General features: G+C 36.2%; 9 protein-coding genes across 14 annotated transcripts in view; 4 read left to right on the top strand and 5 right to left on the bottom strand.

Moving 5' to 3' along the window:
* The window catches only part of LOC142354569 (uncharacterized), a 63244-nt gene extending 38338 nt beyond the window's left edge, over positions 1 to 24906 (top strand). For all 5 annotated transcript variants that reach the window (XM_075406892.1, XM_075406893.1, XM_075406894.1 and 2 more), the window contains 7 exons: positions 6018 to 6778; positions 13098 to 13163; positions 17680 to 17774; positions 18193 to 18247; positions 22692 to 23051; positions 23379 to 23754; positions 24570 to 24906. In XM_075406892.1, the coding sequence (XP_075263007.1) occupies positions 6018 to 6778; positions 13098 to 13163; positions 17680 to 17774; positions 18193 to 18247; positions 22692 to 23051; positions 23379 to 23754; positions 24570 to 24781 (1925 nt within the window). In that variant the 3' untranslated portion in view covers positions 24782 to 24906. The remainder of the gene's footprint in view (positions 1 to 6017; positions 6779 to 13097; positions 13164 to 17679; positions 17775 to 18192; positions 18248 to 22691; positions 23052 to 23378; positions 23755 to 24569) is intronic.
* The window catches only part of LOC142354486 (uncharacterized), a 161701-nt gene extending 100184 nt beyond the window's left edge, over positions 1 to 61517 (bottom strand). Inside the window, exon 1 of the mRNA XM_075406802.1 lies at positions 61504 to 61517. The gene's annotated coding sequence lies outside the window, so the exon portion shown is untranslated. The remainder of the gene's footprint in view (positions 1 to 61503) is intronic.
* LOC142354245 (neo-calmodulin-like) lies at positions 34103 to 55757 on the top strand. Its single transcript, XM_075406500.1, has 4 exons — positions 34103 to 34344; positions 37613 to 37714; positions 44045 to 44171; positions 55479 to 55757. The coding sequence occupies exons 1-4, from the start codon at positions 34269 to 34271 to the stop codon at positions 55627 to 55629; spliced, it is 456 nt and encodes a 151-aa protein (XP_075262615.1). The 5' UTR covers positions 34103 to 34268; the 3' UTR covers positions 55630 to 55757.
* On the top strand, positions 58517 to 67578 carry LOC142354487 (neo-calmodulin-like). Of its 2 annotated transcripts, none has more exons than XM_075406804.1 (5): positions 58517 to 58734; positions 59086 to 59163; positions 59674 to 59775; positions 60016 to 60135; positions 67239 to 67578. In XM_075406804.1, exons 2-5 carry the CDS (start codon positions 59088 to 59090, stop codon positions 67394 to 67396), a joined length of 456 nt encoding a protein of 151 aa, XP_075262919.1. In that variant the 5' UTR covers positions 58517 to 58734; positions 59086 to 59087; the 3' UTR covers positions 67397 to 67578. The 2 variants fall into 2 exon arrangements, with proteins under 2 accessions (XP_075262919.1, XP_075262918.1); XM_075406803.1 differs by having other exon boundaries at positions 59043 to 59163.
* Positions 67579 to 73428: 5850 nt separating this feature from the next.
* On the bottom strand, positions 73429 to 87766 carry LOC142354731 (ubiquitin-conjugating enzyme E2 G1-like). The gene is given in 4 exon segments (XM_075407112.1): positions 73429 to 75155; positions 83515 to 83673; positions 87231 to 87468; positions 87470 to 87766. Coding segments are annotated over 4 exon segments (522 nt in total). The 5' UTR covers positions 87539 to 87766; the 3' UTR covers positions 73429 to 75099.
* A 754-nt stretch (positions 87767 to 88520) lies between these two features.
* On the bottom strand, positions 88521 to 92511 carry LOC142353952 (DNA-directed RNA polymerase II subunit RPB4-like). Its single transcript, XM_075406185.1, has 3 exons — positions 92330 to 92511; positions 91827 to 91961; positions 88521 to 88858 (listed from the first exon to the last, which is right to left on the bottom strand). The coding sequence occupies exons 1-3, from the start codon at positions 92483 to 92485 to the stop codon at positions 88655 to 88657; spliced, it is 495 nt and encodes a 164-aa protein (XP_075262300.1). The 5' UTR covers positions 92486 to 92511; the 3' UTR covers positions 88521 to 88654.
* Positions 92512 to 95644: 3133 nt separating this feature from the next.
* Positions 95645 to 97225, top strand: LOC142354365 (lipase member J-like). The gene has a single exon (XM_075406639.1). It carries the CDS (start codon positions 95851 to 95853, stop codon positions 97165 to 97167), a length of 1317 nt encoding a protein of 438 aa, XP_075262754.1. The 5' UTR covers positions 95645 to 95850; the 3' UTR covers positions 97168 to 97225.
* On the bottom strand, positions 97164 to 106627 carry LOC142354366 (uncharacterized). The gene is made up of 2 exons (XM_075406640.1): positions 106360 to 106627; positions 97164 to 97464 (listed from the first exon to the last, which is right to left on the bottom strand). The coding sequence occupies exons 1-2, from the start codon at positions 106572 to 106574 to the stop codon at positions 97269 to 97271; spliced, it is 411 nt and encodes a 136-aa protein (XP_075262755.1). The 5' UTR covers positions 106575 to 106627; the 3' UTR covers positions 97164 to 97268.
* Positions 106628 to 106688: 61 nt separating this feature from the next.
* On the bottom strand, positions 106689 to 136011 carry LOC142354364 (uncharacterized). Its single transcript, XM_075406638.1, has 10 exons — positions 135737 to 136011; positions 129067 to 129228; positions 126193 to 128405; positions 122225 to 122474; positions 121664 to 121794; positions 117262 to 117459; positions 116903 to 117049; positions 111170 to 111400; positions 108076 to 108212; positions 106689 to 107703 (listed from the first exon to the last, which is right to left on the bottom strand). Exons 1-10 carry the CDS (start codon positions 135894 to 135896, stop codon positions 107517 to 107519), a joined length of 3816 nt encoding a protein of 1271 aa, XP_075262753.1. The 5' UTR covers positions 135897 to 136011; the 3' UTR covers positions 106689 to 107516.
* Between the last annotated feature and the right edge of the window lie 8168 nt (positions 136012 to 144179).

Below are 144179 nucleotides of genomic sequence, written 5' to 3'. Positions count from 1 at the left end.
AACCCAAAAATTAACTGACCCGGGGCTTGAATATTCCCACCTTAATGGAAACAAACTTCTGTTTCACAATTTTTCCATATTCAATATTTCCCAACCTTCCCCAGTGTGACAAAATAGCACATATTTTATGACATTGCGGTGAGTGGTGGCGACGTTAAGCGGGAGTAGTTGTAGTGGGGGGGGGGGGGGGGGGGGTGCGTTTGTGTGTGTGTGTGTGTGTGTGCGTGTTCGGGTGAGTTGGGGTGAGGGGGGGGGGGGTTGGGGAGTTGAGGGAGTATCTTGTTTTCTGATTAGCTAAGCGGGCACTTTTTCTATTTGCGTGTATTATATATAACTGTTGTGGTTATAAGTTGATCATAACTCATAACCAGTTGGTTTATGACTGGCCTATTTACCTGCTTAACGCCCCAAGAATTATTTTCTCCTAATCACCTCACGCATGACTGACGCTTCCTTTCTTCGGGCAAAAAATCTGTTTCCATTTTACAGTTCCTGCAAAATCTGCTCAATTTTTATGACATTTTTACACATTTTCCATCACACTTCGATCTGAATCTTATTTGCACCTTCAAATTTCACTCATTCCAATTTTCCAATTTAATCTCTATATTTTGTGGCAAAAAAATTCTTGTTTATAAGTTTACTTTTATCCATCAAACCATTTTACTTCAATATTCATTACAATGGCTTCAAGTTTTTTCTAAATATTGTTTTCCCCAGCCCACACTTTTGCAAGCAGTAAAGAATTTCCACAAGCTATTTTTTTCGAATTGTAAGTAAAATTTATTTTTTTTCTTTGTAATCCATTCGGACTGCCGTTACTCCACTTTTATATAGGTATGTTGTATAAATTTTTTATTTTGCTAAGCAACGGTTCATAATTTGTTAAATACTACTCTAAGTCAAAATTTCTTCAGTTTTTGATTGCGTTCTAAATTACTCGTTATATTGTAACATTATCAATTGCTCTCGAACGAAATTTGAAGCAATTATTGTAAACGTTTGTAAGTTATTGCCTAGGACTCTTGAGGTTCGAATCGCTCCCTATTCGGCTTTTTTGTGGCCATAGGGATAATTTTTTCTTTACTGAAGCCCATTCCGAATTAAATTGCCCTGCAGGTCGTTCGAGAGTCCGACGATAGTCGGTTTATGTTTGAGTTTTAAAATTTGTTTTTTTTTTGTTCTTTTTTTGAACTCCACTGCAATTTTGTGGTCACAAATTGGCTAAAGCCCTGAATAAAACGTGCTATCAATTAAAGAATTGCAGTTTTTTCCGTTTATGGTTGCCAATTGATTGCAACTTCCGAGCGCAGGAGCTGTTTTAACAATCATTTGTTATGCCTAATTTGTCGTTGGGGAACATAAAGTACGGGGGGATTGGCTTAAAATTGGAAAAGATCCGGAATTAAATCTTTATATTCACTTGTTGTAATGTTGATGCTAACCTTGTACTCTTTCTTTTTTGTTCATTAATTTTTGGATTATTGATATCTTAAGTGCAGATGTACAAAAGTGTTTTCTAACATTTTCAATTTTTTCTTGATGAAAAATTGAATTTCAAATTATAAAACGCGTTTACACATATCACTCTTTCAACGTTTTTGGTTTCCAAGTAGTACATTTCTGATATTAAAAAATAACAGATTTGTAAGAAGTTTACTTTTTTCAATAGTTTTTTTATGAATACATTTTAGAAGAATAGTTTTCAAAATTTCGGCAAACAAAATAGTGCAGAGGTAAAGGAAAATGTTTTGAAAAACATGACAATTTTTTTTAATTTGATTAAATCCGTCTTTAGAAAAGCTATGATAATATACTCTCACATTTTTTACTACTGCTTTCTTTCTCTTTCTTAACTTTCATAGAACTCTGTATTCATTTCATTATATTTCAGAGTTATTCATTTTTAGACCTTGACTCCAGATCTGTCTAAAATTGGAAAACGCAAAAGTTTTGTAAAACGTTTCTCATTGGTAGTTTGAAGAAATCATTTCATATTCCCAAATTTTATGGGAACCGAAGGAACGTTTTTTCTCAGTTTTTTGCACGTTTTTGGAAATGCAAATCATCAAAGAACAAGACAAATGGATGTAGCTCTTCGGAAAGAGTTTCCCTCCTCTCCAATGTCAAATTTTCTATAATAATAAGAACAGTCTAAAGGAAACAAGGCGGCTCAGCAATGTGCGATGGCACATAAAGTTCCGACCCCGCACATCCACAATTTTGGCATAATTGTCTACCAAATGAGGAACAGATAGAAAACCCAAAAATTATTTTTTGGGAATACCAAAAAACCCAAAAAGCACAATTAATTTTCAAAAAAATTGTGTATGAACAATAAGATAGCCTCCAAAGCAAATAACTCAGTGGAGTAAAAATTGAAGCATTAAACTGTTAAACTGCTATGATATGCCAATTTTAAGAAAGCGAGTCAAGACGAACAGCAAAATAAAACAACAAAAAACAATAACTACATCAAAAACTTTTTGTCCGTTTTAAAAAACAAAATTAAATAACAAAGTCAACATACCATCAGATGAACCTAAAACTAAACAAAATAACTTATAAATCAGCAGAAAAGATATGGACCAGTCCATAAAAAGCTTTGGTAACAATTAGACAACATAGAACAAAAACAGTAAAGTTAAAAAAAATCACTTTTTTTTAAAACAATTATTTTAAAAGTAATTTAAACCATTAGAAATCAAGCATAATATCCCAAAACTTTACAATTACCAATGCTTCTATAGAAGGGCATTGGGACCTGTTCTTATTCATTTATTTAGGCGGCTAAAAAGAACAACAAAAACAACAAACAAAAATTCAATTGAAACTTGCCAGAAAACGCTGTCAAAACCGTCAAGCCAAATTTCGGCCCTCAAAATATAATCGTTTGCGCCTTCTTCAAACACCGATAATGCAGTATTTGGCCATTTAATAAATGAGACAAGGTAACAGTAGACGAAAAAGAGAAAATGGCAAAAGTTTGTAATAATTTTTTTTTCCGAAAAAAAATTATGTCCAAAGTCATGAAAAACATTAATTAAAAAATGAAACATTTCAACACGGTCATTTATTCATCTAAAAGAATTCTTTGAGACCTGCAATTATCCAGAATAATTCGTGCATCTACAAAAAGAACGTCAAACATGACAAAAATCAAATTACTTTTTTTTGTTAAAAACCGGTGTCGAAGTCAGTAAGGTCATAACGCATTCTTTAAAAAAACAGATTTTGGGACATCAACCATTTTTGACACCATTTCTTGACACCCATAAAGTTATATTTGACCTGTAATTAACGAGATTAGGTAACAAAAGAAAAAAAGAACAAACTTGCGAAGATAAAACAATTTTTATTTTTAGTTTTGGAAAACGATTGTTTTCAAAGTCATGAAAGGCATCAGCTATCTACAAATATCAGAATAATGGCTCGTCTACCCTTCCATAAAAAGCCTTTGGAACCTATCACTATACAGGAAATTTCATACAACTGAAATGACAAAGTAAAAAAGACAGTTAAAGACAAAATTAAAAAATTGAATTAATTTTTTGAAGAAAGAAGTGTCGAGGCCGTTAAAAAGATAATTTATATCTTTGAGGATTTTAATATGTTCAATTGTATTTTATTTTCAACGCTAGTAATGTGATCTACGAACTGTCAGTAATGTGATAGTGTGACTAGAAAACGTGAAAAACTGGCAAATTTCTAAAAACAAAAAAAAATGAAATCTAGTAGTATCAAAGCCAGAAAACAATAGCTTCACGCTTAAAAACGCAATCGAGACCAGTTTTCAAATCATTAGAATGAAGTAGCATTCTGTCTTTGCTGACACTAAGCGGTAAGTTGACAAAATCAAGAAAAAAATGGAGGAAAAGTTCATTAAGCCATTATTTATTTAAAAATCAATTATTTTTAAAAGTTGAAACAATCCTAAACTTTCAAGTAAAAAACAAAATGATTTAGTTTGGAGCTGCTTAGGAAGCCAATTGGATCTATCACTCTTGAGCTTTCATTTGATATGTTCTTTTCTTTATAATTAAAAGAGGTCTTTTCAAAAAAGAAGACCGACTGATTGCAATCCGAATTCTCTTTGGATTGTAACAGTCAAAGATTGGCACAAAACTAGCCCTGCTAATGCCTATTGTCCGTTAGGAACTATTGATTTTTCAAAATTGTAGATATAGATATTTTGTCAGTTGAAAAATCGAAAAAAATTCTGCATTTTTTATAATATACGAGTAAAGTTAGCAAAAAACGGCAAAGTTTTAACTACAGAGTACTCTCAGCGGAAGTTGAAGTAGGATTAGCCCCCTTCTGAGTCTACAAAGATTGTATTAGTGTTTGGGGGTGTAGTGCCGGCAAATTTTATCAAAGTGGACTAAAGTAGTTTATTTTGTGCTGTTTTTGATGGAGAAGGCTGAATTTTGAAATGTCTATCCAGAGTTTTTGACCAAAAATATTCAATCAGAATAATCAACAAGGCTTTTTTGTCCTTAAAAATAAAATCAACGACACTATTTTTAAAAATTTTATCAAATTTTAGCAAAATTGACAAAAAATTAGGCAAAAATTTCGGAAAATGTGAATAAAACAACGTGAATTCACTCTACTTTTTCAAAAGTTTAAACCTCGATAACTCAGTGTAGAAAACGAAAATTAAAAAAATCTTTTTAACTCTATATTCTACGCTGGACGAGCTGTCTAATGATACCAGTCTCAAGTCTCTACGATGAATATATCGATCGGCGAAAATTGACTGAACAAAACAAAAAAAAACCCATTTGAGTATATAGTTCCTTCCCCCTCAAGAGGGGTCGGAACAATAAATTAAAAAAATATTTTTTTGATGAAAAGTTTGAACAGAAAAATATTGTTAATTTCTCAACGATGTTTCTTCACACTTGAAGCTCACAAAGAATTAAATTTAACACTCAACCTAAGGGGTTGTCCTATTGATTAAAATTTAAAGATTTGCAGCTAATTTTTTGTTTTACTGGATTTTGTCAAATAATAGAAAATAAAAATTGTATTCAGCTCTCCATGTGCAAAAACAATCAAAACACTTCAAAGGGTAGCTTTTTTGCCTATTCAAGATGAATGATTTAATGATGCTTTATCATAATTTTCTTTTTGTCTCCTGTCCTGCGTTTCAAAAGAAACAGAATCTCATGTGAGCTTACGCAACCAGTTTGTAGAACGGTTAGATATTCATAATCAAAAATTAGGAAATTTTTTAACTACGTAATATTTAGTTGAGTATTTTTGTTTTTCAAGCCTTCCTCAAATCTGAATATGAAAACTTAAGTGGTTCACAAATAAACCTCATTTATTTTCATTTTTGAAAAAAAAAATTATGCGATAAACGTTGGCACAAAAATTGGAGGTTGAAATGATGTTAGAATGCTTGGTCAGCCCGCTCTAGCAGTTCAAGTATAACATATAATCTTTAAAATAGCTGTCGACATGCACACACCTTAAACAGGTTTTTTTTTGTGTTCAAGTTTTGAAAAATTGTTTGCATACGACGAGTTGGGGCATTTTATGCAAGAGCCTTATTTTCATATCTGTTGACCAGGAAACTGGGAACAAATTTCCATCATTTCAGCTGCTTATAAAAGTTTTACGACTGTTCGTTTATTGTATCTGGGTAATTTCCGCATTTACTATTTGTCAAGCACGCAAGCCACAAAAATTTCACTTATCTATTTTTTAATCAAGTTTTGAACTGATTTGGGTTTTTTAACAACTTTTGAACTGGTATTTAATTGCAAAAGTCTGTTAATTTCAGACTATAATTCTGCAATTTGAGTTCACATGAATTTCTGTATCATATTCCTTTGCAAAAACTCATATAAAATATTTACATTTTCGGGGTCAATTGTTCATTCAATTATCTAATACGCTTTGAAGTTACATTTCGGGCATACGAATTTTTTTAAAAATTTTTAAAAGCTGCAAATATGTATTAATTTTGCAAATCGCATAACTCGAAATAATCACTTTTTATTTCACAGACGAATTTTGGCCGTTTGGAGTTCGAGTAATCACCAACAAAGCCCCCCAGTCGGCTATTCATCCTTCTGGGTCACCCCCAGCCGACCAAACATCAATCAGCGGGCAATTACAACTTCAAAATGGGTTCCAAATAACACCCAATTATCTGCCTGAAATCTACAACAATAGCCGCTATGGTTATAACCTATTACAACCAAATAACAACGGTGCTCTGCATATTTCACCAGAATCATCCGAATTCACATCACCCACGCATGAAAATCACTGTTTCACCTGTGTTACCTGTGCTAGACGCAATCAGCAATTCCATTTTGAGGCCCCCCATCGACAGTTAATCAATGCTACTAATCACCTTTACCACTCGCTAATTCACCCTCAATTGTGCCCCCAGGAAAGCGTGAAAAATAGCCCGTCCGGGTTTATAACTTCGACACAACCTCTCATCCCAAAAGCAAGCCCGCTCAACAACTCTTTAGACCAATTAAGGTCGCCAAGAGGTCGCTCTCAATCGGTACCCTTGACCCCGACCAGGTCAAGATCGGAACCCACGATTTGCACCTCCTCATTCGAAATGCCCCCAAAGCGGAAGGAACCCTTAGTTAGGATTTCACCCAATGCCCGATGGGACCAGGTGTTCAACTCAGCAGTTACCATTCTGTTTTTCTCCACTGTCAATGTCGTTTTATCGGTGGTTGATTATCAGTTGGAAAACGACACTACAATTTGGTTACCCCTCGTCTTCATATTAGCTTCTCTTTACGTAAGTTCACCGATAAAGAGGTTGTTATCTAACATAGGTGTTCTTGTGCACGCCACAAGTTAATTTGAGGCTATGATCAATTGTTATGTGGAAATATTTAATGTTCATACATATAATTATATAATTGAAGCCAATCTGAAAAGTTTTCAGAAGGTTTGAAATGCTCTAAGTTTTCTGAAATCAGAACCGAAAAATAATTATTCACAATATTAGTGCCAAAGAACTTTTTTCTCAATCAGGTTTGAAACTTTTCACAAGTTAACTCTTTTGGCCAATTGAATATATATTGCAACAAGGAGGCTCGGTAATGTGCGTTCACTAATGATGTTCCGACCCCGCCCATCCACGTTTTGCTTTATTAGTATACCAAATGAGGAAGAGAATGAAAAGGTTCCAAAAACACATATAATTCAACAAACAATTAAGTGAAAAAATAATGCTGGATTAGAGAGCCGATGAGACCTGCCGCCGTCAATGAGAGTAATGAACAAGGCACACACAAAAACAAATATTAGCAAACATTGGTTACGACCAAAACTCAATTGCTATATTTAAAAAAACAGAAAAAAAACAAAATAAAATTGAATCCGATAGAACCTGATCTAAACAAATCAACATGTACCGCATTAGATTTTCATTGGATAAGATATAAGACCTCTCAATAATGCGACTCCGTGAGAGGCCGGCAAAGAAGAGCAGACAAGACGAGGTTCAAAAAGCTCTCGTTTTGAAAGCAACTTCAACAACTTCCAGTTGATTGAATCCAGTTTGTATCAATGCGCCTCGTTAAGAAAGCTAGTTTATACGTCAAAGAAGCAATTGAGAATTGGCGTTATCCGTAACATGTCGGACGAACGAAGAAAAACAGCAAAAACGAAACAAAGAACAAATGAAATTAGCAAAAACGCAGTGCAGCAACCGTTGAAACCACAGGCTATTCATGGAGAATATTGAACACCGTTAATTTTGAACTTTTGCAACACCAATTGGGCCACCCCATTAGTGTTTTAATGTGGAAAAGAACGAAACTCAAATCAACCACACAACCAAAAATCGCACTTTTCTTATGAAAATGTGTTGTTCCAAAGCCAAGAAAACATTAGTTTAAAATAAAATTAGTATTAAGATTGGATCTTGGTTTACGGGAAAGAGGATGCGACCTGTTGTTACAGAGACCAAGCTGAAAAATTGAAAAAATAAAATAAAATTGAAAAAACACAAAAAGCCACTGATTCTTCCAAATCAAACATTTTCAAACACTAACAAACCATAAGCTTTACACTTAAAACAAAAACAGATCATTTTGCAATAGCTCAGGAAACATTTGCGCCTGTTATTATTGAGACCAAAACCTCAGACGACAAAAACAGCAAATATGGACAGCAATTAAAATTTCGCAAATTATCTATCAAAGCCACAATGTTGAAGCCATTACATCTATAATACATCAAAAACCTTTAAAAATTTTAAACTGACGAAAGCGATTAAATGATTTGCTTTGGCCTCTTTTGATTTTAACTGGATCTTCTCGATAAAATAGTTTTGTGGAAAAAACAAGAGAAGGAACCAAAAATACTGACCAGTCATGAATATTGAAAACTCACGAACCTCTTATGAAAAACATTTCTAACTTCTATAGACATCTGTCAAGTTATAACCAACAGCAAAAATATTATTTAGAGCAACAGATTTTGGCGAGTTCTGTCAATAAAAAACTTAGTGTTTGGGAATAGTGAAGAATGAGAATGATAAAAATTTTTTATACAAAAACTAATAGAAAGTATTTGAAACCGTTAGCTATAAACTGAAATCAGGAAAAAGATTTAGTTAAACAATCGTGGAATCAATCAAGGCTTTCAGTTGTCATAAATATGCCGAGCCAGCCGTTATAATGAGATGAGCAATCGCTGAAAATATAGGCTATTCACTTAAGTTTTTAAACAGGTCCTTTAATGTCAATCGGAGCTTTTTTAATGTGATAAGTTGAAAAGAAATTAAATAACGCGAAAATATGCCGATATTATTCTCTTAATAAAATCATTGAGTCATTAGAATTTTTTTGCTCTAACCGAAATCAGTAAATAGATTCCTTTAATCATCTATGGAAGCAGTTAGAGTTTTCGATTGACAGGGGTACGCCCTACGAAAAAAGAACTACATTTACAGGCAAAGACACAAACCAAATAAGTTTTGCGAGAGAACGGCTTCGCAGTAATTAAAATAACAGATCTTCACAGAAGTACAAAAGTTCATTAGGTGCATTCCTGCAATGCCTATTGGAGCTACACTTGATATGAATATTTGAAAAGAATATAAAAAACTACCTCAAATACAAGAACATATGCAAAAATTCACAAAATTTTTATCAGATTTCGTAGTAAGAAAGCCAAAGAATTTTACTTGAATACAAAATCACTATGAGGAGTATTTTTCCTTTGTGGTTGAATTCCCTTGTGGCTACATGTGGTTGAATTTATTTCAAAAAATGACAATTTTCAAAATTTCGGTATCAATCTCTGAAAACAAATATATTCATAAGACGCCTTAGAAAACAACTGAAGGCATTGTATAGAGTCACTTGCAGCTCTCTTAGAACCCAATTGAACATTTTTATTTTAAAAGGTAGTTAGGAGGCCGCAAAATAATGACAACTGAATCCAAACCAAAAAGAAATCTTTAAAAGTTTACGAAAATACATTGTCAAAGCCAGAAAAATTATGAGCTTTTCTCTAGAGATAAACACTATTTTCATATGGCCTTATTTTGTTGTAAATAGGATCTGTCATTGATTGATCCGTGATTGGAAATAATTCTTGTCAGTAATCAACATAAAAAAATAAAAACTGCGAAAAACTTTGAAAAATCCGCGCCCCAATCTAGTCAGAGTAATTATTGATTGTAAGAATGCATGATGTGTCCAAACCTAGCCCTGATTTTTTTTGTTATCAAAAAATCAAAAAATTATTCCATATATTTGAAAAATAGATCAAATAGCAAATTAAATATTTTAATAAACCACAAAAAAACATGCATTTGTAAATTTATTAGAATTGTTTTTCAAAAAACCGGCAACTTTTTCATTCCAGAAAAATCCTATTGGAAGCGAATGTACAGCTGTCTTTGTTGAAGTGTCCAAAGATCGTGGCAGCAGATATTAGGTCTCTACTTCCTGCAAATTTAAACGAAGTAGGAAACAAAAGCTTATTTGGGACCCTTTTGATTTAAAAAAGTTTCAGATTCGCAAAGCTTGGCAAAAATATTAACCAAAAAAACTAGAATGAAACAAAATGGCTAATCACTTTAATTTTAATGTCTTAGAGTTTCTAGGTGTTCCAAAATAATTTACAGATAAGAGCTGCCGCTAAAAACTGCGATTTAATTCTGCAATTGAAAACATGTATATTGATGTGGTGTTTCAATTATTTGCCTGTTGTTGACCAATACACATTAATAATTTTAGACAAATTATTATTTGACACTATTATTTGACACCATTACAAATTTTACACCATTATTTGACAACACAAAATAAACAAATTGTTGCTTTTTATTTAAAGCAGTTGTTTTTTTTAAAGCTACTGGTTTGATTAATGTCAAAGACTCTCAGCGATGGACAATCGTAATTAATACTGGATAATCTGTCATTGCAATTAATGGTGGATAACCTGTTTTTCACATTGCACCTAGACTTAGTTCCTTTTTTTCATTTGGTTACAAAGTTAAAAATCATAAATTGTTAATCTGTTTTGAAAAAAAGTGTGACTTATTATGAGGCTTCATGCATATTTTATGAGGCTTCAGACAAATTGGGTTAAAAGGTAAGTAAACTGCTACGAAAAACTTCAATATGCAGTTTTCGTGATTTTTGAAGTCATTTTTTGTTTAAAGAAGTACTTTTTTAGATAGAAATAATGATTACTACTACTCAAAAGTTTTTCAGGGCTATTTGATCAAAGTTTTTATAATCTGGTCGTAAAACTATTAAAGTTATTTATCGTGCGATGCGTAGCGGAGTCTTTTGGAACAGGGCCAGAGTTTTTTCTTAGCGGTGCACCATTATTTGACAACACAAAATAAACAAATTGTTGCTTTTTATTTAAAGCAGTTGTTTTTTTAAAGCTACTGGTTTGATTAATGTCAAAGACTCTCAGCGATGGACAATCGTAATTAATACTGGATAATCTGTCATTGCAATTAATGGTGGATAACCTGTTTTTCACATTGCACCTAGACTTAGTTCCTTTTTTTCATTTGGTTACAAAGTTAAAAATAATAAATTGTTAATCTGTTTTGAAAAAAAGTGTGACTTATTATGAGGCTTCATGCATATTTTATCAGGGCAACATGTAATATTTTGGAAAAAATATAGATATAAAAAAACAGTCTAATTGGATAAAAAAATAGGGGAAAAATTTTAGGGCCATTTTTAAGTATTCTTGACAAAACATTGGAAAAAACAGCTGAGAAAAATCATCAAAATTTGTTTTTTTACTTCCACTGAAATATAAAACATCTGCCCAGAAACTCTACCTCAAAAAACTTTTGCTTTGCAGCTTTGATTTGGAAGGCAACTAAGAGTCAGTTCTAGAGTTTGAAAGATTCAAGCCAAAGTAGAAGCACAATAAAAATTTTTAGTTTCGAATATTGACAAAATTGCAATGGTCAGATCTCGTGATCTTTTCAAAAATGTTTGAGTTTTTTAAATTGCTCTAATAGGTGCAGAAAACAGCTAGTTTAGTTTTGTTTTGTTGGGTTGAGAGACGATTGAAAACTTACGACAAGTCAATAAACGCTTTAAGTTTCTTTCAGTTTATTGAACTTTGCCACTATTGAACTTTGCCACTATTTTTCCACTATTTATTGAACTTTGCCACTATTTTTCTCTTATTTTGATCAACTTGTAGCTTAATGCCAGCTAAGAAGGAATGCTCTTATTTTGTCTTTGTAGTCGTATGAAAATTCTTGGATAATAAAAAGTCTCGTTGTCGTCTTACGGAGGAGAAAATGAGCCTATGTACTGTTGGTTTGAGTAGATAGCTTAAGGCTTTCATGACATTGAAACAATTGTTTTCAAAAATTGCAAAAAAAACATTTTTCAACATCGCATTTTTGATCTTTTTGTCTCCTGTTACCTATTCTTGTTAATTATAGCTCACATATGTCATTACTGTTGTCGGGGGGATGTGCAAATGTATAAAACCTAATGTTTTTAAAGGTTTCGTGATGAATTTACTGGCATCGACACAGGTTTTTTTTAAAAAAAAAGTAAAATAATTTTTGATTTTCGTCTATATTTGACGTTCTTTATGTAGACGTAAAACATATTCTGAATAAGAACAGGTCTCAAGCCCTTCTTTTGGAAGTATAAACAAGCCTATTTAATTATTTCATTCTCTAGCTAATGGCTTTCATGACTTTGAAAATGATTGTGTTCAAAAATATAAAAGTATTTTTTAGTATTGCCCTTTTTTTCTTCTTCTTTGTCTTCTTGTAACCTATTCTCAATAACGAGAGGTCGCATACTAAATTATTGGTGTTCGAGGAAGGCTCAATGGAACATATTTTTTTGAGGTAAAAAATATGGCTTTAGGGCTCTGACAGCTTTTTCTCGCATAGTTTAATTGAATTTTTGTTTGTTGTCTCTATTTGTTGTTTTTTTTTGCAGCTGCATGAAGAAATGAATAATGGCAGGTCTTAATGCCCTCCTATTGAAACGTATTGGATCATAAACTTGTTTGATGTTTTCAGTTGCTATGTAATGCTTTCCATTACGTTGAAACTAATTGTTTTGAAAAACATAAGCCGTTTTTTTTATTTTTGCTGTTTTTCTTACTCTTTTTTGTCTAATTGTCACCAAGCCTTTTTGTGGAATGGTCCCATATCTTTTTGAACTACAACTTATTTTGTTTAGTTTCAAATTTATTTGTTGCTATTTTGACCTTGTTAATCAATGTTTTTCTTTTTTTAAAATGAACATAGAGTTTTTGATGTAATTATGTTTGGTTTAAATCTTGTTTGATTTTGCTGTTCGTCTTGACTCGCTTTCTTAATAATTGATCTCATCAATTTAGAGCGGCTTTTTTTACTCCACTGAGTTATTTGCTTTGGAGGCGATCTTTTTGTTCAAACACATTTTTTTTTTTTGAAAAATACTTGAATTTTGGGGGGTTTTCTATTTGTTCCTCATTTGGTAAACATTTATGGCAAAAATGCGGATGAGCGGGGCTGGAACTTTATGCGCGAACGCACATTATCGAGCATCCTGTTTGATTTTAATCTATCAACCTAAACATGATTATTAATTGATGTTATGTTTCAGAACAAATTAGTGGCCATATTTGCAATGTGGGTATTCAGAAGGCGACATGAAGCTACAACTTACTCGGTGGGTCATTATATTTTTATAATATAACAACAGCTATATTTATTAAAAAAAACATAGAACAACCGCAAAATTTTGAACATAAAATTAGAAATATTTTGAAAAATTAAATTTAAATGTTAGTACCAGAAAATCATCCCAAGGGAGCTTACGTCTCGTTAGTAGAGAGTCTGAACTCTTTAGAGGGGGGATACATTAGCACCTTGTACCTATAACTTCGGTCCCGTAATGAAATGACCTCTGATCAGACTAAAATTAAGCAAAGTCTGAAGAGAAGAAAGAATTGACGAAACTCTGAACAGATATGAACACAGTATGATCATAGGTCCTTCATAGAAGTATAATAAATAGTTTCCCTTTTTTTGCATACACAACCAATCAACATACGTTTCCACAAAAAGAAAATTTAAGAACGATAATGGGAAAACATTTTTCATTCAACATATGGTCCATTTTCGAGATGGGCAGAAGGATTGAAATGATTGATCTGGGAATATCAGTCTGGGAATATGAACAGGGGATATTTAAAGGTGACACATACACGTTGGTAATATATTATCGAGCAAAACTTGATTACGCACCCGACACCCGTTCGAAAAATGCCAATTCAATTCAAATCAGTTCATTGTGACCGATTTCACCAGAAAATTGATTAAAAACACTCGACTCTCAATTAAACTTTCAAACCAGAAAATTAGTTTGTTCTGATTTAGTCCTTCAGAACTAGTTCGATTCTGATCTGACACCAAATTGTCGGACAAAAACGTCAATCCAGGTTAATTGATTGCCATATGCATCAGCGCTACTTCATTACCACAATGACAACTGTGTAATATTTGCTATTGTAGGAAGCGCGAAGTGGGGGCGGGGACGGGGGATTAGTTTGATTCAATTCAAAAATTAAGTTTGAAATTTGCTGACGCTCGCTTAATTTTCGAAAATGCTAGCTTGCAACCCTTACCTAATTTTCCATTGAGTTGTGCTGAAAAGTAATATCAGCACTTTGACATCGTCGTTGACATAATCCACCGTCCTAAAAAAGGTTTGAACCTCAATCTCTGGTTCAATAGCCTTCTTTTCATCCACTATGATTAAAGAGGAAGCTGTGTAATGAAGCTTGTAAACTTGCATACAAAAAGCAAAGTACTCTTGTTAAGAACTTGGTAAGAAAAAAAAGACGGACTTTCTATCAAGAAAAATTACACGTGGAAAGGAGGCAAAATGCGAGAGAATTTTTCAACACCTGCAACGAATTAATGGGAAAAACACAAAAGCCAGAACAAGATATTTTCAACTAAAACCATGTTGAAAACTTCAATAACTTTTTCGCGAGTATTGGAAAAAAAATTTCGTCTGAAATTGAACCCTTAAATAAAACCAAATTATCTCCGAAAAACAGCAACTCTTTCCTTTTGAGCAAACATACCAAAGAAAAACAGAACAAGTGTTGCATAAAAATCGACCTAAGTACTGCTTAGAGTCCTATGGCCTAAACTACATTTTTCTAAAGAAAATGTCTGATCCTCTTGCAACGAGTTTGGAACAATTGTTTCATAGATGCATTATCAAAAGCTTTTTTCCTGATGCTTTAAAGATTGCCAAAGTTGTACCCTTACCCAAGGAAGAGGGCAAACATGAGCCAACAAACTACAGGCCAATCTCCTGCTACCGACAATCGGGAAAATTTTTGAGAAACTAATCTATAACAGGTTGGTACAGTTCCTCGATCGCTGTCACATTCTGAGTGAAAAACAGTTCGATTTTCGGAACAAATGGAGCACAGTTGATGCCATTGCTACGTTGCTAAATGTGTCAATTATGGACAAACAGAACTAATGTGTCTTGCTGCTCATTTCATGGCCTAAATCAGGCGTTCGACACTGTTGATCACAAACTATTATTACAAAATTTAAAACTTATTGTTACGGTTTTTGTAAGGAAACATATAAGCTTATTGAATTGTTCCTGATGAACCGAAAACAATATATTCAAATTGGAACCAAGAAATCTTCTTTGGATTTTGTAGAAACAGGTGTTCCCCAAGGGTCTATACTGGGACCAATTCTGTTGCTGATTTAAATTAATAACATCAAATCAATGCAGAAAAAAACAGATCTAATACTGTATGCGGATGACACAGCAGTTATAACAGGAAGTAAAATTATAGAATTGCTGAACAATCATCAGTTAGCACTAAAAAACACAAATGGTTGGATAAAAGAAAACAAGATAGTCTTCAACGTCTTCATGTTTTTTTCTCTTTTCTTTTCAATTTTTTTAAAAAAATAAACAATTTGTTTTACCCTTAGTGAATAGGTATTGATATTGAAATTTTTTCCGCTAGAGGCACTTAAAAACAGGTCAGTTAGACCTAATAGTGTGCTCTTGGTTGGTGCGATTGCTATTGATTTACCCAATAGTGTTCTATTTTTGGAATCATTGTAAAACTAATGATAATGATTCTGTATCATCATAGACAATTTATTATTATTAAATACTCTGATGGGTTGTGATTGGAAGAAAGTGAGCGAAATTTGACTAAGTACATTTTAAAAAAATATTTTACTCACTGTGCACAACAAAAAGCCCAAAAATAGACGCATATTAATATCAGCTCTATAATGCGTCAGCTGAACACGTATAGAAAGCCAGAAAGTATCACAGCTGGCATTTCTTGATGCATAGCTGCAACTACATTTGATTTTAAAAATCTGCTGATCAAAGAACGCTGTTAGCGGTGTTATCGATCGATGATACGCCCGAAAAGTAAAGTACCCGCGATCAAATTGATGTCATGAGCCTCCCTATCTTCAGTATGATCTCATTTGTCTGAAAACGACTGGCTTTATTAATAAAAAAAGACCTTAAATTACGAGGAATCTAGCTGTCTTAGATAGCCTTTTTTGTCCTTGATCTCAATGCTAATCAAGATTAATACTTTCTCATGAGACACTCCGGAGTAACTCAGCAATCAGAGCCAAATTTTTGCCCGTGAAGTGTCGGTGTCTCCCGTTACTGCCCTAGTTGATATTCGTGTTAGAGACACTGAGACTAGTTTTGCGACAGAAACCCCCACGAAGCAGTATAGATTTGCAAAAATTAAAGACGAATGAAATTATAGCCGATTGCAAGTAGAGAAACGTTTGCAGCTGAATCCAAGTAGAGAATTGTTTGCATTTTTTTTTCGTTCGGGTTGATATAATTAGATTTGAATGCCTTTTTTTCTTCAAAAGTTTATGAAATGCGGTGTCATTAATAAAAAGACAAAAATTAATTGGGCTAGAGTGAGATTGTGCGTTGTAATCCTAAAACCAACCAAACTTTGCATCAGAGGCTTTAGATGGAATCTCTTTTGTATTTGTAAAAACCAAATCTCAGTCGCCCGAGGAGGAAAATAACACTTTGTTCTACGTATTTAGAGAACCAAAAGGTACAAAAGTGATGAATGCCATTTTAAATTGAAGTTAAGAGGACAATTTTGCAGACCAGTGAAGGAAAAAAAGTTTTCTTCTTAAAAACATACAGTAGTTGAAATAAATCAAACGTCTCCGTCTCCGATAGCGAAGCAGTCGATTATTTATAGCGGTTTAATTCAAGTGTATAAGTTAGATTTCAAACGAAGTGTAATTTTTCGCCCTCAAGTTTTTTGTCCTAATTTAGGACACTAAATTTGGGGCAAAAAATTAGATTTTTACTTCTTCAAGTCCAAATCGGATCTTTCAAACTAAGCTCTCTGCCTCGAAGTTTTAGTGACCTATTAAATCGTACCCTGGGATCTCTAAGATACCTGAAAAGTAATATTACTGAGTGCACGGAGCTTTTGGTGTTAATAGTTGACATGATTACAGTCTCTACTATTTGTGAACCCGTGAGACGGTATAGTCGTTCACAAACATGTGCGGTTTAACTCACCCAACGAGAGCTGGAAGCACTGCTTCTGACAGAATTGAGGAAAAAATAAACGACCTCATATATATCTTTACGTAAGCTATAGCAATGTGAGCCCAGTGAAATGAAACTTGAAACATCTTGATAAGAAGCATATTAAAACTTGACAAATCTTGATAAGATCTTGGTAAGATTCTTGGTAAAACGTCAAGATATGTACGGACATGCAAGATCTTTGCAAGAAACTCAAGAAATAAGATCTTGATAAGATAAACAAGAAAGAATCTTCAAGATCTTAGCAATGTAAGTAATGTGCTCAAAAGGGTTGCAGTTTGAGTAGGAAACGATCGTGAAAGCAGTGAGGTGATAAGAGATCAGCGCATTTTTGAACAAAATTTCAACATATCCACCTCTTTTCTTTCATAATTATTCGCTGAAAATACACTGATACTTCACCCGGGTGATGGCAATGTGTTTGCGTATCAAAATTGGTGTTTTTTAAATTCATTGATTCAGTACTGAATCAGAGCTGATATTCTCTGGAACTATGCTCAGTTCTGTGCAGTAACAATTCATGATGTTTCTTTTCAAAGTTACAAATCTTTCCTGATGAGACTGTATGTTTATGTAGATCCTGGCTACATTGTGTCTATCTGTGATGTGTACTCTGTCCAGTATTGGACTGGTCATTGTCAGCACATATGCACTCGCTAATCGCAAGGGCACGTAAGTGTTAACCCCCCCCCCCTCCCTCCCTCCCACCCCCCACCCAACCGGAGATTGTCCCCAAAAATACAAGATTATAAAACTTGACCGTTTCATTCTTGAATTTCCCAGAGTGATGTCGGCGACTGAAAACAAATATCTGTCTTGGCAACTTGTGCTTGCCCGTAAATAGTTGACACGTTCGTGTTCATTCGAAAAATCCTCCATAGTTTAAAATTGGAAGATTTGTACAAAGTGGGCGCTTAAAAGGATACTTCCCATTACAGCCCCACCAAGCCCATCCCACCACCCTCCCCCGCATTAGTGTGCATATAAAGTGTAGCCCGTACTACTGTAAATCGATCATGATGGGGGCTATTTTGGTGGAGGGGAGGCTATGATGGGAAAGACCTTTAATAGAGTGGGAAATTTTGTTTAGGTTTGATTACGTCAGAACTGGTGTCACACAGAGGCGTTACTATCAAAGCACAGCTGTAAGTTATTCAATTGTTTCAACCTGAAATGCTTTCTTTCACACTTCTCTCCTTTACAAAAATCAGAATGTACGATAGATTAATATAATAATCTAGATAACACAAGTTACAGTTTGTGATAGCATAAAAGTTACGCTCGCTGCAATAAAGGTTTTCTTCTCTGCCTTATAGACCTGCATCAATAAGAAAAAAGGACACGGCACAAATTACTTCGAAAACTTTCAATTCATTTTTGAAAATACCACCACGTCAAATTGTTGGTATTTTTGGTTGTTAACGAATAAATGCATCATGATTAAAAAAATATCTACCCTGGTGGAGGTCCCAGACATAATCAATTATGTCCAGACCATCCCAGAGGAAAATGCATATGTCCAGACTTCCGCGCGTTCATGTTCACCAGAATCTCGTGCGTTCTAGTTCATGCTTTTGTGTGTTCACCACACTTTCGTGCTTCCATGTTCAGACTTTCTGCGTTCGCCAGAATTTCGCGCATTCACCAGACTTTCGTAAGTTCAACGGAATTACATGCGTTCATGTTTAGACTTTCGCCCCCTTTTTTAGTTGATTCCAGACTTGATATTTCTCAATGCAATTTTGAGGTAGTTTTTCTTGTTCTTTTTCGATGTAGTTTTTAAGCCTGAGATCCATCCCCCTCTTGGGTTCTTGCAGAGTTTTTAATAATAATTTTATTACCATTATAGGGAAGTCTATGAGAAAAATGAGAAAAATTATATAGCTTGGAAACTGCAAACAATTTTCCATAGTTTTTAGAAAACGCTTTTGTGTTTATTTGCATTTGTTTGAAAGAGATTGTTAGATTACCAGAATGCGCATTTTTGATCTAATCAAATAGTTTTTCTATCAAATGGTTGTGAGAATTGCACCACCTATAATTGCTGAAAGTGATATTCATAATCATAGTTAGCATATAAAATATTTATTAGGTCCTCTAAATGTGGATTAGCTATAAAGAGAAAATAGCTGTACTTATTAAATTTACAAAAACAAAATACATACAAAAAAATTATGCAATATATACAACAGAAAACCTTTTGGTTGTCGGCAGCGAAATACCTAAGCTTATGATGTCACAAAAACGCTATTTTTTTGCACACACTTTTGAAGTGTTTGATTTTTCTGGCAATTTTTTCCTGAAAGACGACACAAAAGAATCATCATCCAAAAATGTCGGAAGCAAATTTTTGCATGTGGTTTATAGGAAAATCTATTGATTTTGTAATTACGCTTTGCCTAGTTTCATCAACATAGGCTGCTTCTTGCAAAAAAAGTTGTTAATTAGCATTTCGAGGTCTTTTACATTAGTTCAAACGAAAAACTTCAATGGTGAAACTCCAAAAAATTTAATTTTAAGTGCAGTATTTACGAGTCTAATTAGCAATCGGTTTCCTTGCACAGCAATTGGTTTTCTTTTTTATTTGCTATTGCTTCCTGGGTTAGTAACTCTGCGCCTTGAAAGTACTTTTTTTGTTACCAACCCAGGCGCATCAAGATATTTACCGATAATTTTTTTTTTGTGAAAACTTTTCGCTCAAATTTTGCTCGGTTTTTTAGAAAGTTTTTAGAGTAAATAAAAATACCTGGTCATTTGAAAGATTGAGAATCAGCTAAAATTCTTTTTTGGAGTTATTATTTTTCCATGCGTTGCCACTTTTCCAGTTGCTGCAGTAACATGCTTTCAAAAACAGGGCTTGTCACTTCTGCGAAGAGTTTTGTCATAAATAATTTAATATTGAATGCAACGACAAAGAGACAAAATTTACATTTTTGGATTTTTTTCTCAATACTGGTAAATCAGTCAATCAACCTGTCAATCAGGTAGATGATTTCGTTTCATTAAAGAAGATAGTTCTGTTTGTTATCAACTTAGGTTATAATCAATCAACTCTACTCTGAAATAAATGCCATTTTGGGGATTTATGATTTGAGATAGTCTATGCTATGAGGCTAAAAAATATATTTAATTTTTCAATGAAAGTTTTAAATATTTGGTTTTACAAAGAATTTGCCTCGTATTTTGAATTTTCATAGCTTGAATATGGCAATTTTGTGGGAAAATATGGCGAAGTGGCGACTGCAGGTTAGCTATTTTTCGCAATTTTACGTCATGTGTTTTTGGATTTTCTTACTTATCGTGACAACTAGGACTTATATTTTCATTTTAGCATAATGACTGACCCATGAAAAAATGAACAATAGGAAGTCCAAATAAGTTTTCTTTCTCTAGACTCCCCTTTTAAACCGATCAGCCAAGAGTACTGGTTTCCTTTTTCAAAATTTCTGAGTTATTTGGGAGTAATAAACCAAAGTTAATTGGTACTAGTAAGTTGGTACCAGTAATTGATCCGCGATGTATCCAATTGATTTTTTTAGAGTTCTGGCCAATATTTCTGTATATTAATTTCTTCATTATGTTCCAAGGAATTGCATTTTAAGTCAATATTAATAAAGGGAAAACATGGCAGGTTACTCACTTTTTTTGGTTTGCAAACAAGTCAAGATTTTTTTTTGCATTTTCGCGTAAATTTTGAAAGAAAAAAATTAAACTGTATACGGCAAAAAAATTGAAAAAAAATGAAAAGTAAACGGCACCCCATTATAGTTCGCCCCACAAATAAGGGGTTATTTTTCAGGATTCCAAGACCACAAATTATTAAAACAAACCTCTAGAAATGTATAATCTGACAAACCTCTAGAAATGGCTGGAATCAAGAAAAGTTTTAAAATTGGGTCAAAATCTGATCATGCTTTTTAATTGATGCTCGTCATCAATATTGAGCATCTCGAATCGAAACATCTTAAAATTTAGTTTAAAATCAAGCGAATATTCTTATCTCAACTAATTTCGAGAACTGACTGTCAAAGCAGACCGAATCAATCATCATATGATGCAAAAAAGAACTTACAAAAGATTTAAGAACAAAACTTTGAAAATTGATAAAATGAGCTAATTTGCAATTAGTGCTAATTTTATTGATGATATTTTTACGACTCGAAGAGGAGTATTGGAGAAGTCCTTTTTTATAATCAATTTTATTGGAGTGATTTTTGAAGCGGGAAATGAAACGCGTGAAAAAAATTGGGGTGATTTTGGGGCTGAACAAAAGTTAAGAGCGGAGTGAAAAGAGAGAGTGGTTTTTTGTTCATACCGCTGTTTTTGAGAGAGCGAGAAATTGATGTGTGAAAAAATTTTCTGAGCGAGCGAAAATTTTTTGTTCACGTGCGGCTTTTAAAAGCAGTTTTTTGCAATTTTTCTTGTTTATGAGGTTTGATTATGATATTGTGTTGGATTTGGGCTCGTTCTGATAGTAATTGAAGGTTTCAAGTAGTTAATTTGAGTTTTATGCTAATTTGGAGGGTTTTGATCATTTTTGCTGATTTTTAGACGAAATTTAATGATTGTTTGCCTGTTTTTTTGTATTAATGCTTTAAATGGTATTTTAATAGAAGCTTGTTACTTACGGAATATTCAGCTACCAATTGATTAAAGTTTTATTGGTGTAAATCGTTCTTTTCTTTGGAAAATTGACAGAAAAATAGAGAAATTTTAAACCATTTTTCTTATTTTTTTGCAGTTTTTTTCTTTTTTCTTAGTCTTAGACAAGTTTCTAAGCCTATTATGACTTGCTCATTGTTTTGCGAGCTTTCCATTGCTCTAATTGGAAAGGAATTTTACTCGGCTTTACGTTTCCTTGTACTATTAAAAAAACTCAAGTTAAAAAATTTAAGTTTTTGTAGCTTTTGTTCAATTTGTTTTTGAATGCCGTTTCTATTCTTCCTTAATTTTTTATGTCATTTTTGGAGGTTCAGGGTTCAGAATAGTTGTCCTAGTTGTGTAGCCAAAAGTATAGTAAATTTCAGTTTAATGCTAATTTGTAGATTTTTGATCAGTTTTGCTGATTTTTAGACAAAATTTAATGATTTTTTGCCTGTTTTTTTGTTTTAATGCTGTAAGTGGGATTTGGATAAAAGCTTGTTAAAAATATTCAGATACCATTTGACTAAAGTTTTCTTGGTATAACTCATTTTTTTGAGGAAAATTGACAGAAAAATTGAGAAATTTTAAAACCATCTTTCTTATTTTTTGAAGGTTTTCTTTTTTTTAATCTTAGACAAGTTTCTTAGCCTTTTATGATTTGCCCATTGTTTTGCGAGCTTTTCATTGCTCTAATTGCAAAGGAACTTTATTTGGCTTTATGTTTCCTTGTACTATAAAAAAACTCAAGTTGAAAAGTTTTTATAGTTTTTTTGTTCAATTTGTTTTTGAATGCCGTTTCTATTCTTCTTTAATTTTTTATGGCATTTATGGAGGTTCAGGGTTCACAATATTTGTTCAGTTGTTTAGTCATAAGGATGGGCAATTTTCTCCTTCGAGTCGTTTCCGGAATTCTTCCGGCTATGTTTTTTTATTTTTTTTGTTTAGGAGCGTTGTACCGATAATTGTACCAGCAATTGGCTAGTCTTAATGCTAGTAAGCTGCGGGTTCTTTGTCAACGGAGCTATCAGCATATATCTAAACGCAATACTCAAATCTCAGTTCGGATTAGCACGTCGTGAGGCATTGAAACGAAGAGCGGCGAATAACGCATCACGTGAACACATTCTGTCGTCAGCCAATCAGAATCACACTAAAGCCAATGGTCAAATTCCCAACGGCCACATTCCAAACGGGGATCCAAAAAACAACAACAGTGACAAAAATAAACAATATACTTCAATAGTGCCAAAATTGATCAAGCAAGCATCAACGCCAACAAAGCAGAAATCATCGTCATCTAAAGCGGTACGTATGTTGTTTATTAGCAGTTTTATTATATTTTGTCCATTATATTTTGTGAGTTGAATGTCTGAAAATGATTAAGCACTATAGAAGTGTTTTCTAAATGGGAATTGGTTATCAAAAATTTATATCAAAAGCAGAAAAAGTGACTAAATTTACAAGAAATGTGCTTCAACTCTTAATGGTTAACCCAGGTTTCATATTTTCCCTCGAGTTTTGGCGCATCTGTTTTTCTCCCTTTTTTTTTTTTTTTGGGGGGGGGGGGGGGGGAGAGGGGGGCTATAAAATTAAAAATTTTTTTGCAAAACTTTGTAATTTTTTAAATTTCAGAAGCGCAAGGCTGTGTCTGTAACAACAAACCCGTACATCGGATTTCAACTAGGAAAACTTATAACCGAAGAATATATCGAAGTACCGCTTGACTTGTTCAACACACTCAACCATCACCAATTGAGTAATCAACAGTCAATTTCGGCCAATTGCATAAGAGATGACGTTTCACCTCAGCCGAGATTAGGAGCTAGTTTACCAACTATTACGCAACAGGCGTCAGTGGAATTTTCCCCAAGCAGACTCGCTCTCGATCACGTGTACTCGCCTAGCCATATTGTGCAATCGCATTTTCAAAATGATGTAACACTTCCACGACTTGGATCAAATTCTTCAGAATCTTTAACAGCGTTCTTCGTAGCCAATCAGAGTTCAGGTAACAAAAGCTACTAAGAGCTCCATAAAAGAATCTTAGTAATCATACTAAGTCGTAAATGATTCTTAGTAGTCATACTAAGTCATATATGATTTTTATGGAATCTTGACAATCATACTAAGATCATAACAAAAACTTTTTATGCTCAAATTAAACCAAACAAACAAGTGTGAACAACGGTTAAGCTAGAAAATTCAAAAATGATATTAAAAAAACAATTTCATATACCAAGCCACCTTTGTGATCATACTAAGTCATATATATTGTTTTTATGGAAACTTGGTAATCATATTAAGAAAATACAAAAAAAACTTTTCTATGCCTAAATTAAACCATCAAACAAGTGTGACCAAAGGTTAAGCTAGCAACCAAAAACTGATCAAGTTAATAGCGAGACATCAATTAAACTCTTTCAATGGGTCTCATGTTTTTGCGAATAGGCTCGAATAGCTTTTTCGATCCATACAAAAGCCATATATACTTCTTTGTTATCATACAAAGATATTTTTCTTTGGTTCTCTCTAACCATACAAAGGGTGTGAATGGTTCTGATTAATCAGACAATTACCATATTTGATTCTTAGTAATCATAGCACATATGAATTTCAATAAAAGAAAGATCATATATGAATCTTAGTAATCATTGTAAGATCATACTAAGAAATTGTTTGTCTTATATGGAATTTTAAATGATTTTTGAGTGATTACAGAATGTTCATGCCGAGAATGTTCACAGATAAAGAAAACGGATCCCTATTTAGTATTTTTGATAGGGATTGAAAATTTAGGTAAGAAAGGATTGTCTGTTGTTTCAGATGTTGACAACAACGATGCGCGGAAAGACTTAGAGCTAACAACAAAATCTGACATTATCAGAACTCGAAAAACAGCCGATCGACTTTTCTCACCTGAGGAGAAAGAGACCCTTATTGATTTCGAATCTCCTCCGAGCGTAATTGGCTCTCCATTCTCAGCTTTCTCTCCTTTGGAAGTAAATCACATTCGCAGATTCAGCCACGATGTATAAATTAAAAATTGATATTTTTGTAAAATTCGGCAAATTTGTGCTGGCCCTACACTACTTAATGTTCTCTTAATCTATGATCAGTTCTATATGTCACAAAACTAAATTTTAGAGAAAAGATTCAGCTATGTATTTTCATGACGCTCGAAGCTCTTTCGAAGCTCTTTTTCGAAGCTCTTTACCATTTTGGCATTAAATGTGAGTGGAAAGCCTGCGCGGAGTGAGGTGATAAAAATATCAACCGCCTGGTCCAGACAAAAATTGGCTATTATCAGAGATCATATCGACAAAAATTGTCAGTGGTTCGAATTTGAGCAATTTTTTGTGAAGTAATTTGAATTATCAAAACCAATTGTCAAAACAAAAGATGTTTTGACATGTCCATTATCAGAAACAAAATACACCATGTTACCAAAAAGCTCCGTACAGATAAAAAATATTAAAAAAAGCAATACAAACATCAAATAATCTAACATTTTCAATTCAAATTATGTTTCCTAATAACGCGTCATTACACCTTTAGCTTTTTTGACATCGAGCAGACGGTTAGCATAGTTTTCCTACAGGTTTCTCACGACGTCTGGGTCAATTTCATTCCAAATTTCATACACTTTTTTCTCTAAATTTTCCCAAAAAGCTGTCTGTTTTCGTTATTGTTGCTTCAAAATTGCCCATAAATTTTCAATAGGATTCAGATCTGGACTGTATGCTAGGCATTCCAGTACCTTCCACTGGTTTTCTTGGAAAAAATTCCCGGTAATCTTCGATTTAAGTACAGGAGCATTATCTTGTTGAAAAATAATGTCCAGGAAATGCATTTTTTCTTCGTATATTTTCAAAATTTCCAAATAACCGACAACGTTTAGCTTGTTTGGAGACTTAACAAGCGATTTTCGTCTAGTTGACCGTATTGCACCCCAAAACATAAGTTATTGTTTGTCCGAACTCAAATTTTTTGTGTTTTTTTTTTCAAGAAATCTTGTTCCATTTCTTCAAAAAACTATAACAATTCCGTCAATGGAGATGCAAACCCTTGTTTCATCAGTCAAAATAACATTTTCCCAGGACGAGAACGACTTCTTTGGCATACTGATAGTCCATTTTGAAGGAAAATACTTGCTTTTCGTATTCAAACTGACCTTTTTGCATCATTTCTTGAAAAAACGCCATATTTTTGAGAATTCGCGTAACGTACCTCTGGAAATTGAATCCTAGCAAGAGAAAGCGTTACGAGTTACTGTAATGCGCTCCAGTGAAGTTTTGGGATCTTTCAAAACATCGTTAATTAACTTTAATTTGTATTTTTTTGGGGGTCCGCCGTTTGATTTTTGAGCCTCCAAACTGTTATTTTTCAAGTAACGTTTGTATGCATATTGTTCACTGGATCTCGATTTCAAGTTGAGTTGCTTTCGTTTTTTCGTCCATGAAAATTCGACGCGCAACAACTTGGCAAACAGTGAAAGAACAAAGCGGTTTAACCATCTTTTCTGTTTAAGCGGAGAAAACGAGAATTATATTTCTCTTAAAACTTCTAAGTTTCACGCTTTTTTTCACGCCTTAGCGCAAATTATACATAAGGAGCATAAATCATGCTTTAAAAGAAGAAATCATGCTGTACGTATCTTTTTGGTACCGAAGTGTAATTCGCACAGTGCTCAAAGTATTTACATTTGCGCTTCAAAATTTTGCTTTCTCTGAGAACCCACGTTTTCTTTCAGAGTTTATTAGTTCATGCTTTACAGGATTCTGTATCACAAAAGGATGAACCAGACCGTGTTCTTAACTTCTAGATAAAAGACCCAGACAATATTTGTCAGATAATATTTCGAACAGCTCAACCCGGTTGGTTCAGGTCCTCGATCGAAATGTCTTAAAATAGCCATCCCAGACTGAACTGACTTCTGGTCAGACCATGCCAGACTAAATTGTTATGTGATCAGTACATCACAGTTTGAACTGAACTGGCCTTTGATTAAATCATCCGGGACCGAATTGATATTTAATCAACTTTTGCATGCACTCGACGAGCTCTCAAAACCATCTTCGATGAAGCCACCTGAGATTAGCTATTAAGTGCCACTCTGATTTCGAATCTCTGCGACCGTAGAGGTTCCAGATCTGAATGCATCCAAACTCATATTTGGTTGGTATCTGTGCAAGAAAGATCTAGTACTAAACAATTATTTAACAATAAATCCTTATCGGTACAACTTTTTCAAACCTTGCAGTAGTCAAACTCGAATCAAATTTTAAGTCTCTTGAATCACTATCAAAAGATTGTGGTGCGTCATCTTGAAAGAGTCTTGGTTATTCTTAGCAGATAAGTGTTGTTTTTATAAGGGTCGTAGTTCTACTGTTTTTGTTGTTGGCACTGTCCACTACAAATGTATGCAATTTTTTATGGAAGCAGTGTTTTTTTCAATGAAAATTCGCTAAAAATTGAGAATTCCAGTTCTTTCGGCGAAGTTCACTTCGGGTTTAGGTTTTTTCCGGAATCTTTCCGGCTATGTTCAATTTAACAGGTGACTTCACGTATCACAAGATGTAAAAGTTGGCGGCGCTCGTGCAAATACTGTGATTTTATTTTGTTGTTGAGTTTTTTTACATACCAGTTTTCCTAAGAGAATGGAAAAATTTGGTGTGTCAAATTATGCGCTAAGCGAGTTAAGCTTTTAGATCACATAAGTCCTTTCACAATCATTTTTTTAAAGTTTTAATACTAAACTTTTGTGTAAATTGTCTTTCTAATCAAAATTAGCAATTATTTGAAGATATCACTATGATAGATTCATGTTTGAGCTATCTTCGACATTTTGTCTATCTAGACGAGGCTTTTGTACATACTACAATGATTACTGCGGGTTCAATTAGTACTTGTGATACTATTTTGCTGACCTTTTGACGTGCTTGTATCTGTTTTTCAGCTGTGCGCTTTTAAAAATTTTTGATCAGGTTATAATAAATTTTGACGTAATAGTCCCTATTCCCAGTTATGCGTTTTACAGGTTTTTTTGTTTTATCTTCACGTGTGTGATACCTTACACCGTAAGGTATGCAGTTGAGTAACAAATGCTTGTCTAATTTAAGAATACTGGATTCGAGGTGCGAATCCACAATAATTTATGTAGCTTGAAATTACAGCTTTCAATTTACTGAGCAAGAGTATTACAATTGTAACTCTATTCTCACGGTAAGGAATACTGACTCGATTCCACTAAAAACTACTCCGAGGTCAAAACAAGAGAGATAGACAAGCAACTGAGTTGAAGATTGAACTGATAAAAGAATGAAGAATGAAATTAGTATAAGCAACAAAGTGAAAATTATAAACATATCTGAACAATTCACTTTTTAGTCGGAGGTAAGACTTACCTCAGTGATTAACTTTGAAGTTTACAATTAAGCTGAATGATATTATGACAGTAATAATTTAGTACATTTTCTGATCCTTTGATATATCTATATCACATATCCGCAACTTCGACAAAAATTTGAATAAGTTTTCAGTTTTTAAATATAAACAACATATTTACTGGCTATTATAAATAATAATTAACAGTTAAGATTGTTGAAAATAATTCTATGTTTGAAACAACAACATGAAAGATTGGAAACGTCATGGCTTTCCAAATTAATTAAATTGAAAGTGTTTACGAACAGTATACACAGACTAACTAAACGGAACTGCAAAATTTGAATAGCAAATGTAACACGAAAGTAGCATTGTTATAAAATTAGCAATTGGCTAACATTAACATAACATTTTCCTAAATAATACTAACATAACATCAAAAGTATTACGAGTGAATGACAATTTAAGACATTGACAAAAAAGTTAAAACTGCATGAATCTTAATTAAAGAAACAAAATTAATTGAATTGTTTTGAGAATGTTTCAAATTTGGTTTTCAGTGTCAAATCGCTCATGCTGACTTCCGTTTTGTAATCAGCATATTCGTACTCATAATATGGTGGAATATTTGTGAGTGGTCGGATTCGTGTATCCGGTGGGCTGACTACAGGAAAATCGAAGGAAGTTTGTACTAATGGCGGTTAGGACGCTTCTTCTTAGATTACTGTCTCGCTGACAGGGTTGGTAGGCCGCGCTCGTTTGGACATTGGTACTGATTCCTGATTGCTCACGGAACAGACTGAGCTTTTGAACCCATAGGAGTTCGGAGCTCGACGGTTTCGCTCGCCTTTGGAAGTTGTGGGGCTGGAAGTGGACGATGCGGCTGAAGTGTTTGGAGCTGCTGACAATTTTCGGCTGCAGTTTGTGGAGGGATGAGGCTTAGATGGTTTCCTCGTAGTCGTGGCGTTGGATATGTTGCTATTCACTGAAGATACTCCCGAAGTTTTGTCTGCCTGTCGGTGACGAAAACTAATATCACCCCTGTACTTCTTTTTGAGCTCCTTTGAGTGAGAAGCAATTTTTCCTCCTTAGTCTTATCATACTGAAGAGGGCGTCTTTGCGCATATTGCCAAAGATCTGTATTGCGTTCGGCCTTCGTACCGATTGTTGCAATATCACTGTTCCGTACTTTCACCTCGGGAACGCCTGGTTCTTTAATTACTGTTGTCGTGGGTGAAATACGAACCACCGTACTCCCAGGAGCCCACGTGTCCCATAGACCACGAAGGTCTTGTTTAGATCTGTTAGACACGTTCCTAGCCAATTTCACTTCCGGTGAGGTTTCGGATCGTGGTATTGGTTTGAGAGTTCTGCGTGAAGTATGAAGAGGGACACCGCTTTGTTCTTTTCACCATTGTATCTCCGGCCCGCAACCGCTTCGTCTTGGGTTACGGCTTCTTCAATGAGGATGTTGCCGATTTCGCCAGTCACTTATCCATTATCGTCAAGATAATCTTCAATCGGAACCGTATCAGCGTCTAATTAGTTATTTGGAATTTTGTCATAGGAAAGATTTGATGATTTTGGGACTATTTTTATATTACTGAGTGGTATAATTTGTTTTCTTCCAAAGTGTTCTTGAAAAAGTGTTACAATTTTTGTCTTTTGTTTGCATATACGTAATTGATATGCTTTATTGCATCTTTAGTTGTAAATTAATTAATTGTATTGGCTCATTTCAATCAGCTTAATTGTCTTTTGATTGTTATTATCAAACCTTCCACTTATCCAATCGCTCTATGATCGTTTGCGCTCAATCGCTCTATGATCGTAATCATTCCACAACTTCCGGGATGAGTCGGTTGTAGGGACTCGAGCGCTGCGTCCTGAATGGAGTTTGGAATAGCAACCCGTTTGTCGACACATACGCAGCCTGATAGGACATGTAGGTTGCGCCAGGTTGAGTGGAGGTAGAGTTTACATCCTGATATGTTCAACTGGTTTTGAATACCCATCTCAATGTTTATTGCCAGTTCCAACGCTTTCTTGGCCGTCCTCGTTTCCTTCAGCATTTCTCTTTGTATTTCTCCTTTTTGCATATTGGCGATAAATACATCTCAAATTATGGATTCCTTGTGACTGCCAAGGTCACAGTTCAGGGAAAGTTCTCGAAGGCATCCGTAAAACTTCTCTACTGGCTCCCTTTGAGTTATGAGGATTGTATGACGGTCAGTTATGTTCCTTTGTTTAGTGAAGAAATTGTCCAAGCTATACCGGGGGTCCTTCGTCGAGATCTGATCAATCTGCACCATTGGTTCTTAAAAGCCGAAAAATTGTCGGCCTTCCTTGCCAAGACTGAGGTATGTAAAGGAGAGAGTTTTGTAATCACAAATTTTCTACGGTCTACCGCCACACAATATACCCGCTGCTCCGATTTTCTGACATTTGTTGAGCCATGCAGGTTTGAGTTGCTCGTTACGAATTATGTGCTCTCTCCGAATTTGGGCCGTGCTGTTGTCCACATTTTCTTAAACTGGTTCAGGGGGAAAATTAACTTTGTTCGGGGTTGGTTCTCGTAATATGTCAAAAAGATGCCTTCTTTTGCGAGTGTTGCCAACTTCAGGATTATTCTCCATCGTTTGCATCTCAATGGAGGTTCTAGTGTTGATCGTTCCCAAAACGGTTCTCGCCCCAGAAAAGCTTGGTTTTTGGTGCTGACAGTGCAATGTGATACCTTATACCGTAGGGTATGCAGTTGAGTAGTAAATGCTTGTCTAATTTAATGATATTGGATTCGAGGTACAAATCCACTATATTTTACGTAGGTTGAAATTACAGCTTTCAATTTACTGAGCAAGGGTAATACAACTGTAAGACTATTCTCACGGTAGGGAAAATTGACTCGATTTCACTACAAACTATTCTCAGAAAAAACCAGGAGAGATTGAAAAGCAACTGAACTCGCGATTAGTTTGATAAGAGAATGAAATTAGTTTAAGCAACAAAGTGGGAAGGAAGTAAGAACATATCTGAACACTTGACTTTTTAGTTGGAGGCAAAACTTACCTCAGTGAATAACTCAGAAGTTCACAATTGAACTGAACGATTTTATGACAGTTTTAGTTCAATTTTGTGATCCTTTGATATATCTATATCCCAACGTGTTTTAAAGGAATCCCTTTTAGTAAGAAACGCTTGAATATTTGATAGGCCAGACTTTAATGATATAAATAAAACTTTTTTTAAACAAAAGTTATACGGTTTTTTTCGGTTTTGGTTTTCTGTTTTAGTTAATCTTTAAAGTGTCATAAGCTAACTGGGTATATAATGATCTATCTGTGAGAGAACTAGTGATGAGACGTGGCAATTTGTCCAGAATTTTCTGAGAACTTTTGTTTCTTTGTTTTGACAGGTATTGTTTTTGTTGTTATGACCGCAGAGTAGCAAGTCTTTCTTTGAACCAAAATAGCTGCCTTACCTGGTCAGTTGAGCATGAAAAAATTTGTCGCAACCAGTGAAAATTTTTCAAGATCAAGATAAAAGATTTTTTTGATCTTTTAAAAAAGTCTCTGGGGTCTCGTTTAAAAACTCGAATGGTTTGAACGTTTTAAACAGTTTGATATAAATTTATCTCGATTCTGAGGATCGTTTTACTTCGAGTCCATTTCAAAATTGAGTCCATTTCAAATATAAATTTTGTGTACGAGGAATTCAAATGATTGCAGCAGTTGAAAAGAAGTTTTTCAGTCAATCGACTGAACACACGTCAAAATCAGGGAGGGAATTCAAAGCGGCTTCCTGTTCATGCATCTTTCTGTGAGACATATACAGAAAAAACTGGGTACAAAAACTTTTGAGTTAAGCGACCGATATATTTTTTGATCACATGCGGTTTTTCACTGCCAGTTTCAGCATTAACTTTAAATTCAGTTAGAACCAAAGGTGTGTGTGCTCTTATTTTCTAAGTTAACGATAGAGTGAGTTCGATTAAAATCACTCCAGTTGCTCTACAGACCTTAAAAATACACTCAAATAGAAAAACCGCTTAAACGACAGAAACCACAACATTCATCTAAACCCAAAAAAAGCTTTTAAAAATCGAAGGAGATTACAATAACATTTAAAATGCGTTTTTGCTCGATCAACACAAGAAAGTACCCAGTAATAGACAAATAGGAGCCTTCAAATCCTATTTTTACCTATGATAACGAACAGCCACAATTTGAAGATTATTATATTAATAACAATGCTGATTAATTTATTTAACATTTTAGAGCATGTAGATATCTAACCTTAAGGTTATAGTCTGAGTAATTTACATGTTTCAAAAAAATTCAATTATAATCAAAGGTGTGGGCGGTCTGATGTTTTCAAGCTAATAGTAGAACGTTTAAAAATGTTTTCATTAATTGAAGCAAATATTATGCTCTAATTGAGTTCTTTTGGACTACGTTGTCCTATTGGACGCATTTTAAATGTTATTGTAATCTCCTTCAATTTTTAAAAGTTTTTTTTTGGGCTTAGATAAATGTTGCGGTTTTTGTCCTTTAAGCGGTTTTTCTAAATGAGTGCATTTTTAATGTTTGTAGAGCAACTGGAGTGAGTTTGATTAAAATCACTCCAGTTGCTCTACAAACATTAAAAATACACTCAAATAGAAAAACCGCTTAAACGACAAAAACCACAACATTCATCTAAACCCAAAAAAAAACTTTTAAAAATCGAAGGAGATTACAATAACATTTAAAATGCGTTTTTGCTCGATCAACACAAGAAAGTACCCAGTAATAGACAAATAGGAGCCTTCAAATCCTATTTTTACCTATGATAACGAACAGCCACAATTTGAAGATTATTATATTAATAACAATGCTGATTAATTTATTTAACATTTTAGAGCATGTAGATATCTAACCTTAAGGTTATAGTCTGAGTAATTTACATGTTTCAAAAAAATTCAATTATAACCAAAGGTGTGGGCGGTCTGATGTTTTCAAGCTAATAGTAGAACGTTTAAAAATGTTTTCATTAATTGAAGCAAATATTATGCTCTAATTGAGTTCTTTTGGACTACGTTGTCCTATTGGACGCATTTTAAATGTTATTGTAATCTCCTTCAATTTTTAAAAGTTTTTTTTGGGTTTAGATAAATGTTGCGGTTTTTGTCGTTTAAGCGGTTTTTCTAAATGAGTGCATTTTTAATGTTTGTAGAGCAACTGGAGTGATTTTAATCAAACTCACTCTATCATTAACTTAAAAAATTAAGAGCACACACACCTTTGGTTGTAATTAAAATTAAAGTTGATGCTGAAAAGGCCTTGACAAGCCGCACGTGATCAAAAAATTATCGCTCGTGTAGATCAAAATTTTTTGTACCTACATTTTTCTGTATTTATCTCACAGAATGAAAGAAAATTAGAAGTCTTTTTTGACTGATTCAGTTTTTCAAAAGATTGATATCAGTATTGCTTCGCTACTGGAAAATTATTGATATGTCACAGATGTCTTAATATGAAAAATTCTCTTGTTAAATAGTCACCCGCCCCTTCTGAGAATGAGGATGAACTTAAAAACCACTGTTAGATGTAAAAGAATATAATATTTAAAAAAATTTACTCGATTGAGGTATCAAAAAGTGATGACTCAGTCATTAAGAATCAAATTCAGTCATAAATTTTAGTTGAATTCCACCGACGGTTTAATGCAAAAAATAACAAGTCTGTCTTCACATCAAAGAGACTAAAAATTAAACATTTGCGTTAATTTTGTTTATATTTGTTACACACTTTTAGTCAATAAAATTACACTTAAGTTTCATGTTCAAATACAATCAACCATCTTAGAAGTATTTTTGTCGAGAGCCGGTTTTTGACAAGTAGAACAATAAATATGTTGTTACCATTTTTGGAGCGCATTGACCTCATAGTTTTATTCATTGGTGCACAATTTGGGAGCTTAAAGTCTCACTTTCTTTCAAATAGATAACCAAATTTATTTTCTTTGAAGCAATTCAGAAAGCGGCTTATTAGATTTGATTTAAATATTTTATACATTCAGTTTCCGAGTTAAAAAGTTTCCAAACAAAAAGTTTTTAAGTTGGTTATTTTCGAGTGAAAAACAATTAGACGAACTGCAAATATGTCTTCCAAACTCACTCAGATTGAACTTGAAGAGTATCGCGAGGTTTTCAATGATTTCGACCAAGACGGTTCAGGCATGTATTTATTTTTTGTTCTTTATCTAAATTTAAAATTTGATATTAAAAAGGATAAACAGTAGCAACTGGTCCAATTAATTTATATTTGGTAAAAAAGATTGGTCTCTAAATACTATCTTAACGGGCTTCTTCAGACGGGAAACGTTTTCAAAAAATAGTATTCCATTTTATTGCCGGGAGAGTTTAGTGTTAAATTAGTTAGAATTACTCTAGTTCTTTTTGAACTTCCCACGGCTTCCTATCTCTCTCGACGTTTTGTTGTTTTTGATGTTTTTTTTCCAGAGATTAAGAATTAGTAATAATCATTTCATTTTTTAGAAATTGAGAATACAAAAAATTGAATACGAATAGTTTAAAAAAGAGGGTATTTGCCACTGTTCCCTCATGAACACTTTGATCTTTAAAAACCTATCTGATCTTTAAAGTGGAAATAGTTTGCGATGCAGGTATAAAATTTTAACTGGGCAATTGTGTTTGCATTTTGTTCAATACTATAGCACCTTGATCGATATATTGCAGATATTCTCTCAGGAGAAGAAGCACAACAAGAGAAAAATTTTGTTAAATAGTTGCAAAATATTTATTTACATTTTGTTGGAAACGAGCATTCAAATGTCCAATATGACAACAGGAGTAGCTAATTTTTTTAAAGATCCGATGTATCTAATAAAAAAATAAAAAATAACGATATCTTAACTATAAACATTGCAGTGCATCAGCACTTTTTCTCTTTTTTTTCTGTCAGATTAAAGGAAACATGTTAATCGTTGTAGACCAAATATATTTTCAAAAACCAAAATACCTGTTTATAAAAATTGGGGTTGAGGAGTACAATTTTTAGGTTTCGTTTTAAAATCAAATAAAAATTTCATTTGAAATAAATCAAAACTGTTCCTATCATTTTGAGTTATACATTTTGGTTATCTTAGGAAAAATACTTCCATTAGCAACACAAAATTCTGACTGTACTTTACCTTTTTGTTCAAACCAATCAATAGCAAGAGAGCCTTGTCGGGAAAAATTGTAGGACCTTGGCTTAATTTTTGCCTAAAAAAGCTTGTTTTCAATTAGTTTTGGTTGAACCATTCTAATAGAAATCAATTTAATTAAAAAGATTTGAACAATTTTTGTTCCAGTTAAATTTTTGTTTTTCGAAGTTTTTACTGGACTTTTGAATCTTGACTTCTTTTGTTGTTTTTCCCTTTTTTAACCAACGTACCTAATGGAACCGCTATACGATGCTTTATAGTTTCTCTTAAATGGCATGCTTTGAATCAGGAAAACATTATTTAGTCGAGGTTTTTTAAATTGAAGTCACTGATGTTTTTAACAATTAACCCCGACCGTAATTCGACCGGAAAACATATAATTACGAAAATAACGCTTTTCTGGAAACTCATTTGTTATCTGCAGCTGCTCATCTTGTCGCAAAAACGAGTCTTTTCAATAGAGTAACTTACGTTCTGACGATGATAAAATGGTTAACCTTTCAATAAAATGCTAACATTTGTTTAGTCTCTTTTTGTAACCTGATTGTTGATCACTGTGCATTATACTACTTGAGCATAAATTTAAAGTTTTTTCTTGCATTTCCGAAAACCATCTGATCTTTAAAGTGAAAATACATTTGCGATGCACTCACAATTTTTAACTTAGTCGTTGTTTTTATATCTTGTTCAAATCTAGCATCTTCATTGATGTACTGCAGATATTTTCTCATATGAACATCTCAGAAAAAAATTTTTGTGACATCGGTGCCAACTATTTATTTAACATTTTTTGGGTAACAAAAGAAATCAAAATCTGAATAGCTTTTGCTTTTAAGTGCCTACAATATGGAACGAAACGGGCCTAATTATTCTCAGATCCAATTTTACTCAGAAGAAAAGAATCGACATCTTAATTTAAAATTTTGCAGTGCTTTAGCATTTACAAAATTGCTTGAAATAAACACTGAATGACGTCTTTAGATAAAAGATCAAAAACATTCAAAACGAAAACGTGAAAAAATTTCAGAAATTAAATCTTTTTTGAAGTATTTGGTTCGAATTACAAAAATCCTTTTCTCTCTCACTTGTTAGTTAGTTGAATTATTGTTGCTGAAATTGCAACAAATTTTTTAAAGTTGTCTGTTATTGAAATAATTCTTTGGTAACATTCCTTTACCGTTAGTTCTGATTTTTTATGAACCGACTTCAGCTGATTCAGATAAAATTACCATAAACTTTTTATCAGGTATTTTATGGACAAGCTCAGTGCATATCACGTAGTGCTCAACTTACTGCTTCTTAATGACAATTGGAAAATCCATATATAGATTTACTCTGTAAGTGCTCCTGGATTCGCCCTAGTTTTTGCTAGTTTAGAGAATTAATGTTCTCTTCGTTTACATTAGATTCATATAAAAATAAAAACAAACAGAAATAGGAATAGACGAAGACTTTTTTCATATAATTTTGTAGTTTGAGTGTTCAATATTCAATCAGTTCAACTAAATGATACTTAAAACATTACAGTGAAATTTCCACCAAATTCTGAAAATTAATAACATTTTAAAACTTTGCCATCATCAATAATCATGCAATTTTTTTTAAATTTTTCTTCGTAGAGTATCGCTAGCAGTAAAACTGATAGTGATCGAAAAAAAAATTCAATCAAAATTGCAAATCGGTAGAACCTGAGAACCTAATGTTATTTTTAATGAACTTTTTTGAAAACTAGTTTGCTGCTATAGATTGAAAATGCTATTTGAAAAAAATAATACCATTTATTGAAAATGCGATAGGCAAAATTGACAGTAAACATTTTCAATAAATGATATTAATTTTGATAGTAATTGATAGCAAAATTGATAGTAATTTTTGCCGTAAACAAAATTACATAGAGCATTTCATTTTACTGAAAAAGCAACTTTTGTAATAAAAATTCAAAACGAAAACGTGGAAAAATTTCAGAATGTAAGCATTTTTTGGAATGTAAACATATTTATGTAGAAAAAGAAATATTTTTCTACAATAAATTGAAAGAAAATGAGAAAACTATTAAATTGAGAGGTAATGCCGGTTTACTACGACATTAGTATGTTACTATGATCAAGGAGTTTACCTGCAAACGAAGAGAGCATTAACCCATTTCTTGTTGGTCATTTATATATTCTCTATAATTAGAAATAGCCCCAAATACCAATTCTTTTCGGCCATTTGTCTATCAGAGTTTTTTGAAGATTGGAAGCGAAAATTGTCGACGAAACAAATTATGATTTTAGGAGCTGTGTCAACTCAGGAATTGAAGCTCATGTTCAGGTCTCTGGGACAAGAAATATCAGATCAGGAGCTGAAAGAACTTGTTGACGAAGTCGACAAAGATGGTTACCTCACATTCTAGAATGTTCTCATGTTCAATAGTTTATTTACAGATTTCAAAGGCTTTCAAATTCAAGTTTTGCTTTTCTGAAGAAAACCGAGGAAATTATTTTAAAACATTTTACCATGAAATTCACAGTTGAAATTTTATTACGAGAGTCTAATGGCACCGAAAATAGCCTGCTTTCAAACAAAGTGGTGGCGACGTATAGATAAATTAAAAGGAAGAGATATGAATCAATACAGTCAACTTTAAAAGTTTGCAAAAAAGTTGAAATCCTCTATGAAAAAGAGTGGAAGTAATCAAACATTCAATCAAAGTTTTTGTTCAATTCAATGATTGAGTGATTTATGTTATCCTTTTCGGCAAGTTTGTCTGACAATCGGTAATTTTTAATTGCACTGCTTAACATAGACAATCGGATGTTTCCCACTTTACTTTCACAATATTATAATTTGGCCAAAGACGTGCCAACTAGCAAAGGGCCTAGACAACAGATTGAGCTAAAACCAGGTCGAATCTACATTACGCGTGGTCAATAAGTTTCAATTCAAGAGTAGGTTTTAAGCTCTTTTAATTGGTTAGCTCGATTCATAAAATGGCGCTTTGCAATCAACACACAAACGCAAAGCCTTTGGATGCCATAATTTATACGAGGACGGTAAGGAACCGGATACTAACACAGTGGAATATTCGGAAACCGTTACAAATACAAGGTTCTGGCTTGCAAAAATGAATCTGAAAGGAATTTCAAAGGATCTGAACAGCAAACCAGACAGCGAAAAGGAAAGCATGGTAGAATTACAACCTTCTGACAGTCAAAAGTGCTTTCCTCAGAAGCGTGAGAAAATTCACAATTGAAATACTAAAAGTCTCCTTTCCCGGACAAAAAATTCCGAGACAAATTGGCCAAACAGATCACCGAGAAATGGAGAAAAACATGGCCAGTTGAGATTGTCAAAATCGGATTCCTTCTACAAGCACTAAATCAGAAACTACCAATGTGACTTTGAATCTAAGTAAGAATGCAACGATGAAGTAGCCCAAAATAAATACAACCAAGGAACACAGCAGGTAACTTGGAAAAATTCTACTCCAGAAATGTTCCTTCCGAGGCAAGATAAAATCCTACTTTAAACGAGAGTTCAACAAAAACTTTGAGGAAATCCCAGATCAGATTACAGCAAACAATATGAAAAGGAGAATTAAAAGAACTTTTGCACTTAAGACACGAGCCCATTGCTTTATTTGGCAAAAAAAAACATTTCGGAAATAAATATTTACTTCAACTGCACAGACAAATAGGAATGATGTCACAAAGGTCAACACGACAAGATACAAAAATGTTCCAAACATAAAAAAATGCATTTACGTGTACAGAAGCAGGACAGAAATTACAAGGAACAAAAAAAACAAATAGATTATCCCGGAGAAGAGTCCAGATCAAGGAACCCAAACAGTTTCCGGGTGCAAAGAAATGTGAGATTCAAATAAAAATAAGTTTTAGAAAAGAACAGAAAGAAAACAAAGCAACCCGAAACCAAAGCCGTTAACCGTACACTAATAGATGGGTAACTCGGTCTTTACCCAGTTTTAGGTGCGCGACCCTAGACCGCTCTGATCAGACCATTTTCCAGACTTTGCCCTCTGATCGGACCATCATGCGACCCAAAGCCCTCTGATCAGACCATGGTGCGACCCAAAAAATCGTGCGACCATAGTGCGATACAAAAAATCTCTGATCAGACCAGCGTGCGACCCAAAGTCTTCTGACCAGACCGTAGTGCGATCATCAGACCATAGTGCGACCCAAGAATCGGTGCGACCAGAGTGCGGCCCAGAAAATTTGGGCTACTTTTGTGCGACCCGAAAATTCGTGCGATTTTCTAGCGACCAAATTTAGTGCGACCTCCGTGCGACAAAAAATTGGCATTACATAACAAAGACGTTGGGATGCAGATTCTTCTTCATAGAAACAATCCATTGCATCTATTCTATTTCGGCTTCCCTCTTAGTCTGCATGTTTTTTACGCCACCAGGCTCATTTGCTTTCTTTTTTACCTGACGTAACTGACAATAATTGAGATGACACTACCTTTCGAAAACAAAATTTGTTGAAAATTTTGACTAAACAATCATTGCAGACAAAATTTGAATAAATCAAAACTAAATTCCTGAAAAACTTGACACAAAAATTTAGGACGTGTATGTGGAATGTGGGACAAAAATAATTTTTGCTATAGCTTGCCTAGGAAAAATATAGTCTTTCATATGGAAATTTGCGATTAATTCTAATATTTAATTTTTAAGTATAGTTTTTTTTCATTGGGTCAAGAAGTTGTCCGAATCCAACTAAACGGGGTATGGAGTATCCCCTGTGTATGCAGAGTCTAAAATGCCAAGAATTTTTGCTATAGCTTGCGTAGAAAGAAAGTTATTATTTCATAGGGAAATTTGCGATTAATTCATATGTTAATGTTAAAATGTATATTTGATTGGGTGCTTTATTTGGTTTAATTTTGTTTTATTTTGGCGAAAAGTTTTTTTACCTAGTGCTATGCTCAATTCTCGTATAATTGTTTTATTTAACTCCGCCACTGCCGGTCCCAAGCCCGGAATGAAAAAGGAGGAGGGTAAAAAACAGATCATACTGGAAAATCTCAAAAAGTCGGTTCTTAACTGGACTAGGAGACTTTTCCGACACTACAGCTATATTTTGTTCAAAAAACGCTTTTGATCAGACCGTAGTGCGACCATTGTCCAGACTTCCGTGCGACCTATGATCAGACCATAGCGCAACTTTTCCCTCTGTTCAGATTGTACTGCGACCATTGTCCAGACTTTCGTGCGACCTATGATAAGACCATAGTGCGGCTTTGCCCTCTGATCAGACCGTAGTGCGACCATTTTCCAGACCATTTTCCAGACTTTGACCTCTGATTAGACCGTAGTGCGACCATTGTCCAGACCATTGTGCGACTCAAGCGTTTCCCAGACCATGTATTTTGGGTCGCACCACGCCACCGGTGTGCGACACAAATAATCTGATCAGAGCGGTCAGGGTCGCGCACCTAAATCTGGGTATGCCACAACTATGGATGACAATGCCAGTATTACTAACTTCAACAATACCATCAGAGTAAACGCGGCTATTAACTCAGTAGAAAACTTTAATCCGCATCGAATTCAATTTCAGTAAAATTGCTAAGTCCGAAGTTATTAACATGAGCAAAGTATAAAGGCAAAACGTATAAGCACAAACGTGCAATGTCACAACAAAACTTAGACGGTAAGGTTCTCTCGATGCTCTTTTTACCGGTTTTTGTCATTGACGTCAAAATAGGCTTGTATTCAGTCAGCTAATGTTTAGAAAGCCTAAAAATGTTAAGCCAAAAGCTATCTTAATTGTTAGATAATGTAGGCATATTTACCTAAAAATTGTTTAAACGTACTATTCTCAACGTTTTACTTATAATAGAACGCATTATGCACATTAGCAACAATTTCTGTTCGTATTTAATATGACATAATTTAACCGTAGCTAATAGCGCAGGACAAAATCCGATGGAAACAATTTTGAGGGATACCAACGCGGACTTCGAATAACCCGTGGCCATACGGGAGTATTATAATGTGGCTGTGACCTCTAGAAGACTGATCATTTTTTTAAATAATATAGACTTGAAAATATGTAGGGTACCAACTATCAACCCGTCTAGACGATAGTCCTACTTTGAATCAATTCAATAGCATGTCATAACCTCTTTTAATCCACTAGATCCATTCATTACGCATATACTAAATGAGGCACGGCCGTATATTAACGGAGCGACAATTGGTTTTAACAGAACATTTTTTCCGTTGTATAGCATATCAAAGCACGGATCTATTCTGTTTCACCACCCCAGCTTAGTGAACATAATTCTTTTATGACCCCCAGGCGCATGTGCTATTTTCTTACATAGTAACTTGCTATATAACAACACATAATTTGTAACTGGGGGTCATAAGAAATACTGGGGGGAACAGAATAGATCCCAAAGCACTTAAACATTTGAAGTGTCTGAAAACAGTTGTAGGTCTTGTCAATTGAGAGAAACTGCACCAATAATGCGAAAGAGCCATGTATGGTCATCTGGGTTCGGTCTCTTGACCTTCTCCAACCTTACCTATTAGTTAACCAATTGCGCTAGATGTCCTTATCTTAAGCGTTCCTCGAGCGTAATTCGAGGACATTTTTTATTGTCTAGCCAAATTCTAGGACACGTTTCTTTGTCCAGCCAAATTTCAGGACACTTTGCAATGTCCAGACAAATACCAGGACACCTTTTATTGTCTAGCAATTTCGAAAACGCTTGTTTTAGTTCCAGTCAAAGTCGAGGACATCAGTTAAAGTCCAGACAAATTTTTTTCAAAATTATTTTGTAAAAAATATTTTGTAACAAACATTTATCTAAGACTGTTTTTATGCCTTATGTCAACGGGGACCGTCTTTTAATAATTTCTGGCCTAGACTAGGGGAGCAATTCAGTAACTTTCCCAGAATAGCTGACATGATCTGGAATTCATCAAAAATGACACGGAATCTTGTCAAATTTTATCTTAACTTCAGCTCCATGTTATAACTGCGCTCAATGTTGCCTCAATTTCACTTTTATCTAATCTAGGCGGGCAGAATATATCCCAAATTTGTATTCAAAATAACTTAAGTCTTGTAATTGACTTTTTAAAATGATTAATTAGCTTCTGAATCAGACAAAATCCGAGCAAAATGTGACACGAATCAGCTTCTGAATCAGTACTGATATCGTTCTGATTTTTTCTGGTTCTTTTTTTGTTTAAACAAGTAAATTGAAAATATAACCCGGGGGTTAAATATTACAAGTTTAAAATTATATATACAAAATTAGTACAATGTTAAAAATCAAAATTAGTGGTTCCGTTTTTTAAAGGTAAAAATAACTTTTGAAGCCACCAACGTTCCTTTCCAACGGTACAAGTTTGAATTGTTGGAGCACATGCTGTTTTATCATGCGTTTAAATTTTGAGCGTGATCCGGACTTCACGCGGAAGTTTATTCCATTTTTGGATGTTTCTTTTTTGTAATGATCGACTGCTCGACTTTAGGAGAATTAGCTGTTCAGTTCTGTTGTTTTTTCTTACTAAGACATTACCACTCAGAGAAAAACTCTCAGTGCCATCTGATTTCAATAATGAAACATCATTCTTAAGTTTTGAAACGCTCATCTGGCTTATTAAAAGTTCTGCAGGCAAATTGTTAGATTTTACTAAGAGATCTGTAGATCTCTCAAACTTTTTTCTCATATAGCAAACTTTAATTCCCCAATTGATTTGTCGATTAATTCACTGCATTTCAGAGAATTTCAAGTTTTGACAAAATAGAGCACTGAACGTTAATTGAGAAAGAACTGGGGATTTGAATAGCATCAATCGTGCTTTCAGAGGTAACCGATAACGTATAAGATATATGGATCTAATCGCTGTGGCCATATTTGACAGGACTTTGTTGAGTTGTACAAGAAAATTTAATTTAGAATCAATCATTATACCCAATCATTTAGAATCAATCAAGTATCTGCAGTGATTTTGTGGCTTAATTTCTTGTCCCTGATATACTATTGAATTAAAATTTTCATTTTCTTTCGAGACGCAAAGAATTTCAGTTTTACCGGTATTCATGGTTAATTTGTTTTCCTTTAGATAATTATCTGTTTTCTCCAGTATTTCAGAAACAGATTTTTCCAGTTCGCTGACATTATTTCTGCTAAAATGGAAACATGTGTCATCAGCAAATTGATTTATGTCGAAGTTTCCTTGTACCTTTTCTCGAAAATCATTAATGTAGAGAAGAAAAACTAGTGGCCCTAAAACGGTTCCCTGTGGAACACCATGATTTGTTTCCAACTATTCTGAGTAAACATCATTTATCTTAACACACTGCTGTCTGTTTTTAAGAAATGAAGCAAATAAATCAACTGCACTTTCTGAAAAACCGTAAGCTTCAATCTTTTTGAGAAAAATTTCGTGCGATATTGAATTAAATGCTTTAGCTAGATCGATAAAAACGGCAACTGAAATTTTTAAGTTATCATAGTTTTCTTGTAATGCTTCGATTAAGTGTAAAACAGCATCTGTAGAAGACTTATGTTTTTGAAATCCAAACTGTGTACCGTTCAAGATTTTTTCTTTTTGCATAAATTCGTTAACCTGATTGAGAAGTATACGCTCAAAGAGTTTTGCAAACATTGGAGTAATTGAGATAGCGCTGAAATTGCCTTCGAAATAGGTACCGATAGAGTTATGTTTAATGCAGGTAATGGGGAAGTTGACTTTGAGGAGTTCTGTGAGATGATGGCCAAGAAGATAGCAGAACAAGGAGATGTTGACATTGAGAGAGATCTCCAGGATGTGTTCAAACTATTCGACAAAAACAACAGAGGGTAAATAATGTCAACAATCTTGAAAATGTTGACAGGGACAGCCCCAGTCTAGGCCAGGACTTTGAAAAAACCATTGTAGTCTAAAATAGGTATAAAAGAGACCACTCCCGGCCTGATTGGCTCAAGTACAGTTTAGCACTACTGAATGCCTGAACCTCAGCTCAACACAAATATTCCTTGCGGAACTTTAGGTTGAATGAAAATTGTCACAGTTTTACCTTGTCTTACGTTTTACCAAGAAACGATCTAACGACGTTACGTTCAACTATAGTCCAAATATCAGTGAAAAAAAAATTTAAATCTTTAGATATTTTACGAAAAACATTTTTTAAAATTTTTTTGAAAGCACATAGAAAATTTCGAAATAAATTTAATGTCCTAGTGAACAAAATATTGAAACCTCTGGCATTTTAAAAATGACACGTACGTGTTTCCAGGTACATTTCTGATTTATCATTGTTTCCTATGAGCGGAAATTGGTTTAAAAAATTGTTTTCTTGCTAGCTTTTTTTTATCAATTAACGCTCGAGAAGTCTTTTAAATTACAATCGGTCATGGCTCTTCTTTGGTTATTCTTTTAGTAAATTGATAGAAAGGCTCAATGAAAAACCCTATAAAAAACTCCAGAATCGACTTAAAGTTCATTATAGATTATTTGGTTTGATTTTAAATAGTATGCTGGATATTATGTATTAACAGTGAATATTGGGCTACCCGTAGGATTATTCAAGTTTTTGCATCAGTCAAGACTGTCATTTCTAGTAGGTTTTGTAATCATTTCCACTTGAGTATGAAGAGGGTTTGTTTTCATTTATTATACCTCAAAACGTCGTTCGCCTTTTCATTTTGAGAGACAACTTCAACGCAAAATAGATTAGGCAAATACAGGCAGCAGTGTGTCTCTACATTGAGGTACTGAGTTGTGATCAGAGGAATTGAAGATATCATATAAATTAAATTTGCTTTGAGTTCAAGTAACTAATTCACAAAATTGCATCCAAAAACAATTTGGAAAATTAAGCAACACATTTTTTTCAGAGATTTCTATTAAAAAGAGCCATAAAACAGTAACTTAAGTATGATAGTAAATTTGCTCTAGAAATAACAATATGAAGCCAGCGATCACAAAAAAACTGCAGCCAGTTTTTTCTGCCTACACGCAGTTTTCTAGGAATATTCAATAAGTAATTATCAAAAATTCACAATCGCTGCCTATATTCTGGAGCTGAATGCATTGTAGTGGTTTTAAATGTCAAGTGAAAACGAGCACATTTTGCAGACTCGATGGCGTTAATCTAAATTATTGAAAGTTTGTCAGGCCGTTTGACTGTGAAAGACTCGATTTTAATTACCCAAGTGAAGTAGATGATAATTCAATAACAAGTACAACAATGGCAATTACAAAATTTTTGAATCAATTTCCCCAAAAAAAGGGTTTACCATAGTCATTTTCCTTATTATTTGTCATCAACATTGATGCCCAGTGGATTATTTGCCATATGTGCACTATTTACCATCTCTGTCCGATACTGATTCGACATGGTTAAGAAAAGTCATGCAAGTTTTCAGCCATAACAACATGAGAAATCATGAAGAACAGTCAATTTGACAAAACATCGGAACTGAAAACTGATTAATTTATACTAAACCATTGTAATCCATTATTATTTCAATAATCAAATCAATCTCACAAAGTTCCTAAGGCGCCCAATGTAACATTCTGGCGCCCAACGAAAGAATGGACAGCTAAAATTTCATTCTCGAGAATTTTTTTTCTCGTGATCAGGGTGGAGAAGGAAATTTTAGACAAAGACCCATCCCATACAACCCAGCCCGAGGCAACCCATCATTGCCCAGCCCAACAGAATGTTTATATCTGGGACTCCCTTGATTACCTTATTTTTATTTCCTTTGACTCTGGTGATTCCCCAGTAATTTCCCCAGCGTTGTTTTTTTTCTCGCACCTAGAGAATTTTTTCCGGACGTGTTAGCAATTTGCAATAAATTTCAGTCCTTTTTTTATTGCTCCGATACCGCCAGACGATTTTTTCGCTATTGAAAAACCGACATTCGTGCCATGTGGTTCAGCATAAACCTCGGTTTGTGTCCGCATGTTACTGTGGTTATTTGGTAGATTTGGGTTTATCATTCCGGTATTGGTAGTTGATGGTATCCGCTAAGGTTCAGTAAGGCTTGGTAAGGTTTGGTAAATATCGGTAAGGTTCGGTTAGGCTTGGTAAGGTTTTGGTAAATATCGGTAAGGTTCGGTTAGGCTTGGTAAGGTTCGGTAAGTTTTGGTAAAGTTTGGTAAAGGTTGGTAAGGTTCGGGAACTATTGGTAAGGTTTGGTTTGGTAAGGTTTGATCAAGTTCAGTAAGTGTTGGTAAGGTTCAGTAGTTTTGGTAAGGGACTGTAACGTTTTGGTAGGTTTTGGTAAACTTTGGCAAGTTGCGTTAAATTTGGATTAAATTTGGTTCATTAGGTTTGGTAAGTATTTGTTAACCGATAGTTACATAAAAAGGTTTTGGCCTTGAGGTTTGTTCAACAATGCTACTAATAGAGGCTAAATTAATTTCAAAGCTCTAGATAACCTCAACAAAACAGAGTTAATGGTTCTTAATCGAACCGGAAAATCAACAAGAGTTGAGCATCAGGTAAATTCTACAATTTCACAAACGCCAGCAATGGGTGAAAACGAAGAATCCTCTGTTGATCCTCATTTGAAACACATTAAAAACCAAAACCAAATTGAATCGTGCATCGAATTTGTTGTTTCAGGAATCGATTCCTGGGAAGACACTGAAACTCTAGAAGAAACATTGTGCGAAATTAAAGAGTTGCAAGAGAAACTCGACAAGTCTGTTCAGGAGCTTTTGGACATCTCGCCATCAGAAGACGCAGATATGCTCTGTTTTGAACTTAGCAAACTAAAAATCAAGATTCGAAAAACAACCGTTGCCCTCCGCAAACAGAAAAATAAACTCAAAGCTCAGAACTAAGCAATGTTCCATCAGGCAACTTTAGGGTAACATTTGATAGTAGCAGCAGTAACCCAACAGTTCTTAACACTAACAGGACCTCTACATTTTTCTCAGCAACTGCTGGGAGCGGAGTGTCAGGTCAATTGTTTTGTCGGACTCGGCAGCGCCAGCTAGGTCAGTTCAATCCAATTCCATTTCGCCACCGGCTAATATGGAAAAAATATGGGTTTCTCAACGGCTACTTCATCTGGAAATCCTGTTCAGAGTGCCTTGTCTTCGGAACCGTTTCTTGCTAACTCAAACAATAGTTCAGCCGACCAGGACACATCATTTCATCTTTTGAACAGCAATCATGGACATTCCTTCCAAATCAACAAATCTCAGATCCATCGACGTCCGCTACACTTGGCTCTGTTTCATATCAGAACCCCATCTCCATGTCCACTTGTTTCCAAAAATTTGTGCCCAAGTAGCAGGCAACAAAATTTGATGGCAATCCACTTGACTAGATGAAAGGGTTCAGCATTTTTCAAGCCACAATAGATCGTTCGCCTAAGTCACTATCAGAAAAAATGATACATCTTCAATCGCTATTAACTGGAGAGGCAAAGCATTTAATAGACGGATACGACTGCAACGCTAGTCTGTATGTCCCAGCGTTGAATCGTCTTGAGGAACACTTCGGCAACCCAAACAGGATAGTAAATGCCTTTCTTGATAAATTCTCGCAGTTCAAACCACCTAATCTGACTCTGCCTGAAAGTTATACTCAATTTTTAGCCTTTCTCCTGACCCTAGTGGATACATTTCAACAACTTGGATTCAATCACGACATTCATTCTACTGCAAATCTCCATCAGGCATTAAATAAACTTCCAACACCAGTCCGCCTGAAGTGGAACAAGTATGCCCTCGAAAAGTTTTCACTCCAGCCGTCTCTTAAAGACCTTTCTGAGTGGTTATCAATCTACGCAAAGGCTTGTAGAGATTTGCCAGCGCCCATATCGGTAACACGACCCAGCCATGGAAGATCAAACTTTGCTCATAAACCATGGATTCGGAAAACTCAAAGTCCCTTGCCCTCATCTGCGTGAACGACAAGCAATGGTCAAAAAGGTGGCCTTTTTTGACGGTAACAAAGAAGGCCCCTTCAGAACTGTTGTTTGCCCCAGTAATGAGACCTGTCAGTATCTCTACAAATGTTCTCATTTCAAGAGCCTTTCTCTTTTCGATCGGAGAGAACATGTCAAAAACTTAAAACTTTGCTACAATTGATTTGGCAGTCATCATGTTCAACATTGCAATTCAAAAAATGGTTGTCGAACAGGCAGTTCTGGCCAAAAGCATACTCCATGAGAGCTTTGGAGACATAAATCAGAGAGTGAAGCCGCCATCGGCCGTTAAATCCGTTCATTTACACGGAACAGGACAAGTAGCCCTTGTTCCGGTTGAACTTTCCAATGGTGTAAAAACTCTTAATACTTATGCGTATCTAGACAACGGAAGTTGTCAAAGCTGGCTGCTTACATCTGCAGCAGCAGAATTGGAGATTGACAAGAACACAGTCGCTGAAGTGCCCATCAGTAGCTACCATACAACTAGAGAAATAGACTGTTCTCAAATTTCGGTCCAAATCAAGCCATACAGATCCCAGAATACCTCAGTAGTTTCAATTGATGTGCTAGCAGTACCAGATCTCAATATGACGCCAGTTAAAACCAGTGAGCTGAACAAACTTTGTAGTAACTTTGATCACCTTAAACACATCACGTTTCCAAATGTCAAACAAAATCAAGTGTGTATAATCATCGGAATTGATAACCTTGAACTAATCCACTACAGTGAGATATTTAAAAGCCCGAAAAACACACTTTGGGCTGTCAAGACACCATAAGGCTGGACTTGTGCCGGAAGCAGCAAAATAATTGCAGATGAGCAAAAATCCAGTTCTCAACCCAAAATTGTTCCCATGGCCCATTGGACAACGAATTTTTCACCAAAGTTCAGGATTGGATGAAGATCGAAAATTATGGCATTGCATCAAAGAAAAAAGCGCTGTCCAAGAACGATGAAAAGTCTTTGGAAATTTTATAATCCACAACCAGATTCAAGGATGGTCATTACGAAGTTGGCATACTGTGGAAAGAGAACGCAAAATTGCCGAATAACAGATGGCTTGCTGAGACAGTTGAAGCAGCTAAAAGCAACGCTTTCCACGAAGCCAGTATTAAGAGAAAAATATGAAGAGAATTTGCAAAAGGACTTGCACAACGGATATGTTATAAAGAATAATACTTGTACCGACAACACAAAATCAGTTTCTTATGTATCTCATCATCCGGTCTCAAACGAAAATAAGCCCGGAAAACTTTGACGGGTGACTAACGCATCCAGCATCTTTCAAGGCCAATCTCTCAACTCAAATCTGCTGAAAGTCCTTGACTTGCTCAGCAATCTTGTTGGGATTATTTTGCGTTTCAGAGAAATTCATATCGCAATATCCGCCGACATTGTGCAGATATTTATGCAAGTCAAAGTTGTTCCTTCAAACCATTCATATCATCGTTTCTTGTGGGATCACAACGGCAAAATAGAAGAATATGAATACACTAGCCACATATTTGGTGCAACGTCATCACCTTGCATTGCATCGTACGCTCTACGTTGTTCTGCGAAAGATAAACAGAAACAATTTCCTGAGGCTTCCCATATTGTTGAACGCAATATCTACATGGATGATTTTTATATACGTTGAAAAGGCTGTAAACATAATGAGCAGCACTAAAGCTTGCCTGTCTCTTGGGGGTTTAAACCCCATCAAGTGGAATTCTAAATCGGCTGCGTTTTTGCAACAAGTCAGTAGGGATCAACTTTTAAACACAAACAAAGCTTCACCTCATACTCAAAAGGTCCTTGGATTACCGTGGAATGCAAAAACAGACACTTATGTAATCGAGAAAAAAACCGTTCAAGAATTTTCACTTGGATAGCACTATGGTAACGCAAAGAAAACTTCTGCGGTTTGTTGCAGCCATTTTTCGCCCTCTAGGCTTTATAGCACCACTCAGCATCCGAGTTCGTAAAAGTCTACAGGCCGCCTGGAACCATTGACAAAAGTGGGACAAACCATTGAACCTCAATGAATTTGCAGGTTTAACTCAACTGCAAAATGAACTACGAGACTTTTCAAAACCTCGCTGTTTATTCATTAACAAAGCAATAAAGGAAACAGCTCTCCAAACCTTCTCAGACGCGTCGGAGTATGCACTCTCAGCAGTTTCGTATCTTTGGATTGAATACTTGGATAAAACTGTTCAAGTGAAATTCATAATGAGAAAAACCTAGCTCTAATAAAAAAAATGACAATTCCAAATCTCGAGTTGCAAGCAGCCGTCTACGCAGCTGAGCTCGCACAATTCGTGAGAGAAATGCACGACATTCACATAAAAGAAAAAGTTTTTTGGTCCGATAGTACAACATTTTTTTATTGGCTCAGAGCCCCAGAGATACGTCATCGCATATTTGTTGCTAACAGGTTGGCAAAGATAATTGATGTATCAACAGCACATGACTGGAACTACATCACCTCAGCTGACAATCCAGCCGATGATGGCTCAAGAGGCTATGAAGTTAAACAGATGGACTGCAGTTCTCGATGGCTCAATGGTCCTTCTTTTCTACAGTTACCAAAAAGTGACTGGCTATGTCAAGACATCTTGAAAGCCCGAATTTCGAACGTTCTCATCGTTCATCCGTTGCAAACCAATCTGCACTCAGCAAATGAATGTCCCATCGACATTGCATGCTTCAGCAACTGAAATCGCTTGGTTAGAATTGCAGCAAACTGCTTATTCTTCCTCGATCGTTTGAAAAAACAGAGCATTTGCTTACCGCTCGCACATCACACACTGGCCTACAAGTACCTAATCGGCGTTGCTCCAAGTCAGAACTTTGGAGATGAGAATTTGTCTTTACAGAAAGGCAAGGAGATACTTCCGTCAAGCCCTCTAAAGACACTCTGTCCTTTTGTTAACGGAAGGAATGAACTCCGCGCCAAAGGTTGGCTGTCTATGGCAATGGTCTTAGAAACTGCTCGCCATCCGTTAATTTTAGACGGGGTTAACCCAATCGTTAAGCTCCTCATCAAAAACACTCATGTAGTGATTAGTCACTCTGGTGTTGAACAAACACGCTCCTTTCTAATGGAATACTATTGGATTCTGATATGCCGAGCTGTTGTTAGACAAACAATACGTCAGTGCATTCCCTGCCGAAGAATGGCTCAAGAAATTAATCCACCTCAGATGTCAGATCTGCCAAGTGAACGTTTACCGCTCTAAAATCACTTTGCATTTGCAAAAAAAGGTCTGGACTTCATAGGTCCTTTACCTATGAAATAGTGTGATAAATTCGCTACCCGTTATATCCTTCTAGTTTCGTGCTTAGTTGTAAGAGCCGTTCATTTGGAAATTTCGGAAAGTTTTTCTACAGATTCTACAATGAGTTGCATCTGCAGATTCATTAGCCGCCACGGAAAACCAAAATTTTTTTATTTTGACAACGGAAAATCTTTTGTCGGCTCTTGTTCCGAATTGAGAAAAGGAATAGAAGCTCTCAGATCCTCGCCAGAATTTGCATCAAAGCTCCACATCTTAGACGTAGAAATCAATTGGAAATTTAACCCCCTCTGGTTCCGCTTTTTGGCGGCCGCAAGGAAATGTTAGTCCAAGTTTTCAAACTCTCCCTCTACAAAGTCATTGGCTCAAAAACGCTAACAGACGAAACGCTGTCAACATTCACTCGTGAAATTGAGTGCAACATGATTTCGCAACCATTGACGAATGTTTCTAGCGATATAAACGATCCACTCCCTTTAACGCCAAATCATCTCCTTTTGGGTACACCCTCAATCAAGCTTCCCTCAGGAGTCTTCTCTCAAATCAAAGTAGTAGTTACTAAATCTTGGAAAACATCACAAATTCTAGCCCAACTTTTTTTGGAACCGATTTATTAGAGAGTATCTCCCTAACCAGCAGAAACGCTCTAAATGGCCTAAAATAAATCAGAACTTAAAAGTTCACGACTTAGTCTGGATTTTGGAAGATTTCACTCCTCGTGGTCTCTGGCCTCTAGCAAAGGTAATAGAAGTGTATCTAGGCTCGGATAAAATTGTTCGGTCAGTCAAAATAAAGTCTGCATACGGTGAAAAGATCCGCCCCGTTCTCAAGCTAAGTAAAATTTCTGTAGAGTAAATTACATTCACATTCAACGGACAAATTCACATCATTTTAGCACTAAGCTTCCAAAGATTCCTCCTGCAGAAATCTACACTATCGTTAATGTGAAGTCACATAACTTACTTGTCGATCAAAAAACGATTTGAAAAATCCAGTACATTAAAAGGTCCGTCACTCTTGAGTGGTAATATTCAGGTACAGGTAGGTACGGTTAGGTACAGGTAAGTACGGGCCGCAACAGATAGGAATCTCGTTTTCGCGCTGTGTAGAAATTTGCTACACCGCAGCAACCTCCGCTTTAGCCTTTTTCGCTTGTGTCGCAATTTTCAGGTACTACAATTTTTGGTCATTACCCGCTCCGTCAGTTAGAAATGCCGATTTGAAAATGATTTGCTTTGTTGTCTCTTGTAACCATCTTTTTCTTCCCTCAGTTATTTTCTTGAGAATTATTTATTGGCTACAGAATTTCAACCTAACAGAGCATCGTCTTTACGGAAGCCGACTATTCTTTGCAACCCTGCAAATGGGGCCGGCAATGTCATCAACATTGATGCCCAGTGGATTTTTTCCCATATGTGCACTATTTACCATCTGTGCCCGATACTGATTTGACATGGTTAAGAAAAGTCATGCAAGTTTTCAGCCATAACAACATCAGAAATCATGAAGAACAGTCAATTTAACAAAAACTCGAAACTGAAAACTGATTAATTTATTCTAAACGATTGTAATCTTTTATTAGTTCAATAATCAAATCAATCTCACAAAGTTCCTAAGGCGGCCAATGAAACATTTTTATTTTTTTAATATTCAAACCTAAAGGTCGCTGAATGAGTTGGCTGCGCTTAACAAATAGCAAATCAACTCAAGTCTAAATCGAATAGTAAAGTTGGATTAGCATGAAAAGCAAAATTGAAGGCTACATTCTATCGAAGCCAAATTGATTTCTTCACTTTTGTCAAGATTTATACGTAGTATCTAGGAATTTTCAACGAATTGAGCTCAAATTGAATACAAGATATCCCATTTGGTATGCCATATGCCAAATTCAGTCCAGACACAAAGACAAAAGTCAAAGTGGCTGCCACCGTATAAGTATGCAGAAAGCCAAACTCAGTGTATTCAATGAATCTGATGACGAAGCAATCTCCAATTAACCAACAGTTAAGAATTGACCAGTAAAACACTTAAAATAGAGCTTGAAAAACTGCAAAAAACCTTTCCAATATCGTTAAGTTTGAAAATAATATCCAGTGTGTATTTACTCAAAATTCTTGAGTGGTGAAATACTGCTTATCTTGCTTTGCTTTTGTAGATCAAATTAGTGATTGTACAGTTTATTTAATTTGACTTGATAAAAGAAGATTATTTTTGATATTCTCAAACTCCTCTTTCTTAGGAACGAAATTCCTATGTAAAGAAAAATTTTGTGCAAATCATAAAGTCAGTTTCTCTCACTGGCTTTAACGAAGCCTACTTTTGTTTGACATTGGTGTTACTGAAAACAATAAAAAAGACTTGCTGACATTTAAAATGATTTAAGAAAAATCTATTTTTGTTGAGTTACATTTGCTGTAGTTCTGACTGTTTTCGCAATTTTTGAGATTGAAGTATAGCCAAGTTATAGTACTAAAATTTGTTGAAATAAGAATTTCGTTTTTTGTTTTTTAACTTGACTTATTAACAAAACTCGACAAAAATTGATTGCTTTGTTATAGAATTATTTTGATGTTCTGAGTGGAATAAATTTGTTAAACAGCAAAGCTGAACGATTTCTTATTGGGACTATAATTGAGTTTGAAGTATACATCGGTAATCTACAATATTGCGGATAATACAATAAAATTCGGACAGATTTTAAGTTGGGCGGTGTCAAGTTCTCCTTGTCTTTGATAGAAGAGCACAATTTACATTGGAGACAGGAGAATTAATTCGTTGTCACTATATTTACATCGGCTAATAACTGGACAATGTCAACAGATTATCTTCCCAAAAGCTGGTAGTTTCCTTCATTTTGGAACCCGTCCATCTGAATAAATAAACAAGTGCTTTCTTCAAAATTTTCCTAGATAGCAATTTTTGCACAACTGATTCTGCTATTTAAACTGGTTGTGATTGAAACTGTAGTCACATTAGCAGACAGTTTGTCATCTTTGCTATGACTTAAACTGTTATAACAACCCTTATAAAGTTTTTCCTTTTCTGAGAAAACTATGAGTCATATTTGCTATCAAGCAAAGCACTGATAGCATGGAGAAAATAAAAATATTGCTTTTGGCGTTTTTGTTCAAATCCTAAAGCTGAAAACTTCTGACAACAACCATGTTTCCCAAAACAGAGCACACATTTTTTCGCTGAGTCGTTACTTACACGGGCATAACGCCAATTCAATTTCCTTACTGGGCCAGTCTAATTTCATTACTTTTTCAGTACTATGGTCATGTCACTTGATGTCAGTTGGTATCACTTGGTATCGATTTTCAGGGGCCTCGAGAAAGTACAGAAAATCTGAAGCAACAACCGAATCTCGTTAAAAAATTTTTCGGAAATCAAAATTTTTATTCGCAGAATTTTGAAAAGTTGGTTTTGACTTGCGAATCAACCTCCAAGTGTTATCCAACTCCTAGATAAGACTTGTCAGACTTGTAGCACTTGTATTTAGACTTACCAAGTACTTTGAAACGAAATAAGACTTGAATTTAGACTCAAACAGTACTGATACAGACTTGGAGTTCGGTCCGGCTATTATCGTCTGGATGCCTCTTATCATAGTTTAGTTCAGGGCCTCGGCTTCGGGGAACTCTCTTCTTCGAGGGCATATATCTTAAATGCATAAATATCGCACCTATTCTTTTGCACCATCTAATTTGTCATCTATTATTTAATCTTCCCTTTTTTCGGGCGCTAACTGGGTGCTGATCTTTCCTAACAACCTCTTGGTGCTGATCTGGCTAACTGGGTGCTGATCTTGCCTCGGGGTATTTTTTTGGTTACTATTTACGAACACTTTTTACGCAAACAAAAATGAAGCACCTTTTCAAATTCCCTCTTGATTAGTCCAAACCAATGATTATCTTCGCATTTTTCTAGATACATCACCTTCGATGATCTGAAAAAATGCTTGAAGATGTTGTCAATAAAACTTCCAGAAGACAAAATCCAGAACATGATTACAGAGGCCTCGACTGCCGGAGATGACCGGGTCTACTTTGACGACTTCCGATACATGTACTTCTGTTAATAATTCAGGTGACATTGAACAGCTACTAAATGACAACTGTAATATGTTCAAAATTGTTCATACTGTTTTATAATTGTAAATTTTCCCCCTTTTCCCCCACCTCCCCCGGTATGTGACATCTGCTACTGATTTCTACATTCCAAGATTATGTACCTCGATACAAGATCTCGTGAAAATCTTGCAAGAATTTTTAAGTATCATCGACATTTTCACCTGGTTTATGAAAAAAAACAACGGAAAAGGGTAATGAAAGCTGCAACTTCATGTAAAATATTCTTAAATTATGATTGCTGACTAAAAATTACTTAGTTTTAAATTTGAGTTTTTGTTTCGCATTGTTTGGCGTAAAAAAGAAGCTAGACGGTTTTCTTAGTACCTTGGGGGCTAAGGTCTGAGCAAGAGCACTAATGCAAAAATATACCAGTACCGGATACAAACCATCAAAAAATGTACTTGCAAGCCTGATGTGCTTGTCCTTACTCATTATACTCCCAAGTTCTCGAAATTGGGAATCAGTTATGAACACATCTCTTGTTTTGTCTGGTTTCTCAAAGTTAAGCGTACCTATCAAAGTGTACGTGTAACAAGTACAGCTTCTTGACATGCGGCGGTGAGCTTATGAGTTGTTAATATTTGCTCATCGCATACACAATTCGATCACGATATTTCGCTTAATTTCAATTTTCGGGTTTAAGCTAATTTATTTCTAATTGATAAGGATCCCGATCTCCAACCAAAACATTTAAATACTTTATATTTAAAAATTATTCCACCAAAAATATTAAAACAGCGATGAATTTATTTTAAGTTTAAGTTGAAATTGAATGATTTATTGGTTTTTAAATGTTTTTTCAGTTTTTCTCATCAGCTCAATCGTTCATAATTTGTGAAGACAAAGTTTAGCTGTTTCCAGTTCCCTCGTCTTTTAATAAGCCATGCTATTATTTAAATATAATGCTTATTATTACGTCTGATTTTATTGGAGAATATATTTTCGGGCATAGGATCTATGTTTTATAAGAAAAAAATCGCCAATCTAAAAAACGGTTGAGTTTTTTGATTTCGCCAAATGATATTTGGGATAAATTTACCCTCATTTTGTACTTAAAGCTCACAGCAAATTTTCAGTTTTCTTTTGTTGCGTAGAAATACATCAAACAGCAATTGTGAATGTTATTATCGCTATTTGATGTATTTCTTCCCAACAAAAGAAAACTAAAAATCTGCTGTGAGCTTAAAATACAAAGTGAGGGTAAAGTTATCCCAAATATCATTTGGCAAAATTAAAAACTCAACAGTTATTTTAGATTTAGATCGCCAAATGATATTTGGGATAACTTTACCCTCACTTTGTACTTAAAGCTCACAGCAAATTTTTAGTTTTCTTTTGTTGCGAAGAAATACATCAAACAGCAATTGTGAATGGTATTATCGCTATTTGATGTATTTTTTCCCAACAAAAAAAACTAAAAATCTGCTGTGAGCTTAAAATACAAAGTGAGGGTAAAGTTATCCCAAATATCATTTGGCAAAATTAAAAACTCAACAGTTATTTTAGATTGCCGAATTTTTCTTATAAAACATAGATCCTATGTCCGAAAATCTTTTCTCCGATAAAATCAGACGCAGTAATAAGCATTTTTTGAAATACTCGCGTGGCTTGCAAAATTTTTCAAGACGAGGAAACTTGAAGCAGCTAAACTTTGTTTTCATAATTAAACGGTTATTAAGATATGTCGAGATTTTGCCAAAAGCTGTAAAAAGATTTCCATGTTTGTTGTGATTAGATCGTACCAAGATCTTGGTACAATCTATCATGAAAATACCAAAATTATATTTATGTTGGTAAATGTTGGTTTTTTATGTTCTTGTCCAATTTTTAGTCCAAGTTTTGCAAGAGATGACAAGATCAATCATACGCAAACTGCAATTAATTGAACAAAGTATCTTTATTTGGCAACAAATTTGCGTAAACGATTTTTTTACATCATCAGTTTGGTTTAAAATAAACTATCTCAAGCAAATATTTAGTAAAAATTCGATAAAATTCTGTGACGAATTTTATTAAAATTTCGAGGTAAACGAATATTTTTTCTTCTTCCTCGAAAGATTCGAGTTAATTTTGGATGAATATTCCAATTACAATCAATGTTTCTCGGTTACGTGTTTATATGCATCACACATTTTTCAACAAAGTATTTAAAAATTATCAAAAAAGTAAGCGATAAAGAAAGTGCTGTCAAAACTACTTTCTTAAGCCCCAAACAATGAATCCTGTTGAAGTTCAGGGATTTGTTTCCACATTTGTTTTTTCTTCAATGATAATTAAATTTTGACCAGTATATTTTTCGTGCCTCCAAAAGATGAATTAAGATGCGTCGCGTTTAAAACGGTGTCAGGGCAAAACATCCAATGCCAAATTACCCAATATGCCAACTTCCTCAATATATGCCCACCCTATTGCCAAAACTGCCAGAAAACGATCTAACATAAGATTTATAAATAAAACTAATTCATTTGGCCTAGCCTCAGCAGCCCGTGCAACTTCATATGAAACTACCACAACCATACATAGGATTAATTATCCACATAAAAAAGAAATACATGCTTATAATACCAACTGCTAATTTGTAACCAAATTTTTGAACGAAAACATCAAAGGGAACAAGTTCAGTTGATTGGCACTGGTTATTTGTTGGGTACATTGGGTTTTTTTGGCGTTGGTTATAAAATTATGTAACCGTTTAAAACAAAAAGCACTGGAGACATTATCAAATATTGATTCAAAAATTGAAATAACATATTCCGAGCTGTCATACACATTCTCATCTCTGTTCAAATCGAAAGCGCATTCTTTGTTTTTGTTTTTTTTTCAGCTCTCTTAACACAGCCTTGAATACAAAAACAAATTCTTAGCTAGAAAAAATTGTCACAAGCTAGTCACTTAACAAAGTACATTGCAGAGTTTTAATCAAATTTGTGCGTGTATGCATATCTTTAAAATTGTACAGCTAAGACACACAATTACTCTTAGAGTGACGTAAACAACAGTTTTAATTTAACTGAATTAATTGTGATAACTTTGCAGAATACTCTGAAGAAAAAGTTTCAGAACTGTTTCCAGTGCAATTTTAACTTGAATTCAATATAAAATGGATTTCACAAATTGTGATGAAATACAGAAAAGCATTTCTGTCTGAACTTTTTCGATTTTGGCTTGGTAACTTTCTAAGGGAACTTCGGGGTATAACGGAATTTATTACGGGTATCTATTTGATCTACACAAGTGAAATGATAGAAAAAATGGTTAAAGATTTTAATAAGCGGAGAGAAAAAAAAGAGTTAGCGAAAACTGAAGTGTTAGAAAAATGAAAAAAGATTAACATTTTTTTCCCTTGCGTGACAGAAAACAGTTCTGTTGTGTTCTATTCTATTACTGAAAACTGTTTGACAAAGCAATGGCGAAGCAGTTGACCAAAGCAGAAATTGAGGAGCTTCAGGAGGTCTTTAACGACTTCGACGCCGATGCCTCAGGTATGACAATTTAAAACATTTTCCCCTGTTATCCCCCCCCCCCACCCAACAGCTTAGTGGGCATATAATTTAGAGCCCATTCCCCCATAACGAAAAAAAAATACCAGGAAGAATGTAGTATAATTTCGACGGGGGGGGGGGGGGGGGGGGTGTATAATGGGGTACAGTATTTTTTGAAATTAAAACATACTTTTGCTCAAAATTGTGACCCAAACAAGATTCTAGTTGATGAAAACTTCAATTATAGGATTAATCAAGATGCTGTCAATGTTTTCTTAAACTGGAAATTTCGAACCACTCAAAAATTTATGAGAAAGCCTCATGTTCAACTTAGCAATTCAAGCGATCCATAATTATGTATGCAAAAACATATAACGGATCAATTTTCTAGAATTCGTATTTAATAACAGACGCAACATAAAAAATTATTGGGGAAAGTCACGGAAAAGATTTATTTTGGTGTGTCATCTTAGTAAATAATTGCAATATTGGAGTTTTGTGGATTAATAGGGAGTGTGAATGTGAGCGAGTTAAAGAGTATGTTGCAAGCACTGGGCCAGAATGTCTCTCAGAGGGAATTGAAAGAACTCATGGACGAAGTGGACGCCGACGGTGAGTTAGAATCACTTGGCTTAACATCTTAGAACCAAAGAACGCCCTTTCACTTTTCCTAATCTCAAGCTAGGTTCATATATGAAAACTTGGATTTCTTTATCATTTATGTTTTGTTTTTTCTTGATGTTCATCGGAAGATCGTACTAGGAAAACGAGTATGGGCAGTATGAAATCTTGCATAAACCTTATTTGAAATCAAAGAAATTTTAATATGGGGATCCGATGAAATATTTTCAGGCAGTGGTGAAATTTCATTCGATGAGTTTTGCGAGATGATGGCGAAGAAAATTTCAGAACAGGGAGAAGTTGACATTGAAACACAACTTCAGGAAATCTTCAGAATGTTTGACCGCAAAGGTTTTCTATTCAACCTCTTATTACTCATTATACCTACTGTATGGGTTTTCTGCTTATTATTAAAAATCATTATTTCTTCACTGTTTTCTGCATGGGTGCATTTGACCTTGAACTTTCTTTTGCGAAATTATTCATTAAATATTTAAGACATCTTTGAGATGCCATAATTTCTCACAAGTAGAGATTTGAGTGAGAGTTAATCAGTGAATAGATTTTCAACCCGCAATCAGTTTTCCTAAGGACTGTTTTTCAAGTATTTATCAATTAGGCTTCCTTTCATGTTGCCTTATTATGTAGGTTCCTTTTTGCCTTATCATCATGTTGTTAAAGTTCCCTGCGGAAAACAGTGAAAATTGTGAGTAAAAATACCTGCCTAAAAAGAAGTTTAGTAGGTAATGCTGTAGAAAAAAAATAAAATGAAAATTGACAAAAATCTGTCATAGAAAACAGAACAATTTAACCGAGGTCATTATTATTACGGCTACCACAAAAACGTATTCTGTCATAAGAGGTGAATTGCCATTTAATTGATGTAAGAATGATCAGAATTTGTAAACTCTCGAAAGGGTTGTTCAGATTATAGAGACCATAACTTTTCACTATGCAAATTCTAGCCTGCTCTGATTAGCTCGTTCAGAGTCTGGAATCGGCCTTAATCAGACCACGCATAGTTTGGATGCGGCACCGATCAGACTATCCAGACCCTAGAATTGCTGCCAGTATCTGTCGCTGATTTGCACTGTACCAACTTTGCGCTACCCGATTAAATCTGATCAGTGCTGGCTTGGGTTGATCACCTCAATGAAGTCTTCTGCCAAAATCTTGATGTAAGACTGGGCTGCAATGTGAAAAATTTAAAATTTTGAAGAACTGTCTCTCGAACAAAATTATGATGTCAGTGATTTCAATGTAATTTGTTGAGGGAGAGGGAGCGGATGAAATAATGTAATTTGTTTTGCAAATCTTATTCTAATAGATTGCAAGCATTTAGTCATGCATCGGTACGCTTGAGGCCAAAGAAAAAATTTTGTGGATTCTAGAATTTCAATCTTCGGATATGGAGGCAAAAAACGAAGTAAATTTTACCTAAGAAGTCTTCCCGTTGCGGTCCCACTCTGGTATCGCTTTGGTGAGAAAAAGCCAGTTCTTGTGAAATCTTACTGATCTTGAAAAATATTGCATGTTATGGCCTATCTTGAAAGATTTCTTCCACGATCATGCATGATGGGCTTTTTCTGTCATCTGGCAAATTTCATCGCGTTCTTTTTACGAAGTTGACAAGCAAGATTGCTCTGTAAAATGTATAAAATATGTATATTAGTGTCAAAAATGTTATGCCTTGCAGCCAAGAAAATCAAGCAAAATTACATTTAATAAGTTTTTTAAATATTGTTGTCATTTTCATACTCAGGAAATAGCTTGAAATTATTGAAGTCATTTTTCATCCTAGAAAAAAATTAGTCAAATCGCGCAGTGAACTCAATGGACTATGACAGATCTAATACAGTTATTTTTGCTGTTGATTTTGATATCAAAATCAGTGAAAAAGATATGCAGAGAGTAGTCGTGTATTGCTTATAATGCAATGGGCATTAACCAGTACAACATAGGTGTAATTGTTTGATTGAAAATGTTTTGTGAACACCAGGCTCCGGCAGTTGGATAGTTAGGAGAAAATAGTGCCCGGTTAAAAGTTCACAGCTGTTGTGTCTCCGAGAATTGATGTTGGGGTCATCCTGAGGTAAAAAAAACCACGCTTCAAGAAAATGACAAATTTGGACGAAAGATGGTGTTTTTATGGGACTCAACTTTTGCTTGAAATAAAGCGCCCTGGCCATTATAAAAATTTGTGAAGGAGCAGTTGGACCCGAAATTAACAAAGTTAAAATTCAATCGGTCGGCTTCATGAGGCTCAACCGTGAGCGAGACTCATAGAGTTCTAGAAATCAGCAGGTTGTATAAAGGAAGGTAAACGGCCAAGAATACGCAAGACAAGTTTGGGTTTTATGTAATTCGGATGAACAAATTTTGGAAGTGAATTAAGAATAATATGTTGTCAAAATACTTTTTACTATTTTAATCTTGCTTCAAGTTGTTCTTGCCATTACAGTGCGATTTTTCTGATTTCGGTTGCCTATTGGTCTGATTATGGCTGATAGTATGGATTGATCCAGATGAACAGTGTAAATAGTCAGTAACCTTTTAAACCCCAAAACCTTACCATATTCAAAATTGCTGTAAAAGTCATAAGTAAAAGCGGATGATACTTAAGACAAAAAACAAAATTTGGTGCATCCTAAGATTTAAAATCGAACCATCGCCTCAAAAAACAGAAAAAACTTAAATTTTCGCTCTTTAGTCAAACCATAAACAAAGTTACCCAAAACCTGCAAGACAGTTCAAAGCCATGTTAAGCAAAATGAAAACACTCAGCCTCTACAGTAAAAAATTGTGGCCAGTGTCAGCTCACAATTGAGTTCAACTGTTTAAAATTGTGAATGGCAGATAAACTTTTATTTGGCAAATTCAAAATGTCACGGACGACAAAGTCATTTGTTTCGAGAGCAGTTGAAAAAAACATATTTACAAAAACTAGTTCACCAATTGCAATTTTGACAAAAATTTTGGGTTTGGTCTGATAAAAGGCATATCCAAAACGGGCACGTTTAAGAAAGAGCGTGAAACTGAACAGTACAGATTGTCATCTCGATTGGTCTGATTATCGCCGATAGTCTGAAAGGGTCCGGCTGAAAAATGTAACCGGTCAGTAATTGTTTAAAGCTCAAGCCCGGTCTTTATTATTAATCGCTGAAAAAATATATCTCTAGCTTCAATTCTTTTGATATAACAATACTAAAACTTTTGCTTATTTATCATTCATAATTTCCAACATGCCAATTTTAACTTTGAAAAAAAATGTTGGTTTAAAAGCAGCACTTTCGTCAGCTATTATTTAACGACCATAGAAAATTATACACTAACGCATTGAACAATAAACTCGTGAAAATCAGTTGTTGTCATTTAGAGCGGATCATACTTGAAAAGACAATTTATGATGTATCCTTGGTTTTAAAACCAAAACATCGCCTCAAATGAACAGAGAAAACTTAAATTTTCGCACTTCGGTGAAACCATAAACTATGTTACCAATAGCCTGCAAGACAGATCAAAGCTATGTTAATAAAAATGAGAGCAGTCAACCTCCAAGATAAAACTCTTGCATTTCCTGCAGTTGAAAGCCATTGGGTGGACAGCAGCACAGCACCTTCCGAGAAACAGATGCAAAAAGCACAACAACAGAGGCATCAAGCAGTAGACCTCCAAGAGCTCCTTGACGAGCTTCGAACGCAAAAAAAGAAACGTGATCGCATTCTTTGGAAACTCGGACAAGAGAGGAGTCTGGCGCAAGGAAATTTTAACGCTGCTGTTGAAAAACATGCCGTGAGGAACTGCTAATTGCAACGGACAAAACAAAAAAAACGTTTTGCTTCATAATTCAAAACACCAAAGTTCGCCTCCTCGGCTGAACCCAGAAAGCTACGGAGATAAAGTTGTTTTCTCAGGAGCCATTTGTAAACAACCCAGCAAAATGAAACTTAAAACAGAAAAAGTAAAAGCAGGTAGAACGTAAAACTAGGAACTTGAATGAGGTGTTCAGTTCTGAAACCCGAGATCCTTCACCGTCAGAAAACCGTGACCTTAATATCAACAATGAAGGAGAAAGTGACGCTAAGTACGACACGCACCAAGAGAAGCCAGCAAAAGCCAGTCAGACACAGAGAATAATAGCATCGCAGATGACAAAAAGCAGTTTTATAATTTCCCGAGACCCGACGAGGATAGTCTAATGCAAGGCTTGGCTTCCCTCAATCCTTTGAGCGATCAACCATCCGATTGTGTGTACTGTATTTCTGGTGTGACGTTGGAGTTTCACCAAAAACATTGCCTGACAATTTCGATCAAATCTGCCGAACTCATTGCTATGCCTTGTTCACTAACTTTCAAATCATTTAATTGCTCATCAAGTGGATTATTCATTCTTAAAAGCAAAGAAACACAAAACAGATGTCTCCAAAAATCTTCCAATCAAATTTAATCCCTTTCTAATTCTCAAATCAACAGTTCCCTTAAAAAAACCCACAAATCCGTGTGAAAGCATCATCAAACCATGATGATAGCTTTCAGTCTTCTAAAGATTATTCTGGACCAATGCTCAGGCAACCATTTGAGATAGCATTTATAGTAAATTTGTTTCAAATCAATTATTAACGACAATCCAATTTTATCAAGTGCTCACAAGTTGACGCACTGAGGAGACTCTGTAACTAACAAAACCGAGGACTTACTCTATGGCTGATCATGTACCGAAGACGTGTATGATGAGGCACTTCAGAAATTAATCAAAAAGATCTGAAAGCCACAACAAGATGTGAATAAGAACCTCAAACAAGTTGAACAGTAGTACAAGGACAAAAAAGATGATCCCAACTGCTTGTCAGTTTTGCATCCTCCCTCGGATATTAGGTTCAGAACTTTTGACTTCACTACTTTGAATCTGACCTAAATGCTCGGGTGATAGTTAAGACATTACGAAACAACTCGACAATGCCAACAATGAGTTGCTGAAGTCAACATCCAATGAATAGGAGAATAGAATAACCCAAACTGGCTGGTTTTGCCAATTGAGTGAGCACATTTTAGAGCCTTGTTGTAATGTCTATCCTCAAATACCACAAAAAAACAACTGAACCGGCGCGAATTAGGACAATTTCCCTGAAGAAAAAGACAAGCCAACCCAACTCTCCAGGTCAACTCAGATTGTCAAATGTGCTCTGGAGATCACAATAGTCGTCGCTAAAAATTTATTTGAGCGATCAACTGTCCGAGCGAGATCAACTGTCCGACCGTGTGTACTGTATTTCTGGTGTGACGTTGGAGCTTCAACAAAAGCAATGCCTGGTAATTTCAATTAAATTTGCCGAACCCATTGCCATCCCTTGATCAGCAAATTTCAAATAATTTAATTGCTCATCAAAAGGATATTTCATTCTCAGAGACAAAGAAGACGCAAAACAGAGAGACAAAAAACTTTTCCGTTGCAATTTAATCCCTTTATAGTTCCAAAGCAACAGTTCCAACAACTAACCCACGAACTCGTGTAAATGCATCATCAAACCATGATGATAGCTTTCAGTCTTCTAAAGATTATTCTCGACCGCTTCTCAGGAAACTCTTTGAAGTAGCGCTTATGGTATTTTTTTTTCATTTCAACCATTTATGACAATCCAATTTTACAAAGTGGTCACAAATTGACCCACTGCGAATACACTGTATCCAACAAAACCGAGGACTTACTCTGTGGCTGATCAAGTACAGAAGACTTGTATGATGAGGCACTTCAGAAATCAATCAAAAAGATCTGAAAGCCAGAACACGATGTGTATAAGAACCTCAAACAAGTTGAACAATAATACAAGGACAAAAAGGATGATCCTAACTGTTGTCAGTTTTGAATTCTCCCTCGGATAATAGGTTCAGACCTTTTGACTTCACTGCTTCGATTCTGACCTAAACGCTCAGGTGATAGTTAAAAAATTATAAAACAACTCGACAACGCCAACAATGAGTTCCTGAAGTCAACATCCAGGAATTATGAAAAGAGAACAACCTAACGAGGCGGATTTTTCCAATTGAATGAGCACATATACAGAGGCCTGTTGTAGTGTCTCTCCTCAAATACCACAAGAAAACAACCGAGCCGGCGTGAATTAGGACAGTTTTCCTGAGGCAAAAGACACGCCAACACAACTCACTAGGTCCTCTCAGGTTGTCAACTGCACTCTGGAGATCACAATAGTCGTCGCTGGAAAAATTACTCGACAAGTCTTTAGCTAACCGCCAACATCTGGTTGGAGATGAGAACGTGCTTATCAAGTGCTTTAAGGGACATGAGAGAGGACTCTGCAATGAAACCATTTGATAATATTTTGATAGGTTCAACGGATTTCATCACTCAACACTACACTCCATCGAGATGATTTTAGGATTTTGCAGAGAAGTGAGTTCGAAGCTGAGAGTATCGCAAGATCTCAACACCGGAAAAAACACGGTATAGTAAATCTACAAGAAAACTTCAACCACTCAACATCTCAGTCTTTCTAAACAAACAGTAACGACCAAAGCTCCTGCGACAAAATGGAATACGATCTAAACAACTTCAACCCTATTTATCACAATTACAGTTACCAAAATGCCTATCGAATTGTCAATAAGCATTACATTAGACCTCATCAATTGAATGACAAAAGTAACGACAACTTTTAATCACTAACCAGCAACGTTCGGCAGTGAAGTTGGGTAAATTGTCTGAAATTGACAATGATGCTTCTTCTGCGATAGCTGCGGACAACGAATTAATTTTTTTTCGATATATTGACAAATGCCACTCACTCAAGCTCGTGAAACTTTTGAAGCAGTAAAATTGAATTTTTAATGCGAATTAATAATGTTTACTTTTGATAAAGTTATTTCCTAAATTTTGCTGTTCCTTGTCGGAGTGTATACGGCCCGTAATTCTTTAACCCCAACCGTTTTCTTTATTGTTTAGTTTTAATTTATGAGTTCATGTTCATCATCAGTGTAAAAGATAACTTTAACTTTGATTTTTCATGACCTTCGAAGCTTCTGCTTCACTGCCGTAAATGAGTTTTGTCGTGCCACTTAACATCGATGATCAATTCGGGTATAAACCACATCTCTGTACGCTATTATTTAACAACCATACAAATGTATACAAGAAATAACACAGCACAATAAATTATTGAAAATGTTGTCTTTCAAAACCGATGAGACTTAGGTAAAGATAACAGTCATTAACGAGCATCCCACTGACTATCCAAGGTTAATTTGTTACAGGATCAATCTGAGAAATTTTTTTGTTAAGCAACTTCATGTGTTGAAAAGTACTCGATGAAATGCTCAGTTACATGAAAAACCATTTAACCATTTATTTATACATGATTTTTGTCAGACTTATCTGAGACTGAATCTTGAAGTTTCTTCAAACTTTCTGCAACGTCATCCTCAACACTGATTGGTTTCAGAGCAGGGCTACGTGACATTCAATGACTTGAAACAGATCCTGAAGATGTTGTCAATCAAACTGCCAGATGAGAAGGTCAGAGAAATGATGGTGGAAGCCTCGTCCGCAGGGGATGATCGAGTGACCTTCGATGATTTTAGATACATGTACTTCTGCTAATATGTAACCAATCGAAACAATCTCAGAAAACTTGAAATTTAGGCCCCCTCCCTTCCAGTGACAAAAATAAAGGTTAAGTTGCCTATTCTTTAGGAGCAACCCGGGTCGAGGGGTCAGCACTAAAGAGGTATTTTTGTAAAAAATCTGCTGAATGTGCAAAAATTATGTAAGATTTGAGCTGAATCCGCTGAAAAACATATTTCATCACATTTCTTACCTAAAATTAGCATTTGAATCAGCATTGTTCTTACATATTTTCAGAACTTGTGGAAATTCCAAATTCAGCGGATTTAGCGTCTTTCTTACGTGCAATTTTATTGCTCACTATTGCTTATAACGTAGTCAGTATGTACAGTCCTCCTCCATCTTTTGCATTTCTGAAGAGATAAGTGCTGAAATTACTAAACAATTATGTAAGAAATGCGCTCATAGCGGCTGAAAAATATATTCTTCAGTGGATAAACCTTACCTAATTATCCGCTTAATGTGCTGAGAAGTGCTGAAATTATGTAAGAAAGATGCTGAAAATTCAGCAGATTAAGCGGATTTTTATGTAAAGTTTTGCTGTAATGTTTATGTAATGCTTATGCTGAAAAATATTTTTTAGCGGTTTTCAGCGCATTTCTTACATAAATTTTGACAAAATCCTCAACCCAGGAAGTAAAATCCTCAAGCCAGGACAAAATCCTCAGCACCAACGAAATTTCCATTTGTTTTCAATTTTATATTTATTGATTGACTGTAAGTTGATAGATTTGAGCTTCTCCAAATTGTAGACGTTGCCAAGTGTACCTGCAGAGGATATCCAGATAGCGTCAGTCCCACCTAAAATCTATTCAACTTGATCAGAAATCTTGCAAAACTCATAACGCAAAATTTGCTTCAAATGAGACAGGTGTTATCAAGTTGAAAAGATTTGGTGGGTTGACCTTACGACTTCCAACGGAAAACTGCCAAAACTTCGATCAGGCTGGACATAATTACGTATGCGGTTACATATAAACTTGCAAACGATGGGGTTTAGTGGCAACGAGCTATAATTCCACGCACCTTTTCCCGTTTGAAGTTCCCACAATTAGTTTTAAATATAGAATTTTACCAAAGTGTCTTTTTCCTGAAAAGGTGAGCTCGCAACCCAGGTCAAAAAAATTATTAATGCATTGTCCAAAAAAAGATTTCATTTACAACTTGATCTAAGTACTTAATTATGAAATTGTAAAAATTTTGTTTGAAACAAATTTAAATTGTAAACGAATATTCTAAAAGAGGTAAAGTTGCGGATCTATTCTCCCCAGCTTAGTAGGCAAAATTTTATTGTAACGGCTGTTCTGTCAATCGCAAAGAAAACTCTACACCTCCCCATTCATTTCAGCGGTTTCAAATCACATAGCTTTTGTGAAATGTATTATCCACTATAGAGAAGGTTACCGTTGCATTACTTGATGATCAATCACTAACTAATCGTTCGTCTTTGCTGTTCAACAATTTGTTTTGCTCATAATACCAAAATAAATCCAAAAAGAATCAAACAAATTTTAACGAGATTTGGTTAAAAACTAAAGTTAAACATCATATTTAGGATACCGGCATCTAGTGAATTGGTAAAGATAACTTCTAATAACTGTCAACCAAATTGCAAGTTTCTTACAAACCTCCCCTGAAAAGGGGATGGTTCAAAGGCAACTTCGATTTCGTAAATCTTGCGCAATTTAAAAGATAAGCTGACATTTAAAAGATAAGCTTTATTTGCTTTATTTGTTTGTTGTCTTCAGTAACACCAATACCATTCTTTGCTAGGCTTCGTTTATGCCGCTATGAGGAACTGGCTTTAACTGCAACTCCAACAAAATTTCTTTAATTAGGAAATTCGTTCATCAGAGAGAAAATTTGATAATTTCCAAAGAACTTGAACTGTACAACCATTAAAATTAATTAGCGAAACAAGGGACAGTAACCAGTAATTTATTGCTGAAGTATTTGTGCCTCAATATTCACTATTTCACTATATGTCAGCTTATAAGGCAAAATTAGCAAATTTCAATTATCGGTAGGTTTCGAGATTTTTTTCTACTGCTAACATGGTTTCACATGTCTGTTCTGAACCCTTGACTAAATAGGGATAATTATGTCGACGTTTTTTTTTAATTCCCTGAAATGGAGTCCGTAATGCCTCATATGATGCCAGTCGTTCTCTGAGTTGACATAGCCATCGAAAATTCTACAGAAACTGACATACCAAATTCGGAATCTCAAAATGGTACAGAATTTTTTAATTTGGGTTCAATTTGGAGGACAGCTGGGTTTAATTTGCAAGGACAATTTTTTGTTAATGGTTTTTACAATCGATTACCTTCCATTACAAGATCAATTTTGGTAAGCGGTCAGATTGACCAGCAGTTTCATAAACAACGCAACAGCCATTGTAATTCTATAGTTCATAGATCTCAATCCAATAGACTTTTCCCACTTTTCAAAATTGCAACCCCCATTGATAAATTTCGGCATATAAGGGGCTATACTGCATATACCCACTACGCTGTGGATAATGGGGTGAGATACAGATTTTTTATTTTCGTAGATTTGGGCAACCAAGTCATATTTACTCAGTTAAAACAACTAAAGGGATATAGATAGGACACTTAGACTGTAAATCTTTTAATAATTTACAGACGTACATGACTTTACAGCCGTTAAATTGACTGCAGGTCACAATATGCGCTTTTAATTAAATATTGAATCATTAGGCAGTTGATTTAATGAAAAAGCTGTTATTGGCAAAATTTGTCAAGATTATTTCACATTATGTTCTTTAAATTTTCTTTTTTTGATTATCTTCATTTAAGCTTCACTCAGACCTACTCCTCGTTTTAATTTAGGAGTAATGCGTTATCTCAAAAAACAGTATTCTAGTTAACACTAAAAAGTATCTAAAGATCATTCACTTTGGCGTACTGTTTATCACCTAGCTACAATTTAGTTGAACATGATTATTTGACGCATTTTTAAGATGGACTTTTCTTTGACCTGATTTGTTCAATTTTAATTAGAGAATCACCACAAAAACTCAAACCGCAAGGAAGCTCAACTGTGTCAAATGGTTTATAATTAAGTCGATGAAGTTCACGAGGAAAACGCGTTCTCCATATAAATACGCTTTCACAGCATCTATTGACGGACTTTGTCTAAGTTTCTTGCCCTACCTATTCTAAATTTTGAACCCTCCTGCTCTAATGAAATCTCCATTTTGTTTCTTTCTCAAATATTTAAAACACCTAATTTTCAAAACTAATTTCAAGTTCAGATTCATATTCTAATTTAAACTTAGACCGCAAAATCAGGCTTTAAAAAAGACAGTTCAACTTCAGAAGTTTCCAAGAAAATAGCTTAGAGAACCCAGGGTAAGAAATATCCAGTCGCTAAAAATCAAAATAATGCACAACTTAGCCAATTATTTGAGATTCGAAAAGAGAATTGCGGAAAATAACATTGTCCTAGAAAATTTTTTATCATCAGCTACAAAAAAGGCAAAAATTGAACTGATTTAACGGATGATAGAAAGAAAGCTCTTTTTCATGGTTCCGTATTAATTTACATTTTGATTTGAAAAGTTGGATTTAGATGGGTTCTGTACGCTCGGTTAGGCTCATTGATGGCTTAAACCTTTAACAAAATCAAAGTGCAAGATTCTTAGAGATAAGAAAAATTAGAACGCAGGTATCATAAAAAAGTGCGTTTTGTGAGTTTTTTTTTGCTAAACTCTCTTAAATTTTCGCATTTTCTATCCAATTTCCGAGTTTATTAAATATGCAAAATTCTAATTTTAAAAAGCACCGCGGATGTACAATGAGAACATGTGTTAAGATAATGATTGTGGTTTTTAAGCATTAGTTAAAAGTATTTTTACTGACGCATTAAAAATTTGAGCCCACATCAGACACTTGTATTGTAGCTAGTAGTATTCTTCAAACTTTTATGAACAGTATCGCACAAAATTAATTTCATTCAATCGATTTTTATTGGTTGTCATCTTTGTGGAAATTACAACTTAAAATATGCTTTAATCAATATCAATATGAATTTTAATCAAACATTGAATAAAAGGGGTTGAAATCTTAATCATCAATAAATCATCAAGCAGCAAAATTTGAAAAACCTTTTTGTCAAAACATACGACGCAAGTTTTGATACTCAGTTTGTAAAGACGTGACAGCTTGATGTGTTCAGTATTAACTTTTTGGTTTGAACAGTTTCAAATCACAATTTCACAAATGAATTTGCAATGACAGGCGTTTGGCCTTTTGATGCGTTGGCACTTCAGAAAACTAATTACAAGCTTCAGTTAAATCAATTTGATACCAGAGGATTGCAAAAATAGCAAATTTTGTCGTTAGCTCAATTTCCGTTGCTTTTATCATTTCAGGTGAATAGTATATCCTTCAAATGAATAATGGTGCATAGTTATAATACTTTGAATTAAAACTTACTTTCGATGATTTTGATCTCAACGATTTTTTTTCGAGTTGTTTTCGGATTATTCTGGTTATGCTCTGTAAACATCCTCACAGAATTTAGCGTCACCACTCAGCGCTGACATCTAATTCTGTAAAATTTCGTTAACGGAACATTACCAGGCAAATCCGAAAGAAAATCCAACCTAAACAACAGCCAGAATCTTTGAGCTGATAAGTTTTTTCATTAATTAATTGATTCAGGATGATTGATAAAAACAATGAAAAATAGGGACACTGATAAAGCACAGTTTAAATGAACGAAAAAGCAGCAAACAGTTTTGGTGAAACGGAAACTTAAAGACGAGAAGTCGGTAGTACGAAAAGTCGCAAAAAAGACCAACAGGACTAATATGTTTGCCAACTTCATTTGAGAGCAATTAATAATTCATCAAAAATTCTGATGACTGTCCTGAGTATAATCCATATATTACACTGGCATGAAAACGATTGAAAAACAAATTCGACTCAGAGAAGCACAATAACAAAGAATAGTAGGAATAAGGGCTCAAAATTACACCATTCAGAGATTTAAAAATTAAAACCAGAGGTCAAAAATATCACCAGAACAACTATTGGTTAATATGCGAGAAAATAACATTTGCTGTCAAATCCTGCAGTTGTTGTTAACAAACATCACTTTGGAAAACCAAAGTCGCTGTTCTTTTCTACCTGTGTTTAGCCGACTGACTAAACGCTTGTTTCCACGACCAGCTTTTACCGATATAAAAAACCTGCTCAACATAACTCGTCTGCGAGTGTTGTAAGAACACAGCACCACAATACAATCGAAATTCTTTGTATTGTAACAAAGAGCACCGCAACATAGCAAGGCTCAGCTTACATCACAAACAAACATTGCTCTTCGCTTTGAACAATAGCAGTGTCATAGAAAAACTAAAAAAATATCGTGGTCTGGTGATCAGTTTTTCTTTGTTTCGTAAACATACTAAATTTTAAGAAAACCTCATCAGGCCAAAAAATCAGGCTTGCTCAAGATAAATGTTGAGCGTATGAGAACGTCTTACGATATCTTTCTGATGGAATGCAATGAGTGTAACGAAATAGCAATAGCGAAGCATTCTTTGCCGCGCACAAAGCATGAGCCTACTTTTTTGTTAAAAATCACCTTATTGCAATTGAAATGCATTTTTCTGGATTTTGTAAAACTGCCGCCCATTAGCAGAGGACGCCGTAGAGCCGAACGAACGTAGACCAGAAAGCCAAGAAAAATGAGATGGAAAGCCTAATAGTTAACCTTTATAGCTAACACCGTAGAAAACACTCACTGTAATTTTTTCGGAGTATAATGAAATTATCGAAAAATTAAATGACGCAAATTTTAAAATAACGGCTAAAAATAAACGTTAAAGTAAAATCCCGCAACTATTTACCTCGTGAATTGACAGTGAATACCCAGGTGATTGATAGTACATGAGGATGCATATATCTGTTCTTACTTGAGGACAATCTGACTAATAGCTTCTGCTATCTTAACTCATCGCTTGATGAAAAAAAAACATGTGAAAACTTCTGACATGACTTGCCAAAGCACATGAAATAATTCAAATGAAAATGATATAAGAAAGTTAAGAAAATAGCACCGATAACAAAACAAGAACCAGTAATATAAATATTGTAATTACAGCTAACTTCAATCGATGCTCCGTCTGTTTTGTAGTCATAGAGTTGAAATTCAAGTTTAAGAGGACATTCTATCGTATTCATCGCAACATACACAGTTCTAATTGTCATTATGAGGATGTTAATCTTACTCTGATAGAAAGTTCTCTCTATTGAATTCATTGCATGAAGTCACTGATCAAACTCATCAAGGGAAAATAACAGTAATTACAGCAAAGATTCGGTAAAGTTCTATCATAAACATGGTTTTAGGATTATTTCTCTAATAATTTCAGTATAGTGATAGACAAAAATTCATTACAAGTGAGCCTCGCTGAAATTATACTTGCGTTGTGACAAGTCCGAATCAATGCTTTGAACGATACAAGGTAAAACTAAGCCACATTTTGAATTTAGCCTCCAAAACTTCAGCCGTGAAGCAACGATCCTTATGAGCCGGCGCCCTACCAAATAAAGTTCACCATTTGGTCTATTTTCCCTTTTATTTCCAAAAAACGTATCTTTATAAATTTAAAAAGAGCCTTACAGCGTGAGATATGGCAACAAAGGGCCAATATGCTGATTACTAATTATACAATGTTTTTTTTTTGCCGCCAAATTCCACGAGTTAGCGCAATGTTATTTAAAGTTAGAGGCGCTAGTTCGCAATGATTTCAATCTTCAAATACTCGTTATCAACTTTTGTTAACAAAGAAAGTTTTGGAGAAACAAGTTAGCACTTTTTCAATCATTACCATTGTTATAATTCATAACCATAGTTAAAAGTTGACATGAAGCAGCGGCAGCAAATATAATGACTTTATGAAAAAATAAAGAGACAAAAAGGCTTTGTTACTTTGGTCAAGTACATACCATCAGCAGAGATCATCATTTACACCACTTCAATAAAAGGCAAAACATTTTTGTCATAATTCAACTTTTGTTCAGATTTTTTAATAACTGGACGTGAAACAATTTGTTTTTGTTCAGGACAAAAAAGATTCAATCAGACTCAATTAACGGTGCATTTTTTTAAAAAAACTGTTTCCGCAAAAATTCTTCCATTATTCCAACTCTAAGCTGACAAATTTTGAGACTTGCAAAAAAATTCAAAACAATTGCTGATTTTTTGGTAAAACTATAAGTGGAAAAAATCTGGATTACAACAGAAAAAGAACCAGTTCAAGAAACAGTTTCAATCTCTAAGGCATCAACAATTGCAATGTAAAGTTGGTAACACCAAAGTCTTCTGGTAGTCATTAGTTATTACAATTTTTACAGGTTAATTAATGTAAACTGTTGTAATGAGTAAACACAGTTTAGCCTACACACAGTTTAGTTTGGTCTAAAGTTGTTGTTGAATTGTTGCGTTGTGTATTTTATTCATCTTTTAATCGAGAGAGCTACAAAAGCTAGAACAGGCACCTTAATCTGCGAGGGGATAATTGCCATTGAGGTTTGAAAGAGAGAAAGAGTAGGCGGGGTTGGGTTGAAATGGGCTGTTTGGGTTTCGGAAAGTAATAATAGGGTCCGGGTGTGGGTGGAATAGGGGAGAAGAGTGGATTTGTGACGTCAGAGTTCCTCCTGACTCCACCTAACTGTTTCTCTCACTCTCTTTTTGTATTCACCTGAAATCAATGGAGCTGAAAGCGGCAGGAAATACGTGGAAACATCGTAGCCAAAATCTCTCTCAACCGCACGATGAGAGCCAACATCGCGCGGTTCTCAATTCGAAAACCGCACGCGGTGAGAACAAAATTCATAGTGTTCAGTAAAACAGAAAGACCGATTAGCACATACCTTAAGGACAATATCATCACACCGGGGCAAGAAAAAAAACTTAGGCACAGTAAGTTTACTTACGCTTCAATCAGAAACGAAACAAATTGTAAAGAAAACGGCAAAATTTATGCAATTAGAGGCAGTAGTACCGAAAAAATGAAATAAATTCTCAACGCCCTGGTACTTCTTTTGAAAATCCAGAAAACATCAGCTGGCAGACTTTATTAAGTCTTCGGGTCAAAAACATAGCTTGTGATGTCATAAAATATTTGAACGCTTTTCAGGCATAGAATTTTAAACCAAAATACTAATACTCGTTTGTGTGGGTGGCCTTGATTGGCAGGAACCTAATACACAATCAAAACAAAACAATGAACATAGCTGGCAGATTGCCAGAAAATAGCCGCAATAGATTCGTAGATCGGCCGTCTAAACAAACAGTAAAAAAAGACAGACCAAAAAAAAATTCGTCTTTTGATTGAAGGCCGATCTGTTATATTTTGATTAAAATCTGTATAAGTTATTGCTGCCTCTATTAGCTGATCTCAAATAACCTTCATTTAGAGTGACACGCACCCATTTGACCTTATCTCTTTGAATTAAAGTAAATAAAAGTCAATTTCAAAGTGAGGAAGTCATTTTTGAGAGTGAGGTAAGTCAAGTGTGACCAAAAATTTAATCACGGGCATGAACAAAAAAAATCGCTCCACTAAGAGCGAAAAATGACGTCACACATGCAATTCAGTTGAAATTGCATGAACGAATGAACAAAAAGTGGCCGTGACGTCATATGGTCGTAACAAAAATCATGACGACGAAATAAAAAAACATAGCCGGAAGAATTCCGGAAGCGACTCGAAGCCGCAAAACCTCACAAACAAAACCCTACTTGCAGCTGAAGCAATTACCATTTGAATTCAACCATTAACTCATTACCTCCCCTGGTCTGATCTAAGAATTGGTGAAACTTAAACCACTGTCACCAAGAAAAAATGCAGCAAAATTTTATATTGTTGAAAATGTTTGATAACGTTAAAAAATCCGAAATAGATAAGCAGGTCAAAATACTGATGGCCTAAAACAGCTGAAAGGGCTATCAATTGCCCTCAAATAATTCATGATTCTGATCTCAAAAAGATCAGAAAAGCAAACGGCAGATAACAATCTTAGAAACTAAGTTAAATTTTTTTTTAAAAAAAAAAAGAATACTCAAATTTAAGAATCAGAAAACCACTATAATTACAGTTCTAATCACTGCAATTAAAACAAAAAACGGCACATACTTCTCCCTTGTTCTGCATATGCTAGACAACATGATTTAAAACTAATTCAAAAATTAAAATAATCCTAGAAAAGACAAGCAGCAGAAAAATGTTCAAAGGCAAAAAATCGTTTAAATTAACACCAAGGCCGGAAGGAAGTTGCAGTAGATAGTATTAAGTGGAGCTTTTGGAAAAAGCTGGCTAGCAAACCCTCAGTACTGCCTTGTGTTGAATGAAATCAATTGCAAACAAAGAAATGACGAAAATCTAAGAAAATGCGGAAATCATTCAATTTTTTAACAACTGAAACAACCAAAAATAAATGTGCCATAAAAAGCTGCCAGGACATGACTAAAATGATACTTACTAGAATGATAAGAACATGGACACAATATGAGGAACACCGTAATAAAAACACATTCTTGATTTTTGAAAGTCAAAAATAAAAAAAAACAAAATTCAAGAAAAACGAAAATAATTCATTGTTCAGCATTAGAGACATAGAAAAGATAACTAGTCGTCCAATATAAAGATCTATCCTCCTGAAGTGAACAAAAAAATAAGAAAAACCAGATATCAAACATACGAAACATTAAATATTTTACAGAAAAAGGTCAAAACTTTTAATACTGCTTTCATGAAAAATGGAAGCTGAAAAAATCAATATACCAAAAATAAAAATAGGTGCCAGGACAAAGCTAGAATGATACTAACTAGAATTTTAAGAATATGAGCACAATGTAAGGAACACCGTAACAAAAAGGCATTCTTGTTTTTTAAAAAGTTAAAAATCAATTTAAAAAATCCAGAAAAACAAATACAGTTCACTGCTCAACATTCGAGACCTAGAAAAGATAACTAGTCATCCGATACAAAAATCTATCCTCCTGAAGAGAACAAAAAAATAGGAAAAAGCAGAACACAAAAATATAAAACATTGAAACATTTTGCAAAAAAAAATTATCAAAAAACTTTTAAGACTGCATTTACGAAAAAGCTTCAACTGTTTTTCAAAAACTGAACTCCAAAAAATGATTGATTTTTTATTAAAACGCAATTAAGGTCCCTCATGTTGCACAAAAAGACTATTTCTAGTAATTACAATCAAAATACAAACAAAAAACTGACAAAAATCGGGAAAAAACTACCAAAATCGGATTAGCATATGTACAATTTTATAAAACAAAAATACACCGAGGTAGAGAGAGGCGTTAAGTATATGAATTATCAAAGTGAAGTTGCCAAATGAACTGATTTTTGACAAAAAGACGGTTAAAAGATTTAAGAATGAAGAAATTAATAGAAAAAAGTCAAAAATTAACTAAAAAATCAAAAAATATGTGCCAATTTTCAAATTGAAACCCATATTCAGGCTCTGCAAAACACTGTGGCATCAATCTCCGATGTTGGCATCTCAATATAGTATCGAATAAAAATTATTTCTACAAAAAACCAAATTACAAGCAAAAAAAATTGGCCACTTAGACGAAAAAACGGCTAAAAACGGTTATCTATATATGCCATTCAGTCAAAAACTACTTTTCAAAGTCAAAAAGTCATTCACTAAACGCAGCGCATGATCAAAAAACTTCTCTCGCTTAGCGAAAATTTGTTCACCAAGACAGCTTTTCTCACTTTTGCTTTTAGGTCAAAATGCCGCGTGAACAAATCTACTTCCTGTAAAAAAAAAAAACCGAGAGAAAACCAATACTCCTCTTCGAGTCGTAAAAAAACCAAGAGAAGGCCAATAATAGCCCCAGCTATCGCTGTGCGGCTATTAAAAAACAAAAACATCAAATTATTGAAATTGAAAATTTGACTATAATTGAACTATAATTGAAAATTTGAAAGTGACCATTGCATAGGATGTTGAGAATGAGTTTCTTTGAAACATGTTGCATGACTTTTGACTTCTTGATTTTTAGGTGATCTGAATTGCTCCCACTCAGTATTAAAACGGGCTAAACTGAAATGGCGGCAGTTTACAACTAAAACCGAAATAAGAAGCGTGCCAAATTTATCTCTTCAATTTATATCTTACTTGTGACCCATATAAGATCAACTAACATCATTTGAAGCCCCATATCAACTTATTGCTTAGTCCCCTCCGACTGAAGCAGGCTACAACGCGAGCGAGCCTCTATCGACATCAGTCGTTCCGGAGCAATTCGTCCGACATTAGACACTTATGTATGCATTTGGGAGAAAAATATAGCAAAACTAATAACTGAGCAAAACTATTAATAACTCGAGAAGATGGCTAAAAAGCTGCCTTTGTGTTGCAGAGAAGCAGTGCAAAACAAAGTGAAAGAATATTGAAATTGAAGTGAATAAAAAGGTTTGACGCTTGCCTTCGACTGACTTTATTGATGGCCAAGACTTCACTGGTAATAGATACATTGTTTTATGCTGACCTTAAATCAAAAATAGATGTCCTAAGTAAACCAGAAACTTTCAATTAACTTTCCGAAACTTTCAACGCAACTAACTTTTGAGTCAGAGGAGTCATAGCAAAAAATCAAAAATTGTAAACATATTCACGCAACTGATGAAAGATCTCGCTCTAGTGAGATTTCAAAAGATACACTATGGTACCAAAAAGCTACGTACACCTAAAGATTTTTAAAAAAGCAATAGAAACAACAAATAATATAACATTTTGAGTTCAAATTAGTTCTCTAATAACGCGTCATTACACCTTTAGCTTTTTTAACGTCTAGTAGACGGTTTGTATAGTTTTCATATAGGTTTCTCACGACGTCTGCGTCAATTTCTTTCCAAATTTCACACTTTTTCTTCTAAATTTTCCCAAAAAACTGTCTGTTTTCATAATTGCTGCTTCAAAATCGCCCATAAGTTTTCAATAGGATTCAGATCTGGACTGTATGCTGGCCATTCCAGTACTTCCCACTCGTTTTCTTGGAAGAAATTGCCGATAATCTTCGATTTATGCACAGGAGCATTATCTTGCTGAAAAATAAGGTCCAGGAAATGCATTTTTCTTCGTAAATTTTAAAAATTTCCAAATAACCGACAGCGTTTAGCTTGTTTGGACACTTAACAAGCAATTTCCGTCCATCTGATCGTATTGCACCCCAAAACATAAGTAATCGTTTGTCCGAACTCAAATTTTTTGTGTTCTTTTCAAGAAATCTCGTTCCATTTCTTCGAAAAACTCAAACAATTCCGTCGCTGGAGATGCGCACTCTTGTTTCATCAGTAAAAACCACATTCTGCCAGAAAGAGAACGGCTTCTTGAGCATATTGATACACCATTTTGAACAAAAACACTTGCTTTTATTCTTCAAACTGACTTTTTTTGCAGCATTTCTTGAAAAAACGCCATATTTTTTGAGAATTCGTCTAACTGTACCTCTGGAAATTGTATCGTAGCAAGAGAAAGCGTTATGAGCCACACGAAGTGAGGTTTTGGGATCTTTCAAAACATCGGCAACTAACTTTTTTTCTGATTTTTTTTGACAATTTGGGGGGTCTTCCGCTCGATTTTTGGTCCTCGAAACTGTTGTGATTCAGGTAACGGCTGTATGCATACTGTGCACTGGATCTTGATTTTAAATTGAGTTGCTTTTGTATTTTAGACCATGAAAATCCGACATCTCTTAGCGTAACAACTTGGCAAACGGTATAAGAACAAAGCGGTTTAACCATCTTTTCTGTTTAAGCGGAGGAAGTGAGAATGAAATATCTCTTAAAACTTTTAAATTTCACACCTTTTTTCACGCCTTGTCGCAAATCATGCTTATGAAGCACGAATCATGCTTTAAAAGCAGAAATCATGCTGTATGTAGCTTTTTGGTACCATAGTGTATCAAGCACGAAGTGTAGGTAAAAAATGGCCAGGTAGAATAGACAAAAGCATGCAGCTCATGTCTGAACTACCTTTTGTCGAAAAAACTGAATAAACCAAAAACCTGCCTATCAAGCTTATTAGAAGAACAGACCCTGAAACTCACAAACGAAAAAAAATATATGAACACAAAATAATCAAATGGAAAACCTCTTTCCATAGTCGCAGAGGCGTCAGAGCCACTAAAACAAATAGCTGATTACCATCGCCTTTTCTGAAAATGACTTAAGGCCATGTTAAAAAACAACAAATGGGGGAAGAACAAATGGGGGAAGAAAGGTCAAACTACGAGCCAAGAAAGCAGTAGAAATCACACCAGTCCTGCCGTTTAAGCACTGAGGATCAAAAACAGCAAATGTGAACAACTAAAAAAATCAAATTTTAAAAATTGATAGTCTCAAAGTCACTAGGAGCCGATTGATAGATTCAAGCAACTGTAACGTTACACCTTAAAACACATGCACCACCTCTTGAAAGCATTCGAAAACAGCAAAACAAACAGATCACACAAAGCGAAAAAGACAATGGAAACAGAAGTAACGTTACCGCACTTGAACAAAAACCTGAATTCTCCTGTCTCGACCAAATCTGAAGGTATAAAACTATACGAAGGAAAGAGACTCGTAGAATTCTCAATTTTTCATTTAAAGCCTGACTAAAATCTCGGCTTTGATTTCCATTTTTGACTCTTGATTGTTTTTGAAAATGTTAGATTTTCAAAAACAGCCAGAAAAACGTTCGAAACAATTAGAATAGTCTTCGACATACAATTACAATTACAATTGCCACTATCTACATGGCTAAACACTCCAACACAAATGGGCACAAATGTCCCATGTGTTAAGAAAAAGAGCTATAGGAATTAAAGTAAGTTTCTATTTAAAATTTAGCAATTTTCTCCCAGAAAAACGATTGTACAAACAAACCTGAAACCAATTGATGGCAAAAGGTGTGATCAAGTACCATGTATTCCCTCTCCATTCATTGAGCACCCACACGACAACCAAACGCACTTAGAACACAAATATGAGCCAAAAAACTGTAAGTGATTAAGTAATGGTTAAGTGACTCTGCTCGAAGTCACTGAGAACTTCTGGCGTTTATCGAGAACCGCGAAGCGGTTCGATAATCAGTCAGAATTTCGAAGTGACTTCTGCAGAGTCACTTAACCATGCTTAAAACACGAAACGCGCACGTTTTAAAATGACGAAAGTCAACTTCTGGTTAAGTAGCAACTTCTGACATTTTAACTTCTGGTACTGCAGACTTTCGGCTTTTAAAAGGTGCACGTAAGTGTTTTAAATTAAATTAATCTGTATTATCAAAAATCAGTACTATCAGAATCTGTAATATCAAATCATTACTTTTTCAACTTAGTAAATAACCCTAGGATGACTCTAAATTAACAAAAACAAAAACTATTCTGAAGGGAACAAAAGCAGTAGACTGAGGCAAATATCTTCAAAACGAAAAAGAAGCAAAAAAGAAAACTGATTTTACTCATTGTTCTTAGACTGATAACAATCATATCAGGAGGTTACCAAAACCAATTGAAAAATTAATTTCAAAATTTTACCCAAGAGATTAAAAAATCTTACGAAAAAATACAACAGCTACAAAAAGCGTCTAAAACCGCGAAATCACAATATAGATCAAGATTACGCCTTAAAGTTTAATATATAATTAACTTCAAAACTCCGCATAAAAGTAAAGTTAATTGTTATTATGATTTAGAAAAATTACCTTACACAAAAAAATTCAGTTGAACTTCCAAAAAATGCTATAAGAAGCCTCACGTGATCAAAAAATTTCGCTCGATTATCAAAAAATTTTCCACACATTTATCTCCAGTATCCTGCCCTCCCACAAATGCGCCATGATCAGAAAATCACATCAATCATCCGTTTGACCTCATAAGTAAGTTTTTCTTACGTGCGGCATTAAATTCTACTGCTACAGCAAAGCTGTGAGTACTGTAGGTCTTAGGAGAACACGGACACATCGCAAAATTCACAGAAAAACTACTTCATAATCCGTTGAAATTTGAAAATCAGACAAAAAGTAGAAAAACATGACCATTTCATTATTTAGTGTTCCAGGCTATTTATTTAGTTCATTATTTAGTGTTTAGAAACACAAAACATCATGCTTTCTATATAAAAAGTGACAACGGAGCTCAAGGATTCAAAACATTCTGAAAAAAATTGTACTAGTGAAACGAATTTACACTGAATTTCAAAAGCTTAATGCCAGAAGATAATCCAAGTTTTAATAATACGAAATTGAAATCTCAGGAGAATGTAGAGAAAGATAGACCCCGGGACCCCCAACGACAGCAAGAGCAATTTAACTCAGAGGAGGCTGTAGCCTTGATAAATTTTTATGGAAGCAAAAAAATTGCACTCATAAAGGCCACCGACCTCCCGCGTTATAGCGTGAAACACTACCCAGTTGGCTATTAGGTCCTTGTGATTGATTATCTTACAATCACTTATGTTTAAGCAATAGACTTAATTTCGTTGAGCAATCTAGGTCACGCAGACATAAAAAAATAAGCAGTGGAAAAGTCATTCGAGAAGTGAAAAGTCGTACGAGAGCAATTAATGAACATAAACCGACCAACGTAGGATGAATTGCTCTCGAACGACAGGCTGGGCGGGGGGCAAATATAATTTAAAATAGGCATTAATATCTCGGTCATTAATTTTTTATTATCTTGATGAAGTTCGTAGTTCTGGAGTTTTGTCTCAAATCCAATTGAACTTCTTTGACAAGCTTGAGAGGTATGTTGGAATATGCTGTGCTATGAACAGAACTGCCCGAGCCGTCTTGCTTTATTATTCAATGCAATGAAATGTTGATGGCTATATTCCTTACCATGGTAGAAAATGACCATCTAAAACTGCCTTTTCAACACTACGATTATCTATCAATTTAATTTCAACTCTTTTGACTAGTAGCGCCCAAGGCTATAACAAGCCAAAATCAGTGAAAAAACGCGCATTACTTTGTCACGCGGATTTCTTCACAAGTGGGCGGAGGTGGTTGGAAACAAAACTGATTGGAATGACGTACCATTGTAGTCCTTCCTCCACTGAACGGCAGCGTCGACATTGGCGGGTGACTCGTCGTTCCCTTCAGACAGCATCGATATGACACTGACTATGATAGTTGTGGCAGAGTGAACTGGCTTCCACCGCTCAGCCGCACTCTCGTAGCCCCAGTTGTCTTCCCCTACAAACAAACATCAACATCACATCGGTTGAAATAATAATAATAATAATAGCAATTCTCTGCTTATGAAATTTATTTAGCTTTTTCGTATAAATACAATAAAGCAAGGCTGATCAACGGGGACATGAAGTTCCTCTTTTCAGATCACCCTCTCATGATGGTATCACAAGACAATAATATACTTTGCAGAACACAAGACAGTAACACACATGACAGAACAAAAGACAAAATTACGGAAAATTGATTATTTGGAGAGGTTGCGATAAACATATTCAACAAGTTCAGAATTATTACAGATATAAGAATATTTCAGTTTGTGACAAATATCATATAGGTTGTTCCTAGTGACATTTTCTTCAATATCAGGTAGCACTCCAATTAATCTAAGCTTATTATATAGAACAGAACCTTTAAATTGAACTGAGTTTCTCTCAACTTTACTTTATTAAACGGAATATTAAGCAAATTCAATGTACTATTTCGTGTATTAAAACATTCTATTTGTTTTCGAAACATATCATTACAAAACTTAATACAATGATGTCCATTTAGAGATTTGAGAAAAAAATTGAGCAATTCATATAAATGCAATTCGTAAACAGAGAGTATTGTATTGTTTATAAACAGGTCATTGCAATTGTCCCACTTTTTTCGGAAGTGTATTCTCTTTTGTAATCGAAAAATTTTCTTTTGTAATCGAAAATGGGAAAGAGTGAAGAACAGGTGCAACATCCGTAGATAAGTATGCCATATTGAATTATTGAATTTACATTTGTATTGTAATAGTTAAATAACTTACTTCTGGGAACATTGTGTCTGAGTTTCGAAATAATTCCACATTGCCTGCTAAGTTTTTTTACAACATGGGAAATGTGAGTTTTAAAAAATAGTTTTGATTCCAAACGTACACCAAGATATTTACATGTATTGTCAACTTTTACATATTGGTTATTTAAATCAAAGCATGGGTTCAAATTATCCGTTTTAATGTTATATTGAATGATTTTTTCAAGAAAAGGTTTTTAAAACAAGCATGTTTTTAGTTAACCAATCATTTATGTTTTTAAGATCTGACGCTACGTCGTTAATAGAACAACCAATTGCTTCAATATTAGTATCATTTGCAAACAAAATAATTTCAACGTCTTTACAGACGTTCGGCAAGTCATTTATGTAAATTATGAATAGTAGAGGCCCTAATATTGATCTCAGGGGAACACCACATTTTACTTTTCCACGAGGAGCTTATTCCATTTATTTCTACTCTTTGCATTCTGTTCCTAAGATACGATTTAAAACAAGACAGACACGTTCCTCGTATCCGCACAATTCCAATTTACTTATTAAGATGCCATGATTTATTGTATCAAACGCCTTTTTGAGGTCTAGGAAAAAACTGATGATTTTGTTCTGATTTCGGCGTATTGTTTCTGTTAGTTGAACCAATGTATCAATAATGCTGTGTTTTGTTCTAAAACCAAACTGGTTAAAATGCAACAGATTAAAACATTCGATGAATGAATATAGTCGGTTGTACACGACTCTTTCAAAAATTTTGCTCCATACATTTAAAAAGGGAGATTGACCTAAAATTATTTTCATCAACTCTGGAGCCTACTTTAGGAAGCGGGAAAACCTTAGCATTCGATAGTGCATCGGGAAAAACGCCTGTACTGAACGAAATATTAATTAGGTATACTAAGTATACTGCTGTTACCGAACCAGAAGTTTTGAATAAAACATTGCTGAGATTGTCGTCCCCTGACGATGACTTGTTGTCTAAGCCTTGCATGATTTTCTGAATTTCAGACGAATTTGTTTTATATAAAAACATGCAATACGCATTGCTTTTTAATCTGGGTCTGGCAGTCCTTTTTAAGTGTTTTGTTAAGTTTGAACCAATATTTATAAAGAAGTCAATGAAAGAGTTTGCATTATCTACATGACTGGGTTCCTCGATATTTTTCTGACAACTGGCTAGAATAGGAAAAGTTTCGGAAGCATTTGTTTACCCATTGATTTCATTAAGAAGTTTGTCTTGAAATGCCAATACATTTGTCAAATTTATTATGATGAAATTGTTTTTTGGTTGTTATGATATCTTTTTTAAGATTAACCCTCGCTTTCGTGAAAGCAGCAAGCGTTGGTTCACATTGGTTTTCTTTCCATTTTCTGTGAGCTTTGTTTCGTTTTGTTTTTAAGTTTCTCAGTTTGTCACAAAACCAATGTGGACATTTACTTTTCGTTTTACTGTTTGTCATTGGTGCATAGGCATTTGTCAGAAAAGTAAGAAAGGTAAGAAAAGTCTATTAAAAATATCAAAGGCTTCGTTTACATTGCTTTGACTAAAAATTGATTGTTCGTTATTTTTCAGATGTTGATTCAAGTCATTGACATATTTTTTCACTCGTTCCGGGCAACTTAAAAATTTTGTATCTCTATACACTTTTCCATTAATTGTCGTTTTGTGAAATTTAAACTTGAATTGAACTGGATAGTGGTCATTGAAACTTTGGTGTTGAAGAACATAACAGTCAAAGGTCGGGCGAATTGCTCTCAAACGACCGGTAAGCGGTTGGCTTCGTCAGTAGCTAGGCAAGGTTTAAAGAGGCTAGCTTTAGCTTAATTGAAGGGTTGAGGTAAGCGGAGTGGGTGGGGGCGCACCGGAGGGGAGGGGGGCAACAGGGGGGGGGGGGGGGGGGGAGGCAACGGTGGGAGGGGAGTTTTGGCTGCTAGGGGCCCTTACAGCCTGAACCATGTGCAGGGGTACGGATTGGGGGTGAAGTGAGAGGGGGCTGATCTGGGGGGGGGGGGGGTGGACTGGGTGGTCAATTTCTAAGAACCGCCGTTCACACCATAAGTATAGGTTTCCAAAACAGTTTCTGTGAATCGCATACTTGGAGACTAGTGAGCTGAAAGAGGCTCTAAGAGCACTTAATTCCCGCTGTGTGTTACCCGTTTATCGCGTTTTTGAGGACGAAAACTCAACTGGGTCAGACGACAAATCAGTCAAGCGAAAAATCGCATAAAAAGACCGACAGCACTAATAATTATTGCTGCAAATTTCGTTTGAGAGCAATTAAAAACTTGAGTTTGATTTTTGATCTAATAATCCGGGTTTTTGCTCAATGAATGTCAGTTTAGCGTAACAAGGAAAAACAGAAATTTACTACTTTTTCTATTTACTGTTTAAGGCAACAGTGTCGGTGTTTCTAAATTTCTTAATGTTGCGTTTATTTAAAAATTACCAAATTATTCAGCTTTGTTAGTATTTTTTACAGAAATGTATTCACAGTCAAGTGACATTTGTACGCTGTCTGATTCATCTTGCTGAGCAGTTGAAAATCAGTGGCAGAGTCATTCTGAGTTTGCGCACAAATTTTATTTTAAAGTAACTGCCATAGAAACTAATCAGATCACTACAACAACCGTGTTGAACAAAGAGCTTGGTATCTAAAACGCACTTAATGATGCATGCCTTGCTACAATCCGAAGACATAAAAACCCAACATGCTTTTCAACCAATCAAGATCTGAAGAACATGATCTAATCTTCACCTGGTTCATGTAGAATTGATATACAGACATCGCCCTCTTTTGATATATTTGGATGCCACATTCTGCTAACAAACTTCATCTTTGGAGGCCTTTGAGGATATTCAGGTGGAAACGTTAGCAAGGCTTTGAACCATCCTCCCTCGTAAAACGTATCTGGTGGACCGATAATAATAACTTCCCAGTTAAGGTAATCATCATCGTTTACCAGCCCTGCCGAGAACCCGTTATCTGGGTCTTTTTGTTAATCTTTCGAACTCACGTCGTAATAGCAAGAGCCCTTGAGCTTGCCTATGAATGGGCGCTGCCATCTTTTTGTTCACGCAACAGTCAACGAAAGTTCACCAAGTTCACTGTAGTTCTACCAGTAGATTAGGTAAGTGTTTGAATATTAGTGCTTGACAATTAGTTTTTTATCAGATGAATGGTTGAGTTTAGTTGCTTATTGAGTACAACTTGACTGAAAGTATACGATTTTTACGCAATTATATTCATGAATCGACGTTCATCTAAAATCTGAAATCAAACATTGAAACAAAAGTTTCCTTGCTAAGTGCTAGTAATTGAGTCAGAAATACTTAAAATGTCCGCAAATTATACCTACTCCTATACATCAAATTCACAGCCTGACCTCGCGCAAGAATCATCGACCATTAAAAGAACAGAACAGAGCTGTTTAAGGAAAATAAACTTTAAACATAACCGACTAACGTCGGGCGAATTGCTCTCAAACGACCGGCGAGCGGTTGGCTTCGTCAGTAGCTAGCCACGGGGGGGGGGGGGGGGGGGGGTGCACTGGGGGCTGATGGGGGCAACACTGGGTGGGGGGGGGCAACAGCGCGGTGGGGATGGGGGTCAACGGGTGGGAGGGGGGGGGGGTTCTCAACCTCTCAGAACCGCCCTTCACACCATAAGTATAAGTATAAGTCTCCAAAACAGTTTGAGCTGAAAGGCTCTAAGAGCACTTAATGCCCGCTGGGCGCTACCTGTTTATCCCGTTTTTGAGGACGAAAAGTCAAAAGCGTCAGACGAAAAATCGGTCAAGCGAAAAATCGCATAAAAAAAGACCAACAGGACTAATATAATTGCTACAAACTTCGTTTGAGAGCAATTAAAAACTCAAAAACAAGTATCCGGCCTGGCAAACTGGACAAACATGTCAACTCTGGTTTCCAAATTCTTGAACACATTAGCAAATTTCCCTGAAGCCATAGAAAAGGTCGACAATACCATGTATCACAAACATTAGGGGAACTATCACCGAGGTGACTTTTGCGTCTAACAAAAATCAACTTATCCGCGTAAAAATTTTAATCAGAAAGTCAGAAACATTGCACCAAATACGATCAATGAATATTTTTCGAGCAGTAAAATAACAACACAAAAGGTCAAATTAAATTAAACGGTTTTTCTTCGTCGTTAGTGTTCTATTTATCGTATGAGATTAAACTCTGGATATGTGTTAAAATTGCCTCCAATTCTCGTTCCTCAAATCGGGTCTCCAAACTCGGAATGAGAGCACATGCTTCCTCGGCTGTATCTGGACATAGATTGGCTAAGGCTGCTATTTCGTACTTGTGCAGCTTTTTCGTCATAAGGTGATTGCGGACGGCGTTGATCGTGTCGTGTTTCTAAAATACTTAACGCAATTTTTATTTGAATTTTAGTAGTGAATTGCCGTCATTTGAGTTCAGCTGCTGAGACTTGTGAATGAGAGAAAAATTAGATCACGTAAAGAAGACAAGGGCGAAAAGTCGCAAAGGTCAAGCGAAAATTTTGCCTAAAAAGACCAACACCTTTACAATAATAGCTTCGAATTTCGTTCGAGAGCAATTAAACATCAACAGACTAACGTCGGACGAATTGCTCTCGGACGACTGGCGCGGCAAACAGTCTAGAGAAACTTATATGGTGCATAAAACTATGACTAGGTAGGGGATCGAACATCTGAGATTACGAGTCGAGGACATTCACCACTACGCTACAGGGGCTATGTACGATCATCTCTCACAGCCGGTTTCATTCTAGCAACAGACATAGTTTGTGAATGCACCCAAACTAAATCACTGAAAATATTAAATATCTCAAGTCGGAAAAAGTCATTCGAGAATAAGAAGTGAAATAAAAAAAAATGTCCCAGAAGAAAACGATCAAGCATAAAATTTGCTTGAAAGAAGACGAACACGTTTACAGTAACTGTTTACGACTTCGTTCGAGAGCAATTAAAAACTGTTCTCACGATTTACGCAAAACTCTGCCGTATATAATCAGTACAAAAGAAACGCTCTATAATAGTCTAGGCATTAATCTACTGATACACACTTTGTTTCCGAAAAACAACACTGTATATAATTTCAAATTTTTCCGTGCCCAATGTTCTATATTTTTTGTTTTCGGTACAGCTCAGACTTCATGTTTCTGCATTTGCATTTGGAGTGAAAATAATTTTTCCGTTTGATTTATTTGTCATAAGTTTTTCGATAAACATCAATATTTACAAAAAATAGACGGCATATTTTACGTCTTATAATCTTAATAAGACTTCAAGCATACACACGAGATTGCCGGGAAATAACCCCAATTCACTCCCGTAACCTCGATTAGGATTGAAACAGAAAAAAAAACGAAAAGATTGATTGCTGTACAGAAAACAATTTATAAAAGGCAAACTTTTCTGATTTCATTTTGTATTTAGACACTCGTTTCATGAGAGGATACAGGGGCTAGTATTAATACCAAAAAGCATTAGAGATGGTAACTAACTAACAACGGGCATCTAAAATTGGGCTCTATGTGTTCATCCCGTTTATTTTGAATTAAATTTTCGTTATTGGCTCTGTTCATTTTAGATTGCTCTTCTGAGCAACTGCTGCCGAAAAGCACTTTAAGAATAAGAGAAGAGTGAAACTCGCCTATAGAAGTAACACCAAACTGCCAAAAGATTTTATACAAAATGTTGAACAAGCTGTTATTTAAAGGAAAGTGAAACCAATTTTTGTTCGACGAAGCTAAAAAAACAGCACGACCAAGTCCTGGACCACAAAACTAGACATAAACTGGTCCCCTAAAACTAGACCTAAAATAAAAATTTCAATTTGACGTCAAAAACCACATGAGAATAGATATGCATAAAAAGAATTCCAAGAATTCCAGGACCACTCGCAGAATCGTCTTTGCCAAAAAAATCTCCCATTGAAAAACACTAGAAATCATACCATTGACAAATACTATAATTCATACTAAAACCACTAAAATTTAATTAAAAAATAAGCCAAATAATGAAACATAGCCGACTAATTGAGGGGGCTCAAACTTGTAAGACCAAGAACTGCCCACTCACACCCCGAAATTGTCTCAAAACAGTTTCGGTGAATCGCATTCTAAGAGACCTATTAAGGCGTAAGAATCTAAGACAGCTGCTCAGCTACTTAAAGCTCTCCGAGCGCTACCTGATTATCCCGTTTTTGAGGGCGTAATGTCAAATCGGCCAGACAAAGATCGAGACAAAAAATTGCAAAAAAAATCCACAGAACTAATAAAAATTGCTACAAACTTCGTTTGAGAGCAATTAAAAAATTAGCCCAAAAAATCGACTGAATTAAAAAAAAGAGAACTTCAACTACTTTTTTATATAATACACGAGCACCTAAAAACTAAAATCTTTCTTTAATTCAATTGAGAGCATATGAAGGCAGAGGAATTATAGTCTGTCATATTCGTATAATGTTTTTTAAAAAAGGGTAAAATTCACAAAAAAGAGTTCCAAATTTCTCGGATGTTGTCAAATTTCTCAACAAAAACAATATTTTATACCATCGAAACTGCGATGAATTTATACCTAAAACTTGTTTTGAACAATAAGCGTCTATTTGATCCCCAACAAATACAATGAAAGAAAACAACGGGCAAAAATTGCTCAAAGAGTCTAAAAAACAGCAAAATAGCTAAAAAAACAAAATTAGTATAAAACTTACCAAAAGGCAATATCAATGCAAATTGTAAATTATTAGTACAGCCTATTCAAAGCTCTTAATAGAAAAAATAGTTAAATCCAAAAAAACTGCTGGAAAAAAGCCGCTCTTGAAACCATCGATATTTCTCGCTCTCTCGAAAACAGCGGTATAACAAAAACCACTTTTTTCTCTGCAATCGCTAGTTTTGTTCGATAATCAAACCACTCCAAATTTTTTCACGTATTTCATTTCCTGCTTCAAAATCACTTTAATAAAATTGATTTGAAAAAGATATTTCTCCAATACTACTTTTCGAGTCTTTAGATAGCAGAAAATGGGTCGCTAGAATAAACGGCTGAGAAGATGAGGCCGGCTATTGATGAGATGTCAGATGAATGTAATGATTGTCTCTTGTTCTGATGTCGTTCATTCTTTGGAAAATTATAAAATTTTCATAGAGCACAATTTTCATAAGGAGTTCCAGGGACCGCGTCCCTGTGTTTTGCGTTCGCCTAAAACCCAATAAGTTTGAGATGAAAATTTTGCCAAATACCACCAGAATTTCCTCTGACCTAATCTAGATTTCACCAGATATCATACGCTCAGTCCCGTTTAACCTGAGGGCAGTATTAATTAAGCGTGTTACCTTAAATCTTGCAAATTTGTCTGTGTAGGCGAGAGTCTTGGCAAAGACCTCATTGGGGAGTTGAAATTCGTTGTCATTCTCTCTCGCAGTTTCGTTCATCTTCATTAAACTGTACACCTCGGCTATCAACAGCGCCTAAAACACAACAAACAGATCCAGTTTTTGGGCACGTTTATTTCCAGGTTTCATTTCCAAAACGAAAAAATAATCAACTGAGATTGTTGAAGAAAAATACATGTATGAGACAGACATTAATTTTTCTGAGTATGTAAGTTTATAAGCAACTTTTTAAAAAGCAAAATCATATAAACTCTCAGAACTAGGAGATTTTAAGTGTCTCATGCAAGTACCGACGTTTCTCAAGTTAACTAAGAATGTTCATTATTAAACTGTTTTTGTTTCAATGTGAACAAGCAATCAGATGCAGCCACGTCAAACATTTAACGTAAATTTTCACCAATGTTTTGAACAAAAACCAGCAAGATTCACTAAATTATCTTTACCTGTGCGTCTTTGAATTCGTCTGGAAAGAGGAGTTCCGAGGCATCCTCCACAACCTCAGTGGACTGGCTCGTTGTTGGGCCAGTGTTGGTATGCTGGACATTAGCAGAGTGACCTCCTTTGGTACTAGACGATAGAGTTATTCCTTCGTCACTCATTGCTGATGCAACTACAACTACTATAGCAATCTGAAATGGGCGAAAACGTCACGCAAATAGCTTTGAATTATTGGTTTTTTTCGGAAGTAACGACTCAGCTAAACTGAAAACCATCTCCGCAGCACTTAATGTCATCAGGCAATTTGTTGACTTTTCTTTTTTTGTGAAAAAAGCAAAACGCCAGCAACAAACTACAATTTTTCATCATGAAAACAGCCAAATTTTCATAATCCATTATATCTTTCGTTTAAAAAAGATGCTCTCAAAAGGAAAAGCACGTGAAGTCAAATTACATCACCCAATTGAAGAATCACAATTAGGCAACGTTTTTCCTCAAAAAAAGAGAAACGAGAAAAATAAACTTACCGCTCAATATGGAGACCTGAAAGCAATTCTCTCCATTAAATTGCATAAAGATTTCAACATAATTCAATTTCAGCAAGCCTGAAAAAAATTTGCGCCAAGGCTAAATGCACGCCACTGACCTTCAATTAGGGTTTGCATCTAAATGAAACTTGAGATGAAAGTGGGTGTTATTTTTTTGATGAAGCTAAGGCAAAATCATAAAAAAACCACGCAAACGGCCCAAGAAATAAAAGCGAAGAGGTTAAGAAACCGCATATTGCGCCAGTGCACAGTTGCTGAAAGGTGAAAAACTATGTTTTGATCTTTCACGCGTGGTTGAATATGAGCAATCATTGATTGGGCGGACGGACTCGAGATACGGTACCAAAAAACGACCCAACAAACTTTGATTCAAAAAACTGTCTGAGCGACAGACGGGGGGCAATTTAATTTAATCAGGAGGGGGTGTAGCTTTGAAATGTTTTACGGATGCCAAAAAAGAACCCAAAGGGGTTCAAACCGGACCTCAGCAGTCTGACATCATACCCACTCAGCTTTAATGTCCCTCATTTCCTTTCGCTCACAATCGCTTCAAGAACGAGCTTGATTTCAGAACGAGAGCAACAAAAATCACTCAAACATGAAGCACTAAAATGTGCAAAAGTCAGAACATTCTCGAACATTTTTTCACAAATTGAAAAAATGTTCTAGAACAAAAGCACAAGAACGTTGAATCAAGAATTTTGCATTAAAAAACCAACACGTTGACAATTGCTTCAAGTTTCGTTCGAGAGAAATTAATAACGAAATTAAATTTAAAAAAACATAGCTGACAGATTGCAACAAAATAGCCGCAATAGCTTTGTAGATCAGCCATTTCAAAAAAATAGTCACAAAACAGAACTTAAACCGACTAATGTCGGACGAATTGCTCTCGAACGACAGGTCAGGCAATTTAATTCAGGTGCTGCAGCCTAGATAACTTTTTCTGTATGGGTGCAAAAACCCACCGGGATTCGAACCATTGACCTCTCGTTACCTCATAGAAGCACTGCCCACTCGGCCATCAGGCCCTTCTTGTTGCTCTGCTGCAATCGATTTTATTTTAGCAACAGCCTTTATTTCAGAGTGAGAGCAATAGAGATCACTCAAAGAAGAACGAAAGAGTGAAAAGGTCACTTGAGAAGAACTCAAAGAATATTATAGAAAAGCGCAAAATGGTCAACCAACAAAACTCCATTAAAAAGACCAACACGTTTACAATAATTGCTACGAACTTCGTTCGAGAGCAATTAAACAGTGCAAGAAAAAGACCAAAAACTTTTTTATTAAATGCTGAGAAGTTATACTTTGAGTAAGAAACTATTTTATGTATTGCTGCTTCCAATAGCTCCTTTCAAATAACCTTCAATTAGAGTGACACGCACTCACTTGCCTCATCTCTTTGAAATAAGGAAAAGAAAAGTCAATTTCAGAGAGAGAGAGAGAGAGAGAGAGAGAGAAACAGAGAGAGTCATTTTTGAGAGTGAGCAGAGTCACACGTGACCAAAAACTTAATCTAGCAAATGCACACAAAAAACATTCTCCAATAAGAGTGAAAAATGTCGTCACTCAAGCACTTCAGTTGAAATTGCACGAACAAATGAACAAAAAGCAGATTTGAAATGACTGTGACGTCATATAGCTGTAACACAAATCCTGTTGACAAAATTTTAAAAAACCCAGAGGTCCGATAATAGCCTCTGTTAACTCTTTCCATCTATTAATAACAGTTCCTGGCCTTATAGTTCACTGTTTTCAATAAGAAAAACAATCATTCTCAAAATCGACTAGAGGCAAAAATAGCACTAAGATTCTTTTGCTCTTTAAGGGATAAAAATCAGTAAAGGGAGAAACAGTAGTCTGAAATTGCAATCACATGAAACTATCTAATAACACTGTGCGAGCATGCAGTCGCCCTTAGATAGCCACACTGTCTAATTTGCCAATGTGGATGGACTGCACTGAAAATGGAAATTTGCTTCGAAAATATCACCAAAACCATTAATGCTTTTAGTGAACTAATTATTGAATAAGTCTTCAGACTCAACAATACCTTGAAAGCTTGCAATAATAATTACAATTGAAACTTTGCAAACTGAAAAAAATACCAATTCAAAATATTTTTAAAAGCAAAACAATGAAATAAAAGCAAAAATGAAACATTTCCTGACTTCTTCAAATCTAACTACGTAAACGTAACAAATCAAAAATCATTTTAATAATTTATGAGCGAATATCGGAAATATATATACTTATACCGATCCCACGATAGATGTGAAAAAAATTAAATTAAAAATTTGGTATTAACTAAGAACCTTCACTTGGTATTTGCAAAGCCTGTCGGAAACTTGAGAATTTTTCAAAAAAAAACACCTCTAATCAATAAGAATTTTTAGGATTCTTTCCGTATCGTGAGTCAAAACTTTGATTCACCAATTATGTTTCTATCACAGAACTAGGGAAATACCCCGGCAGTACATCTATTTCTAAGTTAATTCAAAAATATTTATGCTGCAAAATTACTTTCTCACGTTAAAAAATTGGTAAGGTGCGTTTTGCTCCAAAAAAAAATCATTACCAAACCACTCAAAAGTCGGCAAATTTGTAAAATTATAGTAGGGTAGAGCAGCCGTTTCTAAGAGCAATTGCTGCACTAAAACTCATTGACTTGAAGTTCTGAACTTTGGTCTAATTGAAACTATCCACCAGAATAACCCATTTAGCTACCATCGGCTATTTGTTTTAACCAAATATGAAAACCATATCGTTAGATAATTTGCAAATGACTCAAGTTCAATCAAAGTCCGCGTCTTAATTTGTAATACATACATCTGCAAATAGACGAGCATTACACAGACAAATTTAGTATTCAGATGAGCAGAACTGGTCAACAAAAAGCCACGCCATTAGAAACAAAAATCACTTGAATGAACAAAATAGTGCATATCCGTTAGACCAAACAGCAGCTAACAGACAAAATGTCGAGAAAGAACCGAAAAACTTCACAGCATATCAGAACACAAAAAAAGCTTCGAAAAAATTCTTCGGGCGGTAAGGACCAATCACAGCGGGGCAACAACACACATTCCTACTTTTACTTAATAGCATTTATTCCTATTGTTATTTGTCTGTTGCAAATTTTTGTTATCTACACTCCGCGCTTGGTTGACAAAGAAATATTCGCCACAAGTTGCGAGCTGGCTCGAATGTACAACTTTACATGTGAGGAATATGAGGTTACAACCGAGGATGGTTACATATTGAAACTCCATCGCATTGGAAAAAATAAAGCAGGAGAACATCAAATAGACGAACGCTCACTAAACCGAAAAGTGGTCCTAGTTGTACATTGTCTCGAATGTGATTCGTCTGTTTTCTTATGCAACACGGCTGAAAACTCACTCGGATTCCTTTTAGCCGATAATGATATCGATGTTTGGCTTATAAATCTACGAGGAACTAGTTACTCTCACAAACACGTCAATTATTCAACCTACAATTCGAAATATTGGGATTTTTCATGGCAAGAAATGGCAAAATACGATTTACCAGCGACTGTCGACTTCATTTTAGCCAAAACGCAACACGATCGGATAACTTACATCGGGCAATCGCAAGGCTCAATTGTTGGTCTAGCTCAAATGGCCGAGAGCTCAGATTTTCAAGCAAAAATTGACAGAGCGTATATGCTAAGCCCAACCGTAACGCTGAAAAATATGCAGAGCCCTGTAACAGGGTTGCTAGAATTTATTCACAAGTATGTCACGTGGCCGAAGAATGGTTTATTCCTGCCGAGGTTCGTTCGACAATTAATAAACACCGCATCCGCAACTTATTGCTCCAAAGACGTCTTTGGCCTTTGTTTGAACACTTATCGACAGTTCAGCGGTAACTCGAGTGAATTAAACATGGACGCAACACGAATCCCAATATTTTTCACGCACGCTCTATCAGGAACAAGCATCAAAAACATCAGACACTACGCTCAACTTCATTTGTCTAAGCTTCCAACTTATTATGATTATGGCAACGAACAAGAAAACGAGCAAGCGTACGGAACCAAAGCACCTCCGATCGTCAATTTAACCAACATTCAAACACCAGTCGCCATATTCGCTGGACAAAACGATTGGCTCGTCTCAGATGAAGACATAAATTATTTAATCGAAAACCTACCCAACGTATTCTATTTCTCAAACAGCAGTGATTTCGCGCATCTTGACTTCATTTTCGGAATTAGAGCTACAGAATTAGTCTATGACGTCATTGTTGATGACATCAAAAAACGTGATTAAGTGTAAATTAAATTCTTTTGATAAGCTTGTAATTAATTTTTAAAAAGTTGTTAACAAATTTCAAAACAGTTGGCGCTACAAAGAACAACTTTTTCAAACTTTCACCAAGTCGCCCTTGTATAACCCGACATTTTTCCCTGATCTGCCATTTCTCTCCACATGATCCTGCTGAAGTACCACGGTTTTGGACACGTTTTCTCTGGTCCAGCTCGTCTTCCAGTTAATCTGCATCTATTCATAACTCTCTTGCGTTCTGACCACCTTGGTAGGTCACTCAATTTGGTCTCAAATTCTTTCCTGTGTAAAAAAAACAGTTATTTACTATCATAAAAGCTAACAGCATTCCCTCATTACTAGCTAGTTTTGACCAGCATTCACTAATGTTACAAAAAATTATTTAACACAGCGCAAAGAATCGTTTAATTTAGACTGGACAATATTTAATAGAGAACTTCCACAGAGTACATTATATCATCTGCTGTTCAATATTTATGTGGAATGATTTCGCATCAAACTACTGTGTAATTTTATAATACACTGATGATACTATTCTTTCCACAACAGACAAGAAAGAAAAGTAGTTAAAACTGTCTTGAACAAAGTATCTCAAAATGTAATTGAGTTTTATAAAGACCACAGTTTAGAACAAAAACAGAACAGTAGAAAAAAAACACCACTCAAAAACTCTTCTCAAAGTTGGCGACAAAAAAATTCAAGAATCACTTAAGATTAGATATCATGGCGTTACCATGAACAAAATGGCGTTACAATATTATCCTCCATGTGCATTTGTTGTCGATGTAGAAGCTTCCAAAAAATTCGAGTACACTTTACTGTTTATTATTTAATGTTTTCCCGTATTGGTCGAAGCCTTTGAAAAGATCTGAACATTTCAACGATTTTGCAAAGTCTTCAGCAAAAACCGTAGCTTTCAATATCACTAGCAGGCCCTCAAAACCATAACAAGAAAGTCATTTACACGAATAAAAGGTTTAAAAAAAATTAAGGTTTCTGTTTCGCACCGACTCGGGCTCGAACCCATATCCCTCGATCAACAGCCATAGGTCTCACCAATTACGCTACGCGTATTGCACTTGTCCTTTGCTCTTTTTACAGCAAATTTCTGGACAAGGGCGTTTGAGACCCGCTTGTATTCGCTATACCACATACTTAATGAGCGCAAAAAATTTACATGATAGGAGCTTAAATAGGATGACAAAGCGCGTCTCAAAACGCATTGATTGTGCGCTAGGTTGCATGATTAAGGACCCCTAAAACATGTTACGATAGGAGCAAGGTTAACGATTGTGCTCAAATGCGACTGATGTTTAATATAATAAAGAAAGATTAGACAACACAACTAAACCTGTTCAAAGTTAGTTTCATAGTGATTTTATGGACAATGGTAAGAGATTTACCATAAATCAGCAGCTATAAGATCAACCATAAATCAACCATAAATCAACAACTCAACCTGTGGTTATCCTATGCAGGATAGAGAAAAATGTTTGATTTTTCCAATTCAGTCTGTTTGAAGCTCTTGGTGTCTGGTGTTTTTGCCTCCCGTTTCGTGGGGTGACTATTTGCTCAACTGGTTTTCTTGATCAATAAATTTGAGAAGTGAAAAATATAGTAATCAAAGGCAGAGAGAGAGAGAGAGAGAGAGAGAGAGAGAAAGGAAAGAGAAACGAAAAGACGGAAAAAGGAGAAAGGGAGAGAATGAGAGAGAGAAACAGAACGCAGTAAAAAGAAGAAAGAGGACGAAACACACACACAGAGCGAGAAACACACACACAGACAGAGAGAGAGAGAGAAAGGAAGAAAGAAAGAAAAATTATTGATCTAAAATTCGTTTTGGGGCAACAATACTAACTGAAAAATCCAAGTGGTTTACGAAAAACGATCGTTCAAAGGCTTGAAATAAAAAAAAAAAAGAAGAGACCAAGCGAATGGAAAGAAGAAATGCTATAAAGAGAAAACAATTGCCATTTTTCATCCCCCAAACACAAACAGGGGAACATAAACCAACTCGCGTCGCATGGTGTTGATTAGAAATTTTCATGTCTACAAACGGATAGGTTTAGCAATTTTCATCTCCCAAACACACAGGAACATAAAACGAATCAGCGTCGCAAGAAGTGCTCTCGAACAACAGGCGGCATGGTGATTAGAAATTTTCATGTCTACAAAAGGGAGGGTACCCGACACGGATTCGGACCCTCGACCCTCAGAATAGCAGTCCTCCATCTTACCAACTGCGCTCTAACGACTACATGCCACCGTATCTCGCAATCGCTTTTATCGTATCAATAAAAATATTTCAGATTGAGAGCATTTAAGATCACACATAAATCAAAAAGTAAAGCGTGAAAAACTTAGTCGAATGCTATGAGTTTTCTAGAATATCGCAGAACCTGTAAAGCTAAAACTTTGCAGAAAAACACACGTTTACAATAAGAACTTGAAACTTAATTCGTGAGCAATTAAAAAACACGTAGTACCCAGGACAGTAAAACCTCCCTCTTGGAGAGCATTATTTCAAGCCCTCTTAGCCTCGTGGTAACTGCACCTGACTAACCGTCTTTTGACACAGGTTCGGTTTTCACCCATGTACTTTGAGACTTTTGGGTCATTGACCTCTCTCGACATGTTCGCTTAGCCATGCAGCTTAATGCAGCTCTTAAACATGCGCTTCATGAGGCCCGAAACACGCAAAAATTTTGTCCCATTTTAGAGCTCACGCGTTTAATATATAAAAAGATTACCATTTTTCATCCCACAAACACACACAGGAACATAAGACGACTCAGCGTCGCAAGAAAATTCCTCGAAAAACAGGCGGCATGGTGTTGATTAGAAATTTTTATGTCTACAAACGGATAGGTTTAGCAATTTTCATCTCCCAAACACACAGGAACATAAAACGAATCAGCGTCGCAAGAAGTGCTCTCGAACAACAGGCGGCATGGTGTTGATTAGAAATTTTCATGTCTACAAAACGGAGGGTACCCGACACGGATTCGGACCCTCGACCCTCAGAATAGCAGTCCTCCATCTTACCAACTGCGCTCTAACGACTACATGCCACCGTATCTCGCAATCGCTTTTATCGGATCAATAAAAATATTTCAGATTGAGAGCATTTAAGATCAAACATAAATCAAAAAGTAAAGCGTGAAAAACTTAGTCGAATGCTATGAGTGTTCTAGAATATCGCAGAACCTGTAAAGCTAAAACTTTGCAGAAAAACACACGTTTACAATAAGAACTTGAAACTTAATTCGTGAGCAATTAAAAAACACGGAGTACCCAGGACAGTAAAACCTCCCTCTTGGAGAGCATTATTTCAAGCCCTCTTAGCCTCGTGGTAACTGCACCTGACTAACCGTCTTTTGACACAGGTTCGGTTCTCACCCATGTACTTTGAGACTTTTGGGTCATTGACCTCTCTCGACATGTTCGCTTAGCCATGCTGCTTAATGCAGCTCTTAAACATGCGCTTCAAGAGGCCCGAAACACACTAAAATTTTGTCCAATTTTAGAGCTCACGCGTTTAATATATAAAAAGATTAGAATTTTTCATCCCCCAAACACACACAGGAACATAAGACGACTCAGCGCCGCAAGAAAATTCCTCGAAAAACAGGCGGCATGGTGTTGATTAGAAATTTTTATGTCTACAAACGGATAGGTTTAGCAATTTTCATCTCCCAAACACACAGGAACATAAAACGAATCAGCGTCGCAAGAAGTGCTCTCGAACAACAGGCGGCATGGTGTTGATTAAAATTTTCATGTCTACAAAACGGAGGGTACCCGACACGGATTCGGACCCTCGACCCTCAGAATAGCAGTCCTCCATCTTACCAACTGCGCTCTAACGACTACATGCCACCGTATCTCGCAATCGCTTTTATCGGATCAATAAAAATATTTCAGATTGAGAGCATTTAAGATCAAACATAAATAAAAAAGTAAAGCGTGAAAAACTTAGTCGAATGCTATGAGTGTTCTAGAATATCGCAGAACCTGTAAAGCTAAAACTTTGCAGAAAAACACACGTTTACAATAAGAACTTGAAACTTAATTCGTGAGCAATTAAAAAACACGGAGTACCCAGGACAGTAAAACCTCCCTCTTGGAGAGCATTATTTCAAGCCCTCTTAGCCTCGTGGTAACTGCACCTGACTAACCGTCTTTTGACACAGGTTCGGTTCTCACCCATGTACTTTGAGACTTTTGGGTCATTGACCTCTCTCGACATGTTCGCTTAGCCATGCTGCTTAATGCAGCTCTTAAACATGCGCTTCAAGAGGCCCGAAACACACTAAAATTTTGTCCAATTTTAGAGCTCACGCGTTTAATATATAAAAAGATTAGAATTTTTCATCCCCCAAACACACACAGGAACATAAGACGACTCAGCGCCGCAAGAAATTTCCTCGAAAAACAGGCGACATGGGGTTGATTAGAAATTTTCATGTCTACAAAAGGAAGGGTACCCGACACGGATTCGGACCCTCGACCCTCAGAATAGCAGTCCTCCATCTTACCAACTGCCCTATAACGACTACATACCACCGTTTCTCACAGTCGCTTTTATCGTATAAACAAATATATTTCAGATTGAGCATTTGAGATGAACAAAAATCAAAAAGTTAAGCGTGAAAAACTTAAATGAAAGCTAAGAGTGTTCGAATATCGCAGAACCTGTTAAGCTAAAACTTTGCAGAAAAGCATACGTTTACAAGAAGAACCTCAAACTTAATTCCTGAGCAATTAAAAAACACGTAGTACCCAGGACAGTAAATCCTCCCTCTGGAAGAGCAAAATTTCAAGTCCTCTTAGCCTCGTGGTAACCGCACCTGACTAACAGTCTTTTGACCCAGGTTCGGTTCTCAACCATGTAGTTTGAGCCTTTTAGGTCATTGACCTCTCTCGATATGTTCGCTTAACCAATGCCCTCAATGCGGCTCTTAAACATGCGCTTCGAGAGGCCCGAAACACACTAAAATTTTGTCCAATTTTAGAGCTCACGCGTTTAATATATAAAAAGATTAGAATTTTTCATCCCCCAAACACACACAGGAACATAAGACGACTCAGCGCCGCATGAAAATTCCTCGAAAAACAGGCGGCATGGTGTTGATTAGAAATTTTTATGTCTACAAACGGATAGGTTTAGCAATTTTCATCTCCCAAACACACAGGAACATAAAACGAATCAGCGTCGCAAGAAGTGCTCTCGAACAACAGGCGGCATGGTGTTGATTAGAAATTTTCATGTCTACAAAACGGAGGGTACCCGACACGGATTCGGACCCTCGACCCTCAGAATAGCAGTCCTCCATCTTACCAACTGCGCTCTAACGACTACATGCCACCGTATCTCGCAATCGCTTTTATCGGATCAATAAAAATATTTCAGATTGAGAGCATTTAAGATCAAACATAAATAAAAAAGTAAAGCGTGAAAAACTTAGTCGAATGCTATGAGTGTTCTAGAATATCGCAGAACCTGTAAAGCTAAAACTTTGCAGAAAAACACACGTTTACAATAAGAACTTGAAACTTAATTCGTGAGCAATTAAAAAACACGGAGTACCCAGGACAGTAAAACCTCCCTCTTGGAGAGCATTATTTCAAGCCCTCTTAGCCTCGTGGTAACTGCACCTGACTAACCGTCTTTTGACACAGGTTCGGTTCTCACCCATGTACTTTGAGACTTTTGGGTCATTGACCTCTCTCGACATGTTCGCTTAGCCATGCTGCTTAATGCAGCTCTTAAACATGCGCTTCAAGAGGCCCGAAACACACTAAAATTTTGTCCAATTTTAGAGCTCACGCGTTTAATATATAAAAAGATTAGAATTTTTCATCCCCCAAACACACACAGGAACATAAGACGACTCAGCGCCGCAAGAAATTTCCTCGAAAAACAGGCGACATGGGGTTGATTAGAAATTTTCATGTCTACAAAAGGAAGGGTACCCGACACGGGTTCGAACCATCGACCATCAGAATAGCAGTCCTCCATCTTACCAACTGCCCTATAACGACTACATACCACCGTTTCTCACAGTCGCTTTTATCGTATAAACAAATATATTTCAGATTGAGCATTTGAGATGAACAAAAATCAAAAAGTTAAGCGTGAAAAACTTAAATGAAAGCTAAGAGTGTTCGAATATCGCAGAACCTGTTAAGCTAAAACTTTGCAGAAAAGCACACGTTTACAAGAAGAACTTCAAACTTAATTCCTGAGCAATTAAAAAACACGTAGTACCCAGGACAGTAAATCCTCCCTCTGGAAGAGCAAAATTTCAAGTCCTCTTAGCCTCGTGGTAACCGCACCTGACTAACAGTCTTTTGACCCAGGTTCGGTTCTCAACCATGTAGTTTGAGCCTTTTAGGTCATTGACCTCTCTCGATATGTTCGCTTAACCAATGCCCTCAATGCGGCTCTTAAACATGCGCTTCGAGAGGCCCCTAAACATGCAAAAATTTTGTCCCATTATAGAGCTCACGCGTTTAATATATAGGATTCCGGTATTTGACAAGTCATCTATAAAAAAGGACCCATAGTGGTCCACGATGCTACCCTGCGGGCCAAGGCTTGAGATGGTTGATGTATACTAGTTCTGGCTATTAATATAAACCACTCAGCTATATACAGTATTCAGCACTTACTACAAAAAGTACAAAACATACTCGGCAGATTGCCGGAAAATAGCCGCCGTTGATTCCCATAACCAAGATTGGGATTGAAACAAGAGAAAAAATTAAGGAAAAAAAAATTTGTTCACAAACAATTTCAAAGTTCAAAATAATTTAATGTCGATTTCGAGCTAAACGTTCTCCTGTTTCGCAGTAAGATGACACAGGGGTTAGTATCAACACCATTAAGTAGTAGAGATGGTAACTAAGAGCAAGGTTCGAGTACCGAGCATCTACAATTGGGCTTTATGGGTTTATCCCATTTCTATTTCTGATTTCGGTTTCTGATACAAACTCTTCATTTTTAATTGCTTTGCTGAGCAACTGCTGTCTAAAAACACTTCTAGCAGAATGAAAGAAGTGTGAAACAAGCCTAGAGAAGTCAAAAAGATTTTACGCAAAATGTTGAACCAGCCGTTAACTAAGGCAAAGCAAAAAAATTTCAGTGTGACGAAGTAAAAAAAGGACAACTCCTGCATTACAATCCAAAGAACTGAATGAATAACTAAAAAACTACTACCAGATCAGTTGAACAGTGCCAGCCAAAAAGAAAAACAGCAGTTGAGAAAAAAAATGAAAGAAACTAAACAAAATAACCATTGCTAAAACTTTTGAGGCTTTTAGCCTGAAGGCCAAATTTGATCAAATCAAATATACCCAAATACCCAAGTACACGCCTTGAAAGAGCTTTGATGGCCAAAAAATAGCCAAAGAAATGACAAAAACTAAAAAAATTATAATTTTAAGAAATTTTCTTAATTAAAACTACTTGTTTTCTCTGGAATCCGTCCAGTAACCTATTTGCAAGACCTAAAGAAGTTTCATTGGCCCGAAACGATTCATAAACTTAGAAAATGACCCAAGTTACAGAAACATTAAAAATTGAAATTTTTAATGAAATGTTGCAAATATCTTTTATATTAGTTCCTTCAAAACCATTTTATTGTCTCCAGAGGATATCCATTATCACAATTTCAGGCAGTAAAAAGTTGCATGGGCTCATAGATCGATGAACTAGGAACATGACAAAAATTTTAAGAAAGAAAAAATTACAAATTTTACCGAAAAATTGAATAAATTTGTGATATTAAAGAAATGAACATCATTCCATTGCCCATAGCAACTATGCAATACCATACCAGCAAATCATGGAGTAGGTTACCTGACCAATGAGACAAGAAAAGCTGGTTAAAAGACAATTTCAAAACATGAAAATTGCAAATTTTATCAAAAAATTGTTAAAATTCGCAAAATTGAAATGTAGAAAACAAATTCATTGCCACCAAAAACTATGCAGAAACCTATTATCAGACCCTAAAGGAGCTTGTCCAGCCTCTGAAGCCGGAAAAAGTCAAAATCACAAAATATTAAAAAATTTGAAAAAAATTGCAAAAATTAGTATCAATTTTGGTTAATCTATTTGCGTTGCCAGAAAATAAAGCTAATAAAATGGCCATAGCAAGTAATTATATCTTGCAGAATACTTTATCAACTTTGACAAACGCCAATTCAAGAAAAACAAAAAAAAATCGAAAAATTAACGAAACAAAAACAGTGAAAATCGCACTTTTGGCTCAAAAGCTCCTAAAAATGACCCTATAACCTTGAATTAAGATTTTCCCAGCAGCTAGACCACTCTAATCAATTGAAGGATAACTAAAGCTAACTTTGGGCCTCTAATGAAACTTAATGCCCACTGGGCCTTACCTGTTTATCCCGTTTGGAAAGATCAAAGTCATTGAAAAATATGTGAAAACATCTCACAAAAAAGACATAGCACCAATACAAACCAATTTGGAGGTCGTCTGCAAATAACCATATCATTACGTCAATGAAAATTACAGGCAAATCAATTATCTAAAATCTTGATAAATAGTAAACAAATTATTACTAGTTGATGCCAGAATATGTTCAAGATAATCCACCAACTGGATAACAGGACTGTTTTCAGATTGGAAGCCAAATGGCATTGGAGATATCATGTGACTAACTTCTATGTAGATAAATGTGAACAAAACTTTTTTGAAGACAATGGATATAAGGCACAAATGGCCAATTGCTTGATAGATTGTAATCCGTGTTTTACTGCCAGTTTTGAATAGAGGTTTAACGTAGACCTCTTTAACGTGTAAACGTAACTCGCTCACGCATGAAATGCGTTAATTTCATGCGTAAGCGAGTTAGATAATTGCACGGCCCAATTGTGTTTGCTTAAATCGATTATCTCAGCAATTAATTATTCTAATGTTCTTTCTTTGGACTTTTCGGCAAATTTTCAAGTCGGCTAAATTCCGGACACCGGGCTTTAGCAGGTTTTAACCGTACACTGCCGCTATGACATATGTTTTGCTTTTCTTTAGTGTATTTGAGGGAATCAATTTTTTTTACTGATATTAATTTATAATGGGGCAAAACTTCCCAAGAAGTTCACGGAAAGTAAAAAATACAGCACAAACAAGTTCAAAATATCAGTACCTGAATTGTTCGGGTAATATTCCATCTGCGGTTACAATTGACATCAAAACTCTTTTTTCCTCTGCATGAGTGGCGACAATCTGTCTACGTTTGTGATCTCGCTTCATTCTATGATCCGTGTAAAAGAGTAAACCTCTAAACGTTGTAACCCTGTGATTGAAACATTGGGCATTGCATAAAGCTTTTCCTGCGAACTGAATAAATGGGCAGCTCATGATCTGAAAAATAAAAAGACTGGTGTAGTTAAAGATCCTCGAAATTTTAGGCTACAATCAAAATTTTCAAATTCTGTTGACATCCTTATCGAATAAGGTAATCTTCATAAAAAATAATGATGAAAAGTTTCAAATTCAATTAAGTTAGTAAATCTAGTCAATGAATTCAGAAATTAATCAGGGGTTCATTTATCATTTAGTGATTGTATTTGTATAATTTAAAAAAATTTAGGTAAAACAGAAAATGAATGAACAGCGAAGTGGTTGAACACTAAAGCGAAAGCAATGGTAAAAACTGCATTTTATTAATTGCACTTTGTCAACATGATAATACGAGGTAAGTAGGCAACAAAAGAAGCACTGAGAAGAAAATAGATAAATAATTCCACAACTTTTAATGTCAAAAGTTGAGAAAATTACACACTTTGATACATTGCAAATTAATTACACATTGAATTTTTGCCCATTACAAATCCCGAAGTCTCTAAAACCCCTCCCAATTATGATGAACTTATGAAATGCATGTTGTTTAATAAACAGAAAGCTAACTCCTCAAAAAATCGAAGGAGAGGCTATAATGGTCAAATAATTTATAAAATTTCATAAAAATTCAGTTGTGAATGAGGAATTTGCAGAAAATTTCAAAGTTTGGTCCAAGTCATTCGCAAAAGTTCTGTTAACTAAGCTTGTGCAATGGCAGCAGCAACAAATTACCACCTAACGTCAAAAAATTGCTCCACAAATCAAACTTTTCTTTCGACATTAGATTGGCAATTAATGACTATCAACAGATGACAATGGAAGTTCAATAGATCGATAATACTATCGTTTCATAGATTCTCAAAAATGGCCGAATTTCATGTCCATCATATACCCGAAAGTCGCCTAAAATGATTCGGAGCAAATACGACGCTAGACCAATTGATTGTAGAATGTACAAAATTAGATGTGCGTTAGACTTCTCTTCTCGACAGATGTGAGTTCCGGATGCCAGATGTCGACAATAAGGACCAGACGTCTGGCTGAAGATGATGAAGAACTACCGGCAGCCGCTGAGGTGGAATTAGGATACCACACTTCGTGTTCGAATGAGTCGTCAAACATTAACACTTTTCCTTCCTCCCATTCCCTAGAAAATAAACGGGCATACGCATATTTTTAACTTCAATGCCACTCAATAATAGAAGATATAAGGCGTAGTTTGTCGGAATATATTTGACAGGCTGCTTAGGGTAAATTTCAGAGCAGAAAGCTAAAGACGCCTCACTTCATACTCCTAATCTGGTCTCGATGGACATTTCTCTTGAAACCATCGGATTCTTTCGAGTATTCATGACTTCGGACCACGTGGACCCCTCCCTCCCCCGCCCCGCAGTTCGGGATGCGCTAGCTGAAGGCTTATTTCATTCAATTACCGTATATACTTAAGAAATCTGCTCCGTTCTAACTCAGTTCTCCTTCCTCCATTCTACCTAAACAGTACTTGGATTCAACTCCTCACCTTGTTTCGTCTGCCACTCTGATCTTAGGACCATCAACTGTTGGAACAATGAGACCCAAGTGCATTCTGATTCTGCAGTTTGTTGGACCAGTGTGAGGCCACACATAAGTGCCAGGCTCCATCACTGAGAACTTGATCTGAAAAACACTTCAATATTTTTATAATTCAATGTTATAAAAACCAGCGCAATGACACTCCAGAGCGATACTTAAAACTTTAATGGTAATTCAATTTGAAATCACTTTGTAATCTAGATTCTTGACATTACCGTTACGCATTTGACGCAATTTAAATAACATAGCCGGCATATTGCCGGAAAATAGCCGGGATAGATGCTTGTGGCTATGACCACCAGCCCTTTAATAGACCACTAGACGTTTTGGGTTAGATTCGGACGGTCATATTTATGAGACACATAAGCTCTATAAGGAGAAAGCCCTAATAAGGCTTTTCAAAATTAAAATTCAACAAAAACTCAAGACTCTTATAATCAAGAATTAGGGCATATATGTTTGGCACTACTTAGATGCACACTATTGAGTTCAGAAGTCATTTTATTGAGTGTTTTAAGTCAAGCAATAGACCTAAAGAAACAAAAACGCGGGACGTAGGGTGAGACGAAACAAAAATCTGTTAGACGAAGTAAAAAAAACATAGCAGGACAAGTCCTGACGTACAATTCAAAGAATTTTCATTAACTAAAAAACAAGACCTGGAATGAACTATGAATGGATTGGGAAAACCATTTAGAAAAAAATACATTCCAATCCACAAAATCGAAAAAAAACATTAAAAAACCAAAGTGAAATTGCCGCATGTGAACAAAAAACAACTAGCGAGAAAGCGAACTTTCGTTCAAACACCGTTTTCTCACTCTACTTTAAATTTAGAGCGAAACAATTCCACTCCGCAAAAGCACTCGCATTTTCGCTCCACTTCCTGTTTCGGCGTGACCAAAACCACCACTCCAATTTGACTTCAAAAATCATGAAAATGTGTGAACACATTTTAGGAAAAAATTCAAAGAAATTTAATTGACTAAACAAACAACTAAACCTAGAACGGACAATGAGTGAATTGTAAAAACCATTTCTAAAAAAACCAGATCAAAAAAATGCAAAAAAACATCAATGTTTAAACGCAGCATGTGAACAAAAAAACAACTACCGAGAAATCGAAATTTGGTTCAAACAAAAAACTAGGCCAGAACGAACTATGAATGGTTGGGAAAACTATCTAGAAAAAAATCCGATCCAAGAAATCGAAGAAAACAGTAAAAATCAAAGTGAAATTGCCGCATGTGAACAAAAAAACACTAGCGAGAAAGGTAACTTTTGTTCAAACACTGTTTTCTAACTCTATTTTAAAATTAGAGCGGAAAAATTTCATGCCGCAAAACCACTCGCCTTTTCGCACCACTTCCTGTTTCGGCGTAACCAAAATCCGTACTCCAATTTGACTTCAAAAATCATGATAATGTGTGAACAGATCTTAAAAAACATAACCGGAAGAAATCCGGAAAAGACTCGAAGGACAAAATTTCCCATACTTATGACTAAACAACTAGACCAACTATTGCCAACCCTGAACCTCCACAAATACCAACATACCCGGCAGATTGCCGGAAAATAGCCGCCGTTGATTCCAATAAGCATGATTGGGATTGAAATAACAGAAGATATTGAAAAAAAAAAAGATTTTTGTACAAAAACATTTTTTTAAGTCCGATTTATTTTGATGGCATTTCGTAGTTGAACATACTTCTATTTCTTAGAGAGAGGCTACAGGGGCTACTATCAATAACAATAAGCATTAGAGAGAGGTTACTAATACTTATAGGACCGACGTTCAAACAGCGGGCATCTAAAATTGGGCTTTATGGGTTTATCCCGTTTCTATTTCTGACTTCAATTTTTTATACTGACTCTGTTCATTTTGAATTGCTTTGCTGAGCAACTGATGTTCAAAATCACTTTTAGCAGAATGAGAGAAGAGAGAAACTAGCCTAGAGAAGTCAAAAAGATTTCACGCAAAATGTTGAAAAGGCGGCAAAATGAGGTAAAGCGAAACATTTTTTTATTCGACGAAGTAAAAAAAAAATAGGAGCGCTATAATAGCCGGCTGAGAAGATGAGGGCGGCCATTAATAAAAAATTAAGGAATAATAGAAACGGCATTCAAAAAAAATTGAACAAAAAAAACTAGAAAATTATTAATGACTTTTATTAATAGTACAAGGAAACATAAGACCGAATAAAGTTCTTTTGCAATTAGAGCAAGGAAAAGCTCTCAAAACAATGGGCAAGTCATAATAGGCTAAGGAACTTGTCTTAGATTTTAAAAAAGAAAAACTGCAAAAAAATTAAGAAAAATGGTTTGAAATTTCTCAATTTTTCGATAAATTTTCCTAAGAAAAAAAACTTTAGAAAAAATTTCTCGCTCTCTCAAAAACAGCGGTATCAACAAAAACCACTCTCTTTTCGCTCCGCTCTTCACTTTTGTTCAGCATCAAAATCACTACAAATTTTTTCACGCGTTTCATTTCCCGCTTCAAAAATCACTCCAATAAAACTGATTAAAAAAAAGAATTCTCCAATACTCCTCTTCGAGTCGTAAAAAAGACAGCGCTCTAATACAATTCAAATTCTTTGAATTGTGAAAAAAATTAGGAGCGCAATAATAGCCGCCTGGAATTGCTGACGCGGCTATTAATAGGTAATAGCTCAGCTTATTCAGAGGTGAACTCCAAACATGCCAAAATGAACTAGAGTTTTGAATCTGAACATTCAAATATCATTACCTGCGCTTCATTATTTTAACACAAAGTCATCAGGACCATTTGAATGGTTTATAGCATTGGTGACATGCCACGCTTTCGAATCGAGAGAATGATAATTATTAACTTCAGCTTCTACCCTATGCAAATTATAAATTTTAATATTACGTACGCGTCTGTCTATTAAGACTTAAAGATCGCAGGGATTAAAACTCATGTGATCGTAAAGATGGAGGTGATGTGACGAGGGGGTGAAACAGGTTAGATCTGTCTTTTTCTCTGCAATCAAATCAGGTGAAGGTGAACTTTAAATCCCAACCTGCCCACGTTTGCATTTTGTAGCCTCCGGGATCCTGTCAAGTACACCACATGTGAAGGGAGTTTTCTCACAGGCTTTAAATATCTTGCTGCCCCTCTGGTACAGTGTGAACTGTTTCCAATCGCCCTCTTTCTGAAGTCCTTCTCCCTCCGATTCGAATATTCCTCTACTGTTTGAATTCATAATGGTCCCCACTTCAGCTCTTATCTTCTGCCAATTTTCCTCCAAAATCTACAACAATGCCAAGTTGCTTTAGTTATCTCGGCTGTCTGTAAGGAAGTATTTGAAATCTTAGGTATCCGTAACAAGATCATAGAACTCTTCGACACCTAGGTCACTCATAAGTTTGTGTAATAATGTTTTCACGCACTGTTCTTCCACTGTATGGTCTAGTCAGAAAATTTTATCACTTGTTTCATTACTATGTAGAGTGAAAATAGCCGCCGCTGACGCGCTTGATAAACATCGGGATTGAAACAGAAAAAGAAAAAAAGAGACAAATTGACAGAATTTCTGTGTCAAAAAGAGCTCTAATTTGGGTGCTACCAGATCCCGTTTTTGAGGACGAGAAGTCAAATGGGTCCGGCGAAGACTCGGTCAAGCAAAAAATCGCATTAAAAAAGACCAACAGGTCTAGCATAATTGCTATAAACTTCGGAATTAAAACATACCCGGCAGATTGCCGGAAAATAGCCGCCGTTGATTCCAATAAGCATGATTGGGATTGAAATAACAGAAGATATTGAAAAAAAAAGATTTTTGTACAAAAACATTTTTTAAGTCCGATTTATTTTGATGGCATTTCGTAGTTAAACATACTTCTGTTTCTTAGAGAGAGGCTACAGGGGCTCCTATCAATGACAATAAGCATTAGAGAGAGGTAACTAATACTTATAGGACCGACGTTCAAATAGCGGGCATCTAAAATTGGGCTTTATGGGTTTATCCCGTTTCTATTTCTGACTTCAACTTTTTATACCGACTCTGTTCATTTTGAATTGCTTCGCTTAGCAACTGATGTTCAAATTCACTTTTAGCAGAATGAGAGAAGAGAGAAACTAGCCTAGAGAAGTCAAAAAGATTTCACGCAAAATGTCGAAAAAGAGGCAAAATGGTAAAGCGAAAAAAAGTTTGACGAAGTAAAAAAAAAAAAAATACGTCCGCAATAATAGCCGGCTGAGAAGATGAGGGCGGCTATTAATAAGCTGAATACCAATGTCAGCTAGCAAAAACTCTAATGAACTTTGAAAACCTAATTCTCAATGACCTAATGACCGGGCCTAAGTGGGACTAAGAAGTTCAATAGTGGGCATCAAATATCCACATTAGAGGTTAACATAAACCACTATTAAGATTTAAAGTGAAAAATTGCACCAGTGTCGGCGCACTTTTCATTTGGCTTTTAGTATTAAATCGCCCCCAATTGAGTTCAGTTGCTTGAAATTGTGATTGAGAGAGAATTTTAGATCACGCGAAACGCAAAAAGTCAAGGGCGTAAAAGTGTCTTGAAAAGTCAAACCAGTCAAGCAAAACTTTTGCAGAAAAAAGACACACGTTTACAATTATTGCTTCTCTACGAGAGCAACTAAAAACCACTCAGGTTGAAACAGTGAGTGAGGCAAGTCAGAAGTCAAACATGAACGTCGTGACGTATGTAAAACGAAAAACTTGATCAAAAGGTGTGACATATAAATATTAGATGATTGGAAATAAGTACTAAATTGTTGACCTCAGAAACTGTCTTGTTCATCCGTTAACTTTTAACTATTCAAGGAGGCACGTTTTACCTCCGACTACGAAGTCATTTGGTCATATATGTTCTTGTAATCCACTTTTGTTAACTTTAGTAATTACATTCTTCTTCTTTTCATTCTTGAATTCAGTTGCTTGTCAAAACCTCCTGTTCTGGACAAAGAATAGTTTGTAAGTGGAATCGCATCAGCCTTCCCTAACTAGAAAATAGAGTTGGAATCGTAATAAAATTCCAAAACTAATAGCTGTAATCTCACGCTATACATTTTGTAGTGGATTCGTGCCTCAAATCCATTATCATAAACTTGGACAAGCAACCGCTCTTGAATTGTAGACATCACGGCCTGAAGTATCAGATGTCGCAGTCAGCACCCAAAGACTGCGCCCATCTTGAGATAGCCATTTTGAGAACGATCAACCCTGGAACCCCATCGAGATGGGAGTGATGGAGGATCATTTCGAAGTTGGCAATACTACCAAAGGAAGACATCTCAATTGACATATTACGCGAAGAACCTCCTGACAAAGTCACCCTTCCCATGAGTAAATCTATGAAACATACCTGGACAATAGTACGGCCCAAAGTGAGAGGTCTTAGAATACAAAAACGCATGACTTAACAAGTGTCAGAAAATCGCAGCAGCGGGAATTCTGTGTGGCAATAGGCCGTGGAAGTTTTGCGATAACAAAGCCGTCTCACTTACATGCCTTAGTTTGAGCACGGAAGGCCGACGATTTTTGGTTCCCAAGTCTTGATAATGTCATCACTAAACAAAGGAATATGACGTTCGATCAATACACATTCCTTACGCGAAAACAACTCATAGGAGAACCGGTAGAAAAATTTTACGGATGTCTCCGAGAACTTTCACTAAACTGTGACTTAGGCAGTCACGAAGAATCCATAATCTGCGATGTCTTTATTGTTGATATGCAAGACGGAGGGATACAAGAACTGTTAAAAGAGACAAGGACAGCCAAGAAAGCTTTGGAACCGGCAGTAAACATCAAGATGGGTATCCAAAGTCAACTGAAAATATCGGGAACTACTGCATATACTATATCAAATCAACTGGCAAACTAATCTTAATAGCATTCAAAACACAGAATAGAACCAGATCAACAATCAATAACTTCAAACCTACAATTTATCCGAATTGTGGATATGCTTGGACATCTAGTCATCGTCAAAATGCCCAGCACGGGGAAAAAACTGCAAAAATTGTGGAATCACAAATCATTTCGCTAGAGTTGGTCGCAAGACAAAAAATCAAATAAAACCGAAGCCAAGAGTCAATAATTGATGCTATAATAAGACAACAGTATATATGAGTCAAATTATGGCTCAGACTACGACGACTACGATGGCAACCTTGTAGCAGTTATCTCAGATAGTGACAGCCTGAGAAGTAGAGCCGGTCAATATGCATATTAAATCAGAAACACTGAAAGAAAAGCATTAGTGGATTTGGGGAGCATTTGCACTACAATAAATAAAAACTTTATCAAACGCGGTGGTAATGAACAGTAAAGAAAGCTATTGGACACAGCCACCGGCATCCCAAGATCTCAAGACATTTTCCAATGAGTTAATAGAGACAATTGGTGTAATCAACACTACGGTGAAATGAAACAATTGGTTAGCTACGAATGTAAATATCACTATCGTTGAAGATGGTCACAGACCTATAATTGGCCGGGATTTACTTGCACAACTTGGGTTCTCCCTAACTCAGTCAAAACAAAAACAAAACATTGGTGCAAACCAATGCTTAATCAGGAAACAAATAGCTCATGATTTTCCCGGCCTCATCTCCAGAATCGGCAAATCTCACAAACACACAGTTAAATCTACATTTCATAAAGTTCACACTTCAACATCAAAATGGGAGACAAGTTCCTATAAATCTTTAGCCTTTAGTAGATGCTGAACTTGAAAAAATTATTAGAATAGAAACACATTATAAAAAAGAATAGGTGATCTGACAAAAACTTCATATCTCCAACTGTTATAACCGTTGAAAGAGATAAAACTGTTAAATTAACACTAGATTCAAAAATCCTAAATAATTCAATACAAAAAACAATATCAAATGCCTAATATTGACCATTTAATTGACAAGATACAACAAAAGATAAATACAAACGCATCAAATGAAACTGCGTCATTTTCAACACTGCATTTGAAATACGCATACCGTTAATTAAATTGAATCCCACCATTGCAACTTTAATATTGTTAGCAGTGAACGCACCGGCACATATCGTTTTACTACCGGTTTCTATGGACTAACGGACATGCCGACAGCATTCCAAAAAGTAGTGGATTACACTTTAGTTGGACTTAACACTACACACTGTTTCCTAGACAATATTATCGTTATTAGTCGGCGCTCTAAAGAAGATCATTTAAAGTTAGTTTATAAATGTTTGAAAAAACTAGATGAAGATAACCTGAGAATAAATCACACAAAGTGTCACTTGGCCACAACAGAAATAGACTTGTTGGGATATAAACTTAGTCAATCTGGAATTGCACCACTAGAGACTAAAACTTCAACAATCTTAAATCTTCCAGAACCAAAAAACTTAATCAACTACGCTCATTTTTAGGTTCCGTTCACTATTTAGGTAAATTCATACCTAATCTCCCACATTTATGTCACCAACTTCGAACACTTGGTAGAAAACACTTAATTCATTTGGAAAATTGAACTAGAAACACACTTTCAACAAATAAAAGATAAAGTAGCAAACGCCACAGAAAATACACTTTATAATCCACACTTGCAAACCCGCATCAAACCCGATGCTCCTATAGCTGGATTAGGGGCTGCATTGAACAGCGACCACCAACAGGTTGGCATACAGTTGCATTTGCTTCACAATTCCTTAATTCAAATGAGGAACGGTATAGTGTTAATGAATTAGAATTACTAGGAGTGGTGTGGTCTGTTGAATATTTTAAATATTATTTATTTGGCAAATCATTTACCGTCACCACTGATTATAGAGCATTATTATTGATCATGAAATTTCTGTGAATCGCATACTTGGAGAATAGTCCGCTGAAAGACACTAAGAGAACTTAGTGTCCGCTGGGTGCTACCAGATCCCGTTTTTGAGGACGAGAAGTCAAATGGGTCCGGCGAAGACTCGGTCAAGCAAAAAATCGCATTAAAAAAGACCAACAGGTCTAGCATAATTGCTATAAACTTCGGAATTAAAACATACCCGGCAGATTGCCGGAAAATAGCCGCCGTTGATTCCAATAAGCATGATTGGGATTGAAATAACAGAAGATATTGAAAAAAAAAGATTTTTGTACAAAAACATTTTTTAAGTCCGATTTATTTTGATGGCATTTCGTAGTTAAACATACTTCTGTTTCTTAGAGAGAGGCTACAGGGGCTCCTATCAATGACAATAAGCATTAGAGAGAGGTAACTAATACTTATAGGACCGACGTTCAAATAGCGGGCATCTAAAATTGGGCTTTATGAGTTTATCCCGTTTCTATTTCTGACTTCAATTTTTATACTGACTCTGTTCATTTTGAATTGCTTTGCTGAGCAACTGATGTTCAAAATCACTTTTAGCAGAATGAGAGAAGAGAGAAACTAGCCTAGAGAAGTCAAAAAGATTTCACGCAAAATGTTGAAAAGGCGGCAAAATGAGGTAAAGCGAAACATTTTTTTATTCGACGAAGTAAAAAAAAAATAGGAGCGCTATAATAGCCGGCTGAGAAGATGAGGGCGGCTATTAATAATTACCAATTCTTTTATACCTCTGATTGGTTGACTATTTAATATCGGTATAAGAAATAAGGTTCGTTTATCTCTTCGTCTGAGCCACTTGAGCACGGGTTTATGGCCTGATAGTGATCTCTGGGTAAAAAGTTAGGTAAAATTTTGCGCTCAGACAAAAAATCGCATAAAAAAACAAATAGAAATAAAATTTTGCCTGTTTTCCTCTACTTACTTTGACAGCATCCCTCATGGCTTTGTTCCCATCCTCTACAGACCACCATGGCAGTGCTTTGAGCGGCTTGTCTGCATTATAGAGTGACCTCTGCAGTTGGGAGAGAAATATGCCTCTGTCAGCACCCTTGGCGTACCAACTGTCAGCCTGTGAGAAATCACGTTTAAATATATTTGAGAAACAAACTCTTGGCAACTACTTTGAAACATTCCTTCCTATTTATAATGACGCACCTCCTTATCATTCCATTGATGCTAAAACAGTTCTAACGCAAATTTTTAACCGTCTTTTAACCTACTAACATAAGAGACGATATCTGCGCCTAAATTATAAATTTCAAAATTGAAACTTTTGCAAACCTCATTTTTTCTATTCAGCCTGATGAGAGCATTGCCGATTGCCTGGTACATTCTGCCATCCTGCACCTCTCGGTCCTCCTCTTCCATATTCAGGCCCCTTTCCAGTTTGTTCACTGCCTCTTCGAAGACTCCCCTCTGGTTTAACACGAATCCCAAGTGGACTAGATTGAATGCCATGTCATACTTCTTGCTCAACCTCTAAAAATTTACTAACCATGAAACAGATGGATATATCTATGGATGCAGTAACATGCATTAACGATTAAAGCCGCACGAATTGCTCTCAAATGACAGGCTGGTTTACTATTCTATTGTAGACTGCTTTAGCGGATGGATAACTTCACAGATAACTTCATTGCAAAGAAAACAATTTTGGCGTACTTTTCATTTGATTTTCAGTTTTAAGCATCCTGCAAATGGAGTTGAGCTGCGTAAAAATAAGAACAAGAGTAATTTAGGTCAAGCAAAGCTCAAAAAGTAAAGGGCAATAAAGTTTATGAAAAAGTCGATGTTTTTCGTTTGTGCCCCACAGCTTATTGGGTGCGCATTATTTACACACCCATGCGCAAGTGCCTTATTTTTACATGATGAATTACTATGTAATGGCCAGTGCTTTGTAACAGGGGTGTGGATAACGTACTGGGTGACACAAACAGAAAAGATTGAAAAGTCAAAATCGGTCAAAAGGCCCAAATCGCCAGGTGGCGGAGGAGCACGGGGATGAGGGTGATGCTGGGGGACTGAGGGGTTAAACTCTGACTGAGGACGGATAAAGAACCCCCCACTCACATCCTGAATGGGTCTTTTCCGTTTTTTTTTCACTCCCCAAATACGTTATGCTCCCCCCAGGAACAGAGCACGTGCCATTACATGGTAAATCATTTTGCAAAAATATGGCATGTGTGTCTGGGGGTGCAAATAATATATACCCACTAAGCTGGGGGGGGGGGGGGAGCAGAAACGGAAAAGATCCTCATTAAATTATGTCTCCATCACAGTTTCAAAACAGTTCCGGCGAACTGCATACTGCGAGACTAGCAAGACGTAAGGCTTTTTATCCCACTTTTGAGGACAAAAATTAAAATCGTTCAAGTAAAAAAAAATGCATTAAAAAGACTGCGGCACTAACCCGTTCCTATCACAAAGTGTACATGAGCGCTGAATAAGCAGCAAAACATCATGATTTTTTGCATGACCCTTACTATGTTCATGTCACATTTAAGAATTCGCTGTCTGCATTTTTGACTAAACGATTCCACCATGATTTCTTTGTTAAGAACTTCTGAAGTTTTCGGGAAAGTGGCTATTTTATCGGGAGCATAGCTAATTAGGGGGGTCGCTTTACATCTTTTTGGGAGTCGGTTTACATCTTTTGGGCATACATATTTTATATTATTTCTTCAAACGGTCCCGCTGTAGTAACGCTTCTTCAAACTGGGGTGCTGTTCTGATAAAGACGGTACATCCCGAGTTTGCTGTTGCGAGATCGACAACTTCCAACTAGAGATATACGAAGGCGATTGATTCAAATTAAGGGATTCAGACCAATTTGCAATAGGAAGGATGGTTTTGACTGTTCTTGTGGTGGCCGGGCGAGAGGTCGGGGTTGGGGGGTCATGGCCGAGCGGGGGTTTGATTATAGTATCGGGTACAGAACAGCTTGTTATTTATTGTTCGGGAATGCGCGCGGACCCAAACATGCAAGTAACTGTATTGATCAAGCACGCAACCATATTGCAATTGTGCACGCATTCCCAAACAAATCGTTACTGTTTCAAAATGCGCGCACAGCTTAGTTGATTTCATTTTACTGTACATTCTTGTGTAAATAGCCAGTTCAAATCAATGCGTATCATGATAAATTTTCGAATTTTTAAATTTTCGTTTTCTGGACAGAACGTTTTAAGACGGAAAGAGCACTTAGCATTGCGATCTCAGTTTTAGCATCACTCAGACTGCATCGAGTAAAAGCAGACTGAATTCTTTTATGCAAAATTATTTGTCAGCAATTACTTAATCATGCTAATTGGGAGTTCAGTAAACTACTCTCCATGCTTAAACTGTCCCTTTTATGTGCACCCTAAAGTGTTGATTTAGACTTAGTTTACAATGGTTCATTACTGGTTACTATTGAATTTCAATTGTACAGCACTGAAATTCTCTGAGGCAAAAGTACGGAAACATAATTGCCATAAAATTCTATGAGAGCAATCAAAAAGTTAACGGTAGCCCAGAGTTCATCAAACCAAAACAAGCTCTTTGGTAGTATGTAGCTTAAAATTGGGGAGCAAAAAAAATTTGGGGAGCGCTGTCCAAGTTTCACAAAATTGACCTATATATCATAAAATTGTTGACTCCTCAGCATTTCTCGTGAAATGTATACCTATACCAGAGATCAGATCTTTTATTGCACTGTACAGAGACTTAATTAAATCACAGAGTCATTTATCCCTTTATGAGTTCAAAAAGTCAAATAGCCACTGGTGAACAATCAATCAATCAAATAAAAAATGCATAAAAGGAGCAACAGGACACATAGCTGCTACAACTTTAGTCGAGGGCAACTAAATACTCGTTCACCAAAACACGGTCGCAATTGCCTTGCTTGAATTTAATTGCGATACAAAATGACACACCATGATCTATTTGGAGGAGTGAGTCTTGTACGGGTATATAGTTAATTGTCTGATTTTCTGAGTCAGATAAAATGTAGATGATAATGATAAAGCAATTGAAGACTCAGTTGCTCAGGATAGATGTCACTAAAAAGTAGTTCTTCAAAGCTTCCGAATCATATATAAGCGGTGGCAAAAAATTCGATAATACAAATTTGAAAACCGCGATGTACTTTAAAAGCCGAATGGCATTTAGCAGCAATTAATGGTGAAAAAAGATGAAAATACGAAGAAGACTGCGTAAAACTAATAATCGTAATTTCTCAAAGTATATTCCGACCAATACAAGTTTATCGATTAAAAGGTTACTTTTATTACCACCTGCTTCGTAACACCGTCAAGCAAAAACAAAAACATACCCGGCAGATTGCCGGAAAATAGCCGCCGTTGATTCCAATAAGCATGATTGGGATTGAACGAATAGAATATATTGAAAAAAAAAAGATTTTTGTACAAAAATATTTTTTTAAGTCCGATTTATTTTGATGGCATTTCGTAGTTGAACATACTTCTGTTTCTTAGAGAGAGGCTACAGGGGCTACTATCAACACCAATAAGCATTAGAGGTGGTAACTAAGACTTATAGGAACGACGTTCAAATAGCGGGCATCTAAAATTGGGCTTTATGGGTTTATCCCGTTTCTATTTCTGACTTCAATTTTTTATACCGCCTCTGTTCATTTTGAATTGCTTTGCTTAGCAACTGATGTTCAAATTCACTTTTAGCAGAATGAGAGAAGAGAGAAACTAGCCTAGAGAAGTAAAAAAGATTTCACGCAAAATGTCGAAAAAGCGGCAAAATGGTAAAGCGAAAAAAAGTTTGACGAAGTAAAAAAAAATACGAGCGCAATAATATCCGGCTGAGAAGATGAGGGCGGCTATTAAACAACCAAAATATTTCACCCTAAAGTATTTTTAATTTTTTTTCTAACAGCATTCTCGAAAACTAATAACAAAATATGTGGAGCTGAACATTGCAAATAGGAAACACCTTCTTATGTTCTATCCCCATATCAGTCTGCTTCTGGACGAGGCAGAACAAAAAATTCGTCACTGATCACAGCAAAAAAGAATCATGCACGAGCTTAGCTGAAAACGGCATCGAAAAAGCGGCAAAATGGGTAAAGCGAAAAAAAGTTCGCCGAAGTAAAAAAAACATAGCAGGACAAGTCCTGACGTACAACTCAAAGAATTTTCATTGACTAAACAGAAAACTAGACCAAGTACTATGAATGGATTGGGAAAACCATTTAGAAAAAAAATCCGATCCAAGAAATCGAAAAAACAGTAAAAATCAAAGTGAAATTGCCGCATGTGAACAAAAAACTAGCGAGAAAGCGAATTTTTGTTCAAACACCGTTTTCTCACTCTACTTTAAATTTAGAGCGAAAAAATTCCACTCCGCAAAAGCACTCGCTTTTTCGCTCCTCTTCCTGTTTCGGCGTGACCAAAATCAATACTCCAATTTGACTTCAAAAATCATGAAAATGTGTGAACAGATCTTAAAAAAAGACAGCGCCCCAATGCAATTCAAATCCTTTGAATTGTAAAAAAATAGGAGCGCTATAATAGGCGGCTGAGAAGATGAGGGCGGCTATTAATCATACGAACAACCAATAGAGTATGACGAAAATCTTACAAACACTCCAAGAAATGAACATCCTATGAAAATTTAAATCGGAGCAATTAGATGAAATTTAGGAGAGTTTAAAAATCAGTAATAATACCTCATTCATAAATTTCTCTGCCTTGCCATTGTGTCCAGCTCTGAGCAGACTCACTATGTACAATCGGGCCATTGTGTTGTTTTCTGGAAACTTTTTCATTCCCTCTACCAGGAGCGAACCGGAAGCTTTACCTGAAAAATCATTGATTACCTGCAGCCCAAAAGTAAAGAGCGAGAAAATCAGCCCCAGTAATTATAGTCACATGTTTTTCGTCTGACTCAAAAATAGATCGACTCATGAGACAATTTTTGATTAGAGTAGTTGATTTAAATTACATGATAATTTTGTGTGCTCTAAATTCTAATCGCAGGCTTAGCAACGCGCAGCTTTGTTTCTACAGTCCACACAATCAGCGGTATTATAATAATCGCTAATTCTACAAATGAAATGTTCTCGTTATAAATAAGATCCACATATCAACCAATTCTGAGCTAATCGATTGCTTTCTGGGCTTTACAATGATAATTCCGCTTTTCAAATAAAATGACAAAGCGTAGACACCAATTGCAAATAGTTAAATTATACCGAGCGACTGCTTGAAAAGTTACCAAAATTTTGTACCTAAAAATGCCATTTTTCTGGCTGCCAATACATACGCCTCCATCCTCGTTTTGGAAGTTGTCCCCTCCTCTGGTTCGCTTTGTGCTGCCTGTTTTAACGACTCTATCGCCTGCCTTAGAATCTCGTTACTTCTTTGCTGCTCAGCCATTTCAGACAAAACAGTGCCTTTGAGTAGTTTCAAGTATCCACTATTAGGAAGTTTGGATGATATCAATTGATCACATTTAGATACAGCTTCTTGCAGGTTGTTCTAAAATGTACACGTTTTAGCTGTCACATCTGTAATTTCATATTGACTTGAAATTGGGTTATCTCGCCACTGTTTCATATTATATGCGTTATTAAATTTGTAGATATTAACTCAAATTATTAAAGATCAGTTTAACAGCAGCGGATCAAAATGACTGTTTCCTATTAATCAAATGAGACAATCAGTTATCGGTATAATTTGGGGGCAACGAGTAATATGAAACAAAGGCGTGATAAAAAAGTTCAAGTCAATGACATTACAACACCCCGTCCTGATTTAATAATTTTTATCATTGAGGAGTAGCAAGGTACATTCATTTATTAAAAAGCATAAAAAGAGCAAAGTTCTTAACTCATCAGTTCACCTTAGCCATCAACTGGGAAAGAATTGCAAAGTTCAGCAACTGTTTCATTCAATAGGACAATCTAAGATAAGGCGAAGATAAAATCAAAGAGGCAAAGAGCTCAGCGATCGTTTGTTCCCAATCGATGCCATGCCAAAATTTCACTTCACTTCAAAATACCCAAAAAATTTTGTTTCAAAAAATCTAGTTTTTATTGAAATGCTGAGATGAATAGAGACAAAATACTAGGGAGATAATCATCCGCTCTGTATGGCCCAGGAAGTGTCTGAACCTATCAAATTACAATTATTATCATGGGGGTATGAGGCGGAACGAATGAGTGAAGAGCAGACAAAAACAATGAGTTTTACATTAATGTGGATTCTAATGAGGGTAGATTTGAAAAAATTAAATATTTTTACGCACACAATGACCATCGAAAACTATTTTGTTCTAAATTTCCTGAAGAAAAACAACGACAAAACAAGTGGATTAGAAACTATGAAACAGAAACCTAATGTTATGAGAAAAATTAAAGATTCGTAATAAAAACTTTCAATAATATTTTCAAAATATACAACCTGAAGATCAAAGAGCCATTACAAACAGTCTCCCAAATTTGATCATGGTAGTAGATATTTAACGAAAATCAACATAGCAGACAAATATTAAAACCTAAACAGCCTAACGTCGGACAAATTGCTCTTGAACGATAGGCGTGGCAATTAAATTCAGAGAGGACTGAGACCTAGATAAATATTGTATGGGTACCAAAAATTTCGACTAGGGAGGGGTTAGAACCATCGACCTCCCATACGTTCAAGACTGAAACATTATCCATGCAACATCCTATCTTACAATATCCTATCTTATAATCGATTTTGTTATAGCAATAAATTCAAGCGTGAAAAAGTCACTCGAGTAACGAAATTGAGAGAGAATGTTCTAGAACAAAAAGCAAACACTGTCAAGAAAAAATTTTGCATGAAAAGACACAATGTTTAAAATAATTGCTAACTTTGCTCGAGAGTCTAGAGACACCTTTTCACTTCTCTCTGAAACAACGTCTTCGAATAAAATTTGAGTTCAAACCGAGCAAAAATTACATCAGTCCTAAAAGCATCATCTCCAGATCATCCAAAAACGCTGCGATTCAATCTCATGACCGACTGAACGAAGAAGCAAAAAATGAAAAATAGATTGTTTATAGCAATTTAAAAAAGAAAAATAAGGCTCGCGTTTATTTGATAGGAATTTTTAATTTGGTATTTACACAGACTTCTTCCTAATGAGAGGATGATAGTTTTAAAAGCAATATACTTAAGCAGTAGACCCGGCTACCGAGAATAATTAAATGTTTAGGCAGCGGGCTTCTAAAAATGGGCATAATCGATTTAAATCATTCCATTTTGGATTTTATCGACTGATCCCGCTTCTTTCAAGCGCGTTTTGGTGAAAAACTTCGCCGATTGAATAAATTGAGTTAAGAACAAAACTAGCTTGGAGATTTAAAGAATTGTTGAAAAAAAACCGGTAAAAGTAGCTAAAGCGAAATAAATTTGTATGGAATTAATTTCTGAAAAAAAATGAAAAATAGGAGCAGAATAAAAGCAACGCGAAAAAAGGTACGACAATTAATTATGGAAACTAGCTCTTACATTTGACAGCTAAAAAAAAACAGATTTTTTTTTCGACAAAGTTGGCAATTTTTGGGGGGCTCAAAGATGATTATTATGTTTTTAACAGGGCAACGCTTGGTGATCCGCATGGGTCCGTACGTTGTCCTTTCTGTTTCTCCTTCACGAGTCATAAACAGTTGTTTTATTTTCATTAATTGCTTTCGTATATATACTAAAACAGAGAAATTTACTCTCTCGCTAGACTTTCAGCATGGTGATAAAGAACAGCGGAAACTGAACTTTGTGGAAACAAAATTGATCTAAGTCTTCAGCACGAAAGTGAAATCAAAGGCTCATTTGTAATCAAAGGCTCATTTGTAATCAAAGGCTCATTTGTTCAATGATTTCCTGCAATTCAGACCACTAGCAAAACCGTGGAACTTGGATTTTCAAGTAGAAGATGCTACTAAATATCTCTATGAGAAAGCATTTTATTCAAAAAAAGAACTTTGAGTTTTGTTCAATTAAAATAATTAAACGAAGGTACCGTCAAAACTTTCTGATGTAGATCGGACTTATCCTCAATTTTTTAAAAGCAATCAGAAGCTAATGGAACCGAAAAAATCTTTTAATTTATTTACAAACACGGAGATTAAAAAAACTTTTGAAGCATTAAGACTGCAACATTATTTTTACTATTTTTTTCTCCGGCATTCTGGATCTTTTTTGAACCTGCTGGATAATAAACTAATTTTCATAAGCAATTTGACGAGATACTTGATTCCTTACATTTTTAGCGTTATTGAAGCGCAAGCGTAGACGAAGCATGAAAAGGTCAAAATTGAGAACCTTATGCCTCGATTTTCCTCCTGAGAAATGAAAAATTTTCATCGCTATTTCTTCTCAAATCAATTTTAAAATTTTCTTTTAACTAAAATGTACATAAAATGTTTATAAATGGTACGTACGAAGTGTGAAAAGGTTAAAAAAGTGAAACATTTGCCTTACCAGAGAAGCATGGGTAGCGTAAAGTTCCCAACCCGGAAAACAGTTGAGGGCTGGAAAAATAAAGGAATCCGAGAAGCTCGGACAATTCTGCCAGTAGTACACACAAAGCACATCAGAACTATTTACACAAAAAAACTCGAGAGAACAGGGTGAGGAGGGGCGAGTTGAAACCGCCAAAACTGTCGTTCATACCATTAAGTTATGTCTTCTCGGCAGCTTCGGTGAATTGTACACTTAGAAACTGAGAAAGATCTACGAGAGCTGTTCAGCGAATTAATGCACTCCACGCTTTACCAGTAATTCACGATTTTGAGGACCAAATGGATCAACTAAAAAATTTTAAAAAAAACTTTATTCGAGAGCAATTAATAATCTTATTTTACCAGAAAATAGTTTGTTTCTTGGTTGAGGGTAATTTGAAGCTCAGTGAAAAGATTGGCAACAACTTCTGCACTTTAACCAAAGCCATGAAAACAGTCGCACTAAGATATATCCCACAGTCACTGATTTTCAAGACTATCATTTATTTACCTTTCACGCTGAAATAGCAACACGGTGAATTATAAGCGCTTAGTAAGGAAACATCACCTGTCTTTTTAACAATTTCGTCAAGAAATCACTATTTATCATTTTTTTGTCGAAAATACGCTTTATCAATGAGACAGATATGTTAGTTACTTTGCAAATTAATTATCTTATGTTAATTATCTTTGCAAAAATATTAATGATCCGAAAAGTATTCACTTACTCTTTCAATCAATTTCTCTATTGTCTCAATATCATCAGAGAACCTCAAATCCACTATTGACAGCATTCCAGAATTCAAAACCTTGATGTCATTTGCTTCTTTGTTTGCCCCCATCTTCAGTCCTGGTGTAGCCACAACATCTTCGACACTTTCCATCAAACTATCATCGTTAATTACTGCTCCTGCAACCAAATCGTCATATGCAACTTGAAACAAATCACCAGCAACGGTTGGATTGAAAACGCCTTCACTTGCTACTAATTCAACGTTAGACAACAATTTTCTGGATCCATCGTTTACACCGTCATTGCTCAACGCGTTTCGTGCATCCTCCAACATTTGGGCGTATTTTCGCTGATTAAACGGATGACTCATAAATTCGTCATCCTCAAGGTAATCAAAAATGCCGTTCTCATCAAGGTCTCCTTCAAGGTAGTCGGGGATCCCATCACCATTGTCGTCGTCATCCGGAACGTACGGTTCTGGTTCCTCCGGCTCCTGATCATCATCATCATCGTCGTCGTCATCATCATCATCATCATTACCGTCGTCATCGGGGTTCTCATCAGTGGCTATCGTGTCGCCAAGCTCGGCTTCGTAAGCTTCAAAAATCTCGGGTTCAAACGATTCGAGGAAATCCAGAACATCATCGTCATCTTCGTCTTCCAGGAAGTCGGGAATACCGTCGCCATCGGAATCCCTAGCATAGATGTCGTAAATTCCATCGCCATCTTCGTCTTCAAAAGCATCCGGGATTCCGTCACCATCAGAATCCACTTCCAGAGCGTCTGGTATCCCATCAAAGTCATCATCCTCTTCCATGAAATCTTCCTCGCCATCTCCATCACTATCCACCTCCAAATGATCCGAGACTCCGTCACTATCAAGATCACCTTCCAGGAAATCAGGTATTCCATCGTTGTCCGTATCGGCCATAACTTGATCTCTGTATTTGGCCAGACATTTCGGGTTCAACTTTGGACACACTACCATCAACTTTTTGACGGCGTGCATGTGAGGGTCAGTTTGCGAGGTGCATTCTTTGTCAAATGGAGCACATTTGATTTTGACTGCTTTCGGTTCTGGTGTTTCCTTAGCCGTTTTGTCAACTTTGCTCGGTGGAACTTTTGCGCTTTGAGAAGTTCGATTAACATCCTTTTTGGAGACGCTTTCAGATTTCACTGGCGCTTTCTTAAGTGGAGGTGGAACACTTTTGGTTGTTTCCTCGGAGTTATCAACTTTTGCGGGCTCTTTCAGATCAGCACCGGCTTCTTCACTTGAATCACCGTCATTGTCATTATCATCATCATCATCATCGTCGTCGTCGTCGTCATCATCATCATCATCGCTGTTATCATCTCCGCCGTTACCATCATCCGTGCCGTAAAATATCCCATTGCTACCTTCTTTGTTAGACTCAGAAGTAACTTCAGGCTTTGCCTCTGTTTGTTTCGATTCTTTGGCCTTTTCTGCCAGTTGTGCTTTCTGTTTTTCCTTCAACTTCTTCTGGATTTCAGGGTTGTCCAAAATATCTGGAACCCCATCATTATTTTTGTCCTCAAGGATATCTGGAACCCCATCCGCATCTGTGTCGTTTTCCATGACATCAGGAATTCCATCTTGGTCACGGTCTGTAAGGTCTAGACCTTTCAAGTTCAATTTATCCATGAACGGTTTCAACTGGTCGAATACAGACAACTTTAACGCATCTGTGTCAATGTTTAAGCTTGATTTCAGAGATGCAGTATCAATATTCTCTTGCGCATAGTCAATATTTTCTTTAACCTTATCGTAAAACACAGAAAAACCGGCGTGCATCTTTACCAAAGCATCCTTGTAAATTTCTGGGTTTATAATGGGTTCGTTGGATTTACCCGGAGCAACAGGCTGGCCTGATTTAGCTGGTTTGCTGTCAACCTTAGGATCCGGTTTAACGTCTGCAACTTTCTTTGTGCTTTCGGGCGTCGGAGCACCGTGAGGTTTCGGGACTGCCTTTGGAGCAACGGGTGGGTGCTTCTTCATTTTCCCATGTTTTGCTTCCATTTCGTCAATAACTTTCAACTTGTCAACAATTTTCTTCCGGAGTTCAGGTTTGAGATTCTTTGATTCGAGTTTCTTGCGGAGATAGGCGACTGATATGGGATCGTACTCGTGAGGTTCTGCTATGTCTTTCTTGGCGAAAATCGAATCCGGCAGATGGACTTCTTCGATTCCTGAACAGATTATCGGATTCTTCTTGGTTTCATTTCGCATGCTGTTATGTTATCAAGGTTAGTTGCTCCATTGATTTTTTTCTGAGGACGTTAAACACTGCATTCCGTTTGAAATGGTTGACAAGTTAACCTTGTTGTGTGAAGTAAGGTCGCTGAATTAGTAGCAAGTGGAAGCCTGTCAAACCCATACTGCCAGGCAATCAGTTATAAAGGTGCAGGCATTCACTTTATAAGTTCATGTATGATTAGCATTCAAAACATACATTCAAAATAGTCCGTTAGTTTATGTATGGCACCAAAATTCCACACGTTAATTCCGAGAGAACACTTCGTTCAAAACAAGCTAAACTGGTCATTACATTTTCCCATTATTTTACATAATTTCACCACAGATTTAATTCGCAAAAGTGTCTGTTCTTTAAGTTCTATATTGCTACAAACATTAGGGCAAAAAGTTTTATAAAGTTAGTTGTGGCCTATCGACCGCTCAGGATGCAGCTTTTGCTCTTGATTAAGGCACCATAACATTAGTTCATAATTAGTCGGTAAGTTGCGAGCTCAAGATACTCTTAGATGTAACCATATTATACCAAGCAAAAATTACGCCTCAGAAAAATTTGATTCGAAATTTTGACCACATCTGTAGACTCTCAATCCGTACCAAAGAAAGAATCGACGTCAATGATGTCAAAGGAGAGGAGAGAGATGGTTCCGATGGCCAGGATGACACAGACCACAATCTTCACCACTGACGTGATAGGGGAAGCAGGTGCACCTCCCCCTGCTGAGGGAGTCCCAGCTCCGGCACCGGTTGGAGTAACACCTTGAAAAAATTTGGCCATGTTAAAAATTTCGACACCACATGACCTAAGTAAAAGACAGAAAAGCAGAACAGATTAAAAACTGCTGACAATAGATTAAAAGGGGAAAGACGGAGTTGCACAGACTGCCGGAAATTCGCCGAGATAGACCTCTTACACCTTAATTGGAATTGATAAAAGCAAAAAATGAAGATAGATAAATTGTCTAGCAGCTATTTTCAAGAATTCCAGGGATTAAAGTCGGAGTGTAACTGTTATATGACACACATAGGAAAAAGTTCTAAAAGAGTAGAGCTCTGTTAAAATTAGATATTTGAGATGAAAAGTTCAAAAGCTGCCACTTAAATATTAACATAGGCGGAAAATTGCCGGAAATAGCCGTTGTTGACTCGTTGACCGCCCTTAGCGCACATCGGGATTAAAACAAAAAAAGAAAAAAGGAGAGGCAGAGATTGAGACAACTTTTTCTTCCTACTGTTAAAAAGTACTCTAATTTGTTTGGTGAGCACTTTTCTCTCTTGAATTCTAAAATAATTTAATTCAGATTCTAAACTGGAGGCTATGAAGCTTAATACTAATGTCAGCTAGCAATCATTCTAATGAACTTTGATAACCTAAAACACTATGAATTACTGACCGTGCTTTATCGGTTTATCCCGCTTTGGATTCTGCCCTTTTGACTTTGACCTTATTAACGACATTACGTACAGCAATGAGTGCAAGAATTTGAAATCCATCTAGTTGAAACAGAGAGTGAGGACAGTCAGAAGTCGACGCGAAAGTCGTGACTCACGTAAAATGAAGAACGTGAAAGAAGGTAAAGCGAATTAAAAAAAAACACAGCAGTCTTGACCTACAATTCAAAGAATTTTCAATGAGTAAACAACAAACTAAACCCAGAGTGGACTTTGACAGAATTGGAAAAACCATTTAGAAAACTCTATATTTACAAAATCGGTAAATCTGTGAAAATCAAAGCGAAAATGCCGCATGTGAACAATAAAACAAGCGAGAATGCGAAATTTTGTTCATACACCGTTTTCTCACTCTACTCTAAAATAGATAAATTTCACGCCGCAAAACCACTCGATTTTCCGCTCCACTTCCTGTTCCGGTTTAACCAAAATCATCACCTCAATTTGAATTCAAAAATCATGAACACGTGTGAACAGATCTTTAAAAAAGGACAAGGCCCCAATACATCTTTAATTCTTTGAATTGTAAAAAAGGAGAGCACCTAAAAAATAGACATTGAGAGGTTGACGGCGGGTATTAACCATTATTCCAATGAAGCTTTGGATAAAAGCTCTATTGGATTTATTAAACAGTCTCCAAGTGTCCTCAGGAGGCTATTTAATTCTGTTTCAGCTCTTGATTGTTGTTATTTAGTGTTGTATCAGAGGCCGGACTTTGTTTGGGTAGCCCCAGTAAACGGGGATTTCAGATTCCGGCGGAGGATATTATACGAGAATTATCTACGATTCCATATTTGAAATCAAGCATTTGGCGAGAGAGTTATCCGCATCTGCTTGATTGTTTCCCTACATTTTTGGCCATCCTAAATATTTCTCTTTGTCAAAAATTTGGTGTGAGCGTTCTCCACATTTGTTTGACTAATTAGTTTAGGCCCACAGCGGCCACTTCCCTTAGTTCCTCTTTTTTCCCAAGTTACCATGGTACCCCACCACCACTGCCCGAACCTCTCAGCAATATTTGTAACGAGCCTTGCAATGTACAAGTGAGTGCATTTTGTGTCAAATGTAAGAAAATTTATGTTCACTTTGGTTGTTTGGGAATTCTAAGTACCGCAAATATCAAAGGAATGATCTACTGGTCCTGTGCTGGTTGTACTCCTAGCTTTACTGCAGAACTCTCTGCGCTGGACAGAATCACGGCCGTTGAGAAAAAGCTCGATTGTGTTGATTCTTTGATCCGCGAGGTGACAATGCTACGCAATGAGATAGCTTTGATAGAGAAACCGGAATTCCCTTTTCTAAAAGCTACAAAAAGTGGACCCGGCAGGAATCGAAACGACAGCTCATCCAGTTATCAGTGCGACAGTAAACAAAAAGAGAAAAGCGGATGATTTTGAAACTGTAGAGAAAAGTAAGATCAACTAAGGAGGTAACGGGAACGAACACCAATCCAGCAGTCATGAAGGGTATCAAAAAGCCCCCGAAGCATCGTCATTTATATGTAGGTCGATTGAGTCGGAACATAACAGCATCAGAAATGGAGGAGTACTGTGTGGAAAAGAACGTCGAACTACTTCATATGCGCCAAATTTCGAAGTCAGAAGCTCACCTGAAAGCGTTCCATTGTGTATTTAAGTTGGATGAAGAGAAAGTTAAGTTACCTGATTTCTGGCCTGAAAACGTTACGGTGTCAAGATTTTACCTGAAGGAGGCCGCCCGTGATTGGCTAAAAAAAGTGGATCAAAATTGACTACTAGCCAGTTCTCCATTAAGATCAACGAAACAAAGATCTACAGAACTAAACATTTGTCTACAAAATTTACGCTCTGTCAGGAACAAAAACAAAAGATGTAAATGCCCTCTTGGAAGTAAATGAAATTAGTATGGGAGTACTTGTCGAATCGTGGATTACGAACAACTCACATGACGATTTTATTCTAAAGCAGTGCTGTCCCGCGGGGTTTCTTTTCCATAGTGCACCAAGGGTGCATAAAAGAGGAGGTGGGATTTGCCTCTTTTACAGAAATGATTTCCATTTGGAAAATTTTACCTCTGAATTTTTAGAATGCAGTTATGCCTCTTTTAACTGTTGGGGCTACCAGTTTAGTCATCGCTGTTCGCTGTTTATCGACCACCTGGATTAAATGTTAAAACATTTATTGATCACTTTACTATTCTTTTTGAAGAGAACAGGTGACAATTCGACAAGATTGTTCTCCTGGGTGATTTTAACATTTCACTGAGTGTAAATAACGATGCATCAAAAATTTGGAACTCATTTTTTGATGATTTCGGCCTGACTCATGACGTCTCCAAGAAAACGCATAGAAATGGTGGCATTCTTACCATATTATTGCGTCAAATAATATTTCAATTAATGTTAAATCGAATAACTTCATAACTTCTTCGGACCATTCGTTCATTTGTTTCTTGCTCAGCAGTGTGAAACAACGCAAATCTCAACAACGTTTGATGTATAGAAATTGGAAGAAGTTTGACTCTGAAGGTTTTATTAAGTTATTGAAGTCGTGCTTAAAGTTTGATGTTGCCTCAAGTATTGATGAAGCATGGGATATGTCTTAAGGTTTGAGGAGAATATTTTGGATTCCGTTCTTCCACTCAAAATAAGAACATTTACTATACACCCATTCTTTGACCACGAGCTTTTGAGATTGAAACGAAAGATGAGAAAAGCAGAGCGTAAATACAGAAAGTCGAAAACATCTCTTCTGAAATCTGAATAGGAAAATGTTACCCATATGTATTTTGAAAAATTCTTAGAGAAGCGTGGATTATACATTGAGAATGCGTTGATGGAAAATTGTAGCTGTAAAAAGTTTGCCACCTTAAAATTGCTTCTTGGTCAAGATGTAGAACAGCATGTAGAAATATAAAAACAAAAAAACAGCTTGCAAACGACTTCAACGAGTTCTTTATATCCAAATTGGAAAGTATTATTGCATCGATTCCCACTGCGATAGGTCCTGAAATTCTGAAAACTGAAGTTAACTCAATGAATTCGTTCAGTTTAGAGATTTGATTTCGGCGTCGTCAAACAGTACATCTCCACTGGACATCATTCCGACACATCTTGTGAAGTCATATCCAGATTATTATTTTCTCGACCTCCTGAAACTTCTTAATCTTTCGCTGAAGGCGGGATGTTTCCCCCGGTCCTTTAAAATGGCCATTGTTAAGCCCCAAATGAAGAAAGCAAATTCTGATGTTGAAGATTTTTTTCAAATTATCGACCTATCTCAAACCTAAGATGCGTACAATTTGAAGGTTCCTAATTTCACAAATGCATTTGAGCAAAGATCATTCAGTTCTGTTCCTTTCGAATGGAATAAGTTGCCTTTTGAGATGAAACTAATACCCCATGAATTTGATTATCTCAAAATACAACTTTTTCTTAATATTTGATTTTGAAAGCACTTTTGAGTTTGTAAATGGTGCGTAAACTTATAATAATAATAATAATTTATTGACCCACTGAGATAAACTCGGGAAAAAAATGTAAACACCATCTCATACAATTGAGTATTTATTATGTATTTTTCAACGTTAACTAAGAAGTAATTGGCATTGATTTCAGAGTGCCATGAATGCTTCGAGAAAACATAACCGACTAATGTCGGATGAATTGCTTTTGAACGACAGGCGAAGCAGTTTAATTGAGGTGCTGTAGCCTAGATAAATTTTTCTTTTGGGTGCAAATAATTGACCACGCCGGGAAACGAACCATTGACCTCCCGATCCCTCACCAGAAGATCTGCCTGCTCGACTATCAGGCCCTTCGTTTAACTATGCTGCAATTGATTCAATTTTAACAACAAGCTTTACTTCAGAGTGAGAGCAATAGAGATCACTCAAAAATGAAGAACGTGAGTGAAAAAGTCACTTGAGAAGTCAAAGAATTCTAGAAAAGCGCAAAAACGGTCAAGCGATAAATTTGCATAAAAAGACAATTAGTTTACAATAATTGCTACGAACTTCGTTCGAGAGCAATTAAAAAGATCAAGTGTTTCCTTTTGTTTCGTTAATCCTTGTGATTATAAAAACTTTTAATGAGGAGATAAAAAGATGATTGCAACAATAGAAGAGCGGCTTCGCAAAGGAATCTGCACGTCAATAAGTCCACATACAAGTTCTTCCTAATCACGCGCATGAGTTCTTTATCATCAATCAGTTTGCCGATTCTTTTGAGTCATCTTGATAATTTTGAGGGGTGATACAATTAACTTAGGTGAATCATTTCAAAAAATATCCGAAATAGCAGTAGTACAAGCTTCGGGTTATTGCCCCTGAGGTGTCAATCCCAGTGTTTGTCAGTCTATTTCAGTTTATCTTTTTCCAGTTATTACATGTTCCACATTTGCACATTATTTTCCAGGTGCACTTGTTCAGTTGATTTCAACTTTTTGTGAAGTATTCCCAGTAGATGTTGGTGATTGTTTGCTTGTTGAGTACTTCGCCGTAGTTTCTGTATACGCGGGAGACAATGTTGTAAAGGTGCTTTGGTCGATGGAAGAAATTTTCATCTGCTTTTGCAAGTCTATTGTTCTTTATTTCAAATTCACCTCTGCTATTTTGCCTAGTATTTGATTAGTTTTTTCTCTTCATATTCTCAATTTCAATATCGTATTCATTCCGCTCTAGCATACAAGTCGTGCATCTCAGCATACATACTAAGTGGTAGCAGTTTGAGCTTTAAAAGGCTTTCCTTGTATCCTGATACTTGTGCATTGACAATCCACTTTGTCGCTTTTATCTGATGTGATTCGAATTTCGATAGGTATGTCTTGCTGGCATACCACGGTTGCGAGCAGTACGTAAGGATTGGGACAACATATCCTGCGTAGGCGTGTAGCTTTGTTGAGATTCTGCTTTTGTTTGATATGTTACGCTTTATCTGGAAAAACGCACCAGTTGCTTTTTGGATCCGGAGTTCACAATTTTCTGTCCAGTTGAGATTTGAGGAGATGAGAAGCCCTAGGTCTCGCTGTCATTATCAGTCATTATGAAATCAGTCATTATAACCTCTTGCTATCGATCAGGCGTTCCGAATGATAATTCTTAATTTAATTGTTCAAAAGTCTGCTTTTCTAATGAGATAAGGCCATAAACTTCACCCTTTGGATTTTAATTTGAAGAAGTTTTATCTGCTTCAGTTCCAGGAATTCATTGCTTAAAATAACGTAGTTTTCAGGAACTTGATCTTCAAACAGCTTTCAAAGAGTAATACAATCTGCACTTAGGCGGTTACAACTGCAGTGGCTGCATGCCGACTTTTAGCGTCAAAGCTGGTCGCCTCTATTATGTCAATGTTTTTTGTAATCTTTTCTTCTGATTACTATCTCAAAGTTTGCTGCTCAGGAGCATTTCGTCGCCTAGGTGGTTTAAGAGGTTTGTAGCTGAGTTTCAAATTTTGGTGTTTTCACGTGCCTGCGTAGCATCATATTTGCCAAGATTGAGTCAGATTGAAGGAAACGTCTGGTAACTGAATTTAAATTAGCGTGATAATCAACTTTGGTTGCTGAGAGCATGTACCCCCTCTCCGAGCATGTTGAGAGCATGTACCCCCCTTCCCCGTTACAGAGCACGTACCATTACATAGTAAATAATTATGTAAAAATATGGCACGTGCGTCTGAAGGATATTATGCACCCACTAAACTGCTTCGGGGGCACAAACGTAAAGATCCAACAATCCATACAGTTCAATGTCTTACTGACTTGCAAAAAGAAGCTCACGCTGTAGCAGCAGTATGAAAAAGTTGAGGCAGTTCCTCAATGATAAGTTAAACTCAAATAACCCAGTGTGGCTGGTCTCAAGTGTCCAACGCCAGGAGCAAACCCTGTTGAACCATCGCTAACAGTGTTACTCCGAGGAAAACCTCCAACAGCTGGAGCAACAGGAGTTTGCGCACTTGGTGGAACAATTCTTCGACGCGGCGGGGGTTGTTGTTGCTGCATTATCTGAAAACGTCGATATACAAACAATGGTCTGTTTACATGTGTTGATGTAATAGTTGACTTTAGGTTTGTCCCATGGGTTTTGAGACCCAGGAAATGCAAGGTTTAGTAGTAGTAGAATAAACTTCAGGGCAAGTTCTCTAGGTCCATATCTGTCCATGAGAAAAAGGTCAATTTAAAGAAAAAGGCTCCCCTAAAAGGGTTGTCGGTCAACTCAGGGGGCGGCAAGTCAACTCCTATATACATTTACAAATCGTGACATTAGTAAAGAATTAAAGCATCAAAAGTGAGAAAGACGAACAGCAGAATTTCAAACGAAATAGATATGAGCATCAAAAATCAATATATAAAATGTGGTTATTTTGAATCATTAATCCAGATAACTTTACAGAGACATCTAGGGCAGCAGCCGGTATTCCTTTACAATAATTCGTATTCAGGCTTCTACTGGAGGGCTCCGGCGCATGGAGCCTGCGACACAGAGGCAGATTATGGAGCTACGCAAACGCGCGAAATTTAGTTTTGTCCAAATTGATCCTAAATGAATCCTCTTTCTTATCGCTAATCATGGTAACCAATTTATTTTTAGAAAAGGTAAATTAAGAAATGCCGCTCCCCAACACGGGGTGAGTATTGGCTGGTCCGGGGCACTCCTAGCACTACGTCTTCATAAAACAACTCGTATTGTTTAAATCTATCAATAAAATGATAATATACACAAATATCAGCTGAGAAAGTAAAATAAAACAGACAGCATTTGAAAACAAACAGCTAATGACGAAAGCAGATGAGTCAAACTAACAGCCTCCCTTCTTCAACCACAGCTCCCATCGAAGCATCAACAATTTCGCGCCGCTTAAGCGTCCTTGACCAAAGAAGGCAGATGATGGCTCTTAGGAGAAAAGCTGATTTTTGTCTGTATTTATGATATGATATCAGCGTAGCTGTCCTCTGTTCGGGCAGAGAGCTTTGATGCCAGTTGTTTCAGGGCTTTTGAAGCTGATGGGACAGCTCCACCAGTGCAAGCAAAGACAAGCAGACAAATTGTTGCTTTCTCAACCTGTTAATCTTTGTTCATATTTGTTCTTTTAAATAGATACATGGTACTCGTATTCTTCGGTACTGCTTTCAGGGCAACTTTCTGTCAGCTACCTAAAAATTTTCACAGCCAAAAAGGTTTTGTTGAACATCGATTCCCCAAGTCCGTTGGCATTGATATCTAATCCTGCATCATCAATAGCTGTTGTTGGTTTAAAAGCAAAGGTTTAAGATTGCAACAGTTTAAGATGAGGTTTGTTCTCGACATCGTGGCAGACATCACTTAACAAGTTTGCAAAGGAATCGCGAAGTTCATCTTGTCTCATGTGCGTGTATCCTCCTTTCTGACATATATAGGAAGTTTTCGTTGCATCTGCACAGTGATGGCATCTTCACTGGGTCACAGCCATATTGACGGACAATGCCAACACGAAATGGCCTTAGCAATGACTTCGAATATCATTGAAAGCTTTTCCTGTTGACATGTATTAATCAAAATCTTTGTATTCATCAAGAGGTTGTTTTGCTTTAATTCTGCTTATTTTTCCTGGATAATTTTTGATTCAAGAAACAGGGGATACTCTATCCCACTTGATCCATTGATTTAGCCCTCTTTCAATGGTTTCATTATTTTCTTCCTCCGTTCTTGTTCTTGCAAGAAAGTGATGAGGCATCACTCTTGCGGAGTACATTACTGTTTCAGCGTTAGAATCATTTAAAATGACACATGATTTCATTCAAGTATTGGCGAATTTAAGGCATAACTTGTTTCTTGGCAGTGTAAAAAAGATTGCTTTCCAGTGAACAACGTGATTGTAGATGTTGTTCTTAATCACTTCTTTTTTGCTTTCGTCGAGGTTCAGCCAGTAACTGCAGGAATGAGATGAGGATAAGCTTTCCTAGAAACTTGCGATGTCTGGCTCTTGGCCGCTGCAAGGCTTAGTTTTGTTGCCTCTGAGGACATTAGGGTTAAGATTTTTCCTCCAGGTCAAGATGATCAATTTTTGTTGTTCGATGCGGAGGGACGACCTTCTCCTGTACAGAAGATTGGCGAAAACAACGTAGCTTTATCGACTTCGATAACTTTTCGTTGTTTCAGCTTCTTGATGGCTTTGTGGAAGTTATTGTTATCATTAGTTTAAGCAGCAATTAAAACCTCAAAAGTGCAGGAAATTTAAAACAGATAAGTTTTGAATTTTCGCCTGATTTTGCCAGACTAAAATTTCTGATGGTACAATTTTCAACTCAAAACAGAGTTTATATCACTCAACGGCGACGGGAATTGGAGCAAATTTTGGGAACAAAAATATTGTAGAAAAATTGTGACCTCGTAAGATTCATGTTTTATTTGTTAATTACGATAAAAAACAGTGGGAGTTTGCCAGGCTAATGTACAATACGACCACAAAATAGGGTTTTGAACACAATGCATTTCTTAATTGACAACCAAAGTAGCTGCTTCAAGTAGGACGAGATTGGTGTCGAAGATGACAATCGAAAAAATATTTGCTGCTGTCTCGCTAAGAAAAGGTCTGCAGTATTGCTACTAATAATACTACTACTACTACTACTCTACTACTACTACTACTACTACTACTACTACTACTACTACTACTACTACTACTACTACTACTACTACTACTACTACTACTACTACTACTACTACTACTACTACTACTACTACTACTACTACTACTACTACTACTACTACTACTACTACTACTACTACTACTACTACTACTACTACTACTACTACTACTACTACTACTACTACTACTACTACTACTACTACTACTACTACTACTACTACTACTACTACTACTACTACTACTACTACTACTACTACTACTACTACTACTACTACTACTACTACTACTACTACTACTACTACTACTACTACTACTACTACTACTACTACTACTACTACTACTACTACTACTACTACTACTACTACTACTACTACTACTACTACTACTACTACTACTACTACTACTACTACTACTACTACTACTACTACTACTACTACTACTACTACTACTACTACTACTACTACTACTACTACTACTACTACTACTACTACTACTACTACTACTACTACTACTACTACTACTACTACTACTACTACTACTACTACTACTACTACTACTACTACTACTACTACTACTACTACTACTACTACTACTACTACTACTACTACTACTACTACTACTACTACTACTACTACTACTACTACTACTACTACTACTACTACTACTACTACTACTACTACTACTACTACTACTACTACTACTACTACTACTACTACTACTACTACTACTACTACTACTACTACTACTACTACTACTACTACTACTACTACTACTACTACTACTACTACTACTACTACTACTACTACTACTACTACTACTACTACTACTACTACTACTACTACTACTACTACTACTACTACTACTACTACTACTACTACTACTACTACTACTACTACTACTACTACTACTACTACTACTACTACTACTACTGTTTCAACACTTTAATTCCAAATATGAAATAAAGGCACGGTTGGCAACAAATACAAATACAAATACAAATACAAACAAAACAAGAAGAGTTATTTGTTTGGTTATTCTGTGAAGTGCTGTACGACGAAATTGTTGAAGGCATTCTTTGACCCGGTTGCTGCTTTCTCCTGCAATCTGGTGAACGATACTTTGTTTCGTACACAGTCTCCTTCGATTTGACTCATCCACGTTTTCCGTTGCCCCCCAGGAGCGCGTCTGGCATGGGCGTATTGATCGGGCGGGTCCCAATCGAAGGCACTGCGGGCTAATCTTCCTGGTTCCATTCTCTGGATGTGACCGTACCATTTTATCCGTTTGAGCATGATCATCGTGGATAGTTGGGGCATTCGCGATCTTGACATAATTTCATCGTTCGTTGCTTTCTCCAGATATGACACACGTAGAATTCTCCGAAGACAACCACAGTGGAAACTCTCAAGTTTTCTCTCCATTAATTTCGAAAGACTCCAAGTCTCTGAGCTGTACAGCACGGCTGATAAAACGAGTGCTTTGTACAAATTGCACTTGAGGTGCACGCTGAGCTGCTTGCTCTTCCAGAGATTTTGGAAGTTAGCAAACCGTTGTCTACCTTCTGCAAGTTTGCAATTGACTTCCTGGAGGTCTCCATGCTTGAGGCTGACATATGATCCGAGATACTTGAACGCTTCTATGTTTTCAAACTCGTTTCCGATAACATCTTGTACTTTGCAGGAAAACACGCGTGTGGCAGCTGCTTTAGGTTTGCCACAGTATCTCGATTGGTGAACGTTTCGGCCATTGACTGTTTTGAACTTCCTTTCACACATGTCACAGGTGAGGCTCGCCTCTAGTTGCTCGAACTTTGACTTGTCGACGACATTCTTTGACAAACCGGCTTTGCAGAATCTTGTTTGGTGCACTTTGCGTCCGGTAACTGTACTGAATTGCCGCTGACAGTTCTGACATCTTAAAGACTCTTGATCAGCCACCGCTGACCCACTCTCATTTTCTAGCGACTCTAAATCCGCTACTGCAGATTGTTGTTGTGAAGCTACCAACGCTGGCTTAGCCTCCGCTAAGCTTTTCAATCTGAGCTTCCGGCCATCTTGTGTTTCGAACCAGCCCGCTTTCTTTTTCGTTCCCAGCAGCACCTCCGTGCCGATGGTTAGTCGTGACTGGCTAGATGTCTCTGCCAGGAGTCCTAGTTTGCCTTTATGTGTTCCAGTGATTATCTCCACGTTCTGTTGGATACTAGGCACTGCAACAACATTTGGGCTGTCGCATTTTACGCCCATATTCTTTGTTTTGGCCACATTAATCTTCAGACCAGCGGCTTCCGCTAGGGCCTCGATTCGATGTAGGTTTTCTTGCACCTCACTGTCTGAGACCCCCACGAGAGCAACATCATCAGCAAAATCTAAGTCAGCCACCAATCTCCCAATGTCTAATCCTCCATGCACCGAGTTAGCTAAAATGTAGTTGATGACAAGGCCGAATAGGATTGGGGACCACACATCACCCTGCCTAACGCCTGTTCTGACATCAAATAAGCGTCCCTTCTCACCTTCGGCTTTGACTCGACATTTGAATCCATCATAGCTGTTTCTTATGATGTTTATCACTTTTTGCGGCAGACCATAGTGTTTCATTGTCTGGTACATCTGCTCATGATCGACAGAATCAAATGCCGCTCGAAAGTCTATGAAACAAAAGCTAATATCCAATTGAAACGCCATTGATTTCTCTATTATTTGACGCAGGGCAAAGAGTTGATCGGCGCATCCTCTGCTTTTTCTGAAGCCGCACTGCTCTTCCCTTAAGACGCGATCCACTGAATCTTTGCATCGATTGAGAGTAACGGAAGCGAACACTTTGCCTGGTACTGACAATAGAGAGATCCCTCGGTGGTTCGAACACTCTGACCTCTTTCCTTTACTCTTGTATAATGGGACAATTTCTGCTACCTTCCAGTCATTGGGCAGAACTTCCGTCGACCAACATTTATCTATGATGTCCCAGAGCCACTCGACAATACCCTTGTGTGCTTTCAACATCTCACAGGAAATGTTATCGGGTCCACTTGCCTTGCCATTCTTCAACCTGCGGACATCTTCAAGCACTTCTTCAAATCGAATTGGACTCAGGTCAATCGGCAAGCTTTCAGCTGCTTCTTCGGGATCCAATCTCGTACTGCAACTGAATGTTGAGGGATTCAGGAGTTGACTAAAACGTTCCGTCCAGCGTTCAAGTCGTTCCTCTTTCGTCCGTAAGTTGACGCCAGTGCTTGAAACTAATTTGGTCAACTGGGGCCTCCAGTTTCGGCAAATCTGCTGTGATGCCCCAAAAACCTCCTTTAAGTTGCCTCTGTCCGCGAAGCTCTGCACTTCTTGGCCTTTGCGTTCAAGCCATGTCCGTTTGTCTGCACGTAGAGCTTTTCTGACTTCCTTACAGCAGTTTGTGAACTCTAACAGCGCCTCCGCGCTGCTGTGTTTCTTTAACTGTAGATCGGCTCGTTTCCGGATAAGTTCCAGAGAATCTGGAGAAATCCAAGGTTTGTTCACTCGCTTGTCCGGAAGGAGGCATTTCACTGCTGCTTGGTTCAGGGCTTTTCGAAAATTGTCCCAAGACTGCTCTGTATTCTCGAAATCGCCGCTCTTATCAAGATGTAACTTGACCTCCTGCGTGAATAAGTCACGCGTTGTTTCATCTTGCAGCTTTGCAGAACTGATTCTGGGCGTGAAGCATGACTTTTTAGACAAAAGTTTCATAGATACTTCCGCAATGACCAGTTCGTGATCGGTAATTGTGGTTTTCCCTCTTCTGGACCTCACATTCGTCAGACATCCTCTGTATCTCTCTGCAAACAGAATGTGATCCAGCATCTTTTTTCGACAACTCGGATCGGGAGGGTTGAAGGTGTACCGATGCACTTGTCGATACTGGAACCATGTACCACCTACGAGCAATTTGTGTGAAGTGCAAAATGATAACAACTTTTCAGAGTTTTCATTTTCTTCACCCATTCCAAACGGGCCTCTGCAGCTCATGGTGTCATTCAACTGGTGTCCAGGCTCTGTATTGAGGTCACCGATGACACAAATACGCTCCCTATGTTTGAAACTGGAAACTAGGTCTGAAAGTTGACTCCAAAACAAATCCTTCTCTTGGAGACTAGCTTCATTCGTAGGTGCGTAGCAGACAACAACAGCTAGATTGGCTCTACTCTGAGCCGCGAACTTGACGTAGCAAATACGTTCACTTAGAGCCACTTGTTCTACGATGCTGTTTATCAATGACTTCTTTACAGCAACGCCCACTCCTCCTTGTCTCGACTTTACACCAGACAACCACGAGTCAGACAGGTAGAGCTTGTGGTCTCCGAGATCAATTTCTTGCTCCTGCAATCTCGTCTCCTGCACTCCCAGAATATCCAACTTGTATCGCGCCAGATCCATTTTCAAAGCCTCTAGAGATCCGGCTTGGGTCAGTGTTCTGACGTTTAAAGTTGCAATTCTGAGTTGGTTCCTCGGGAGATTCTTAGCACCCCTTACCCGGGACTCGGGGCCATGGTTGATTGTACTCATTGCTTTGGTGTTTGAAGGCTGAGATACGACTAGTTGCGCCACAAACTAGAAGACCAGTGCCTCGTTAGCTCGACCATGTGAGCGTAGAGCCGCAGCACATGACCTACCCCCAGGGGACACCACGTGGAGGTGAGGTTGGATTTTGTCCCCCACTACTACTACTACTACTACTACTACTACTACTACTACTACTACTACTACTACTACTACTACTACTACTACTACTACTAATACTACTACTACTACTACTACTACTACTACTACTACTACTACTACTAATACTACTACTACTACTACTACTACTACTACTACTACTACTACTACTACTACTACTACTACTACTACTACTACTACTACTACTACTACTACTACTACTACTACTACTACTACTACTACTACTACTACTACTACTACTACTACTACTACTACTACTACTACTACTACTTCTACTACTACTACTACTACTAATACTACTACTACTACTACTACTACTACTACTACTACTACTACTACTACTACTACTACTACTACTACTACTACTACTACTACTACTACTACTACTACTACTACTACTGTTTCAACACTTTAATTCCAAATATGAAATAAAGGCACGGTTGGCAACAAATACAAATACAAATACAAATACAAACAAAACAAGAAGAGTTATTTATTTGGTTATTCTGTGAAGTGCTGTACGACGAAATTGTTGAAGGCATTCTTTGACCCGGTTGCTGCTTTCTCCTGCAATCTGGTGAACGATACTTTGTTTCGTACACAGTCTCCTTCGATTTGACTCATCCACGTTTTCCGTTGCCCCCCAGGAGCGCGTCTGGCATGGGCGTATTGATCGGGCGGGTCCCAATCGAAGGCACTGCGGGCTAATCTTCCTGGTTCCATTCTCTGGATGTGACCGTACCATTTTATCCGTTTGAGCATGATCATCGTGGATAGTTGGGGCATTCGCGATCTTGACATAATTTCATCGTTCGTTGCTTTCTCCAGATATGACACACGTAGAATTCTCCGAAGACAACCACAGTGGAAACTCTCAAGTTTTCTCTCCTTTAATTTCTAAAGAGTCCAAGTCTCTGAGCTGTACAGCACGGCTGATAAAACGAGTGCTT

Source organism: Convolutriloba macropyga, chromosome 15 (assembly GCF_964194025.1).
Source record: "Convolutriloba macropyga chromosome 15, txConMacr16.3, whole genome shotgun sequence".
Lineage (NCBI taxonomy): Eukaryota > Metazoa > Xenacoelomorpha > Acoela > Convolutidae > Convolutriloba > Convolutriloba macropyga.
The sequence above is the reverse complement of the archived record's forward strand: the minus strand, read 5'-3'. Positions and strand labels throughout refer to the sequence as shown.

What these genes read in the sequence shown, in the direction of transcription:
- LOC142354245 (XM_075406500.1), top strand. Translation starts at nt 34,269, where the DNA reads ATGTCTTCCAAACTCACTCAGATTGAACTTGAAGAGTATCGCGAGGTT. An exon ending in TTTCGACCAAGACGGTTCAG is followed by an intron (nt 34,345 to 37,612) that starts GCATGTATTTAT and finishes TTATGATTTTAG; the next exon opens with GAGCTGTGTCAACTCAGGAA. An exon ending in TTCGACAAAAACAACAGAGG is followed by an intron (nt 44,172 to 55,478) that starts GTAAATAATGTC and finishes GCATTTTTCTAG; the next exon opens with ATACATCACCTTCGATGATC.
- LOC142354487 (XM_075406804.1), top strand. Translation starts at nt 59,088, where the DNA reads ATGGCGAAGCAGTTGACCAAAGCAGAAATTGAGGAGCTTCAGGAGGTC. An exon ending in GGACGAAGTGGACGCCGACG is followed by an intron (nt 59,776 to 60,015) that starts GTGAGTTAGAAT and finishes AAATATTTTCAG; the next exon opens with GCAGTGGTGAAATTTCATTC. An exon ending in CAGAATGTTTGACCGCAAAG is followed by an intron (nt 60,136 to 67,238) that starts GTTTTCTATTCA and finishes GATTGGTTTCAG; the next exon opens with AGCAGGGCTACGTGACATTC.
- LOC142353952 (XM_075406185.1), bottom strand. Translation starts at nt 92,485, where the DNA reads ATGAGTGACGAAGGAATAACTCTATCGTCTAGTACCAAAGGAGGTCAC. An exon ending in ACGAATTCAAAGACGCACAG is followed by an intron (nt 91,962 to 92,329) that starts GTAAAGATAATT and finishes GTTGTGTTTTAG; the next exon opens with GCGCTGTTGATAGCCGAGGT. An exon ending in ACAAATTTGCAAGATTTAAG is followed by an intron (nt 88,859 to 91,826) that starts GTAACACGCTTA and finishes TAAGTATTTTAG; the next exon opens with AAACACGACACGATCAACGC.
- LOC142354365 (XM_075406639.1), top strand. Translation starts at nt 95,851, where the DNA reads ATGTCGAGAAAGAACCGAAAAACTTCACAGCATATCAGAACACAAAAA.
- LOC142354366 (XM_075406640.1), bottom strand. Translation starts at nt 106,574, where the DNA reads ATGAGCTGCCCATTTATTCAGTTCGCAGGAAAAGCTTTATGCAATGCC. An exon ending in ATATTACCCGAACAATTCAG is followed by an intron (nt 97,465 to 106,359) that starts GTACTGATATTT and finishes TTTTTTACACAG; the next exon opens with GAAAGAATTTGAGACCAAAT.
- LOC142354364 (XM_075406638.1), bottom strand. Translation starts at nt 135,896, where the DNA reads ATGCAGCAACAACAACCCCCGCCGCGTCGAAGAATTGTTCCACCAAGT. An exon ending in TGACGTCGATTCTTTCTTTG is followed by an intron (nt 128,406 to 129,066) that starts GTACGGATTGAG and finishes TAATCTGTTCAG; the next exon opens with GAATCGAAGAAGTCCATCTG. An exon ending in CCATGAGGGATGCTGTCAAA is followed by an intron (nt 111,401 to 116,902) that starts GTAAGTAGAGGA and finishes GCATTGTTGTAG; the next exon opens with ATTTTGGAGGAAAATTGGCA.